We start from the raw sequence: 144,179 nt of genomic DNA on the forward strand, positions 1-144,179 counted from the left end.
TAGATGATGTATCTCACATTCAGGGCAGAATGGGAAGGAAATTAGACTGTCTTTCTTTGGAATTGGCAGAAATAAAACATCCTACCGATTTTCAGAACAGTAAGATGTGTTGGACAGCTTTGTAGGTGAGTTCCTTACTGCCACGTAAACTTTCTGATTTTCCTTTGTACTTTTCTGGAACTCAAGGGGAAACCACGTGCGAACAAATAATTATTTTTTTCAGGTAACAAAGGACAGAAATTTCCCATTTTGAGACTAAGTGTGGTGTGGGTGGCTCCAGTGACACCTGTGCTGCTGACCAGAATAGCAGCACCTGTGCCAGATTCTGTGCTTAGAACTTAATTAATTATGCAGAAACATGCCCCCCCACCCCACTTTCCTGGTTGGCCGGCAGCTGATCCATCCGCCTGCACTCAGTTGAGGGGTTCAAAGGTCCCGCCGCCATTTCTAAACACACTGTGTCCAGCACACTCTTATCACTCTCTGCAGCCAACCCACCTTCACCAGACTGTGCAGGATGTCAGCAAACCCAGAGGGAAAAGATTTGTAGCCTCAAGAAGAAATCTGTTCCTTGATTCAACCACCCTCCCACCGAGCCCATCATCTGTGAGGTGTCCATGCCCCCACTAGACCTTTACCCACTGCGTCTGGAGTCCTCACTGTGGTGACCCACTGTGACTACATGTGTATACCTGGACACACCCACGCTGCACCTGGCCCGAGACTCCTCCCTTTCCACCTGAGACTCCTCCCTTTCCACCAGAGCGAGGTATAAAGGTGATGGTTCCTCCTCCTCGCCTCAGTCTTGGCCAGGTCAGCTACAAGGGTGTGCTCCTGTTCTTTGCGAATAAAAGCCTGTTAATTCACTCACTCACTGGAGTCCTCGTATCGTGATTGATAGTGCATCAATTTTATTCGCAAAGAGAAAAAAAATACAGAATGGAGGAACTTGATACTTTAAACCTGGATCCGCAAGCTGTGGGAGCCGCCAACAGCTTTAATCACTGGCTGAAGTGCTTCGAAGCCTTCCTCAGAGCCTCCACTGCCGTCCGGTCCGATGCAGACAAGCTGCACGTGCTCCACGCCCGGGTAAGCGACGCAGTTTATGCCACCATCTGTGACGCAGAGACATACGTGGACGCGCTAGCGCTCCTAAAGAGCCACTACAGCCAACAGACAAACAAAGTCTACGCCAGGCACCTTCTGGCTACCCGAAAACAGCGGCCGGGAGAATCAAACGCAGTTTCTCCGCGAATTACGTGCGCTCGGCAGGGCCTGTAACTGCAAGGCTGTATCCGCTGCGCAGTATACGGAGGACTTAATCCGCGATGCCTACGTTACGGGCATCACACCCAACTATATTTGGCAGCGCCTGCTAGAGCAAGGTGGGCTAGACCTACCAAAAACTGTGACACTCGCTGAATCCCTAGAAGTGGCATCCCGTAACCTCGAGACGTACGCACCCGATCACGCGACATCGTGGGCCTCACGGCCATTACCACCCCAGTACCTAGGAGGGCCACAGCCTTGCGCCACACAGCGCCCCACCAACAACTCGACTGCTGCGGCTGTGGCAGGCCCAAAGTGCTATTTTTGCGGTCTAGGGAAGCACCCCCGACAACGCTGTCCGGCAAGGGAGGTGTTCTGCTCTGGGTGCGGAAAGAAAGGCCACTACGCGAAAGTCTGCAGGGCAAAGTCGGCCTCGAAACCAAACAGCGCAGCGTGCGACCCGAGGGAACCGAAAATCCGAACACCATCAGCCGCGAGTGAGTCAAGGGAGCCGCCATTTTGGACGCCATCGGCCGCGTGGGAGTCAAAGGAGCCGCCATCCTGGACGCCGGTCGATGATTCTCCGGGATCCACGGTGGCAGCGGTCCAGCGAGACCAGTCTCATCCGCATCAACTCGCCAGGTCCATGATGGACATCCAGGTAAACGGCCACGTGGGAAATAGTTTGTTTGACTGCGGGAGTACGGAGAGCTTCATCCACCCCGATACTGTGCGCCGCTACGCCCTTTCGGTGCGGCCAGTCAAGCAAACCATTTCCTTGGCCTCAAAGTCCCGCTCGGTGAATGTCCTCGGGTATTGTCTGGTGACCCTTACGGTTCGGGGGACCGAGTACGCAAATTTTAAGCTCCTGGTGCTGCCACACCTCTGCGCTCCCGTACTCCTAGGGCTCGATTTCATGACCCATCTTAGGAGTGTCACATTGCAGTACAACGGGCCTCTTCCCCCGATCTCCATCTGCAACCCACAGTTCCTAGACTACCCACCGCGCACCACTTGCAGCCTTTCAACCCTCAAAGTCACCCCTCCACCGCTATTCGAACACCTCACCCCCCGAGTGTAAGCCCATTGCCACTAAGAGCAGACGGTACAGTGCGGGGGACAGGACTTTCATTAGGTCCAAGGTCCAGCGGCTCCTGAAGGAAGGAATCATTGAGGCTAGCACCAGCCCCTGGAGAGCACAGGTGGTAGTGGTCAAAACTGGGGAGAAACACCAGATGGTCATCGATTACAGTCAGACCATCAACCAGTACACGCAGCTGGATGTGTATCCCCTTCTGCGCATATCCGACATGGTCAATCGGATTGCGCAATACTGGGTGTTCTCCACGATTGACCTCAAATCGGCCTACCACCAGCTCCCCATCCGCCCAGAGGACCGCAAATATACGGCTTTCGAGGCGGATGGCCGCCTCTACCACTTTCTTAGGGTTCCCTTCGGAGTCACCAATGGGGTCTCGGTCTTCCAGCGTGAAATGGACCGAATGGTGGACCAGAACGGGCTGCGGGCCACCTTCCCGTACCTGGATAACGTCACCATCTGCGGCCATGATCAGCAGGACCACGACGCCAACCTTAATAAATTCCTTCGTACGGCCGCTCTCCTAAATCTGACCTACAATAAGGAGAAGTGTGTCTTCCGCACTCACCGCCTCGCCATCCTGGGGTATGTAGTGGAGAACGGGGTCATTGGTCCTGATCCTGACCGTATGCGCCCCCTCGTGGAACTTCCCCTTCCCACCACTCTTCAAGCACTGAGGAGATGCCTGGGCTTCTTCTCATACTACGCCCAGTGGGTCCCTAATTACACGGATAAGGCCCGTCCGCTTATCAAATCCACCCTTTTTCCCTTGTCGGGAGAGGCCCGCTCGGCCTTCGACCGCATCAAAGCGGACATCGCGAAGGCCACGATGCACGCTGTGGATGAGTCAATCCCCTTCCAGGTGGAGAGTGATGCATCTGACTTCGCCCTGGCCGCCATCCTCAACCAAGCAGGCAGACCTGTAGCCTTCTTCTCACGAACCCTTCAAGGCTCGGAAATTTGACACTCCTCTGTCGAGAAGGAGGCTCAGGCCATCGTCGAAGCAGTGCGACACTGGCGCCACTACCTAGCTGGCCGACGGTTCACCTTGCTCACGGACCAATGTTCAGTGGCTTTCATGTTCAACAACGCGCAGAGGGGCAAGATTAAGAAAGATAAGATACTGAGGTGGAGGATTGAGCTCTCCACCTACAATTATGATATCTCATATTGGCCCGGGAAGCTCAATGAGCCTCCGGACGCTCTGTCTCGCGGAACATGTGCCAGCGCACAAGTGAACCAACTACAGACTCTCCACAATGACCTCTGTCACCCGGGGGTCACCAGGCTCTACCACTTTATTAAGGCCCGTAACCTGCTCTATTCTGTTGAGGACGTCCGGTCTATAACCAGACACTGCCCAGTCTGCGCAGAGTGTAAACCGCACTTCTATCGGCCGGACAGGGCACACCTCATAAAAGCCACCCGCCCCTTTGAACGCCTCAGCGTCGATTTCAAAGGGCCCCTTCCTTCTTCTGACTGCAACATCTATTTCCTCAACGTTATAGATGAGTACTCCTGATTCCCTTTTGCCATTCCCTGCTCGGATATGACTTCAGCCACGGTCGTCAAGGCCCTGCATGGCCTCTTCACTCTGTTCGGTTACCCTAACTACATCCACAGCGACCGGGGATCCTCATTCATGAGTGATGAGCTGCGTCAGTACCTGCTCTCTAAGGGCATAGCCTCGAGTAGGACTACCAGCTATAACCCCAGGGGTAACGGGCAGGTAGAGAGGGAGAACGCGACAGTCTGGAAGGCCGTTTTACTAGCGCTATGGTCTAAAGGCCTTCCAGTCTCCCGCTGGCAAGAAGTCTTCCCCGATGCACTGCATTCAATTAGGTCCCTCCTGTGTACGGCCACCAATGCCACCCCCCAAGAGCGGATGTTTGCTTTCCCTAGGAAGTCCTCTTCGGGAATTGCACTACCGTCATGGCTGGCGTACCCAGGCCCCGTTCTGCTCCGGAGGCATGTACGACCCCATAAGTCGGACCCCCTGGTCAAAAAGGTCCAGCTCCTCCACGCCAACCCCCAATATGCCTATGTGGCGTACCCCGATGGGCGGGAGGACACGGTCTCTATCCGGGACCTGGCGCCTGCGGGTGCCCCGGAGCCCACTATGACCCTTCACCCCTCATCCCTAGACCCCTCTGTTCAGGTAGCACCAGGTCCGCTTACATCTTTGCCTCTTGTATACAGCTTGCCTGAGCCGCCGGAGTCACCACGCAGGACCCGACCAGAAGAGACGACGGCGGACTCGAGCGGTTCCACCCTGCCATCGGAAGCAACACCTCAACCGGTACTGCGGCGGTCACAACGACTGATCAAGCCGCCCGACAGGCTGAACCTGTGAAGGGACGATGCCTTACCTCAGTTTCGTGACTCTTGTGTATATATATATCTTCATACCTCTGTACGTATTGTTCCACCCACCCCCGCCGGACTCTTTTTTAAAGAGGGGGTGAATGTGGTGACCCACTGTAATTACATGTGTATGCCTGGACACACCCATGCTGCACCTGGCCCGAGACTCCTCCCTTTCCACCAGAGCGAGGTATAAAGGTGATGGTTCCTCCTCCTCGCCTCAGTCTGGGCCAGGTCAGCTACAAGGGTGTGCTCCTGTTCTTTGCGAATAAAAGCCTGTTAATTCACTCACTCACTGGAGTCCTCGTATCGTGAGTGATAGTGCATCACTCACCCATTCGCTTCCACTAAATAGTGTGGTATCCCTTCACTCCACTTGTTTGTGAGCTTTTCATGCAGATATGTTGAGGTACAGCTTCCCTCCCCTCGATCTACCATTGTTCCTCATCCTCCTCCTTGTCCCTCTGCCTGCCTTCGTGAGTCCTCACCCTACATCCCCCTTTACACAGCCCCGCATTCCACATTGAACCCCCTGTCTTCATCTGGCCACATCCACCGCCCCAAATGAGCACTCCACCCCTGATCAAACTTCGGACATTTGATGTGATGGCTGCATGAGTCCGACAGCACAGTGCTGTCCAGATAGACACTGGTGTGTAGCACCAGGGGGAAGGAGACCCCGCACTCCCCAGCCCCAAGCCAGAGTGCTGAACCAACTGGGTGACAGAGGAGGGTCCATGAAGACTGGCTCAGCACGGAGATGAAAGACAGGAACCAGTCTGCCCCAGTTGAGTGGCGCACAATACATCAGGAGCAGTGCAGTACTTGTTGTTGTACTCACCACGAAGTCTCTGCTGAACTAAGGATTGTATTGTGCACACCACTCTTTAGCAATCAGGTTTGACGCTGACATGATTTCCCACCGGCGTGAGGCAAGATTGGAAAGCCTAATCGCTCACCGACGGGCCGCTGTTTTAATGAGCATTCATGAGATGCAAATGATGCTCAGGCCACCAGCCAGCAGGAAGACTGACCCACCATTAACCCTCCGTTGGCAGAATTACAACGTGATTTTACATTGGTGGGTTTCCAACTTTTTTGGCTCCTGCCTTATCCTCTGTGCTTGTCCACCACCAAACCTGCCGTAGGTGGGATGGAAGATTTCTGTCCAAAATAATTGTCCTCAGAACATTTTAAAGCTTAGTTAGACACGGAACTTGGCAAGGAACAAACTTAATTGCTTAAGCCAATAACCACAATTCACTTCACTAAGCACTGCTCAAACAAGATGGTATATCATTAATTGCATTCTAACCCACGGAACATCAATCTACCAAACATAAATTGTACAGGCAATTAACTGGGCACTGCAGATGAATTCTGTGCATCAGAGAGAAATGAAATGCTGTGTGTGCTAAAGAAGAATATGATTGCATGGTACAGCAGATTTGCACTTTGCTCACATTTATAGAACTTAACCCTCATTTAGACACACATCTTTCACAGTTAATTACCAGATGGAAAACTAAAAATCAGAATCATAGAAACCCTACAGTGCAGAAAGAGGCCATTAGGCCCATCGAGTCTGCACCGACCACAATCCCACCCAGGCCCTACCCTCATATCCACCCACTAATCCCTCTAACCTACGCATCTCAGGACACTAAGGGGCAATTTTAGCACGGCCAATCAACCTAACCCGCACATCTTTGGACTGTGGGAGGAAACCGGAGCACCCAGAGGAAACCCACGCAGACACGAGGAGAATGTTCAAACTCCACACAGACAGTGACCCAAACCGGGAATCGAACCCAGGTCCCTAGAGCTGTGAAGCAGCAGTGCTAACAATTGTGCTACCGTGCCGCCTTATTGCTTGCCAGCCTGCAATATTTTCAAAGCTCAACTTGGTGACACTGCAACTGCTGATCTTGTACGTGTAGTTACAACACCAGCATCAAAAATGGAGCAGGTCTAACAGGGTCAGAAGGAGGGAAGGAGCAGTTCGGTCACATTCGGGAGAGCGGTGTGCTGACTGCTGGTGATGGGAGGGGGTGAGTTTGGGGGCAGGGGGCATGGAGTGAAGGCAGTGACTGCATTCATCTCTTATTTAAGCAGAAACATTGATTATAGTAATCTTTGTACTGAATGGTTCATTTTGCAATGTGGTGACTTATCACAGGAGGGAAATAAAAACATTAAATTGGAAACTGCAAACAATGCTGCATCAGTTTTCAGTGTCTGCAGCTTAACTTCACCAAACTAGATAGTGCAGCTCCACAATAATATCTTTGTGTCCCAACTGCTGACTATAGTATTCTCAGGCCAGCTGCATGAAATGGGATTTTCAGTTCAAAGCCGGTTGTTAATCCCGAGAGGGCTGAAGTGTTAGAGAATGATGTATGGACTCCTAGGCCGAGTGAGACGGAGTCTGAGGGCGGAATTCTCTCATCTGGGACTAAGTCCCACGGTGGGGATGGGAACACGCAGTGCTTCCCACTGCAGGGGCCAGCAGGAATTCACACCATGGCCACCATGTTACCGTCCCGCCCGCCACAGGAATCAGAGCGAGCAAAGGGCGGCCCGTGGAAATCGTCAGTTGACCGCGGGAGGGATCTTATGGTTTCGGGACGAGCGAGGCCGTAAATTCACGCCCACATATCTTCCGGCCTCAGCTTCATTAATTATGCAACAATGTGTATTCCATGGAGGGGTAGGCCTGATGGTGTGTAGTCTGCTGTCGTATCCGAGTGCCATATTGGAAAGATTCCTAACATCACGGACCCTCTGTTGAAGAAAGAAGGTTCACTTCCTCAGAATGAAGATAGATCTCCGGGTGCACTCAGACTGGAAGATGGACTCCCTGAAAAAGATGATGGATCTTCAGAAACATTCTGAGGATGGAAGATGGACCTCCTCCGGAATACTGAATCTAGAAGATCCACCTGTAGAGGCTCCCTCCACCCACTGGTGTAGTGTTCCCAGCACCAGTATTGCTGCTAACCTTCATCCTGAATTCCAGAGGCAACCCCAGACATTGTTCAGGTGAGTCCCGACATTTGCACGCCATGTTATTCCAGACATGTTTCATAACAGCATGTTTTTCCACTGGTGTTGTGGAGAATCAGACATGGGATGAAGATTCCAGTCAGGCATCCATTAAAAGGATGCAAATCAGTTTCACACTGGCTCCCAGCGAGTTTCCAGATTTGCCATCGCGGGCACCAGCAGAAGATCCCCTGGGAAATTCACGCCTGCATAAAATTGATTTTTGGGTCTCCTGCCAACCCCTGCCTGCCATTGAACCCACCAGCGGGGGAGAGAATGGGAGAATTCCTGCCCCGATGCACAGCGGCTGGTAATGGTTGGAGATTGGAGCACCACGCAGCACAGAGTGCAGAAGAGGAGGGATGAGAGGTGGTAGAGGGAGATGGCCAGCGATGGACAGTGCTGTTCCTCGAGTTGCAGGTTGCGAGAGGCAGAGGCGGGAGTAACTGGCACAGCAGAGACTTCAGCTGAAGAGGAACATCACTTCTGACCTCAGCCAGCACTGGCTGATCAGATACACACCAATGACACCGGTGGCAGTAGAATCTTCACATGCCAGTGGATACAGTGTAAGTGCACGCGTCCAACTGTGAATGGTACCTGATGTCAAGAGTTAACGTCAAGTGTTCCATTAAACCGAGCTATCTAATCATTTCACGTTGTTCACAGTCTCAGCTTAATACTGAAACAAGACATGAATTGAACCTTTAACCACTGTAAATAATCCAGTTGTACATTTGCAGCTGCAATAGGCATTCACTGCTATCAAAAAGCTGGAAGAACTTTCAGGTATTTGAAGAATTCTTATTACTAGTCTGATTGCCAGAATTTTTCTTTCATCTCATTATTGACTCTTGCTTTACCATCTACTTCTTTGTTTTCCACTGTGGGACTCCCATTTTGCCCATTTGTCACAGGATCACTCGACGGGTTTCACATTAGAAATACCCTTGTCTTTTTGTCTTTAAGAGGTAGGTTAAGAATAACAAGAGAAACCAGGCTGAACAGGCACCTCAGTAGGTTTTAGCACACATCTGGCAATAACTCCTACTCCACTGTATTAAGTCTGTAACATTACTACCTCCCACTGAACAAGGAACCTTATTTGTGGATGATATGTTTCATAAGAAAGGCTATCAATAAGTTATACCATAGGCTGCAATACAAATGACTGTATATCTCCATAGTTAGGATAGCATTGTTAGTGGCTGTGAGATTATGTGCTGTAGCCGCCTTGCAGGCTGCCAGTGGAGAGATGAGTCGGTCTAAGCCAATCAATGGTGCAGAAATGCATAAAGCAAGTCCCTGATGCAATATTTCCCAGAGTCAGCCGATTTATTAGAATTCCCATGGCAACAGCATGCTCTGATGTCTTAGGAGTCGCAGATTTCACCATATTCCTCTTTCTGCTGAATTAGCTGTTCATTGAAGTCGTCCCCTCTACACAGGGGAGACCAAACACAGATTAGGTGATTGTTTTGTGTAGCAACACTGTTCAATCCACAAATATTGAATCCCATTCTGACCTTTCTGTCCTCAGCCTCTTAAAATATTTCAATAAACAGCAATATAAACCTGAGGAACAGTTCCTCAAATTCCGATTCGGCACATTGCAGCTTCCTGGACTCAACGTTGAGTTCAACAATTTCACACATAATCCATTTTCTGTTACTTTTGGGTTGTAACTATTGGGTAATGATTCTGCTTTCCAATTTATACCTCCTCTCGACCCTTATAAAAGCAAATGCTGGAATTTGAAACCAAAAGAGCAAATGCTGGAAAATCTCAGCAGATCTGGCAACATCTGGAGAGAAAAGAGCTGATGTTTCGAGTCCAGATGACCCCTTGTCAAAGCTAAAGGGCACAGAAAGTGGGAGATATTTATACTGTAGGGTGAGGGAATAAAAGATGAGTCATAGTCCAAAAACAAGGGGAAAGGCTAAGAGGTACTAATGGCAGTCCATAGAGAGAATAGAAGGTGTGAATGGTCAAACGGCAAAGAAGCTGAAATCAGAGGCTAAGCTGTGACAGATGAAGATGTGGGGGGAGAGAGGAAATGGGTGGGAGAGAGGTAAAATTGAGAAAAAGGGGGAAAAGGGAAGCAAAGGGGGAGAAAAGGTAAGAAAGGGGGAAAGAATAGGGGGAAAGAGTGGGAGGGAATGAAAAATAAAGATAATAAAATAAAAGGTAGAGAACAGTTAAAAATTAAGTAAAATGACCTTTGTGCCTGCATTTCTTCATGATATCCAGATGAAGACTCTTCCAGATGTGCATTGTATGGAACATCACGATAGTACGATTGTTTGCAAAACTAAGGTATCAGCCAATAACTCCTGATAGCACATCATGCAATCAAAGTCCACATGAGATCTTTATTGTGGTGATTGCATGTAAGGTTATGAGTGAAGGGACACTTTGAAAAGAAGGCTGAGTGTCTAAAGGGAACGCCATGCTACCTCCAAGACATTGATGACAGATAACTCACTCAACTTAACATAGAATGAGGAGTGGACAAGTTGCTGACATTAAGTTGCTTAGTAAAATATGTTCTTGGAGAGTATGGCTGGTTCCTTTTATCCCATCTATTCTGTTAAGGCCATTAAACATCTTGCAGCGCTGACCTAACACACATGGCATCCTTGAGGAGGAACATTAGTCCATAGCGTTATCTTCTTCAACGGGATGCCTCAAAATGTTGAGGGCTATATCTTTTCTCGCACATTTCTCAGGTTTTCAACCCTGTTTAGCAAAACAAAATGGTGATTGCCTACTTCCTTAAGCTAACATACGCATTTAAATCATGCATTATTATACCATTTATTTTGCTTCAGTTCTGATCTCCCCATCAGAAACAAGAATACTGCACGGATCCCATCTGCGATACTTAAATGAAATTGAATCTGGAAGAACTGCTGGGGTCAGTTCTAGGACAGGTGGGCAGCAATCCTTCCCCACTACACAAAAATAATCCCACCGGAAAGGATAATCTTGCCTGTGATGTGCTAATATTCTCTATTTATCACAGAAAGCCTGCATTCCTCCATGATATCCAGATGAAGACTCCTCCAGATGTGCATCATACAGAAAACCACAGCAGATTTATCACAGTTCACTTACTTGCCTCACATTGGAAAGTCTGCTGTCCTCCAACTCAGACCAGTCTTATTTAAGTAAAAACTAATTGTACAACATGACAATGTTTCTGATCCTCCCAAATACCAGCTCTGCAGCTAAATAACCTGCTCAAAGAACTTCCACACAAACAACCTTTTGAAGATGACCATTTATTGACATCAGGAATTTGTCATTCATTCAGGTAAGGAGCATTACATATTACCTGTACACAGGATAGAAACTCTTAGATTTGATGAATACCATTGGACTGATCATCTGTATCTCCGTGTACATACAATAACCCACACCAAGACCACTGGGGAGTCAGCAAAGCACAAAGCTTTTGTTGCTTGGCCAATTATCATTCAGAAATTCCTAGAAAAGCTACATAGCTTCCACAGCCTTCCAGAACAGTGTCCCCTCCTGAATAAACAATTTCATAACAAGGAAATGCAATAGTGGTTGTCACCTTCCATTCTCACCGAAAGAAGCTGGAGGTAATTACTGAAGGTTCCATAAAAGCAGGTGTTGTAAATGGCATGCATCGATAATTAAACCCCTACTGAGCCTGAACTTTTAAAATCTGTCATTCTCTGATAATTGATGCAATGTCTCAGTGTGAGATTGACTTCGCAGTTCTGCCCAAGACATCTCCATTTCAGAATGTGGAAACACTCTGACTTCTGAGTCAGAAGACGGTAACTTTAAGCCCTACCCCAGAGACTAGAGCACATTACTTAAACTGACAATTAACTGCAATACAGAGTGAGTGATAGAATGTTGGAAGTGCTGTCTCTCTGATGGGACATTAATCACAGGTCCCATTAGCCCTCTCAAATGGATGTAAAACCATGCCATTCCCTGTACAAACAGTAACTAATTACCCTCTGCATGTCTTAATGCCCATATTTTCTCTATTCATTCGTGGGACGTGGGCGTCGCTGGCTGGCCAGCATTTATTGCCCTTCCCTAGTTGCCCCTGTGTAAGGTGGCGGTGGGCTGCCTTCCTGGCACACTGTAGTTCATATATTGTGGGTTGACCCACAATGCCATTAGGGAGGGAATTCTAGGATTTTGACCCAGCGACTGTGAAGGAACAGCAAGATATTTTCAAGTCAGGATGATGAGTGGTTTGGAAGGGGACTTGCAGATGGTGGTGTTCCCATGTACCTGCTCGCCCGTGTCCTTCTAGGTGGAAGTGTTTATGGATTTGGAAGACAGAATTTCTGCAGCGTATCTTGTAGATAATACATTCTGCTGCTGCTGCGTGTTGGTGGTGGAGGGAGTGAATGTTTGTACATGTGATGTCAATCAAGCAGGCGGCTTTGTCCTGGCTGGTGTCAAGCTTCTTGAGTGTTGTTGGAGCTGCACCCATCCAGGCAGTGGGGAGTATTCCATCACACTCCTGACTTCAGGGCGGCACAGTGGTTAGCACTGCTGCCTCACAGCACCAGAGACCTGGGTTTGATTCTCGGTTTGGGTCACCGTCTGTGTGGAGTTTGCACGTTCTCCCCGTGTCTGTGTGGGTTTCCTCCGGGTTCTCCAGTTTCCTCCCACAGTCCAAAGATGTGCAGGTTAGATGCATTGGTTATGCTAAATTTTCCCTCTGTGTACCCGAACAGGCACCAGAGTGTGGCGACTAGGGGATTTTCACAGTAACTTCATTGTAAGTCTACTTGTGACTAATAAATAAACTTTAACTTGTACCTTGTAGGTGGTGGACAGGCTTTGGGGAGTCAGGAGGTGAGTTACTCGCCACAGCATTCCTAGCCTCTGACTTGCTCTTGCGAGTCCAGTTGGGGGGATTCAGTGATGGTAACACAATTGGATGTCAAGGGGCAGTGGTTAGGTTGTCTCTTATTAGTGATGGTCATTGCCTGGCATTTGTATGGCACAAGTATTACTTGCCACTTGTCAGCCCAAGCCTGGATATTGTCCAGATCTTGTTCCATTTAAACATGGATTGCTTCAGTATCTGAGGAGTCGTGAATAGTGCTGAGCATTGGTGAACATCCCCACTTCTGACCTGATGATGGAGGGAAGGTCATTGATGAAGCAGCTAAAGATGGTCGGGCCTAGGACACTATCAGAGGGGCTCCTGCAGAGATGTCCTGGAGCTGAGATGATGACACAACCATCTTCCTATGTGCCAGGTATGACTCCAACTAGCTGAGAATTTGCCCCCTGATACCCATTGATTCCAGTTTTGCTAGGGCTCCTTGATGCCACACTTAGTTGAATGTGGCTTTGATATCAAGGGCAGTCATTCTCATCTCACCTCTGGAATTCAGCTCTTTTGTCCATGTTTGAACCAAGGCCATAATGAGCTGAGTGACCCTGGCAAAACTCAAACTGGGCGTCACTGAGCAGGTGCTGCTTGATAGCACTGTGCTTGATCCCTTCCATCACTTTACTGATGATCAAGAGCAGACTAATTGGGCGGTAATTGGCTGGATTGGAGATGTGCTGCTTTTTGTGTACAGGACATACCTGGGCAATTTTCCACATTGTTGGGTAGATGCCAATGTTGTAACTGTATTGGAAGAGCTTGACTAGGGGAGCGGCAAGTTCTGGAGCACAAGTCTTCAGTACTATTGCCGGAATGTTATCAGGGCCCATTGCCTTTGCAGTCTCTAGTGCCTCCAACCGTTTCTTGATATCACATGGAGTGAATCAAATTGGCTGGAGACTGGCATCTGTGATGCTGGGGGCCATTGGAGGAGGTCGAGATGGATCATCCATTCAGCCCTTCTGGCTGAAGACCACTGCGAATGTTTCAGCCTTATCTTTGGCACTGATGTGCTGGGCTCCTCCAATATTGAGGATGCGAATGTTTGGGAGCCTCCTCCTCCAGTGAGTTGTTTAATTGTCCACCACCATTCACTACTGGATATAGTAGGACTGCAGAGGTTGGATGCGATCTGTTGGTTGTGGGATTGCTTAGCTGTCTATCACTTGCTGTTTGTGCTGTTCGGTATGCAAGTAGTTCTGTTTGGTAGCAACACTAGGTTGACACTTCATTTGTAGGTATGCCTGGTGCTTCTGGCATGCCCTCCTGTACTCTCCATTGAACCAGGGGTTGATCTCCTGGCTTGATGGTAATGGTTGAGTGGGGGATATGCCAGGCTATGAGGTGGAAGATTGTGTTGGAGTACAGTTTGATCCGAAGGCCAACCCACTAATTTTTGGGAGTTAAGATCGAGCCCTTTCTCCTTGGTCTGCAAAATGACAGAAATAATTAGAACTGAAGCTCTAATGCCTCCAAAGTGGCATGCATTAATGATAGAGTTTTAGTATAAACTTCCTTAAAAAGTTACAAACTTAAAAAAGCTTTTCAGAAAGTTCAGACTCACTTTATTGTACAAATAAAATCACATACATACAATTAGAGGGGAATACATTTGTCATTAAGCATTTCAATTAAGGGAAATGTGCCTTTTCTATTTATTGGTTTCTAGATCTATGGAATACATACAGTATAGTAATGACATGAAGGCACATTATTCCCATTTGTTGCCTTTAATGCAATAGTAAAAGCAAATAGTGTGGTGTCAAATCACATGTATTCATTAGCTGCAGAACCATTTAATGACGGAGCAAATTGAATTGACTTTTTCCTCATAATATCCACAAATATACATTGATCATTTAAAACTACAGCCTCAAAATGTCCATGTTGTATTTTTTTAAACACGCAGTTTTATAGGCGGTGAATTATTTTAGGGTCTATTAAAATGAAACGATGTACAAAACTGGAGCACTACCAAATGCAAAAAGAAACCGGCAGTAATTAAAGGCATTTGTTTGGCAGATTTGACAAAGTCTTTTATCAGCGGGAAGCAATGTATGAAACAAAATGGAGTTTTGTCCAGACTATGCATTGTTGCCGCCACAACAAAACGAAACAGAGGTAGAAATCTTTGCGGAGGGGTCCTTGCAAAACATGGTGGTGGACAGGGATTCCAGTGATTAAAATGCACCTGTCAGGAAAAAGGTATTTGTTTGGGGGTTGAGGGCTGGTGCAAAACTTGGCATGAGAGTCAGGAGATTACTCCTCCTTGAACCCAGCAGGACAATGGGCAGAGTTCGAACACTGGATAGCAAGAGGCCGCTACAACGGATCCAATGGAATGATCCCTAGAAGTTGAGCAGTTGGGAGGAGGTACGAGAGGTCAGTGGGGGTGGGAGTGGAGGAAAGGAGTCCATAGCCCGAGAGGCCTAACCTTTCCTTGTAGAAAAATCCTGCTGGCTTCCACCGAGCGTCTTCTCAGCTGCTTAGACCAAAAGGTTTTAAGATCAGGAACCCCAAATATCAACAGCAGGATTGGTATGGATAAGTTCCATGATCCATTCTTACTTCCCATCCCCTCAAATCAGTTCTCCTTTAAGCCTTGGTGCTGCCAATGCATTTTCATGCATTGAGCTGCAGAACAATTTCAGGACAGCATCATGTAGAACTCAATATTCAAGACTTAAAACTAAAATAAGAGCTGCCAATTGTACCATCAGTGGAAGCTAATCAAAGACTACTTCACCCCATCTAAATGATTATTATACACTGTAACCTCTCCCATCCAGAAATCTATTGTTTGGCAACAAAAATTGTCCAGAAATCTTTTGAGCAGAATTACATGTTCCCTCGATGCCATCAGGATCATTATAATAGAGCACTTTAGGAGTGGAAACATGGAAGATACAATATTTGGATAGATAAAACAATTTTTATTACTGCTTTATAATGTTTGTTTAGTGTTTGAGGTGAATATTGATAGCTATGGGGTTTCCAGTTCACACACTTGTGATTAGGTGTTCAAACACCATTCTATAATCCGGAACTATTCCAAAATCCAGAAATGACTTGGTCCCAAGTTTTCTGGATTGGAGAGGTTGCAGTGCACTTAACATAAAAAGCATTTGTATTCTTAAGAGTGGGAGCACAATGAAGATGAGCTAAGAATAATTTGATTTTGTTCGTGGAATGTTTGATTAGAAATGAACAAAACTTCCTCTACTATTAGCTGCCATTTTTAATCATTTTATGAGGTGAGTTTTTCAATGCTTTTTATCCATTTTCCCATGTACCTTCCTCTCCAGAAACAGCAATTGGTGTTTTATAGAGTTCACCAACCCACCCCCAGCCGTGTAGTACCTTTCCTGACTGCCATTGTTCACACGAGTCTTCAGTGATTTTTCACAGACTATTTGACCATTAGAAGTGTCATAGCCAGGTCTTTCCTTGTGTCTTGCATCCGTATGTGTTTTCAGGCGAAGGCAGAACAATTTGGAAAGGGAACAGTTTGAGCTATGCCCTCAGCAGCCCGGGGACATTGCTATCAGTAGAAATCAATTAAACCCACACAGAATGGAGCTGTTAGGGACATTTCTGGGTATGGTGCCCCATTCGACAAAAGCACAAATTTAAGAATTTCAAATCACTTCACAGGAAAACCACAACGGTCACAAATTCCATGCACTGACTCCCATCTGCTCTCCTATCAAGTGAACTCAAAGTCAGGAAAGGCGCTCTCTGAACTGGAAATGATCATTTTCAATTTACGGTAAAGCATATTAACTTAAACTACAGGAGCAAGAAATCAGCAGCTCTTACATTAATGTAGTTTAGTCTAATATCTTTTAAAAAGGAAATAAGTATTACAGTTTATGGACCACAACTTTTGCACTTTAAAGCTACAATATTTAACTTTTAATAAACAAAAGACTCTAAATCCTTTTATCGTTTTTCCTACTTAAAAGTATTTACAATGTATTGTAGCAGTTCAATGAGTAAGGATCTCTTCAGTCGCAGGCACTGGCTCACTGGTGCAGGGACTCGGAATGGGGGGGGGGGGGGGTGGAAAAGACAGACCAAAAAAATCTACATCAAACAGAACAATACGATTCTCTGGACAAGGAAACAGTGCAAAACACACATTAGCTGCTCATTACTAAAAGTGCTTCGATAAAGGGAGGAAAGGAGAAAGTGCTCAAAATCTGTAATAAATAGCCAGATACAAAAGCAAAATTTCAGACAGGAGGTAAAATAAAAATGTAAATCTGTCATCCAGGGAATCTCATTAAACAACATATCTAAATATTCGGCAGGATGTGCTAAGAAATCAACTCCATATCATAGCGTCATGAATTCAAACAGTAATATATATATATATATAAACGCGTGACAAGCCCAGCAACCATGTAGAATACAAACCAGACTGAGCCTATTGCACACATTTTTCAGATTATGCTTTGTTTCCCCCACATGTCTACATGCAAATAGATGTAATTGTTGCATTCTAAGCAAAATACATATGTTTGATTAAATAGAGATGATTTGTACATTTTAATTTATTTTCAGTCCCTAAGCTTTCTCCTTATCAGACGCTGCTCCTCGTCCAATGGGTCAGACAGAAGGCAGCCAGCTCCCAGACTATTAAAATGATGCCAGATGTTGCATGACAGGGTTCAAGGGTTCACGGGTAAATTGGATCTGATTTCCTCCCTCCCCTGCAAGGGGAACCACCTGACCTCATCCCACAGTGTCTTCGCGTTGTTGCAGCCCAGATTGTAAGCTTACCAATTTTGTGGGAACACGGGGCAGGATTTCCCACCCCCATTCGCGTCGGACAGGTTCGGAAACAGGAGCCAAAAAATATCACGAGAAGTAAAGCGTCTCGTTTTACGTCAGTGTAAACAGGTCACACGATTGTCCCCCTGCCCCAATCAGTGATGGGGCGTGTGATGGCTGAACGGTGTGAATCATGATGGGTCTCTGAAGGTGTGCAACTGGCTGAGAAGAGTGCAGATCTGGGGAGCGAGGGTGGTGGAGGAGGAGTACTGCCAGGCACCCCTAGCACTGCCCAGGAATGCCGGAGTGGTGTCCAGACAGTGCTGGGAGTGTGCCCGAGGGGCTTCCAGGGTTAACTGGTCTGGTTGCTGTGCACTGGGGCAGACTTAAAAATGGCACCCAGGATCCTCAAGTTTCTAGGTGGCTGATGGGGGTTGGAGAATCAGAGGCTGTCCCGCCAGCGATACGTCATGGAACCCAATCCTTGAAGGTTTTTGTTCCCCCCTAAATTGCTGCACCATATGGCAGAGAAAGCCGCCAATCTTGTAGGAGGCTTCAACACTGCTTTTCCCGCCCACCCACCATCGGCTTTTGCCAATTTGTGGGAAAATTTTGCCCTTAAAGTGGAAACTCATGTCCAATTAATTCATGCTTGGTGCACTGAAATATCAATGTACTTACATTGTTACCAAGAGTCTATTGTTACCAAGAGTCTACCAAGCCTGTGTCCTCAGCATACTCTATGTTTCTACACCTCCGAAGTGGTGAGACTGCACAACATGCATTAGGCAGGAGAAGAGGCTGTATAGTTTCCATATTGACTGTCTCAGACACATCCTCGGCATCTTTTGGCAGGACAAGATCTCCAACTCAGAGGTTCTTGAGCATTCCAATTCCTTCAGCATTTACTCATTGCTAAGCTAACGACACATGTGCTGACTCAATCATGTTCATCAACTGGATGACAGTCAGATGGCCAAAAACATTTTGTGAAATGAACTGGGTTATGACCTCTAGGGTGTCCACACGCTGCTACCAGGACACCCGAAAGTGAGATATGACATTGACACTGACAACTGGGAGACAGTCATGGAGGGCCACGAGTTCTGGAGGCTGACTGTTTGGAAGCACATAGGAAGAGGTGAGCAGAAAAAAAAAACCTCAGCTGGCCGAGAGGAAGACCGAGAGAAAACAGACGGCAGCAAATCCTTACCTTCTCAGCCCACTCTCTCCTCTGTAACAAATGCAGAGGCTGCCATAACAGTGTGTGATTCCTGAGCCACACCAGGCAATGCTTAACACAGCATTGACCAACACATCAAGACGGAAGACTGCCACGGAACATACCTCTCCATTTATTCGGTTCTTTGTAACTAATGCGATGGATGCTTTTTTACTGGGTGTGGGTCTGGGAGCCAATGTTGATAAGCCATATGTAACCAGTCCAAATGTAATCATACAATTTTAGGGTAGGGCAGATGTGCCAGAACAGGTATTTGCATTTCCCCGCTTAGCAGCCATTACTTTTAGGATATAATAGACCTTTTTGAAACATATATACATTTTTGTTTTGCAGACGACAAGATTACTTCATACAAGAGCGGTAAATATCATAAAACATACATGTAAAAAGTCAAATTTGACACTGTCCAAAAAAAATGTACTTACAGCTATTTAGACCACAAGTTAAGAGCTATGTTGTAATAATGTCACAAGGCAGCTTGAATTGAACTAGAGTTAACATTTTCAATACGTTTTTAAAGAAATAATATATATTTCCAACAAATCTTTTACACATAAGACTCCTCGGAGAAAAACACTTGTTCAAAGTCTTCAAATTTTGGATCACTGCAGCACTTCTTTTGCCATTCATCCTTGCTCTGGAGCATGGCGTCAGTCACTTCCTGTGTTTTTATCAAACAGTTCTCAGCATCGATCTGAAAAAAATAATCTTTAACCGCTTTAGCTGCACGATGGGACAGAGCAATGGAGCACCTACTATGAAACTCCTGCTTAGTTGTGTGATCTCCACTTGTCGACGCGAGTGGTTTCTTCTCCTGAAGCATCTCGCCCCTTTTTTGAGATGGGCCTGCATGAGGCACACTCTCACAGATCTCCCCAGGGCTCCGAGTGTCTGTGAGAGCAGGAATGACTAATTCAGACGCATGTGGATTAGCTTCTTGTTGAGCAAACGTTTCTCCCAGCGGGAACGAGCGCGACTGTTGGTGTGGCACCGACTGAAGAGACAACTCCGAATTCTGCCCATAAAAGACAGTCCGAGGAATTTGATCAATTCCGCTCTGCCCTGAAGGAGTCCGATTAGCTGTACTCAACGGAAGAGATCCGCAAGCAATGGAGCCCTCCAGGAGTTCCTGGGAATCAGAATATCCCTGTTGGTGCAAAAGCTTCGAAGATTGGACCGTCAATCCTTTTCCTTTCCCAACTGTATTTTGCAGTGGTGACCTGATTGCTTCCTGATAGGAAAGTGGTTTAACTGCCTGGCTTCTGTTTGCATGTTGAGCCATACCTTCTGCAGTCACTGGGGAAACATTTAATTTGCCACAGGTCAGTTCTTTATCTACTAAGAGTGGATCGCACTTGCCTTTAAATTTGTGTCCTTTCTCCTTTCTTTTAAGTGTCCAACTTCCATTTTTCTTCAGCCAGCTATTGGGGTGCAGTGTGACTGAACCCTTCTCACTGAAGCATTTCAAACCCTCCCCCGTCACGCTAATAGTTCTCTTGTGTCTTTCTAGCGTCGTGGAGGAGGAAGTCAAAACTGTGCCCGGACCCTGAACAGGAGACAGGAGGCCAGAAAAGTATTTGAAGATACCGGGGTTAGCTAGAGGAGCTGTTTGGCCCTTCCGATCCTGCATGGCAGAGCAAGAAGGTGAGAAGGTTTCAGCTGGGGTGAACACATAGTATTCTGCGTTGTGTGTGAACACACCATCAAGTGAACTCATTGAGGAGCCGGAGGGTGAAGTTCCAGGTGAAGATAAACTGGAGTTGCTAGTCTTTGAGGAGATATTAAGTTTGAGGGGCAGAGGTGGCTGAAGTCGGCTACTGCTGTGTGCCCCCTTCTGTGCAACTTTCTGACTGCCATTGCTGGACTTGTCCAGGTCAAAGCCCTTGTTTATCTGTTTCTGACCCTCAATCTGCAACCTTTGCAACTGAACAAGGTAGTTCCCATCCGACTGCGTCATGACAGCATCACAACTCGTTTTACGGATCACAGTCTCGTGATTCTGGTCAAGTTGAGAAAACTGTGAAGCGGGAGGCAAGATATTGGGCTCTGAACACCGTCTGTGTCTTCTGGGGCCTGTGGGCCTCTTGCAGGTGGAGTAACCGTAAAAGATGGAGCCCGGGGGATCATTTTTAGAAAATGGAGAGCTCACACTTGCATTCTGGGAGGCTGGAACCCTCACACCACTCCCTCCATCCTCTGTTTGATCAAGATCACAGTCACTCCAGGTCAGAACTGAGTCCCGGCTTCGATTGTCTTCATTTCTCTTTGCCATTAGGTTAGTTGATGGAGAATCAGTGTCATCGTTGAGCTCATTTTCCAGACTATCATAGGAGGAGTCATGCAATTGAAATGAAGAGAGATCTGCATAAGGAAGTAGAAAACAGACTTTGACTGAAGAAATATAGAGAACAGAAGATGATAATTTGTCCCTAAAAGGCCAGCCTTTTTTAACAGATCAGCCCCACTATTCCATTCTCTCATTTCTCATTCTTCCTCACTTGAGAGATGCACTTAATTCCTTCCTGAAATAAGTTATTAAATCCATTCAATGACCATTCCTGTTCCTTTATAAGGCAAGCCATTGCCCTTTGGGGAACATATTCCTCCCAGTGCATCTTCCTAATTCTGGTTTTCAGGTCAGGCCCTTAGTATTTGAATCCTCCACTATAGTAAACATGCTGCAGTATTCTTCACAATCTCAAAACTCTCCGATAACATTGATTGTTTTTCCTGGCAAATAAAAGACCTGCATTCCATAAAACTTCTCACATCCTCAGATATCCTAAAATACTTGGGGGGGGCCAAAGAAGTGTTTTTTGAAATGCAGTTGCTATTGTGATGTGGGGAAACATAGAGGCCAGTATGCACACAACACGTTTCCACAAATGGAAGTGAAGTAAGTGACCAGATAATCTGTTTTGGTGATCTTGGCTGAGGATTCGCACAAGAGTCAGATAAAGCCATGAGATCTTTTACAGCAACCTGAGAGGACTGTTTGAATCTCTCCTTTAACATCTCCTTTGATATCTCTGACAGTGAAGAACCCATTTAATACTGCACTGCGAGTGCCAGTCTAGATTATGGGGTGGAGGTTAAACCCATGCCCTTCAGACTCGAGGAGCAAGAGTGTTATCAACAACCAAGATTGATACTGTAATATAAACATATCGTTAAGAATTCAAATATTTCCTGCACTATTCAGCACAAGTTTGTGCATATCATCGATATCTATAAATAGGTTTACCCACAGCTAACTCATAACACTACTTCATGGAACATAATCTTCACTGCATATACAAAAGGCTTTCACTAAATTTTTGCTTTAGTTGTCGCTCTCTAGGCTAATAAGATGCAGACAGCAGGAGCGCAGCTATAGAATCGGCAGTCAAATCGTGCCAGCTTCCTCCTCCCCAGGATTAAAGTTCTGCTTTAGTTATCAACAGCCAAATGCTTTCGGAGCTGCTCCGAAACCCGTTGGCTTTTGCTACCAAATAAACCTGTTGGACTTTAACCTGGTGTTGTGAGACCTCTTACTGTGTTTACCTCAGTCCAACGCCGGCATCTCCACATCATTAGCTATCAACACCATTTCAAAAGAAAACTGCAAAAGGGGAACTTTCAATCTGTATATAATTACATTTCTACATAACGTTGTAATAAGTCTTAATACAGTGCTTGGGGCCTTTGCATTTGGTACAATAATGATCCACTGTGTTGGATACATCAGACCACTATGCTCCCCTACCCCCCTCCCCAGCACTCTTCTGCCTCCGCTACACCAATATAATGAAAGGAATGAACATTCCTCTCATTTGAGTAATTTTTACTTCTTGTTTTAAATGTTATTTTTCAGCTGGATGTCTCGTTAATTTTGCATCAGTTACCAACTTTGGGGCAGTGGAATTGTTGCAGACACGCTCCTAGAAACGCCATTAAAGCAATCAAATTCAGATATGCAGCAAATCCACGATCTCTGGTAAATAAACTAAAAACTTTGTGATCACTTGTAACTTTGTGCCATAAGGTAGTTCAGGAAAAATGTATGCTTCCACATTGTATAGGTTCTTGCCAGAGGGTACAAGTCGGTAGGCGGTTTGCAACCCTTGGTCTTAACATAAATTAATTTAATTTATTATTTTAGATATTGTTGACAGGATAACAGCTTCATTACCTGACCCATCATCTCTACTTTCGCATCTCCTCGCGGATAATGCTTCAAAAAGGGAAGTGAAGACATCTCCAAAGATCCTGCAGCAGTTTTCAATTAGAAACTGCACAAACAAGGCAACCTGCAGAAGGAGAAAGGCCAGAAGTGTGAGTTCATTGTTGTAAATTTCTGTTCCAAGAACTCATGCTGGCACCACATGCTTCGCATTGTCAGCAGTCAGATGACAGCGGGACACGGAGCATTTACAGAGTCAAATGTGCAATTGTTCTGCCTTTTCCAAAAGTAGGAAGGTAGTGCAGATGTGGCAAGGAAAGGCCAAGTGCCGTTAACCCACACATTCCCCATTAGCAAAGCTGTACAAAAACAAGTCGAGAATTCTTGGAAAAAATATTTTAGTTGGCTTACTTCAAAAATATAGATACTTGAAATCCCAAAGCAATTTAGGGGCTAACCATACAAACATTAAACTTGCTTCTCACAGTTTTGAGTCTTCAGAATGTGTGAAAGGCTGAAATTGTGAATTTGGGTGTTGTTTAACCATGTCCTACAATCAAATTATTTTCTTTAAATTCAGTTAAGGAGAAATGTATCGGGAGTAAAGTTCATCTTTGGCAGGGGCACAGGATGGGGACTAGCGGATCGGCTGGCCGTACAGCTGTCAGACTACTCCAATAGTGCAGAGACGCTCCAGGAATGTAGCTCCACTCGGAGTGTAGGAACACAGTCCAATAGTGTAGGATGGCTCAGAGCCATTCCAATGCATAATAGGGCATTGAGTGCATTGAACAGGAAAATTGGGTCGTCTGTGTAATAAATCAGTGGTGATTGACCCCCTTTATCTTGCCATACTTATTATTTCTTTCCAAATATATTTTTAAATTAAAATACTTGATCTCTTGGTAGCGAGGTAATCAGATGACTTTCCATCACTTTTCTCCTGCCGATGCTGACCTCTATTAGTTTACAATTGTAGAATTGGAATGCATTGTGTTTGCCCCTATGGATTAAAGAATCACGAGGTAGGCTTGGTAACTTGAACACTGTCAGCTCTTTATTTAAAGGTGGGCACTGTTCCACAGTTGGATCTCATACTACCCAACTGGGACTCACACTGGGTGGAGCTAATGGCCCAAGGGTCACCTGACCCACGATCTTAAATGGGCAGTACTCACCCCAAACCCTAACATATTCTATATACGTAAAGCACAGAGTGCTGCTAATATCTGAATCACAAATAGGACAGGCACATACAATTGGAATGGTCCTACATTATAGGAGTAGATCCACACTTTGAAGGGACACTACTATATTGGAGCTGTCTAGAATTATGGAGGCAGGAAACTGGGCCCACCCAGCTTGGGCAGTGGAGTAACATTTTATTAAGGTTGCAGGTTAGACCATTTCGCCCACATAACATTTTCTGTTTTTCCAAAGAGTTCACTGAGGAGAGAAATAAACTAACTTGTTTCAACATTTCGAGCCTTGATTTACTCTTTCATTAAGTTCATGGAATAATAGTGGTTGCAAGGGACAGGCATCCAAAATGGCTGCTGTTGCAGTTCAAGAAAGGAGGGGAAATAGAACTTTGACCAATCCCTCACTTATCACATAGATACAATGGCCGAAACTTATCACCTGGGGGGTGGGTGGCGAGGTTCCCGGAACGGAAATCTCCATTGGCCTCGGGTGGGACTTTATGATCTTGTCCGATTGAGGCCGTAAAATCCCACCCAATGTTTCCCCTGCAACAAGGATAAATAGATATTTTGTTTAAGATGGAGATAAGGAGTTTTTTTTTTCTCTGAGGGTGGCGAGTCTCTGGAATACTCTTCCTCCAAAGCCAGTGGAAACAAATCTTTGAATAGTTTTAAGGTGGAGCTAGATAGATTCTTAATTAACAAGGGGGTGAAAGGTTAATCAGTGGTAGGCAAGAATGTGGAGTTGAAGTTACAATCAGATCAGCCATGATCTTATTGAATGGTGAGCAGGCTGGAGTGGTCTACACCTACTCCTAATTGTATGTTTGTATGTGTGTAAGCAGCAGGCAATAATAATCTCAGACATTTTAGTGAAGCTATAAAGCCTATCCCCTCTAATGTTGCCCTTCCTGCTTCTGAAACAGTTAATATCTTAAGTTTACATATTAAGGAAAGCAAATCAGAGATAAAACTAAGTGTACTTTTCTTATTCAATAGCACAAGTGAAGCTGATTTATTTTCAATGGCTGTATTCCCTGATGTAAATCAGGTTTTCCTTTCTCCTACGTTCTTAACAGTAACATTGACTCAACCTTTTATAACCAAAGTGACTCAAATTACATACAGAAAATCTCTGCTGGCCTCAGTGTTAAATTAAACACGGGCTCCACTGTATAGGTGATAAAAGAACAACTTAAACACATAGATGTTGGGAATTTGGTAAGATTGTTTTTTTTAAAAATCGTGTACATTCAAAGCACAGCTTGACCTGGATCACTTTTATACAATATTTTCACTGTGGGCTGTGCGGGGCACACCGCCTTGTGATCACCTGACCAGTAGCGGTAACAACCTCTCACCTTTTTTGTCGACTCGCTCGCTATCTCAGGACTGCAGGGAGTGGGAGGCCACAAGATGCTGGGCGCTATGCAGACTGCCAAGTTAAAGGCGTTCATCTGGTTTTCGTCAGCTTGCCGCTCAATGTTGTGAAGCACCCCGAACACTTGATGGAGGAGGAGGTTATTGAGTTTTGGGAGTTGCTCCAGTAATCTGGAAAAATTGAGAAGTTAAATCAGAATATTGAAAGATTCGGGACGACAATGTCACTTTAGGGGAAGGTTAATCTTCTTTATTGATCCGTGATTTCCTTCCCTTTCCAGCAGGGGCAGCAAGAATTCTTACACCATCAGAATTAATACTTCTCAAAATTTCTTTTCATGGAATCCTACAGTGCAGAAGGAAGTCATTCAGCCCATCGAGTCTGTGCCAACCACAATCCCACCCAGGCCTTATCCCCATAGCCCCATGCATTTACCCTAGCTAATCCCCTTGACCTCTTTCAAAGCCCGATGGGAAGTGATCAGTTGTTCTGGGAATGAACACAACATTCCCTGACCAGGAAACGAACCCTGGCCGTGGCGGTGAGAGCGCCGAATCCTAACCACTAGACCACCAGGTAGCACCTAAGGGGCAATTTAGCATGGCCAATCCACCTAACCCGCACATCTTTGGACTGTTGCACTTGATGGTTTTGTAATTTAATAAGTCTGAGATATTACTTTTACTTTGCTTCTGAACAGTGATTTTCAATCCTAATTCTGCAATCTAATGCTCAAAGTGGGGACTGACACTCCAAACATATACAGACCCACAACCCTTTCCTCAGACATGCCAAGGGTGAGCGCAGCTTCCCAGTGCGAAGCATGGAATCACAAAAATGTCCCCTTACAGTTGCAGTCAGCGTTATACAATTAAATCTTCTTATTGCAAACATTTGTCAATTTGCCAAGATATAGATACAAGAACCTCTGCTCTGAATGCTTCTGGAGGTTACTGTTGTTGGATTAATATTTTTACACCATTGTGGTACAACTGCAATGTTTAAAAGTTAGAAACAACCCGACATATTGCAATTCCTGAGAGAATCTTCTCAAAACACATTCCCCTGACATAAGCGTTTCAATCAGTGGAAAATTCCATTGAGTGTCAATATTTAGTTGCAGTACCTGTTACACCTCTAGGTGGCAATGTCATAAAGTTTTTTTTAATGTTAAACCTCATCTAACTTTTAACGCCAAAACAGCTGCAATATGGTATATTGAGAATTAATGCCAGAAACTAGTTAAACATGCTTTCAGTGTCGAGTTTCTGTTGCAGTAACCTGCAGCCCTGTTGGTGTTGACAAGTGTATCGGAGATCTCTACACCCTGCCAATGTAGGCCTTCTGCTCATCACCAACTTCTACCACTGACGACCATGCCTTTCAGTTCTAGAATTCTCTTCATAGAAACCCTACAGTGCAGAAGAAGGCCATTCAGCCCATCAAGCCTGCACTGACAACAATCCCATACCAATGTCCTATCCCTGTAACCCCACTTATTTACCCTGCTAATCCCCCTGGCACTAAGGGGCAATTTAGCATAGCCAAAACACCTAACCTTTGGACTTTGGGAGGAAACCGGAGGACAAGGAAAGACACACAAGGATGGAATTGAACCCTCTCCCTTCCTCTCTCGCGCAAAGGTGTTCCTTTGTAGTTTCCAATCCTAATATCTGGCTCAGTGACAAAGTACTCTGGAAAGTTTTACCAGGCAAAGTTGTTGTTATAAAAGAGGGGAAGTAATTACTAAATGTTCTGGACTTCCATTTTAAGCCATTGGGTATTCCCTCTTTGCATTTCTCATCTCCAATTCCTTTCCTGTCATTCTTCAAATTTAGCAGCTGATGACTCAATCACTTGATCCAATTGTCTCTTAAAGCTCCTCTCCTGCCTGTCCACCTAAACAACCAGCTTTTCTCCCATTGGAACACACTGTCCAGTTGGGAGCCCAGTTTAAAATCAGCAGCTTGTGGTTAGCTTTCCCAGAGCTTCATCGTTGACCAATATCGAAGCAGTGCATGTCCAGATGCAGCCAAACGTGGATGATATTCAGTTACTGGGCTGACAAGTGTCAAATACCATTCAGGCCAGGCAATGGCCACCTTCAACAACAAAGAATCTAATCACCTGGCGTTGATATTCAATGGCATTTGAGTTCCCAACAAGATCAGGTCAGAGGTTGAGCATTCCATGGTGAGTAACTCACCTCTTGACTCCACAAAATGTTTGTCCACCATTTATAGAGCACAAACCAAGAATGAGATGGAATATTCTCCTTTGCCTGGATAAGAGCAGCTCCAACAATATTGAGGAAGTCAAAAGTATCAAGGGCAAAGCAGTCCATTTGAGTGGCATCCCATCCACAGCCACCAGCACATCATGGCTATCTACGAGAGTTACTGCAGCATCTTCCAAACCTGCTATCTTTATCACGTCGATACAAAATACAAATTAATACTTTGATCTCCAAATGTCTCTCACCCTTCCTGAGAAATATTTTGCTGTTCCTTCATCACCATTGCTGGGTCAAAATTTGGAACACCCTTCCTAAAGGCACCATGGGAGGACCTTCGCCACAAGGACTGTGGCAATTTAAGAAGGTGATTCACCATCACATTTTAAAGGGCAGTTAGGAATGGGAAATACATGCCAGTGACACTAACATGCCCTGAATTGGCTGTTTCTCTGTGTTATGGTTGGAAGAAGAGAGAGGAGCGTATTTTTATTGCAATACAGCTTTTGTCTGTGGCTCCCTCAGCTTCCAGTATCCTGCAGCCCTCTGCCCCCATTGTGTCCACTTGATTGGTTTTACTGCCTTGCCATGCAACCGTACATCACCGAGATGACATTCCCATTAAATAGTTTGACCAACCTTTGGATTCCCTTTATCTTCTCCTCATGACCTTTCTTTTCTCTTGCTGCCATCCAATCATCATAGAGGTCTGAAGAAAAGATGCTTCCAGGAATATTCCGAAGAAAGTCCTGAATTTGCAATAAATAAAAATATATTCAAAAGTAATCGAAAGTTAAACATTACAGCCTTTAAAGTTTCCTATTTGGAACATTTCAAACCATCTTTTAAGCACACAACAGGTTTCCTCCCCACCAAACCAGGCAGCCATGTACTTGAAGCTCATACTGCCAGACTCACTGCCCTGTTCAATACAAGGCGCGGACTCTCCCTGATACTCTCAGCCCTGTCCTCGTACCCTGGGTTGATTCAGCCAAGCTGTTCAGTGATGTCTGAAGCAGCTCATTCCTTCCTGGGCAATGGACAAATAGACAGAGATGGATTTCTTGATCTCTCTCAATAGGTTTTGTCCGATAAATCCGAATACATTTTATTCTTTATCATATAGACTTGGTCATGCAGCCCAAGGCCCTCCCAAAATGGAAATGGTTATGCACATTGTACACACAGAGTACCTGCCAAAGGTGCTGCATCTGGCTCAGTACTCCTGGTCCAAAGAAGGAGAAAGAAAATCAGGCATGACACCTGCTCTTCACCAGTGCAAAGAGAATCTTACTGGAGAACATGCACGTGTGAACAGGAGGTGAAGATAGGCACACACATGCAGACTCAGGGTTGTAGGTTCAAGTCCAGCAAGATGTTCAAATGTGTAACTTTGGCTGGCACTTGAGTAAGGAACGTTGCCCATTTCGATAGATGTAAAAATCCCATGGCACCATTCAACAAACAAAAAATTAAAAAAATGCCCTGGCTAACATTTAGCCCTCAAAAACAAAAATTATCTGGACATTTGCTTCATTGTTGTTTATGGGATCTTGCTGTGCTCTCATTAGCTGCTGCATTTGCCAATAAAACAATAGTGAGTGTGCTTCACAAGTAATTAATCGGCTGAGACTATGTTTTGGGAAGATATGAAATTCCTGCTAGAATAAAACGGCCTTTCCCTCTTCATAAAAATGGTCAAGTTTGTTTTTTAAAAAAAAATAATCAAACCTTTTCCATTTCAAGATCTGAGTCACAGTTTGCAGTTATACATGTTGCAGACTTAAGGAAGCCATTTGGAAGAAAAACTAAAATTATTTTCTGAATCATGTGCAAAACGAACTTTGCCAAATTTTCTTTTTGCGTTCCATTGAAATTTTCCACAGCTAATGATTATAATCTACATGAAAATGGGAAATCAGAAAATTATATTTACGTTTTTAAAATTCTTGATACATTTAAAATGATTTTACCCCTGCAAAATGAATCACACTGCGATTATTCATTTTATGCCAGACATTAATTTAAACGCAGTCTGCACTGGTGGAAGGTGCTTATAATGGTCCTCTGCCAAGAAATGCAAACTACCTTTAATGACCACTATTCCCAAACTGAAATATCTTTCTTGACATCTATACTGTAAATGTAGGATTAGAGTTTAATTCTCTTTTCACTGAATTAATTGAACAGTTTGATGCATGTTCTTCATTTAGTGAATAGAATGGAAATTCTAAAAGTTATTCATATTTATCTATTTTTTTAAGTTGTTAGTTTTTATCCACTCACTCATTTACTTTCCTGTCCTGAAGGAGAGTCACCTTCATAGATTCATAGAATCCTACAGTGCGGAGGAGGCCATTCGGCCCATTGAGTCTGCACTGACCACAATCCCACCCAGGCCATATCCCCATAACCCCATGCATTTACCCTAGCTAGTCCCCCTGACACTCGGGGGCAATTTAATGTGGTCAATCAACCTAACCCGCACACCTTTGGACTGTGGGTGGAAACTGGAACATCTGGAACAAACCCACAGGGACGCAGGGAGAATAGCCAGTCACCCGAGGCCGGAATTGAACCCAGGTCCCTGGCGCTGAGGGGCAGCAGGGCTAACCACTGTGCCATCCTTTTTAGTAGGAGAGCAACAATCAGCTTCAGCAACTTGGGTCGTTGATATTCTATTCTTCCTAGTGAGGAATCACTTGGCCTTAGCTTTCTGACTTCCATTGAAAGATCATGGAGTTAATCCTTAGTATAACCCTGATGCCCTACCACGGCACTTGTGTATTAACCCACCAGGTCATCTTATTTAATGCTATTTGTGGAAAAACTGCATGATGAAATTTTCAGCATGGAAATAAAATGTAATTTGGATTCTGATTTGATGCTCTTAACATACTTTGAACACAGCAGCCGTCACAAACACAGATTCACTTGCTAAGTGAACTTCTGCTCCAGAATCCAGCTTCTCTTTCAGCTCTTTGCAGGCTTTAGCATTCGCAGAGCGTCTGAAAATGCCTCTGGTGAATGGACCTTCATGAAACAGAAAGGAAAGCATGTCCTAAAATATAGGAAAAAAAATGGAGAAGCCACGATAAGTGCGTTATGAAACCCATTTAACTACAGGTTATATCCCTGCCTTCTGCTCAAACCCTCTAGTTAACCCAGCTAACAACTACTGTCTCCAAAAGGCCACCTCTCTTTGGCATGAGGCTGCTAGCCCTCCAATCTCCAGCTTCCTCCATTCTGCAAGGCAGTGGCAGGCCCCGTCATGACTGTCATTTGCCTTCGAGGATTAGACTCAGCAGTTAGTTCCCACCTCCCATACTCATTGGGCCCCAAGCTCAGAGTCCACAATGCAGAAGGCCGCCATTTGGTCCATCGAATCTGCACCGACCACAATCCCACCCAGACCCTATTCCCATAACCCCACATATTTCCCCTGCTAATCGTCTGACACTAAGAGTCAATTTAACATGGCCAATCCACCTAACCCGCACATCTGTGGAGTGTGGAAGGAAACCACGCAGACACAGGGAGAACGTGCAAACTCCACACAAACAGTGACCCGAGGCCGGAATTGAACCTGGGTCCCTGGCGCTGAGAGGCAGCAGCGCTAACCACTGTGCCACCCAGCTGAATGCCAGCCCAGTTAGGACACCTGCATTTGAAGACAGCATCACATGAGCAATGCAGACACAATGTGGGGTTGGGACGCAGAAACAACCTGGGTGTCAGGTTCCCAACTATGGATGCCCATACAGCCTTGGGGGTATTCTTAAAATGTAAGTTCTTGTTGTTATTAGCTTGTGGGGTTTCAACCCTTGGTGTCTTCCATCCTGCTGTCTAAAGTAAATAATAATTCAGTTAGACACATCTCAGTCACTTTACCCGCCAAATATTTGCATTTGTTTGTGGATAGGATGCTCTCTAAATGTTTCACTTCACCATGGTTCATCAAACAAACTCACCAAGTTGAGGACTATGACAGGTTGATGAACACTGGTTCACTTTCCTGACTATTGTGCAGAAGGAGTGAGGGCACTAAAAGGATTTTTTTTCTTGTCTAATTGAAGCATTCAGGATTTAATGATTTTATTGTGTACAAATGTAAGAATGGTATTGAGAATCTTGTTTAAAACTACAAAGGATCTCTAATGGTAATCTATTTATTTTGAATAAAATACTGCTGGTGTTTATCCTTATCTAAGAGTGCATGGTGCTGCTAACAGCATTGGAGCAGCTAACACAACATAGTCTGCCCATCTCATTCAGTATCTGAGCCAAACTTTATCCCTCAACCAACACCTAAAATCAGATTATCTCATCATTATTTTATTGCTATGTGTGGAATCCTGCTGTGTGCAACTTGGCTGCCATCGTTTCCTATGTTACAACGGTGACTACATGTTAAGGTGAAATCTTGAGCCCGTATTCGCTGTCTGCGAGGTTGCCGATGGGGGCTCAAGTTCTCACCGGCGAGAATGTGAATTTGGATTTTCCCCACCCCTTGCCATCAACATCAGGTTCATGCCCATAATGGACATGAACCTGGTTTACATGCATTTAATATAATTAAACACCCCCCGCCATATCTTCAAACCGTGCCGACGTGACCTCACATCGGTGCAGTTAACAATAGGTTCACACAGATGTGAACTTGTCATGGGGATCTCCCTGGGGGCGCAGAATAAGTATAACCCCCGGGGATGAGGACCATGGCCAGGCAGTGTTCTGGCAATGCCCCCTGGCACAGCCAAGTTGGCATCTTGATAACCTGGCAGTGCCAGCCTGTGCCAAGGGGCAAGCTCCATGGGAGCCTCATGAGGGGAGGGGTTAATGCAACTGTGGTTACGAGCTGGAAGCAGTCTGATGAGCAGGGGATGTCAGATGTTGGCAATGGCCATTGCCACAAAGAGGTGGGGAAGGGGAGGACCAAGGTTCACAGGGGGTGGGGAGAAGAGGCTGATGATCAGGGGTGGGGGGATTGGGGGGGGCTTGCTGGCGAAGGGAATGCTCGCTCTGATTGGGAACGGAGGGGAATACCTGAGGCCTCAGTGATGAGGTGGGGGGAGATTTCTTGAAGTTCTGATTGGGCACCCTTTAAAGATGGCAGCCCGATCTCAGAGCAGCCGGGGTTTAACCCCCACCTCTCTCTATGACGATATGAATCATGCCCCCTTGATTTCTTTTGGCAGAGTGGGGTAGAATCTGAAGAGAAAACTGACTGGTTTACTGGAGAGGAAGATGCTGGTTTTCTCACCGGAAACAACACACAGCCATTTTTTGATAAGATTTTGCCCCGAAAGTACATAATTGGCTGCAAAGTACTTGTGAGAGCTTAAGGTTGAGAAAAGCGCTATATAAATGCAAATTCTTTTTTCCTGTCCTCCTTCTTGGGTCTCCGTTCCACACTAAATATTTTGTGTTAACAATTGGAGAGGCATCATGGAAACGTAGGATCTCTCTGCTTGCCTGAGAAAACTTTCTAAAGTGGCCTGCCATTACTTCCCAGCCAAGGAGCGTGGATAAAATGATGTCACTGAAGACCATTTCCAAGTCAGCCCCTATCTCCCTCCCAGCAAATCTCTTATCCAAGAAAAGAAAGAAAATGTGCATTCCAGCTACATATATGATAGAATTTCTTTTCACGCATTAAGAAGAATGAGATTCCACCCAATGGAAATGTTGTTTGACTACCATCACATTGCTGCTACATTATGTGTCTTTCTCTTGTTCATCTCTGCAGACAAATGATCTCACTCCCAGCTGCCTTGACGTATTTTGATACTTAATGATTATTGATGAGGTCCTCTTTCGTCCCTCTTTTCTAGCCATTTTGTCACTTACCATGATTGGCTTTGGGAAATTGTCATCCTCACAAATGGCTGGCAGGGGAAGGCCAAAAAGTCTGCCCGGTGTTGTGGAAGTCGGGGACAGAGGCAAGCTGGTTAACTGAGGGCTGGATCCACGCCAAAAGGCCCAGTTCACAATTGACTTTTTCCTTTTGTATTGCTTTGGATTTGGATCTACAAAAGAGAGAAGAAAAACAGCAGGAGGTAAGAGGGCCTTCTCGCAAACCATTTTCCAGCATATGCTTTTCAAATTTGCTATGGTTATATAAAAATCGCATGCACATTAACATCTTAATGACAAACGGTTATGATTTGGTAGATTTGCTGTAAAGAACATTTTTGTTTGCATTTACGATTCAAGGAATTAAACGATCAATACTACAAATAGCAAACACACTTATTCAGTGTTTTGGCTGCCTTAGTACTATGAACTCATTATTTTTGAACAAGCTGTTGGATAATAGGGTTTAATGAAGTAGCACATTTAATTTATAACATCGTCATTTTTTATCTAGAATCATGATCTTCTAAAGGTATATTTTGTGTACATGTGAATACCACAAATCAAACATAAAAGCTTATATTATATCCATCTACAAACAATGACTTTGCGCTTTTCTTTGTCAGTGTGTCTCTTTGATTGTGTTGCCACTAATTATTCACAAAAGATTTTTTTAAAAACATGCTCACTAACAGGCCGATTAGACTATACACTTTGTTTTAATGTTAAGGAGTTCTCCATTGAAAATTGTGCGTTGTAACTACAACAGCGTCATATTTATACTGTGCCTTCAACATATTAAAATATCTCAAAGAGCTTCGCAGGAGCATTATAAAACTATCAGTCACATTGACCAGATGAGCAAAAACTTGGCCAAAGAGGTAGGTTGTAAGTAGCGCCCTAAAAAGAGGAAAATGAGTTAGAGAGGTGGCGAGGTATAGGGAGGGTACCCCAGAATTAATGTCTTAGGTAACTGAAGGCATGACCACCAATTGTGGGGTGAAAAATAAATATCGAGGATGCTTAAGAGTAACTCACACTTCAACGAGTGAAAGGGATCAGTATCTCAACTATTTACAATCTATATTCATAACTTGGATGAAGGGATCGAATGTATTCAAGCCAAATTTGCTGACAGTACAAAGATAGGCAGGAAAGCAAGCTGTGAAGAGGACATAAAGGGTGGTATTTTCTGCTCTCCCCCACACCCCAGCAGTGAGTTTGCGGTGGCAGAGATAGCCCACTGATGGTGGGATCTTCCAGTCCCGTTGCTGCCAATGAGTTTTCCCGTTGTTCACACCCTCCGCCTCAGGGGACCCCATGGTAGAGGGTCACCATTGGAAGGAATGGTTGGAAAATTCCAGCCAAAATGTGCAGAAAAAGTGTAGATAGGTCAATAAGTGGGCTAAAATTTGGCAGATGCAGCATAATGTGGGAAAATATAAGACAAGCAGAATGCATTATTTAAATGGACGAAGATTCAGAATTCTGCAATGCAGAGGAATCTGGGTATCCTTGTACATGAAACACAAAAAGATAGCGTGCAGTAACAGCAAGTAGTGCCATGAGGAAGATAAATGAAACATTAGCCTTAATTGCAAGGGGAATGGAGTATAAAGTAGGGAAGTCTTGCTACAACTGTACATGGAATTAGCAAGATCATACCGAGAGTGCAGTGTACAGTTTTGGTCTCCTTATTTATGGAGGGATATAGTTGCATTGGAGGCAGTTCAGAGAAGGTTTACTAGGTTGATCCAGAGATGAAGGGATTGTCGTATGAGACAAGGTTAAGCAGGTTGATTCTATACTTGTTGGAATTTAGAAGATTGAGAGGTGATCTTACTGAACATATAGATGTGCATTTTATAAACTCCATCAGCATATTTGAAGGGGGTGCGTGTAAAATAAAGCAGTTGGACAGCCCACTGTCTTCCTGCCACATATTACAGGGGATGGATAAGGCCAACCCACCTGCCCTTAGACCTACTGAGGCCCTTAAGAGAACAATTTATGACCACTTAAAAGGGCCTCATTCCACCCCTACTGAAATGTTTCAGCCAATGGGGGTTGGCAAAAGCAAGGTAGCCATGAGCTGCTGTCAGGATACCTCCTTTGGTGGGGTCCACTGTGCCCATCTGGAGCATCACCTCCCCCTCCAAAAAGATTGTATCCCCCACTTTGTGCCTAACTCATAGAATCATAGAAACCCTACAGTACAGAAAGAGGCCATTCGGCCCATCGAGTCTGCACCGACCACAATCCCACCCAGACCCTACCCCCATATCCCTACACATTTTACCCACTAATCCCTCTAATCTACACATCCCAGGACACTAAGGGCAATTTTAGCATGGCCAATCAACCTAACACGCACATCTTTGGACCGTGGGAGGAAACCAGAGCACCCGGAGGAAACCCACGCAGACACGAGGAGAATGTGCAAACTCCACACAGACAGTGACCCAAGCCGGGAATCGAACCCAGGTCCCTGGAGCTGTGAAGCAGCAGTGCTAACCACTGTGCTACCGTGCCGCCCAACTCTGGTCTCTAAAAACTCAACCCCCGTCCCCCCATTTGCTGGGGCCTCCAATCCCTGCTCACCCAAAATGCCTGGACTGATCTTCAAGTCTGGGAGATGTCATTATCCTTCTCCGGCAGGGGACTCTGTTTTCAGGTGCTGCTGGGAGGACAGAACTGCCAATCAATCAGATTGGCTGGCAGAGGTCGAGAGCGGGATTCCCATCCAAGTGACAGAATTCCCACTCAAGACATTTAAGCCACCCCCAGCACAGTATCTCTGTAGAGCAAAGCATTTAAAGTCAGCGAGGTGCCAACCTCAGGCGAGTCTGGTGATCCATTCCCCTGTAAAATCCAACCTATAGGATTCTGGGCTCAACAGGGTAGATGTTGGGAGGATGTTTCCTCTTGTGGGAAAATTGAAAATTAGTGCATACTTAAGACAGAGATGAGGGGGATTTTTGTTCCCATCAGAGGATCATTAGACTTTGGAATTCTCTACCCCAGTGAAAGCTGGATCACTGAATAAATTCAAGGCAGAGTTAGATTTTTGAACTACAAGGCAGGCGACTGCTATGTGGGGCAGACAGGAAAGTGAGAGTCGAGACCATGATTGAATCAGCCATGATCTTATTGAATGGTGGAGCAGGATCGATGGGCTGAATGGCCTACTCCTGCTCCTATTTCCTATGCTCTTATGCAAGAGACCAGAAATAGGTGAGCCCAGATATTTCTGAGGTGTTTTGGGGCTGGAGGAGATTACAAAGATAGGGAAGAGGAACATAGAACATAGAACACAGAACAGTACAGAACAGGCCCTTCGGCCCACGATGTTGTGCCGAGCTTTATCTGAAACCAAGATCAAGCTATCCCACTCCCTATCATCCTGGTGTGCTCCATGTGCCTATCCAATAACCGCTTAAATGTTCCTAAAGTGTCTGACTCCACTATCACTGCAGGCAGTCCATTCCACACCCCAACCACTCTCTGCGAAAAGAACCTACCTCTGATATCCTTCCTATATCTCCCACCATGAACCCTATAGCTATGCCCCCTTGTAATAGCTCCATCCACCCGAGGAAATAGTCTTTGAACGTTCACTCTATCTATCCCCTTCATCATTTTATAAACCTCTATTAAGTCTCCCCTCAGCCTCCTCCGCTCCAGAGAGAACAGCCCTAGCTCACTCAACCTTTCCTCATAAGACCTACCCTCCAAACCAGGCAGCATCCTGGTAAATCTCCTCTGCACTCTTTCCAGTGCTTCCACATCCCTTCTTATAGTGAGGTGACCAGAACTGCACACAATATTCCAAATGTGGTCTCACCAAGGTCCTGTACAGTTGCAGCATAACCCCACGGCTCTTAAACTCCAACCCCCTGTTAATAGGAAGGCCAGGATGGGATTGGAAAAACAAGGACCAGAAATTGAAAATAGAGACATTGCTTTCCCTGGAGCCAGTGTAGGTCAGTGAGCACAGGGGTGGTGAATGGGACTTGTCACGAGATAAGACAGAGAGGGTGACAAAGGGTCATGTTTGGGAACCCTCCGGGTATGCATTAAAATAGTCAAGTCTAGAGGTAACAAAGGTAATACAAGGAAATGAATCTGTACAGAAACATCAAGAGCTGAATTTAAACAAATCTAGATTGACAGCCAAGGCAAAGTCCCATAAAGAGCATCGAGATAAACAATCAGATATCCGGAGCCGGCTCGGTTTTGGCTCTGATTCTAGGTCAGGAGCTCTCCTGCAGTGGGAAACTAATGAAGTTCAGATTTTCACATGGGTGAGCCCATGATATGGAGATGAGGTTTCTGCCCAATTAGAGCCAATGGGGGCTGGAATGAAGGTGGGTCAACTGTAAGACTCACTTAGACACCATGGCAACCATCACTAAAGGCGCTGAGTGTCGTAAGGGAGTGATTTGTGCTATGTGTCAAAACCTTCCACAGCACTAGAGGGAAGTGAGAGGTCACAGTGGAGCTGGAGGCTTAGCAGAAAGGAAGTGGGATGATGCCTGGAGAAAAAGGAGCCATTAAGGTCAGCTAGGATGCGACTAGGAAAGGGTCTTGAGTACTCAGGAGACAAGTGGGTAGGGATTTGAAGGAACATGAGGTGGGTTTCATGGATTAAATGACTGAGAAAATTTGAGGGGAAAATGGGTGAAAAACTGCTAAAGGACGCAGACCCTGGGGGAGAGGAGCTTGGCATGGGGCAAGTCCGTACTTCATCGATGTCTACCTGGAGGCCATTAGGATGGAGGAGAAAGGTCCCTCTTCCTGTATGTTGGCAGGTTGATGCCACCGAATAGTGCAGCAGGGATTTTCCCCTATTGAGCACCATCTCTCTTCATCTACATCGGTGTAACCGATGATGCTCTGGGGGAATAAAGTGATGGAGGCAAAACCCAATGCTTTTTGTCTCTGTGAGGCCATGTCTGTCATTTAATGTCCAGCTCTGCCAAAGAAAGCATCAGTGACCAGCAAGATGCAGTGGTGTGCAGTCATTTTGGAGATGCCACCAAGTCTGGCAATTAATCCTTACTAAGGATTGCTGTGAGGTGCAAGGTCTTCAGCACTGAGAGCACAGATGTCTCTGACCATCTGCCGGAGAGTTGGCAGCCATTTGTTGAACTGGACAATGGCATACAGTCAGTAATATAAAATGCTATGGGAGGATGGAGGAGAATGAAGGCTAATAGTGTACCATGGACTTTGCCAAAATTATGAATGGCTTCTCTCTGTTGAACAAGGAGCTTTGGGAAAGGTGGACAAATAATTGGGAAGCGATAATACATTCAACTACCTTGCAGAGGAAAGGGACTTAGGAGATAGATGAATAAAGAGGGGGGAGTTTTTGAAATGGGAGGAAGATAGCAGAAAGGAAGTGGGATGATGCCTGGAGAAAAAGGAGCCATTAATAATGTCAGCTAGGGTGGGACTAGGAAAGGGTCTTGAGTACTCAGGAGACAAGTGGGTAGGGATTTGAAGGAACAAGAGGTGGGTTTCATGGATTAAATGACTGAGAAAATTTGAGGGAAAAATAGGTGAAAAACTGCTAAAGGACGCAGACCCTGGGCTACAAAGGGGGGTAGATGCATAGAGCTGGTGGGCAGGTAGACATGGCAGAGGCAGGAGAATGGATGAATTTGGTGTAGAGAAATGGGAGAGAGGAGCTTTGAAGCGGTTAATGGGGAGAAAAGAAACCTGGAATGTCATTGTATCTTAGGAAGTATCCAGAAGTAATAAATGGGTTTGGGGAAGAAAGTTCATTTTCACTTGTCAGTATCAAAGAAAGAAAGATCCCTTCCAAATACAGTCAATCCATGGCCACATTTCTCACTGAATCAACATATATAAAAATGATATGGCGGAGCAAGTAAAAGCATTTTCTATTATGCTAACTTGATTGAAGTAAACAATTTAATAAAAAGGACTTAATAACTGGTTATTTTCACCACCCATTTACAGACATCCTTAATATTGATTTGAGCAGATATCTCAAGTATATGGCATAGTTAACAACAAATAGGTCTTAACTCTGGGCAGACGGTGTCACAGTGATGGTGACGTGCTCTGAGCATTCACTTAGCTTCAAAATGTGATTGCAGAAGTGTAGTTAATTGGCTCATTAAATTCAAGTGCCGACTTCTCATGCCCGCCACCCCCACCTTCTCCTGTGCCTTAGGACTGTTTCTGGTCTCCGGACATAGTGTGGTTGACACCACAGTACCACAGTGTCTGCCTTTCACGAGTAAACATTTTTTAAAAAATGCTGGAGAAGTGAACTGAGACACCGGGCTCGCCACACATTTTAATAGTCACAAAAGGGAAGATATGGCCATACTGAAACAGATCCTCTTTTCTCTTATTTATCATGAGTTGCTGCTATGGCTTAGAAAACTAAGGGAATTTCAGAAGGTATCATTTTATTTTTTTGGATGCTTAAAACTGACTCTCTGTGAAGGTCATTTCCTGTTTGGCAGAAAGCTACAAGCTTTTCAGCTGAATTTTCCACAAACCCAAAATTGGCAGGAATTTACAAGGAAAGTTCTTACTTTCACAGTTTCAGGACTATAAATATTTTCCTGTAATCCCAGGGTGAAAAATTCCAATAGTTTTTCCCCTCGTCTTAAGAGAAGAAGAAAATTCTCTGAGTATTTTCTCTATTTTCTGTTTAAAATAAACACAATTGGTCTGGATACAATCGACACGTTCCCCTTTAAACACCCACCTCATCTGCCTGGAATTTGAAACTCAGGTCTTACGAACCAATGTAAATAACAAATAACTGAGCATTTATTTACACCATCTCGGAGAAATACTCACCAGCCATCTGCTGGCATGATGCCAGGCGACTTGGCTTCAGGATGAACTGACACTGCATCTCCACAGGCAACTGCTCTATGATGAAGGGCCCCTGGAAATCCAAAGGGTGGATGGAGTCTTTGGATCCTTGTGTCTGTGCAGCTGCGTTTTGAATGTGACTCATTTTAATGCTGAAAGGATATTCATGCCCTGTTGAGAAAAATCAAAAGCAACTTTCAATGTTTAATTTCGTGCCACATTAAATTAATTCACCCGATGTCATCCCGTTAATGCTTTTGATGACAGACTCCAGTGATGTCTTTGACGAATGTCAGTCTGTGAAATTGTTTGATGTGTCTACGCTGCGTGTTGTGTAATTCATAAAACTGCAATTATTTTCCCCCTGCACGGGGATTTGTCTTTCCATAGTGAGGTGACTTTAAATAGTTAAGATAGGATCAAGAGTGCAGCCCTTCAATAAAACAACATGTTAATAGAAAATAGTTCTCAAGAGTCTGAAGGAGACCAAACCAGGGGCCACAAGTTAATTAGTACCACTGCTAGTTATTCAGGTTCTTAATACTCTGTAAAATAAATCGGATAGGAGTATCAAAGCTTTTCAACGTCTGTACAAAAACACATTGATTTTGTTTCAAGACAGTTATCACTGACACATTTGATATCAAGGTCTTTTCCTTTGGATTTATTAGATCACTAGATATTTCTTCACTCAATATAGCATTGCACCGACCATCTGCTTATCAGCAGCATCAGGTGTGATCTCATAGGGAAGCCAGACTGATGAAGAACCAAGTCTATAGAGAGCTTGGCATGAGAAATGTGATCAATCTTGAACTGAACAGTCTCCAAAAATAGTTTTAATACTTTCCATGCCCAAGTATTATCATAGAATCCCTATAGTGTAGGAGGCCATTCAGCCCATCAGGTCCACACCAACTATCTGACAGAGTACCTTACCTAGGCCCTATCCTCGTAACTGCACACATTTACCCTGCTAATCCATCTAACCTACACATCTTGGGGCACGAAGGGGCAATTTTGTTTACCATGGCCAATCCATCTAATCTGCACATCTTTAGACTATGGGAGAAAACCAGAACACCTGGAAGAAACCCACGCAGACAGGGGGAGAACACAGGCAGTCAAGGCTGGAATTGAACACGGGTCCCAGGCGCTGTGAGGCAGCCGTGCTAATCACTGTTCCGCCCCATTATGTAATTGCATGCTGCCTATTTGAGTATAATGCTTAATACTTAAAATGACCTCATGATCAATTGCTAATACTATTACCAAGCTGCACTAATGGAATATACCCCGTATCCAATGGCTTTAAAGTTTTACAAAATCCTGTCCTGAGAATCATGTTTCATTAAAATACCTCAATTGTTAATTAAAAGGTATAGCTGGAGGGAATTGTAGATTAGAAGGACCCCTGTAATAAGAATTTTATACCTCCGTGGGTTTTTGCCAGAAATCAAAGGGTTATCCTTGGAGTAGCCTTGGCCAACTCATCCATGTCCACTCTTTGATTTTAGTTTAATCTTTTTCTTGCAAGCAAAACGTTGCTGGCTGTTTCTATACCTGGCGCCGCTTCCGCAGAACACAGTTACCCTTCAGCTGAGCCTTGCTCTCCTTCCTCATTGGAAACAGCCCCTTTGTCAATGTCGCTCGTCAAAAAGTTGCAGAGATTTTCCTTTTGCATTTTCCAACATCCAGCCTTTGCTGCTGGCATCGGCAAAACATCCAGCAGATGCCTTTTATTTCAGCAAATGACACCAGGATTGAAATGCATCCAAATGCATTAAACAGACAACAAAAAGTCAAATGCCTTTTCGACAGTCAATTTGACGCAACAATCTGTTCTGTATTACATTTTTTTAAATCTAGATTTTCAGCAAATTACTGTTCTTTCAGGAGGTTCAGATTCTTTTAAAAAATCTCCCATTACCTTGCTGGTTGACTAACTACAATGGATGGGGCAACAGTTGTCACATTTACACTGATCACCTTCTTAAACTATATCATCATCATTCATTTGATCCAAAAAGCAAGAAGCTTTACAAACAGACATGCACGCCCTAAACATTTCAGCCCCAGCTGGCTATATTGAATAAACTCTTTATTTAACTAGTAGACTTCCAAAGTTTCTATTGCAGATCTCACCTCATCCAGGTTATTGATGTTTCTTAGGCAGCTCAAGCTCTAAGCAACTTGACTGATATCCAGCTTATACTTGTACAGCTTGATACAATACTCTTTTCTATCATTCAAGGACATCAGATCCAACTGTGAGGAGTTTTCCTTCTCTGTGTTTTATTAGGCTTCACTACACTGTACAAAACCCTTCCCTTCTTATCCGTTTGATCTTCCAGAGTATGAATGTTGTCTTATTGCCTTTCAGTTTTGGCACTGATTATTAAGTTAACCTTTCCAACATTCAATCATTTCCTCCTGTATCTTGCATATCATCTCGTTATGATTTAACTTCAGTTTTGGATGGCAATTTTTTTTCTGTTTCTCTTTGAGATGTAATTTTTCATTAAGATCCAAAACCCTCTCCAAGATTCATGGATCATTTTTAAAAAAAATCCTCGTAAATACAACAGCTACTTCAGCAAAATTCTTCAGGAATTGTTAACAGCTACAACCTTGCCACATGCTAACTTCAGAAAATCAAGTTCCAATTGCAAGTTTGTATTCTTCCTATATTGTTGAGATTTAGAACTTGGGTATAGTCACATCATTTTGCCCAACTTTACGAGTTAAAAATAAATGAAAGTAGTAATAAAAGTTTATGGTCAGAATCATTGTATTATCCAATACAGATCCCTATGGTATTTTTAATCTTGGTCATAAAATGATAAATCTTTGTGCTGAAGGAGTTAACCGCAAATATTTAGCCAATTTTTATACTGCTGTCATTCATAGTGCTATGGCAAGTGCTCCCAAAGTCAGGCTTCCAAACTATTTTATTGTTTTGTCCAAATATCCAGTTCTCATTCCAAAAGATTTCAAGTTGACCCAATTGCAATTTTCAGATTTTGAAGGAGATGGACCAAGTTAATCCAGAAAAAGTACTCACACTAATAAAAGGCTCAGAAAAAAAACTAGAGAACGTTACTTCAAATATCAAAAAACTAGCAGCAATAGAGAATGTAGACGCAATCTGCATGTTCACATGAAGGGTTCAACTTTAGCTTGGATCTCCGATGTTAACAAAGCAAATCTGGCCTCAAAATATGGTTGCTAACCTTGCCGACGCCAATAATATGGCCTGTGCAATTTTAAAATTAAATTTTAAAGCTACTGGATATCAGAAGTGCCTGTCTCCCTCAGGTGACATGTCTATTTCAGCATACTAATTCTAGTCATAAAGCCACAAATGCCACTTTGGGTTGGAAATGTTCAGAGAGTTTGGTGTCCTGACTCTGATCATTTCCACATGCAAGGGCAGGGAAGAGGCTCCACCAGGGTTAGCTCACAATCACCTCAGCACTCACATTCCCTGGCCAGATAAACTCAAATATGGTTTTGGCCTCAATCTGGCGTATTGCATTTGGAAACCTGTTTGGCATCCAGCAGCTCACTGATATGATGTTAATGAGGCAGCAGCTCAAAAACCACTGCGCTGTTTCCACTTCAAGTGCAGATAATGGCCAGCTGGTTGTCTAAAACTCAAAATCTTGCACAATGGTATTAGCTATAGAAAGACCCTTAGCTAAATAGTATAAATGAGCCAAGAGACAACTACCTATGTTTTTCAAGTAGTAATAGTTATGCTGAGAAAGTGGGTTTGAGATTACCAAAGTAATCTAAAGTAAAGTATATTTATTAGTCACAAGTAGGCTTACATTAATACTGCAATGAAGTTACTGTGAAAATCCCCTAGTTGCCACACTCCGGCGCCTGTTTGGATATACTGCGGGAGAATTTAACATGACCAGTGTACCGAACCAGCACATCTTTTGGACTGCACCCGGAGGAAACCTACGCAAACATGGGGGGAACGTGCAGACTCCACACTGACAGTGGCCCAAGTAGGAATCGAACCCGGGTCCCTGGCGCTATGAGGCAGCAGTGCTAACCACTGTGCTGCCCATAATCTTGTCTTGCTCCTAAAATTAAATGCTGTAAATGTGTAAAAATGTGGAGCTGTGTAGATAACATGCACTTTAATATTTATCAGGAGAACATTTAGACTATCTGGTATTTACAAAGGCAGCGAAAATCAAGTTAACGGTATCTTTCACAGAGGAAGTCATGGTCTGTTTGATCACATTTTGTCAGACAGCGTAGCTTTCATTGTAGCCATGCGTGTACGGGTTGCACACCAGTGGCATCATCATTCTAATCAGCAGATAGCTCGGCACCCTTTAGATGTGGCTCAAATGCAGCAAGTGCAATGGACTGCTGCAGACTGCTGCCAAGATACTGGACATTGACCTGTTTATGATCACACACCAGCTGGATGTTGAAAGTGGAATTCCTTTCAGTTCCAGTGGCATGCAGCACCCGCAAAGCAATTTATCTGTGGCACCCTGAACCATTGCAAAGCCCGAGATCCTCACAAAACCACATCCTCACTCCATCTGCTTCTTTCAATCACAAGGCAATGAAATGTAGGCAGTTCTCAATGAATTGAGGGGTTCTATGACCTCCCTTATGTAACAGTGGATGGAAAATTTCAAGACATTGCTAATATCTTGAGCACCAACCTGGAAGGATCAGAAGCATCAAAGCTCCTGGTGCACCTATGTTTGGCAGCAACTGGTTTGTGCAGAAGTCTGAAGTCAGTGGAAGAGTTCTTTAGCACTTACACATCACTCCCTGTAGACTTTAGCAAATTGAATCAACTAGAGTGCATGAGGGCATACAGATTCATCACAACAATGACAACTAATCTACAATGAGCTGATAAAAGCAAATTACTGCGGATGCTGGAATCTGAAACAAAAACAGAAAATGCTGGGGAATCTCAGCAGATCTGACAGAATCTGTGGAGAAAGAAAAGAGTTAACATTTCAAGTCTATTTTCTCTCTCCATAGAGGTTGTCAGACCTGCTGAGATTTTCCAGCATTTTCTGTTTTCGTACAAGTTGATGATGCTTTTAAATTGCACTGGTGGGTTTATTCCTGCCGGCGAATATGTATTCTGCGATGCATGATTAAGAGAGGGATTGTTGAGATTGAAAATGCCAACAATGGCATCAAATCAGCATTACACAATGACTGATATGATGATCTGTAGATTCTGCATACTTCCGATAGGGGTGTTCACTGCAGGCAAGTGAATACCCGAACCAAAATGACGTCCAGGCCACAGAAGTGCACACATGCACCTTGAATGCCATTTTCAACATTAAATGGATCCTATATTAAATGTAGGGCCTAATCAATAAACATTATCAATTAGAATTTCACGGCATATATTTGTTACTAATTTGAACAGAAGCGAATTAATAAAGATTCTCAATATGCTCGTTAACCAATTGATAATGCAATGCTTTCTGAGAAACATACTTCCTTAAATGAAAATCATTCCAGTGTCCCCAGGCCAATTTATTTTTCACATTTCTTTATTTTTATTACTTCACTATAATATTCTTGTGCCACGAGTTTGAAATTCTGTTTACTTTAAAACAAATATCTGTGGACTGCATGAAATCACATAACAGGCATTATATTTCTAAATACACAAATACATTTATGTATGCCTGTAAAAAGACATGTTGGTGATATCAAGTGAATATTATTAGTAGTATAGAGATAAACAAAATGTCACTCATGCCCTCAATACAAGAGAATTTACCTGATATCCAGTTCCTAAGAGCTGTTAAGAAATACAAGACCAGTATCCAACGGACAAAGTGGCAATTTTTCCAGGTTATGTCCCATCAAAAAAAGTCAAATCCAATCTGGACAATTACCACAATCATCAGCAAAGTAGGGTTGTCAAGAATTGCTCACTGATCCTGGGCCCTGACAAAGGATCATCCAGACTCGAAACGTTGGCTCTGTTCTCTCTCCACAGAGGCTGTCAGACCTGCTGAGATTTTTCAGCATTTTCTGTTTTTGCCATCGATACTACGTTTAGGTTCTACCAGGACCATTCAGCTCCAGACATCATTACAGCCTTGACCCAAACCTAGACAAAAGAGCAGAAATCCCAGAACTGAGGTGGGAGCAACTGCTCTTGATGTCAAGGTACCATTTGACCAAGTGCGGCACCAAGGAGCTGACCCTAGCAAAATCAAAAATCAATGTGAATGAGGGAAAACTTTCCACTGGCTGGAGTCATACATAGCACAAAATAAGGTGGTTTTAGATGTTGCAGACCAGTCATCTCAGCCCAACCATCTTTAGTTACTTCATCAATGACCTTTCATCCATCATAGTGCCAAAAGTGGGAATGTTCGCTAATGATTTCACATGACTCCACAGATACTGAAGCAGCCCATATCCACATTCAACAAGACCTAGGCAACATTCAGGCTTGGACTGATAAGTGGCAAGTAGCATTTGCAACAGACACAATGGCCATCACCAACAAAAGAAAGTCTAGCCATCTCCCTTGACATTCAATAATGTTGGCATTATCAAATGCTCAACCTTCCACATTCTTGGGGCCACCAAAATTGACCAGAAAATATACTGGAGTAGTCATATTTCCAGAAGGCATTTGATAAATGTGCTACATCAAAGGTTATTGTGGAAAATAAAAGTTCATGGTGTAGGGGGTAACATATTAGCATGGCTGGCTATGAGGAAACAGGGAGTTGGCATGAATGGATCTTTTCTGGTCAGCAAGATGTGACAAGTGATGTACCACAGGAAGCCTTGACTGGTAATTTATACAAATGACTTGGATGAATGGACCAAAGGTATATTCACTAAATTTGCTGACAACACATAGGTCAGAAAGTAAATTGTGAAGGGGACAAAAGGAGGCAACAAGGAGCCATGGGCAGGTTACCCAAGTGGGCAAAAATCTGTCAAATGGAGTATAATGTGGGCAAATGAAAAATACTCCATTTTGGAATAAAAAAAGATTATGGCAAGAGATTGCAGAGCTCGGAGATTCAAAGGGATTTGTGTGTCTGAGTGCATGAATCACAAAAGGCTTGTTTGCAGGTAAAGCAAGTGATTTTGAAAGCTAATAAAATGTTACCTTTGCGAAGGGTATTGAATATAAAAGTAGGGAGGTTATGCTTCAGTTGTACAGGGCATTGGTGAGATTACATCTGGAGTACTGTGTACAGTGTTGGACTCCTTATTTAAGATGTATATGCATGAAAAACAGTTCAGAGAAGGTTTGTTAGACTAATCCCAGGAATGGGCGGGTTGTCTTTTGAGGAAAGATTGCACAGGTTAGGCTTGTATTCAGTGGAGATCAGAAGAGTAAAAAATGACTTGATTGAAACCTTTAAGATCCTGAAGGGCCTTGACGACAGGGTGGATACGGAAAGGATGTTTCCTCTTGAGAGGATCTAGAACTAGGGGTCACTCACTTAAGATAGAGAGTAGGAGAATTTCTTTCTCTCCAAGGTTCATGAGTCTCTGGCACTCTCTTCCTCAAAAGATAGTGGAAGCAGAGTCTTTGAATATTTTTAAGGCAGAACTGGATAGATTCTTGATTAACAAGGGGGCGAAAGGTTATTGGGAGTAAGCAGGAATGTGGGATTGAGGTGACTATCAAATCAGACATGATATTGTTGAATGGCAGTGGAGCAGGTTCAAGGGTCCGAGTGGCCTACTCCTGTTCCTAATTCGTACATTTGTATACAAATACAGTTACTACAACAGCAGGTGACAGGCTGGGTATTCTGCAATGAGTAACTCACCTTCTCACTCCTCAACTTGCCCAGAAGAAAGCACAAGTCAGGAATGCGATAGAATACTCTCCACTTGTCAGATAAGGACAGCAAGAACAGTCAAGATGCTCAAACACAATCCAGGTCAAAGCAGCCTACCCTATTGGCACCCATCCATCTTTTACTCCCTCTACCACAGGGGAACCATGTCTGTACCATTTAACAACAAGACCCAGACAACATTCAGGCTTGGACTGATATGTGGCAAGTAGCTTTTGCACTGCAGCAACTCACCAAGACTTTTTTGACTTCCCCACCCAAACCTGCAGATTCTCTCACCTAGACTGACAAGTACAGCAAACACACTGGAACACCACCACCTTGCATATTTCCAATCAAGCCACACTGCATCCGGACTTGGAACTATTTAAAGTTTATTTATTAGCCACATTAAGGCTTACATTAACACTGCAATGAAGTTACTGTGAAATTCCCCTAGTCGTCACATTCTGGTGCCTGTTCAGGTCAGTGCACCTAACCAGCACATCTTTCAGAATGTGGCAGGAAAACGGGGCACCCGGAGGAAACCCACGCAGACACGGGGAGAACGTGCAAACTCCACACAGACAGAGACCCAAGCCGGGAATCGAACCCAGGTCCCTGGCGCTGTGAAGCAGCAGTTCTAACCACTGTGCTACTGTGCCGCTAGTCATCATTCCTTTACTGTCGCTGGGTCAAAATTCTGAAACTCCCTGCTTAATAGCACTTGGACTGTCACACTTCAAGAAGGCAGCTCACCACCACCTTCTCAAGGACAATTAGGGATGGGCAATAAATGCTGGCATAACCAATGGGTACTGTGAATAAAAAAAATGACTAAAACAATGCATTAAGTGTTCAGTTGTGCTAAAGATCAAGAATAAATTACAATCACTTAAATATTCTAAAGCTTACCAATAAGTGGATAGGGGGCATCTTCCTTACCAGAGATGACCCAAAGTTGATAATCTTTCGGATTACCCTATAAAACACAAAGTAAAAGACATCATGTGATTACTCTGGGAAAGGTTTTGATGAGGAGGGTCAGTAGAAGATGAAACAAATGGAATATTAATATTTCCACCCATCACCAGGAGTTTACAACAACATTTTCTAAAAACAGCAATTGATTGGAACAAGTTGACAGAGCATTTTGGGGTAATTTCGACTTTGGGCAATTCTATTGGATCCATCACCCGAGAAGCATCTCTCCTGATTTTTATTTCCATTGAAGTCAATGGGAATGAAAATAGTGGGAGATATTTAAAGGAAACATCCAATGTTGTCTGCTTTACACTATTGTCCCAAATTAAAATTAGGCCCCTGTCCTGTATTAGCGAAGTTTCAGAACTCAGTGGAAGCATGGACACTCGTTCCAGTAGTTCTGTAATAGTTAGTTAATTGGGTTGTCAAGTTGAAAAATATTTAATTTAGTAAACCTAGTCTAAACATGGATACGAGTTATACCATGGAGTCTCTGAGGTGGTGTTATTCCATTTGGAGTAATAGGTAATCATTGTGCCTTTATCAAGTTAAAATGAACAGTTGACGAAAAGTATAACAAGTGTGGGTAATTTTTAAAAAATTCATTTATGGGATGTGGGCATCACTGACTAGGGCAGTATTTATTGCCCACTCCTAATTGCCCTCGAGAAGGTGATGGTGAGCTGACTTCTTGAACCACTGCAATCCGAGGTGCAAGTACACCCATAGTGCTGTTAGTGAGAGAATTCCAGAATTTGACCCAGCAACAGTGAAGGAATGATGATATATTTCCAAGTCAGGATGGTGCGTGACTTGGAGGGAAACTTGTAGGTGGTGGCATTCCTATGTATCTGCTGCCCTTGTCATTTTAGGTGGTGGAGGTTGCAGGTTTGGAACATACTGTCAAAGGAATCTTGCTGAGTTGCAGTAGTGCATCTTGTAGATGATCCACACTACTGCCACTGTGCACCAGTAGTGGAGGAAATTAATGTTGAAGATGGTAGATGGGGTGTCAATCAAGAGGGCCACTTTGTCTTGGATGGTGTCAAGCTTCTTGAGTGTTGTTGCAGCTGCATTCATCCAGGCAAATGGAAAGTATTCCAGCACACTTCTGATTTGAGTCTTGCGTACAGACTTTGGGGAGTCAGGAGGTGAGTTACTCTCCATTGTATCCCCAGCCTCTGACCTGCTCTTGTAACCACAGTATTTAAATGGCTGATTCAGCTCCAGTTTGGGTCAATGGTAGCCCCTCGCTAGGGTATTGATGGTGGATGATTCAGTGATGGTAATGACATTGAATGTCAAGGGAAGATGATTAGGTTCTCTTTTATTGGAGATGGTCATTGCCTGGCACTTGTGTGGCGTGAATGTTTAAGATGATACCCTGTGTTTAAAAGCTTTAATAAAGGGGATTTTCATGGTAACTTCATTGCAATGTTAATGTAAGCCTACTTGTGACGCTAATAAATAAACTTTAAAACTTTAATACTATATCCAGCTCCGGGTCTAGGATAACATTTCTCTATAAATTTATAACACAAGAAATGTTTATTTGTGTAAAACTATTTGACCATCTGAAGTCCCATAAAATAAAATTAGGATATATTTTGATTTACTATTCTTGGTTAATGAAGGTTTTGAAATTTAGGGACATCAGTTATATAATGGTCATATTTAGTCATGTGATTAATCTAAAATAATTGAATCCTGATGTGGTTTTGGAGAACTAACAGATTTGAAAGGTTCCAAAGGGCAAGGTAACTATAAATAGCTTGAGGAATTAATTAGACTATAAAGTTAAAAAAATATTAAATTTAGCAAAAGTAATCTAAAAATAGATGCAACTAGTTATTGACTTACTGTGATGCCAAACTGCTGAAGTGTCATGGCAACAACATCATTCGCTGTGTCTGTGTTGTTCACGGTCAAAACCTTTGACTGAAAGAAATAGGTGAAGAGAACTTATTAAAAATGCAATTTAAATCTATATTGAGGCCTCCATAAAAGGGCAGTGAACACTTTCCTCTCACCAAGCTATTTTTGTACATATCCCAGATTGTGTTTTATGTCCCCAGTCAGACTAACGAGGGCATTTGGTTCTGAAAATGAACTTGGCAAAGCTCTGACAGAATGGCCTCTGTGACTTTGCCGTTATAGTCTGTGTCTCACATCAGAAATATTTTTTTACTGACTTGTCTTTTTTTTGTGTGAGGGGATGAATTTTACTCCTCAAGTAGATTCGGCCAACAGAATGCACCAGCCAGTGGTCCTGATGTGTGGCGGGGTCTATGTTGAGGACACATCAGTCCACAAGCAGACCAGTGACCAGAGAGGGAACGCTCTAGACCAAGTCAACCAAAGGCAGGGTGGGAGCAGGGAAAGAAAAAGGGAGAGGAGCTCTGATCTCTGGAAGTGGGAGCAACCGGAGCAGCAGCAACCCAGGCCAATTCTGCACCTCCACAAAGAGAGAAAGGATATCATCTTAGGAGACATTCTTAGGCTGGGCTGGGTCGAAACGACACAATCTCAACACGACCCCCGATAAAAATGGGCATATTTATAGTTTTCAATTATTAAATAAGCCTATACCTGGCAGGCAGATATTTTACATGATGTGTAGATCTGTATTTTAAGCCATGCACACAGTGCCCTGGAGAGCGGCTCAGACAGTAAGATTAATTATTCCCTGGAATAGTTAAAATTCTGATTCTGTGAACTCCCTATCGAGATTACTGCAGGCTCTGAACTGGTAGATGAGACTCCAGTTCTAACTGGTGGGCTTTGATCTCTTTTGTGGCAACCTTCAAGCAACATCTGTGATGCTCAAGTACATATGAAAGTAATGGCCTTCTTTTATTCTTCATTTGTTACATTGTGTAAATGGATGCTGTTGAAAATTAAGTAAGCAGGACAGAGAAACATCACATTCAAACTAGACTTTCTTTGCTTCCCTATGAAGCACATCTCCAGTTCCATGGGCTGCAAGTAAAAAGCTTACCAAAAATTTAAAAAATCATCAAAGTCCAGTAAATCTCATGATTTTTCCCTTGGGATTGATTTTTCCTCATCTTCCCAAACCAGTGCATGCTTTAAAAATATTAGCTAGCATTGAAACATTTGCCAAAATACATCAAAGAATATTTCACTAATATGATGCACTTATATGGAAGCTTGAGGTTTAACAGGATAGCGCACATTGCACAAATCAGTCAGGCTCACTCAGTATCCATAATTATCAAAATAAAGGACAATAATTTGACAATATGATATTTTCCTCTGTATATCTTAAAGCCGTAGCGCACTTTGGGGGGGAAGTTTCCCATTCTGTCCACCATGGGAATCGTAGCGGGTAGGGGGCGGACCATAGAATGGTCCATTGACCTTGGGTGGCATTTTCCAGTTTTGGGGCAAGCAAGGCTGGAAAATCCCACCCTTTAACTCTCGGACGTTACACTGATTTTGACATCATTTCAATTCATTTGACAAGATCAAAACGGAGATATTAATTTAAAAATACCATTTAAATCAGTTGCTCCCATCTCGTTCCTCTTTAAAACAACCAATTTTGCTTACATACGATTCTAAAATAAATTGGTCAATTGTGAAATGCTGGATGCCAGTTCAGGTCTTGGTTCACATCAGTTGGTCCCAAAAGCTGATAGATGCAGAGCAGTTCATTTTGCTTTTGGCAAGCACAACTCTTCACAAACCCTCTCCTCAGTTAAAGTGACATTTTTAAAAAGGATGACATGCAAGATATTAACTTCAGAAGTTAAATCAGAGGACAGACTGGCAAACTCATTAGTTAACAAATGAACTGCAAAATTTTCATCTGGTGTATCTGGGCAAGGTTGTCAGGACTTAGTGCTCAAGTGAGAATCTGTCACTTTGGGGGTAATTTTGATCCCCGACTCTCAGTCTGCAGGAATGGCGGCACATACTCAAAATCCAGAGAGCGCGAATCATGCCAGCCAGTTTCTGAGTTCCGATCTTACCGGCCCCTCACCGGTGGAGTGGTGAGAAACATGCTGTGGGACCACATAAGCTCATTTTAATACATTAGCATGTCATTGGCTAGATGTAAATCTGTCGTGGGGGTCTCTCCGGGGAGAGGGACGTGGCCAGACAGTGGCCACCCTGCATTTGGTTGATGTGATTAGGCTGAACAGGCTGCAGGCAATGCCTGCAACAAATCGAATAGTAGACTTTTCAACAATTGAGAAACGAGTCAAAAAGAGATGCTTCTTCTGCTTTCTTTGATTTTAAACAGTTTGTCTAATTGTTTTGTCAATAACTCGAGCCTTCAAACCCATTAGTTTATGTTTGAAAAGAGTTTGAGTGAAGTTAAGGGGATCAAATGGTGCAATGGGGCAATTTTGAGACTGTTATCTGTCAGCATGCGCCCAAAATCTCATCAGAGTCAAGGTTCCCCAATACCTGTGTTTGGCAGGAGGGTCGTCCCGGTACTTAGTTGGGGAGGGAGGTGTCATCTCTCCAATGCCCCTGTTGTGGGGGTGGGGGGAGTTGACCCTGAAGCTTGTTGGCAGGAGTGTGGCGGGTGTTTATTCTTATCGCAAATTAGAACACCCTTTAAAGATGCCAGCTCTATCAGGCCCCGCCCTGCCAGAGTATTGGCGAAAACTACGCCCCCAAATTTTTTTTAAAACACCAAAATTTGGAAAGAGAACTCAGCTGGGCAGCTAGAAAGCTGCACGCCAGTTTTCTTACAACATCACAGCTTGGTATGGCTCCTGCTCTGACCAAGACTTCAAGAAACTAGGAAGGGTTGTGAACGTAGCCCAGTCCATCACACAAACCAACTTCCCCATCCACTGACTCTGTCTACACTTCTCACCGCTTTGGAAAAGCAGCCAGCATAATCAAGGACCCCATGCACCCCGGCACATTCTCTTCCACCCTTTTCCGTAAGGTGCAGAAATCTGCAAACATGTGCCAAACAACTCAAGAACAGCTTCTTCCCTGCTGCCACCAGACTTTCGAATGGTCCTGCCACTTATTAAGCTGATCTTTCTCGTCACCCTATCGGTAACTGCAACATTATAATCTGCACCCTCTCCTTTCCTTCTGCCCTGCGTACTCTATGAATGGTATATTTTGTCTCGCAAGAAACAATACTTTTCACTGTGTACCAATACATGTGATAATAATAAATCAATTCAATTATCTCAGCCAGTGCTCTGTGCACCAAGGGGAAAATTTCACCCAATGAGTGAAAGAATGAGAATTCTGAGCTGCACGGAGCTTAATTAGGTTTATTTCACCAACTCAAGATTAAATAACTTGTTTGATTCAGGAGGCATGGACAATATCTTGAAAAACTGGTGAAGCCAAGCACGTTAGACTGCAGATGGATTCTCTTGTTCTGTTACTCTACTTACATGTACACAGCTTCCAACATTTCTAGTAATGATCTTCAAAGGAATACTTTTAGGATTCTCTTTTTCTTTCTCTTCTTTAATACAGCTAAATGGGGGGAGGGAGAAACACAGGTAATGTTTCAGAATCCGACATGGAGATAATGCAGCAATCAGATTTACCATTCGAATGGTTTTGTACAGGTAATGGAGTTAAAACAGCAGCAATTATAAATAATTAAAGCTGATTTGAAAGTGAAGGAGTTTGTAATTGTGAGGCATTGAAGCAGTAGAACCCCATGATGTCGTTTTATTGTAGGAAGGTTTATTAAAACAATGAATTAAAAAATTCACCAAAATTATCTTAGAATATAAATTGCTCAACTTCTCCTTAGCTCCCATATCCAATTTCCTCTGCATGGGTCCAATATTCTCATGATAATTCAGCCTCCATAATGTTTCATTATTTTTAAAGTTTAAGTTTATTTATTAGTGTTACAAGTAGGCTTACGTTGACACTGCAATGATGTTACTGTGAAAATCCCCTAGTTGCTACACTTTGGCGCCTGTTCGGGTACACTGAGGGGCAATTTAGCATGGCCAATGCACCTAACCAATACATCCTTTGGACTGTGGGAGGAAACTGGAGCATCCGAAAGAAGCCCACGCAGACACGGGGAGAACGTGCAGACCTCACACAGACAGTAACTCAAGCAGGGATCGAACCCAGGTCTCTGGCGCTGTGAGGCAGCAGTATTAACCACTGTGCCACCATTTTCAAAGTGACAGGTCAGATTTTAATTGCCCCTACCTGATGGAAGCTGGACACTTATGGGGGTGGGGTCAGGGGCAATGGCTGAAATAACAGGAGTCACTTACTCTGACTGACCCTGCTTCCTTTCCTGCAATGTTCCACATTAATCTGGACACCTTCAGGAATTAAGTGGGATCTTGTTTTATAATTGCAGATCAAGCAATTGGATGATTGGTGCACCGTAGAGGTAGCCAATTACTGGATTGCCCCAAAAAGCCCTCGGATTCACTAATGTCCTTTAGGGAAAGAAATCTGCCATCCTTACCCAATCTGGCCTATGTGACTCTAGACCCCAGCAATATGATTGTTCTTAACTGTCCTCCAAACTGTACACCTGCAGGAAGTGCACCTAATTCCAGCTCCTTGAAGACCGTGTTAGGGATCTGGAGCTGGAACTGGATGAACTCAGGATCATTCAGGAGGCAGAGACAGTTATAGATAAAAGCTACAGGGAGGTAGTTACTCCTAGAAATGAAGATACTTGGGTGACTGTTAGAGGGGGTAAGAAGCAGTCAGTGCAGTGATCCCCTGTGGTCGTTCCTCTGTATAACAAGTATACCGTTTTGGATACTGTTGTGTGTGTGTGTGTGTGGGGAAGGAGAGACTTACCAGGGGTACGCCATGGGGTACAGGTCTCTGGCAGAGTCTGCCCCTGTTGCTCAGAAGGGAAGGGGGGAGAGGAGTAGAACATTAGTCATTGGGGACTCCATAGTTAGGTGGACAGATAGGAGATTCTGTGGGAACGGGAGACTCGCGGTTGGTGTGTTGCCTCCCAGGTGCCGTGATGTCTCGGATCGTGTTTTCGGGATCCTTAAGGGGGAGGGGGACCAGCCCCAAGTCGTGGTTCACATAGGCACCCAAGACATAGGGGGAAAAGGGATGGGGATGCAAGGCAGAAATTCAGGGAGTTAGGGTGGAAGCTTAGAGCTAGAACAAACAGAATTGTCATCTCTGGTTTGTTACCCGTGCCATGTGCTAGCAAGGAGAGGAATAGGGAGAGAGAGCAGTTGAACACGAGGCTTCAGGGATGGTGCAGGAGGGAGGGATTCAGATACCTGGATAATTGGGGGTCATTCTGGGGTAGGTGGGACCTCTACAAACGGGATGGTCTACACCTGAATCAGAGGGGTACCAATATCCTGGGAGGAGGGGGGGGGGGGGATTTGCTAATGCTCTTCGGGAGGGTTTAAACTAATTCAGCAGGGGGATGGGAACCCGAATTGTAGCCCCAGTGTACAGGAGGTAGAGAGCAGTGAGGTCATGAATAAGGTTTCAAGGTCGCAGGAGTGTACCAGCAGGCAGGAAGGCGGTTTGAAGTGTGTCTACTTCAATGCCAGGAGCATCCGGAATAAGGTGGGTGAACTTGCAGCATGGGTTGGTACTTGGGACTTCGATGTTGTGGCCATTTCGGAGACATGGATAGAGCAGGGACAGGAACGGTTGTTGCAGGTTCCGGAGTTTAGATGTTTCAGTAAGATCAGGGAAGGTGGTAAAAGAGGGGGAGGTGTGGCATTGTTAGTCAAGGACAGTATTACGGTGGCAGAAAGGACGTTTGATGAGGACTCATCTACTGAGGTAGTTTGGGCTGAGGTTAGAAACAGGAAAGGAGAGGTCACCCTGTTGGGAGTTTTCTATAGGCCTCCGAAAAGTTCCAGAGATGTAGAGGAAAGGATTGCAAAGATGATTCTGGATAGGAGCGAAAGTAACAGGGTTGTTATGGAGGACTTTAACTTTACAAATATTGACTGGAAAAGCTATAGTTCGAGTACTTTAGATGGGTCGGTTTTTGTCCAATGTGTGCAGGAGGGTTTCCTGACACAGTATGTAGATAGGCCAACAAGAACCGAGGCCACATTGGATTTGGTACTGGGTAATGAACCAGGCCAGGTGTTAGATTTGGAGCTAGGTGAACACTTTGGTGATAGTGACCACAATTCGGTTAAGTTTACTTTAGCAATGGAAAGGTATATACCGCAGGGCAAGAGTTATAGCTGGGGGAAAGGAAGTTATGATGCGATTAGGCGTGATTGAGGATGCATATGATGTGGAAGGAAACTGCAGGGGATGGGCACAATTGAAATGTAGAGCTTGTTCAAGGAACAGCTATTGCGTGTCCTTGATAAGTATGTACCTGTCAGACGGAGGAAGTGGTCGAGTGAGGTTTACTAAAGAAGTTGAATCTCTTGTGAAGAGGAAGAAGGAGACTTATGTAAAGATGAGACGTGAAGGCTCAGTTAGGGCGCTTGAGAGTTACAAGTTAGCCAGGAAGGACCTAAAGAGAGAGCTAAGAAGAGCCAGGAGAGGACATGAGAAGTCTTTGGCAGGTAGGATCAAGGAAAACCCTAAAGCTTTCTATAGGTACATCAGGAATAGAAGAATGACTAGGGTAAGATTAGGGCCAGTCAAGGACAGTAGTGGAAAGTTGTGCGTGGAGTCCGAAGAGATAGGAGAGGCGCTAAATGAATATTTTCGTTGGTATTCACTCAGGAAAAAGACAATGTTGTCGAGGAAAATACTGAGATACAGGCTATTAGACTAGACGGGATTGAGGTTCATAAGGAGGAGGTGTTAGCAATTCTGGAAAGTGTGAAAATAGATAAGTCCCCTGGGCCGGATGGGATTTATCCCAGGATTCTCTGGGAGGCTAGGGAGGAGATTGCAGAGCTTTTGGCTTTGATCTTTATGTCGTCATTGTCTACAGGAATAGTGCCAGAAGACTGGAGGATAGCAAATGTTGTCCCCTTGTTCAAGAAGGGGAGTAGAGACAACCCTGGTAATTATAGACCAGTGAGCCTTACTTCTGTTGTGGGCAAAGTTTTGGAAAGGATTATAAGAGATAGGATTTATAATCATCTGGAAAGGAATAATTTGATTAGGGATAGTCAGCACAGTTTTGTGAAGGGTAGGTCGTGCCTCACAAACCTTATTGAGTTCTTTGAGAAGGTGACCAAAGAGGTGGATAAGGGTTGATGTGGTGTATGTGGATTTCAATAAAGCATTTGATAAGGTTCCCCACAGTAAACTATTGCAGAAGATACGGAGGCATGGGATTGAGGGTGATTTAGCGGTTTGGATTGGAAATTGGCTAGCTGTAAGAAGGCAGAGGGTGGTGGTTGATGGGAAATGTTCATCCTGGAGTTCAGTTACTAGTGGTGTACCGCAAGGATCTGTTTTGGGGCCACTGCTGTTTGTCATTTTTATAAATGACCTGGATGAGGGCGTAGAAGGATGGGTTAGTAAATTTGCGGATGACATTAAAGTCAGTGGAGTTGTGGACAGTGCGGAAGGATGTTGCAGGTTACAGAGGGACATAGATAAGCTGCAAATGGAGTTTAATGCAGAAAAGTGAGAGGTGATTCACTTTGGAAGGAGTAACAGGGATACAGAGTACTGGGCTAATGGTAAGATACTTGGTAGTGTGGATGAGCAGAGAGATCTCGGTGTCCATGTGCATAGATTCCTGAACGTTGGCACCCAGGTTGATAGGGTTGTTAAGGCAGCGTATGGTGTGTTAGCTTTTATTGATAGAGGGATTGAGTTTCGGAGCCATGAAGTCATGTTGCAGCTGTACAAAACTCTGGTGCGGCCGCACTTGGAGTATTGCATACAGTTCTGGTCGCCACATTATAGGAAGGATGTGGAAGCATTGGAAAGGGTGCAGAAGAGATTTACCAGGATGTTGCCTGGTATGGTGGGAAGGTCTTATGAGGAAAAGCTGAGGGACTTGAGGCTGTTTTCGTTAGAGAGAAGAAGGTTAAAGGAGGTGACTTAATAGAGGCATATATGATGATCAGAGAATTAGATAGGGTGGACAGTGAGAGCCTTTTTCCTCGGATGGTGTTGGCTAGCACGAGGGGACATAGCTTTAAATTGAGGGGTGATAGGTATAGGACAGATGTCAGAGGTAGTTTCTTTACTCAGAGAGTAGTAAGGGCGTGGAATGCCCTGCCTGCAACAGTAGTGGACTTGCCAACATTAAGGGCATTTAAATGGTCATTGGATAAACATATGGATGATATTGGAATAGTGTAGGTTAGATGGGTTTTAGATCGGTTTCACAGGTCGGCGCAACATCGAGGGCCGAAGGGCCTGTACTGCGCTGTAATGTTCTATGAAATGATGTAACAAGTCATTTAGTAAAGATTCAGCATGACTTTCCCAAGGACAAATTAGGGACATTGATATATTCAAGGCTGAATTAGACGGACTATTGATCAACAAGGTGGCCAGAGCGTCAAGTGTTATGGGGGCAGACAGGAAAGTTATGATTTTATTAAATAGTGGAGCTGGCTCAAGGGGCCGAATGGCGTACTCCTAATTCACATGTTTGCTTGTATGTACATGTGCGTTGGCTCCCATGGCAACTCCTCGGTTGACCACAATCATACAGAGGGTAGATCCCAGGAGAAGCAGCTTGAAATGAATTCACTAGCTTTGCGGTAAACAGCTTGATCGAAAACCATTGTTTTTTGCAGTTTTATCTTTTTCGCTTTAAAGCCTTACAATAATGTCAGATTACTGAAATCACATAACATGTTTTGTACCTGTGGAGACAAGACAGCCATTTCTCTTTTTGTTCTGGTGAGCTGCAGCAAAGAAAAAAATCCATTACATTTCAAAAACAACACTGAACCTTGTTAGTGGAGAAAATGATCCACAAAGAACGAACACTGCTCATCTCAATGCCACATTAGTGTCTAAAAGACAGGATAATACTCTTGGAATACGATTTAGTTGAATTAAATATAGACTGAAAAGGGTTTTTATATATTTTTGCCTCCTTTAGAACTTGCATCAATTATTGGCAATTCTACAATCAGCTAAACACTTACAGCAGCATGATATAGAGCAATCTTTCAGGGATTTGTCTACATTGGTGCCTTCGTTCTGTCCAATGTGAGTAAACATGGCATAAATTTCAAGTTCTGCCTCATGTCATTGAGCAAATACAGGCCCTGGTTTCCTTTCCTTCTTTAAAATATGGCATCCTTAACTGACCTTTATTTGACCCCTTCAAAACCTGCTTAGCTTTCCATGTCTGATTATTAATTTGAAACTCATTGATTGATATGTTCATTAATTCCATACTTAGATTATACCAACAGTAGCTTTAATTAAAATACGATCTGGAGATGGCCTAGTTTGCATCGCACGTTCAGCACGATCACGAGTACGAAAGACTAGTTCTTGGTATCTTGGTACCTGTGGAACTATGACCCTAATAAATTTGAAGTTAAGCCAACCAAAGAATACCCATTGAGCCAATTGGCGTTTTTCTGATCCAATCAGCCTGGATCCTAAAGCTATTCCCTACCTGAAAGTAGCCACACAGTTAGTCGTGGGCCAACCCATCACAAAGGAAAGTTCTGGACTCGTGCTCCCTTCACACACTTCCTCCATGCAGGTCGCCATCCACACCTCGCAGAGTCTGACACGTTTTTTCAGCTTGAAATGCGACGCAGATCTGCAAAATGTAAGTAGTATGTGGCAGGAGTCATTTTAAAATCGCCCTATCCACCATTCATCCTTATAACATCCTTTGCTATGTGCGGCAGGCTATCAGCAATCTTTCTGCCATTTGCTGAGCACACTGGCTAATCGAGTTTTCTCAGCGTCACACTCAGTTTTGCTTCTCACTGAATTAAAATGGAAGTTTCTGGTGAGTGTGTGTCTGGATTTTGTCACGCCGCTGACAAGTCCTAATCATAATATTCTTTGTTTCAATAGCATATCTGAATTAAAGGTGGCTCTATTTTCCTTCGTATTTTATGTTGACCTTTCCTTGCAGATCAATGTTTAGAATTCCATGCCGGCTTAATGTTATTTTTTGTGGATTGAGTTTGACTGGGATAATAGACCTCCGGGGCCTGAGAGTGGGAGATGAGGAAGTGATTCCTGTTTGGCCAGCACTGGAACCAAGGGAGGCATGTTCTCATGGGAGGCCAATTCAGTGGCCGTTGCCAGTGCTGCCATTCCTTTTAAGGACAGTAGCCCAATCTCATGGTCGGCAGCTCAATAGTACCCTTGAAATGAGAGACAAGTGTGATCGGGGAATACCAGGGCCAGGCAGACAGGCCATGATAATTGGCCATGGGTGGAGGGGGGGGGGGGGGGGGGGGGGGGGGTTACTAGTGATGCTTTTGCTGCAGGGCAGCCATTGCCACCCTGCCACCTCCCCTCAGGGCATGGAATGCCCAAAGAGGGCCCATCCTAGAGCCCACTAGGTTTCACTATGTGGTTTCCCCACACCACAGTTGGCCCGATAATGTGGGCATCGTGCCCACAGAGGCAGGAAGTGCTCTCTAATTGGCCACTTGTGTGGCTCCATTGGCTGGCAATCGGCCAGCTTTCCCACATCTGACAAAATGGCACGGCGTCACAAAAATGTTGGGCACCCACTCCAGCCCCACAAGACAGACACACGCACATATGTATGAAGAAAACACAACTTTTGATGCTGTGAAACAGATATTTTCTAAATGTAAAAGTTAACAAAATTTCCTTATCAAAATGAAGCCAAGTATCATAAGCAGAACAACTTTTAAATGGTAAATGAAGAATTTAATCTGCTTTCAGGAGTTTAATAATGAGCACACAAGAAACGTTGCGATTTTCTTCCCCTCACAGTTAAAGTCATCGCGATTTACAGCATTGAAATAGGGCCTTCGGCCCAATGTGGCCATACCTCCTTTTTTTTTTAAAACCACTAAGCCAATCCCAATTGCCCTCGTTTGGCCCATATTCCTCTATACCCATGTAACTATCTAAATGCTTTTTAAAGACAAAATTGTACCTGCCTCTACTACTACATTCGGCAGTTCATTCCAGACACTCACCACCCTGTGTGTGAAAAAAATTATCCTCTGGATCCTTTTGTATCTCCGCCATCTCACCTTAAACCTATGCCCTCTAGTTTTAGACTCCCCTACCTTTGGGTTACATGGATATGTTCTATTCCAGGTCCATGTCAGGTTCCTGGTACCTGTATTGTCTATGCTTTTTCCATAGAAGCTTCTTTTTATCCTCTGTTACTTTGTGAAATCTCTAAAAAAAAATTGCAACTGAATTCTATGAAAGTTCATAGTTCACTCTGATTCCAAACTTGATCCTTATTTTGTGCTAAGCTAGCCGATTTTTGCAAGGACCATGTTGGAGTCAATGCCAGAGGAATCCAGATTCCCACGTCAGATCGGGATTCAATGACCCTGCTGAAAAGTAAAAGTCAATGTCAGGTGAGGATGGGACCAGTTCCCATGCTCCTGTGGTTGCAAGGCATGCTGGCACTGAGTGTTTGGCCACATGCAGAGAATGACCACTCAAGTAGAGCGCCAAAGAGTTGGTGGCACACATACGATAGTAGCCCAGCAAGGTTAACTAGCCAATAGCAACACTTCTAGCTCTCTGATGAAAGATCATTGGCCCGAAAATGTTAATCTTGTTTCTCTCTCTCTCCACAGATGCTAATATTTCCAGCATTTTTTCTGTTTATTTCAGATTTCCAGCAACCACAGTATTTTGCTTTCGTTTTATGGCTAATCAGCTTAGGAAAGGGATTGGGAAGTGGGGAAGAAAACAACACCATTGTGAGTGTGCACTTTATTTGGTCAGTTTACATTAGCAATTCATTTTCCTTTTATATTTCACAAGGAAGAATCAGTTGAATGAATCATTGCAACTTTGAAATATCAATAAGTTACTAATTGAACCTTGAAAACATTTTCCCATCAGCAAAGCTTCTAGTTGGTAGACTGTCTGGCATGATTTGCTGCAACATCGTCTCGATGTGTATGTAGGAGGTGCTGACACATAAGTCAATGGAACTGTTATGACAGCCACAAAGGACATAGGGGATTGCTGATAGATCTCCCCATGGGCTTCACGGAGTACACACTCCCTTGTTGAGCAAATGGAGGCCCGCCCAGTGGAAAGTGAGGAGCAGGAGATTATGAACCGGTTGCTTCAACCCAGACAGTTGTTGTAGGTCCTGGGATGCAGACATGCTGTGTGCACGCTTTTCCTTCTGGATTACAATAAATGGTTTCTGGTGACGCAAAACTGGCTTCAGCTGAATTACTACAGGAACATTTTGTGCACAGGCTGCAGTAACACGCATCCGAGGTTCAGTTTATTATTGGAGATTGAAACAAGAGGGGGTAGATTAATCCGAACGAGTCTTACTTTCAATCTCATTTGAAATGTTACATCCAATTTTATTGTGGTGTCAGTGTCAATCCCCCAGTTGGTTTATCTAGACTGACTATTGATTTTCCCAGTGTGAGAGATTCACAGAACATGGCCGGGAGACAGGATTATTCTCTGAAACCGTGAGGAGGAAGCAGTTTCAGAGTACAGGGAGTACTGGAAAACTGCTACTGCAGCAATTCCTGGTAATCAGTCTGGAAGCAACATAGCAGATATGAGAGCTGATTGACTCAAATCAGAAGGCCAGAAAGAGACTAAATGGCTCAATTTACATCCAGGAGGTCAAAATATCAGGAGACCAGAACAAGAGACTTGGAGAAAAATCAAGCTAAATTAAAAAGGTGCACTGTGTAAATCACAGGGAGAAGAGGGACAAAAGTCATTGAGGAGAAACATTAGAGGCCTGAAGTACAAAGATAAATCATGGCGAGCTTTAAAAAGGTATGAATAACTCACACTAAATCAGTTCAGAGGCTGGAGTCATTCAGGGTGGGAAATTATTTTTCCCGATGAGTTGAAGAGGAGGATCCTTACAAATATTATTTCAATGTTTGCTTTGTGACGAAAAGTGAGAATTTCTCGGGTTTAAATTACAAGAGCTTGATGCTTAAAACTTCACTCCTACCAAGATTTGGAGTTAAGCTTTACCACTCATTTCATGCAGGATATTGGCAATGGTGGAGGACAAAGATTTCTATCAGTTTTGAACCCAGACCACAAGAGCTGGAAAAGCAACATTCCAACTCAAGTGTTCCATCCAATCCAATGACCTCCAGATAATACCAAAACAAATCTCAAAACTACTCACCATTCAGCACATGTTTGCCTTGTATTAGCTAGTGCTGGGAAAGCACGTCATGGTGAACACAGTTCCATGAGGAGCAGCCCCCTGGTACATCACCCAAGTTTTTACTTTAAGTGCACAAACCCAGATGATGAGACTATTCATCCATCATCACAGACTTGCGCTCACCCAAAGTGAACACATTTGCATTTTCCAGTAGGGTTCAAACGAGAGCAATCCGGAGCAGTGTGGGAGAAGAGAACTAAGCTCAGCAAGGGGTCGGCCAGGGGGCCAGGAAAATCAGCACATCAGCAACAGCACCCTCACTCTGCATATACGTGAAATAGACAGTGCAGACAAAAGGTGGATGTTTTACTATAACAGGACACAATTGAATGTCCTTGCTAACACCAATGAAACTGTAATTAAGACATGATTGAGTGACCATTATTTGAACAGACATTTCATCCGTCTACCACTAAAGATTATGACAATACCGATGGGACACGATTAAACAGCTATTGACTCAGGCCAACCTCTTTGTATCATATGTAAATAATTTACCAGTGTGTGTGACTAGAAACAATTATCTTTACTAAAAGTTGTAAGAAATGCCCTATAAAAAAGGCTGACTGCACACAATTGAGCAGAGCAGACTGAAGAAGCCTTAGGAATTCTTCAGTTCTCTCCTTTTCAATAAGAAAGCAATAAAGGATTCATCACTCATGAATGCCGTGTCTGAATATCTTTTTAGCTCCGACAGCAGGAACCTTGGTTTATTGTTCTTCTCCTTAGTCTAAAGGTCAATTGTGATCTCCCCAACATAGAACATAGAAACCCTACAGTGCAGAAGGAGGCCATTCGACCCATCAAGTCTGCCCCGACCACAATCCCACCCAGGCCCTACCCCCACATATTTACCCGCTAATCCCTCTAACTACACATCTCAGGGACAATTTTTAACCTGGCCAATCAACCTAACCCGCACATCTTTGGACTGTGGGAGGAAACCGGAGCACCCGGAGGAAACCAACACAGACACAAGGAGAATGTGCAAACTCCACACAGACAGTGACCCAACTGTTGGCCCAGTTGAGATCAGTTACTTTGAAGCTGGTATGTTCCTCATTTGAATGGTTTCGTGTTATAAGAACTATTTTTCCTTTAGGAATTAGAAACCACTAGTACTTTATAAACCTCCTCTGCTCTCAGTCTTTGCAAGATGGTGCATAGACTCACGGTCTCACTAAAACCAAGTTCAAAAGAACTGTTGAAGTGGAGATCCACTCTTGTTCTGAAAAGAAAATCAAAATACTGCAGATGATGGAAATCCGAAATAAAAAATGCTGGAAAGCTCAGCAGGTTTGGCAACATCTGTTGAACAAGAAATAGAGTTAACATTTAACATCTGTATGACATTCTCCTGCTCTTTTCTTACTTGGATTTTGCAATGACTAAAACGTCATTGAACAGGAAGAGATGTCGGTCTTGGGTTTGGAGACCGGTCTTGAGCTGGGTGTGTCCTTCCATAAGAAATGTCCTGTACGGTGCGATCATTGACTGAACAAGAGGACAGAGCTCTGGACTGACAGGAGACAGGCAGGTTTCTCTGCAAAACAGAGCAAAATGAATATAAACTGATGGTCAAATCATTTCAATCAACTGAACCCATTTGTCACCTCATCAATTGATTAATTCTAAGCATAAGTGTTAAAATAACATTAAAATGTTGCTCAATTTAAGCACAGCAACAACATCAAGAGATTTAAGAGTAGCTGGTTTCTGTTTCTCCAGGTATAAAACTCGTCCAACTGCTTCTCATTTCAGTGACACCTCACCTTTAAGCAGCAGAACCATTGCAGCTTATACCCAGTTATACTGCAAGCCTTACTCAGTCCAGAGTAGATAGTGTGCAGTGTTCTGCTGCAAAACTGCAATCAGAGAGTGAACCTGGGAAACCACTTGAGACACAACCTCATAACAGGCTTCATATCTAACCTTTCATCACTGGCACACTGATTCCTTATGCACCAGCCACTGGATGTACTGTACTGACCCTTAGACCTCTCTCAACCACATTTCACTTCACACTGACCTCTACTGCCAAGAAGAACATAAGCATCAATGTTATGGGAACACAGTCATCCACAAGTTCCTTTCTAGCTCAAGAACCACCTTAATTAAAGATGTAGACAACCTTTCCTTCATCATTGTTGGATTATCATGGAATTTCATAGCTAACACCATTGTGGGATCCCCAGTCCAATAATTTCAGCATTACAAGAAATCATAGAATCCCAGCAGTGGAAAAGAGACCATTCAGCCCATAGAGTCCATACCGACTCTCTGACCCAGTAATTTTTACCCAGTCCCTCTTCTCTGCCCTATTCATGTAGCCCCACACATTTATCATGGCTAAAGCATCTAATAGCATTCAGCAGCACTACCATTTAGAAGGACAAGAGCAGCAGATTCCTGGGAACATCATCCCGTGGAGGTTCCCTTCCAAGTCACTCACCACCCAGACTTGGAAATGTATCACTGTTCCTTCACTGTCACTCGGTCAAAAGCCTGGAACTTCCTCCCTAAAAGCACTGTGGGTGTACCTACACCTCAGGGACTGCAGTGGTTCAAGATGACAGTTCACACCACCGCTCAAGGACAACTAGAGCAATAAATGCTGACTTAGCCAGCAACTCCCACATCCCGTAAATGAATTTAAACAAACATGATCCATGGGACTGGAGTTACATTTTAGCCAGAATAGGCAAGAACATTTGTGAACCAGATAGGTGAAAATGGGCATTTAAGAACACAACTGTCCCTTTAACTGACAATTTTTAAATTAAGGATTTTTAAAAAATCTCCAACTGCCAAGATGGACTTTGTATTTGAATGCATCCTGTCCATTCAGGATCACAAGTCTAGTAACACAACCATTTACGTCACCATAGCATATTTGGAAAATAAAAGAGAAGTGTGGCAACAAAATAGTCACCAACGATCGCACAATCCAATTGGAGGGAAGCCCGAAATGGCTTCCTTTCCACCTCTCACTCAATCACTTTTATTCCCTCCCACTTAATCGCTCATTGCATCCGCTATCCCATTACATCCCCTTTTTGCCATCCCATCATTACATACATTTCTTCCATATTGAACTCGCCATTCAAACACTATCTTCACCTTCAATATTATGCAACTCATCCTTACCTCCCCTCAATAGGTCAAAGACCTCCCTTTTACCCTAAAAACTTATTCCCTTTTACAATACACTTGTTTCATTCACAAAAATAACTTAAATTGGAATGAGGAAAGAATCTGTCAGGTAGCCTATCTGGTTTACTGTCTCAGGTTTAAGAGATTGTCAATTACTTTTCAAATTGTCAACAAAACAAAAGTAGAGATTTAATAAGCTCCAAAATTCAACTGGTGTTCTATTTTGGAAACTACTTTAACATGAATGTGCAGTGTAGCTTATTTCACTCTCTGAAGATGATGGAACAAAAGGGTACAAGAGTTGTTAATTTTATCTCAACGTACACAACCTCCTTATGAAGTTTGTTATTTCACTATTCAAAACCATTTAGGAAAACTCTAAGAGAAATGCTAACAGCAAAATGAAAATGTTTCCATTAGTATCGCTGACGGAGAGGTACCAATTCCGCCTGCAAGGGAGTAAACGATTGTGCATGCTCAGACTAATTAACACAAATACACTTGGCAGAATCACAGCTCAAAGCAAAACTATCAAATCAAGAAGCAGGTTTTTGGAACAGGCAAAGACCTTCTAGTAAAAACTTTAACGAAGGCATCAGAAAACTCAAGAAGCAATTCAGTGACGTCTTTAATCAGCTTATTTTGAAATATGTATTTTTAAAAAAATATTTAAATGTTTGTATCAAATGTTAAAATTGCAGTTACTGAAAAAAATATGGCGGCTGAAATAAAATTCAGTGAATGTCTTGAACAATGTGTGTGAATTTGGTTACTAAAATGTTTGATTTCAGTATAATTTACAGTCAGTATAAAGCAGCAGTTGGTGTGTGCTACACAACACATTAACTTCAACATTGAAAAGCCCTATCGTGGCAGTCACAAATATTTGTAACCAGTTTACAATGTGTGCACCAAGAATTGATTTTTATATACATGGGGCAGGTTTTAACCGAACCCACCTAATTTTGCCCCCCGTCAAAGAAAGTAAAAAAATTGAGCAAGGTGCAAAACAGGCAGCTGATCTGAACCCATTAGCGTGTTTAATGAAGGTTTCCTCCAGAAATGGCCGAGCAGTTTGAGAGAGTAGTTTGCAAAGCTCTTGAGATCTTGGGCTTCATAAATTAGATAGCATCTTCCAAATACATGACCACTACCATCTAGAAGGACAAGTGGAGCAGATGTGTGGGAACACCCATCACCAACAACTTACACCACATGGACTGCAACGGTTCAAGAAGGCAACTCACCGCCACCTTCTCAAGGGCAATTAGGGATGGGTAATAAACATTGGCCTAGCCAGTGAAACCCACACCCTTTTATATAGAGGGATTAAATACAAAAGCTCTGATTGGCCACAACTAGAGCATTGCAGGCAGTTCTGGTCATCACACTTTAAGGAGGAAGTGATAACTCTTCAAGAGATGAACCAGAATGATTCCAGAAGCGGAGGAATTTAGATACAAGATTAAGTTGGAGAAGCTGGGATTGTTCTCAGTGGATCAAGGGAGATTGAAAGGTGATCTGCTGGAGGTGAACCAGGTTATGTCAGTTCAAATAAGGTAAGAAAACAAAGTGGTTCCCATTAGCTAATGGAGCAGCAGGCCCCCGGCCCAAGCAGCAGGCACAGATTTGAAGGTTTTGGGTAGGAGATACAAAGGGGCTGTAAAGAACAACTTTTTTTTTTTAACCCAGTGAGTGGTAATAACCAGGAACACACTGTCTACAAGGACAGTGGAAGTGACAAAGATTTCAAAAGGAACATTGCATGGGCATTTGGGAGTAAATAAACTTGCAGGCTACAGGGATAGAACAGGGGAATGGTACAGACTGAATTGCTCCATAGAGAACCGGCTGAGTTCAATAAGTCAAATGTCTTCCCTCTGCCTCTCAATGGCTCTGGATATAAAAATATCATTTGCTAATGTATGCTCCACTCTTCGCAAGGTTTCCAATTAGTTGAACAGCTGACATTAAAGGAATCAAGTGTCTGTGGACGTTTTCGGCTGTCTGCTGATGCATTCTCATTTCTAAAGATAATTTCTTCAGCCCCTGTGGGTTTGAGAGCATCAGTAGCTGATGGATTTGCCAGATCCAGTGTTTAAAAATAATCACTCCTTTAAATAACCTTATGCAACAAGTCCAATATTGATGGTCTTCATCCAGCCAGGAGATTCTTCTTACTTGATGATTCCATTTTATCTGAGGACAGCCAACAATAACCAGAGTCGCTGGCAAGGGTTTTCACTTGCACAGAAATCAAAACAGTAAAATGGGGGAATGGGATTCCTGACAACCAAGTGGGAGATCAGCTGGCCATGCAGAATTATCTGGGGTTAGGCTAATTTTAATATTGCAGACAAACTCTTGGTGCAGCACTGACTCCACGTGGGAGTTGCCAGGACTTAAAGGGGCCACAGCAACAAAAATTGTATTGACAGAGCAACTTCCAATTATTTATCTCAGGAATATCTTGGGGTCTATGGATGGCTGACCGACTCCTGGTTCAGTGAGGAGGAATAGTCAGGGTTTTCCACAAAGTGAGGCAGCAGAAGACTACACTGGTTTGGTCATTGTTACGATCCCAGCTGACGTTACTACAAGAAAAACCTGATCCCACATTGGAACCCGGCTTGATAGGTCCTGACTTCAATATGCAGGATAGCTACCAAACAGGAATCAGAAATTGCTGATGAACTTTTAGCAACATTTATAAAATGAGAAAAGATGAACTATAATCCCCAACTCCTTCACTCAATCTTACAGTTTTGTAAGGACAACTCAAATTACAAAATCTATCTTCACAGTCCATGTAAAATCAATAGGTGAACTGTGGTCAGACACACCACACTCTGAAACCAAGTGGCAGATGCAACCCAATACAACTTCTACAGATTTCTCATCAACTGCCCCCAGACACTTGTCACATTGGGAGCCAACCGGTCTCACTTGACCTTTTGCACGAGGGTTTCCAAACTCTGCTCTCAAGAACACACCTTGGAATCTTCTCTCATGACACTTTCTCTTGGATGTATTCACTAAGAATCCACCTCCAGGGTTTTAACCTCTCCTTCTAATGTTCCTCTTCCATGAAGTGGCACATGCATTCAAACTTCGCCTTCCACACAATCTCTCAGATACTTACCCTGCCAATAGAATGCCACTGCTTCACAGGTTGGTAGTAAAGAGTCACCAACCTTTAGGTCTCCTTGGATCTCTGGCTTCTCACAAACCCATATTGTTTTACATCTACTTCCTGCAGCTTTGTATTTTTGGAGTCTTCCTCTGCTCCTCACTTAACTTCATTGAACAGGATCTGTTCCAAATTCCTGTTCTTATTCCAGACTAGAAGGTTTTCTTGGAACTTCCTTCTGTCTTCTCTGGTGTTGGTGGGACCCTTCTGTTCTTTAGTTTGGGACGTGCTCTCTGGAGTGAGTATCTCTTCATGTCCCATTGGAGAGAGACTTATGTGCCCTTCACTGAACCTCAAACTTATTTTTATACCATGTTTGCTTTAGAGTCATAAAACCTCATTAAAATGTAGGCATTTTAAAAAGTAAAACTAAAACAGCAGTTTCCTTAACACGCAACTGCAGAAATATCAATCAAGTTTAAACTTAAAGCTACGCCTTATTCCTAACACCAGCAAATACAAATAATTCTAAAATCACATCTATTTATCATAAAGATAGACACTGAAGCAGGTGCAGGAGATGGGCACAAGTGGCACCTTTGTGCCACAAAATGTTGAATGACCATACCAGGAAAGGCTAGGTAAGAGGAGGCAGGAGTGACTTCCAGCAGTGTGCTATACCAAGCATATCAGCTACTTAGAATGACCTTCCCTAACCCAGTTATAAATGGAGTCATCCACGTGGGAGACATGACCTGCACATTGAAGCTGAATTTTCTGAAAACATGCTTTCCATATTGTTGAGTCCCGGATGACAACAGAACTATAACAGAAAATGCTGGAGAAACTCAGCAGGTCTGACAGCATCTGTGGAGAGAGAATAGAGCCAACATGGAGTCTGGATGACTCGGGGTCATCCCAACTCAAAACATTGGCTCTTTTCTGTTTTTGTTTCAGATTCCAGCAGCAGCAGTATCTTGCCTTCATCTTTACGATAACCGAACTCATTGTTTGTGATTTTGTCTTGTTATCAAATTCGCATGATAGACCTCAACTAAAGTTTGGTGGAAGCATTAAGTGTTCTAGAGCTTTGATGTGGCATCTATGGTAAATCCAGGATTCTGTGCCATTCAGCAGGGTGGTAAGGATGGTAACTGGTGGAGTTTGGATTTAATCTTCAGCTTAACGTAATACTGCTTCCAAACATGAACATGGGAGTTGGCCTTGGGCAGAACTTGCTTTCTGGATGCATGCACGGTTATCTTCATTAATTGTGGCATTCTTAGAGAGCACAATTGCAAAGATATGAAAATTTTTCTACAGCCTTCAGCCTAATGCTATCACTGGACATGTCTGGTTCTTCATAGCACGTGGCTGGAGAATAAAGATCTCCAATTACTGCCTGTGACTTTGGTAGTGGCACACAGCAAATAAAGAGCTTCCCTGAATAGAACCTAATGTTGACGGCAGCAGACATATCTCTGGGGGCTTCCTGAAGCATTGCAGCAAGAAAGAAAAACAAAAGAGTTTAGCGAGCCATGATGCATTCTTACATTACGCTGCTATTTACTGCAAAGGCTTCAGACACCTCTACACATCCAAGCATGCCATCTTGCAGTAGGTGCAAGATCTTTACAAACTTGCTCCCCAAGCTAGGATATCTGAACAAGTATCACAGACTAGGTGGACTTTCATTGTCCAAGACTTTAATTAGGTCAATAAACAGCATATATAGATCTTAATGTTGCTCTCTGCACTTTTCTTGTAGTAAACGTCATATCTGCTATCCCGAGTTAACCCTAAAGCAGCACTATGATTCCAGGAGCATAGCTTCTATGAGGCTGTCTAGTTTAATAGGCTTCTTGTAAAGATATTACTTGTATGCAAGTAATTGCCATATACATTTTTGGGTTCTTTCTGCTTCCCAGATGTGGACCTGGTTGGCAAATTGAGGTGCTGTAGAATTTTTTCCTGATCCCAAGTACTCGAAGATGACCAGGTTGAACAGGTTCTGCACCATCAAAAATCTCTGCTGGAATGTATTCTGGGGACAGCGATTTTGCCTTGTTTGATCGATTCGATTGCCCTTACCGCCTCTTTCAACATCAACATTTCATCTTGTAGTATAAATCTTGCCCGATTTTCTTTGTCTTCAGCTCTGACAAACGGTCATCCAGGCTTGAAGTGTTAGCTTTATTCTCTCTCCTCAGATGCTATCTGACCTGGTGAGGTTTTCCAGCATTTTCTGTTGTTTCAGATCCCAGCATCTGCAGTATTCTGCCTTGATCAACATTTCTAACTTTGACAAGTAGAAAATTCCCCTCAAAAAGTCTTTATTTTAACCCTTAGGAGGCGAGTCCTTTACCATATAATTCCTGGAAATATACTGTTGTCTATGTATTATACAGGATAGATTATTATACACTGGTGGTGATATAATGAAAATCTTATTAAAAAACGTAACAATATCTATGCCTGTTGAAATAGTCCAAGCAGGGCTGTTTATGGGATCCGTTTTTCTTTTCCAATGAAGGAAGCTTATGAGAAGTGCAACCTTCTATTGTTTACTTATATCAAGATAATATTTGTGACTGAATACATATTTAGAGCTGGAATAATTACGAGTCAAACAGGACAAATACTCTGGGCAGGGAAGCAGGATTTTAAATTTATCTGTCGGCAGGAGGTAGATTTGTTTTACGTACAATAGGTCAACTCAAGAATTCATACTCAAAGCAGCCAAGTGAAACTAAACTGAAGTTATATAAATGAAAATGAGCATTCTGCAAAACCTCTTGAACCTCTTGACCCTGAACAGTTATTAACTTGATTAACAAGGGAACTTCAAAGATCCTAAACATTGCATATTGGACAAAATGCAAGTGTATTAGTCAATATGATTGCAAATTGAAGCAGTAATTATTTAATATGAATGATTAAGATGAATTATCTTATATTTCCAAAGTGGTTAAAGCGTCAAACATTACAAAGCCCTTCTTTAAAAGTAGGTAGAAGCTAATGGAATTTAGCTGTCAGTGTATGAGAAATATTTCACCAGTAAGGTAAACATTCAGGTTCCTACTGGACAAGAACCAGCAACCCTCTTCATTCTCACCGAATCCCACTGCTAAACACTGCACTGAGTTATCGGCACTTAATGTTGATTCCTGTTAATTAAACTCGCATGTTTATAAAATTCAAGAATTATCTTTATAGACTGTCTATTAATCCAGGTTTTAACTGAGTTAATTGTTATTTATCTGATCAAATTGTAAATGCAAGCAATTTGGAAAGGAATATGTTGTTACTGTTTTGCAGTGAGGTAATTCATTTTATTGCACTAGATACCAAAAGGCTAAGGGATAAAGTGTTTTTTCTATTCCATTGCTAATAAATAGGACTATTGCCAATCTGTGTGGATCACTTGACAGAGTTGATTACAGATGGCCACAGAAATGTATTTTTATCTAGTGGTTTACAGTGATAGGGAGTCTTTGCACTGCTATGGCAGTTGGGAGTAAGAGCTTCAAGGGAGGAAAACCGTCTTTATTATATTGTAGCACATTTTTTGGTGTTTCTATTTTCAAGTGCATGATTAAAGAAGTTTCTTGGTTCTTCCCCACAGCACATAACGCCAATTTTTAAATACAACTATTTTCCAATATCTTGTGGAAATATGTTCCAAAAGAAATCGCAAAATGTGACAAGAGCATTTGGGAAATTTCCACTATGGAAATGCGTCATGCAATGGCCCCCGGCATTACTGTGCTGCATTGTCACGGAGCAGAATTCTATGGGTCTCCACCGACAGCTTTGCAGGTGAAGGGGCCATAAATATCACTGGGTGGCCTTCCTGCCATCCTCTTGGCTACCCCCAACCTGGCTGTGATTTTACATGGAGCGGGCAAAGCCCACAGCACTTAACAAAAGGTGGAAATTGCTAGAAGTGTCCGACAGCATCTGTGGAAAGAGGGGCAGAATTTTGTTTCAGGTTTGTGGAGATCATAGAATCCCTACAGTGCAGAAAGAGGCCATTCAGCCCATCAAGCCTGCACCAACCACAATCCCACCCAGGCCCTATCTCCATGACCCCATGTATTTACCCTCCTAATCCCCCTGACACTAAGGGTCAATTTAGCATGGCTAATCCACCAAACTAGTACGTCTTTGCAGCATGGGAGGCAACCCACGCAGACGCATGGAGAATGTGCAAACTCCACACAGACAGACACCCAAGGACAAAATCGAACCTGGATCCCTTGTGCTGTGAGGCAGCAGTGCTAATGACTTAAAAGCTGCTTTCTCCCCCTGCAACCGCAATTTTGAGGCTGACTAGAGGAGTTTAGGGGAAGCTCAGCAGGTCACCCTGTTCAGAAGTAAAGAGGGTGCATCTCCCTCGTGGGCCCTCTTTTCCTCATTGGGCATCATTCCTTGGCCTGCCCCCATGGGTGGTCCCTTCCCCCACCCCCGGCCACTCCATCAAGACCCCCGATCCATGCTCCCTACCCGCATAGGCCTCACTTCCCCTCTCCATTGGGAGATTCTCCATCCCACCCCCAATCACACTTACCTGGTCCCAGATTGTACTTGGAAACTGGAGATTTCTTGTACTTCCAATCCTGGCCACCGCTGCCCCTGGCGCTGCTGGGACTACAGAGCTGGCCAATCTAGTTGGCCAGTAGCCCTCAGAGGTGGAGCTTCCATCTGAGTGAGAGACGTGGAAAACGTGTCTCCAACCAAATTAACGGGTTGCCCACCCCTCCATCTGTTAAATCATGCCCAGAGTGATTGAAGAAAAAAAGGATGACGGGAATAACTCCTCAGGGACCGGTGTATCTTCACCAGATTTCCTTTATTTACAAACTCTATCCCACCCCAAGAGTGCTTCAGGTACACAGTCAGAAACCAGAGTGCTAGTGGACCCGACCTCCCATATTTATATGCAGATGAGGCTCCCTGGTTGGGCAGGCAATTTTGACCTCAATCAGGGAGCTCATACTCCAAGAGGCCAACCTCATGTCTCATTGAACTCATTACAAAGAAGTTCTTTAGAACTTCACACTTCATTGCTGAAAGTTGAGAAATGCAAAGCAAGAGCAACATCTGTGTCTTGTTGACAGTTAGAAATGCTCAATGTTAATTATTTGCCCCAAGAGACATTTAACACCTACAAGACAGAAAGGGAAACAACACAAGTAAGAACAAGGTAGACAACTTCTGTTTATTCTAATTTGACTTCCTAAAAAGCACAAGTTGAATTTAAGAAAACAAATAAAGCCACTGAGGGAATTAAGTAGGAAATGAGAGAGGCAGGGGAGAGCCAGACAGCATGAAGGTAGGAGGTCTCTGATCATCCACTCAGGGAGGAGAGTGTATGAGAGCTTTTTTTGGGTGGGGGGGGGGGGGGGGGGTGTGCGGGGGGGGGGGGGGGGGGGGGAGGGGGGAGGATTGGAAGGGACACATTGGCTTAATTTTTACTGCCCACCCCCTTGTAGAATTGGGGAACCAATAAAACATTAGTGACTGGCAGGAGGCAGGCTTGACTGCAAATGGACTGCTCATTTCACAAAGGCATAAGGAAGGCCCTATTCCATGGGGCCACCGGCATTTTGCTAGTGGCACGTCAGTGTCCCCATTACATGAGGAGGCCACCAGCCTCATGGAGGCAGCCTGCCTGAAGGCCGGTAGGACCTCACAAAGCTGGTAGGAAGGCATCCCCCCGCAACCCCAATAATTCCACTGGAGGGTTTTACTTGTCCAATCCCCCTGCATGCTGAGGTGCCTTCTCAAACCCACTCTGCCTGGTGGGGTTGCCAAGGCTTCAAAGTGGCTGGCTCGTCCACTATCCATAATTGGGCAGCAGGCCTAGAGGCAGCCAATTAGGAGGCCATCTCTGGGAAATTTGCCAAGCCAGTTCCTTTGCCAGCTAGTGTGGGCTCTGGACCTTCAAGTGGTCCCAAAGCCCACGTAAAATTCAGCCCATTTTCTCACTAACCCCTCCACCCCCACATAATGCAGTCTTCAGCCATTGCTGGCTTCTTTTTCCTGTCAGAATATACCATAGACCCAACACTTCCTTCCCAAAGGGAAGGGAAATAATACAGATAGAGGCAAAAGATGAGAGAGGGAAACAAAAAGATTTAAGAGAAGGGAAGGGAAGAGAGAAACAAAACAAAAAGAGACAGAGGCACCTGAAGCCAACAGAGCCAGATAAGAGTGTGAAATTGGTGCAATGGGCCACGAGAGGATTTAATTTGTTAAATATGCAAAACCCAACAACTACAGGATATCAATCTGGTGCTGGGTTGCAAGTCAGAGAGTGAACCCATTTTAGTTTTTACTTCCAGTGCTTTTCAAATTCAATTAAAGGGCGCACAAATGAAGGGGGCTTTGTGAAATCTAGAAATCGGAGATGGGGAGGGGCAGCAGGGGAGAGGGCTGGATTGAGACTGGGCATTCGAGGAGAATGGGTTTCCTCAGGTCCTACAGAATTGAATGTCAGGACCTGATTAATGATCTCCCTGCTGCAGAACCCCCCCCTCCCCCCCCCGATTGGGTTGCCAGTCAAGTAGGCCTTCAACACCAGGCCACAGCCAAAGAATGGGAGAGGAAGAAGTGAAGCAATCGGAGGCCATGGTGCGACTGGAGATGAGAGGATTAACATAGAAACATAGAAGATAGGAGCAGGAGGAGGCCATTCGGCCCTTCAAGCTTGCTACACCATTCATCACGATCATGGCTGATCATCCAATGCCATAGCCTAATCCTGCTTTCTTCCCATAACCTTTGATCCCACTCCCCCCAAGTGCTATATCTAGCTGCCTCTTGAATACATTCAATGTTTTGGCATCAACTACTTCCTGTGGTAATGAATTCCACAGCCTCACCACTCTTTGGTTGAAGAAATGTCTCCTCATCTCCATCCTAAATGGTCTACCCTGAATCCTCAGACTGTGACCCCTGGTTCCGGACACTCCCACTATTGGAAACATCCTTCCTGCATCTACCCTGCCTAGTCCTGAGAGAATTTTATAAGTCTCCATGAGATCCCCTCCTCATTCGTCTGAACTCCAGCAAAAACAATCCTAACCTAGTCAATCTCTCCCCATACACTAACCCTGCCATCCCAGGAATCAGCCTGGTAAACCTTCACTGCACTTCCTTGAGAGCAAGAACATCCTTCCTCAAAAAAAGGATGCCAAAACTGCACACAATATTCTAGAAGTGGCCTCACCAAGGTGAAGTCAGGGGGAAATCAGAGGCCAGCGTGTGGGAGGCTCAGGGGGAGAAAGAAAGGGTCAGCTTGGTGTCCAATCACGATGCTTGGTGAGGTGCTGAATCCAGTGGATGTGGAAAGCCACTTACCTCCTGGATTTAACAGTCCTTGCCTTCCTTTAGCTTCCAGGTTTCCTGAAGTCAGAAAATCCAGGCAGCCAAAGTTACATTTAAATTTGTGGATCATTAGGGATTGCTAGCCTCATTTCTAACCTGCCTCCTGTGAATGAGTTAGTCTGCCCCACCGGGTCCAGTCTCTATTTAAACTAGAAATGGGAGAATTGGGGATGATTGGGGTCAGATTTCAGATTGTTAGCATTAACCTGGCACGTGATCCAAATCCAACTTGTTTTTTCTTAAAAGACTTAGCTTCCCCCATTATATCATTACACGTTAAAAGCAAATATGACTGTCAACATTATTGTCCATTTGTATCCAAAATAAATATTATTTTCATCCAATTGCAATTATACTCTATGACTGGCTAATCAAAAAAGCTGAAAATATGTGGACAGTGAGTTCTGAAAGGAACACATTATTTTCCTACAAACATTACGCAACTGACCAGCATTCCACACAAATAAATATTTCTGGTCTTGCAGAGAGCAAAGAAACTGAAGTGACTTTTGATAAACTCAAACCATGGAGACCAGCTAATGCAGAAAACTATCCTGTTGTTTAAGGTTTTAAAAGCTGTGACAAGTTCAGCAACACCCACAATAGGAAGAATAAGATTCAAACAAAGCAGAAATCAACTTCAAAAAGAAACCAAATGCAGTAATTGTCTATGTTGAACAACATCTCATCATTGCCATCTTTCAAGATACTAGCGAGGGAAATGCAAGTCTGTATGACTTCATTTCCATTGCTTTTTTCAGCTGAAAAATTATTAGGTAGGTTATATTCATAAATCCATCCAGAGCACATTCTAAGTCATGGCATGTTTGTTTGCTTGGGTGATTTATGACTAATGTGCCCTCATTTAGCTCTTGTACCCATTTGTTTAAGTGCCTGGCTCCTTTAATTTTTTTTAATGCAGCCACACACAGTAACTTAAAGGGGCCAACTTGTGCAACAGCCTGTGTGGGTGGGATGGGGTGGGGGTAGGATCTTTCAGGTTGCTGGGCAGTCACACATCGATGAGTAAACATTCTTTATGGTCATTGTCATGCGCACGTTAACAGATAGTAGTTCCTGAAATTTAACATTTTTAAAAAAATCAAGTTGAAGAACCACAGTTCAAAGCACAGCGCACCATTGGACTTGTAAAGAGAGATGAGGCAAATCATTAGGTAGTGGTCATGTGATGGCAAGTTTGGACTATAAAAACCTGTGAATGGTAGAATGAGCCGCACTAAGATCTGTACGTGGGCAAGATCAAGTTGTTCATAAAATGGTCAAATGACTCGTTACATTCTAAAGTCCAGGCCAGGCGTTTTCAAAGTGGGGGTGTTGAAAATGGGTCGCTGGGTAAATTCTCACTGCCCTGCAAACGGATCCTGTTTAAAAAAAAACACAGGATGTTGTGGGATTCTGTTTTTAAAAAAAACACAGGATGTGAGATCCTGTTTTAAAGGAGAATGCAGGATTTTGCGTGACCCCGTTTTAAAAAAAACACGGTATATGTTCTGTTTATAGCGCACATTTTGTAGAAGGCTCTATGACAATGAGGGCCTCTCAGATGATGACATAGCCGGTATGAGGACATTTTAAAAGCAAATTACTGCGGATGCTGGAATCTGAAACCAAAAGAGAAAATGCTGGAAAATCTCAGCAGGTCTGGCAGTATCTGTAAGGAGAGAAAAGAGTTGACGTTTCGAGTCCAGCTTTGACAAAGGGTCAGCTGGACTCGAAATGCCAGCTCTTTTCTCTCCTTACAGGTGCTGCCAGACCTGCTGAGATTTTCCAGCATTTCCTCTTTTGGTTATGAGGACTTTTGATGTGGAGGAAAGCTCAGTGTTGCCTGATACATTTTCCTTTCATTAAGTGCACGTGATTTGAATTGTAAGAATTAGAAGAGAGGTGTATTTTTAAACTGTACAGTAAATCCTGTTTAGTTTGTCACTGCAGCAGCAGCACTGCAGCTTGCCTGATCAGTGCACTCTGCCAGAGTCTCAAATTTCCTGCCGTGAAGGCCGGCTATAACTTCAGAGTCTGACAAGTGTCAACTTATATCACAATCCAACTCTTACTTTCTCCGTGTGCATAAAAATATTTTGCTGTTGAATCAATTTCAAAGTGAATTGACGCCTGAAAAAAAAACAGGACAATCATCTAGACATTTTTTGTTTTAAATTACAACCCTACGAGAGAAAGGATAATCGACACATTAACCACAGACTTCATTGGATGCAGCAAAATGTTGTTACTGACGTGACAGATCCCACCTACCAGGGAGATTTATTGATGGGATGGCAACAGATAGAGATAAATGACAACTGCCCTAAAGTTTCCACTAAAAGCAGCACGTTGATCTGGTAAGCTCAGCATTCCAAAAGGTGCTTCTTAAATAACTGTAGGTGGCTGATGCACAGTAAATGAGTATGTTGTCTGATTTTGGACGTTTATTTTGACAATATATTGATGAGGAGTTTGCAAAATTCTCACACCAATTTCTTGTGTGTTGGAAAATGGCTCAAATAAATTGGAAAATGGATCTGAAAGGGACCTCGTGACGTTTAATATACTGTACAAATGTTAGGACAAAGTGGAAAGATCGTATTTCATTACACATGACGTGGATCGCGAGGGATGGCCATTTGGTAAAAGCAGATCGCCGGAAAAAAAGTTTGAAAAACGTCGGTCCAGATACAAGCGTGGGTGACTATCACATTTTGAGTTGATCTTTCAAAAGAGCAGGAAAGGGGAGAATGTAGAAGCAAGAAAATGAGGCAGAGCTTCCTTATGAACTAGACTTTCACACAATAAACATTCAACCTACTGGAGTTCCTTCTCACTATGAATGAAATGTTAGGAGTAATGCTTTAACTAAAAACAAAAACTTTCCCAATGTGTCTGTCCACAAGGACTTTCGCTTCAAATTCACTCCATATCAAAAAATCTGAGAATGCCCACAGTTCAAATATTCACCCAAATGTTAAAATCCTGGAAAACACTTGTATTGGTGTTTGCTATTATGGGATCTTTACACAGTAATCTTAGTTTTTAAATATTATTAACTGGTTATGCTGTCAGCTTTCCAATGACCCCCTCAGTTGACACTGAGCAATTGAAATAACAGTAAAGTAAAACATCTGTTCGAGTGTATGGATCCTTCTGCCAAACAAAGTCAAGAAGTTCCTCTGTGCAAAGGAAGTATTGAACAGTCAGACATCCCAAGGAACAGCAGTGGACAAACCCGGACAAAACACAAGACTAGTGACTTGGGGGTGGGAAGGAAAATTCCGAAGTGAAACTTGTAATTCAATCGCTGTCAAAACAGTTACAAAATGTGGTTTAGTGCCCATTGGAAATTACGGAGTTGCCAGAAAAGTGGGTGGGGAACTACTGATTCTGGAATTTAGGAGGGGGTGACATTTCTTGTTTGAATAACGTTAACAAAGACGGTCTGAATAAGGTTTGTTCCAAAAGTCTGTTTCACAAACCCACAGCTCAATTTTGAGTGATAATTTCTGAGTAAATCATCTCACACAAGGTAATGTTTTCTACCTGTTTGCTCGGGCAGAACCCTTGTCCACTCAATGTGATTCTTGGGAAATGAATCCTCCACAATCAATGGATAACCATGGCAGGTCCATGAATGGCTTTCTGAGAAGCACTCGGAGTGGAAATAGCTTTACGGTGGAAGTGAGAACAGGTGGAAAATCCATCCTCTAATTATATATTTGCGCACATCTTTACGATCTTTGCAAAGCTTTTAAATAGAAAGCCATCCTGACAGTGCACGCCTGATATTTCACTAAAATAATGGAGCTGTCAATGCAATCCCAGTACAACTGAGTTGTTGGCTCAGTGGTATTGTCAGTTATGAAAGCATGGTCAGTCTATTTAAATATTAATGCAGCATAAATCAATTATCAAGCCTCTATACTTGATAATTCCACGCCCACCCCCGACATAAATTATGGCTGTTCCCCCTTGGCAGAGCTCAGGTGAATGCATTGCTCAGGGGTGGGGGAGGTGAAGAAAGAGAGAGTCATGCCCGGGCAGTGCCCACAAGATTGTTGCTGGGGAAGGAGACAAGGGTGTTGTTCTGTTTTTACTTTTTTTTGTATCAGGATGGCCAAATGTCATTCCAATCTTTAAAAAACTCAATCAGAGCCTGCCCCTTGGATTCCACCCTCCCCACTCTGGGTGATATTGTGATATAGAAAGCCACCATTGGGGCTTATGGCTTCAACTCCATCCTTCCCACTCACTGCGCAACGCTGTGCATTAAAAACTGAAAATTCCACCCTTGATCTTTTTTGCACCCTCTCCAGTTTCTCTATAACCTTCATATAATATCGTGGCCACATTCTGATACTGCACTGCATTCTCACAGTTCTTTAGCCATGAAGCAGGTTAATGTAGTTGGGGAATGTTGTTGTATTCAGTTGTCCTGATGTAATATTGTAATCAATGGATGTGTTGCTTGATTTGACTACAGTCCTGCCAGCACATGCAGACGCTTGTTGTGCTTCTAGAATGTCATGTTCTTGGAAAGTATTTTCTCCTTAAGTATGAACAAAGAACAAAGAAAATTACAGCACAGGAACAGGTCCTTCGGCCCTACAAGCTGCACCAACCATGCTACCTGACCAAACTAAAACCCCCTACACTTCCAGGGACTATATCCCTCTATTCCCATCCTATTCATGTATTTGTCAAGACGCCCCTTAAAAGTCATTATCGTAATGTATGCTTTAGCATCCTTGTTAATTGCCCAGTTAAAGAAAGAAAGTTATTTATACAGTGTCTTCCGTGACTTTGGGATACTCCAGAATAGCTTATAGATAATGCAGCACTTGCTGGGCAAACAGGTTGTTTTTTGATTCTTTAAAGGAGCCAACATTTGTGACTGATTCATGCTGCCTACCTTCAATAGCCTGGTCCATGCTAACAACTACGCGAGGGTGAAGCTGTGCAATATGCAATAGCAGCTTTGGACAGGCTTGCGGCATTCTGCTTCATTGATCAAGGCGGTAGAAACTTTGTGGAAAAATGCCAAGCCAAACCTCAAACTCCACACATCTCACTGTGTTGTTCTACAAGTGCCGGCCTTGGGTTTCTCAGCGGGATCAATAGTCATGGCATCAGTGAATAGCCCTGGTCACTCAATAGTTATACATCCACATTTTGGTGTAAAATGAATTACATTTACCCCCTGGGCACTAATAAGCACAATTCTGTAGTCACTGGCTAACTGCACAAGCATGTTTACCTGTACTAAGGGTGAAGTGGATGGTGATAATCTATAAGATAGCCACGGGCTGTTTTAAATCCTTCTCAAGTTACTTTTTTGCTCCTTCTTCTGCATCTAAATTAACAATCAGCCTTTAGCCAGCAACATGAACAACATCTCCACCTTATCATGTACATGCCACAATGATATCATATCAAAGCACATTTCAGGCGCTGCAAGTGCTGCCTAATTGTCAAAGAAAGGCATGCCAAAAATCTGTTCTCAAACCAATTTCTTGGAAATGTAGGCACATCTGAGCCTGCCAACCATCATCACATTCATAGAATCGCACCCTGACGTTTAACTGTACACAGTTCAAGCATTTGTTTTACAACAAACTCCTATTTGAATCGAATTACTGAAAAGCATATGTTATCAAAAGCAACTAGATAAACGCCAGTTTTGCTCTCCAGAATTATGTCCAAATCACTGGCCATGGATTGGTGAATAATAAAAGCTTATGATGCAAAGCATCACTTCTTATTAAACGCGACAGCCATGGCTGGATCCAATTTTCTTCATAAATATATCTTGCCCTCTGACAACATGGTTTGTACCATGGAGTGGCCAACTGCATTAAGCTTTGCCGAGTGAGACTCAGGAGCCCCAACTCTGGCATGGCAGTTTTCGCCATGTTTATTGCAGAGGAAGACAGTGGGTTAAGGTATAGGATTCGCTGGCCCCTGGTATCCCTAGGGCCTCTTTTCGTTCAGAGCTTTTTGTTTCAGCCAGTCCCTTCCAAATAGTCTGCAACTGTCATGCAATTGTTTGTGTCAACGTCCCCCAACTTCATATATCGCTTGGTGTCCTTGTCATGGGAGGAATAGATACCCAGTGGCCAGTTCACCATACAGAAGGTACATGGCCATCAACTATCCAATCAACATGGTTGAGCCAACACAAAAGTCACTGGCTTGCCAATGAGAATGTGGTTGGAATTAGCATGCTGCAGCACGAGTTGGTGACCTTCCTGCCACAAGATGCTGAGGATACATCTGAGACCGCGAAGGAGGCAACTATTCAATCTTTTCTCCTGCTTAAGAATATGTTATCCAGGTCTCCCTCACTGTCAAGTGTGCTGAGGATGCAGGCTTGGTAGACTCACAGTTTGGTGTTCTCTAGTCAGGTTCCACACTCTATTTTCAACTGGAACTTAACAGCTCAATGCCCAGTGTTGATTGCAGCATCAAGTGTGATTGCTGGTGAATGTGATATGTGAAGCTATCAACAATGTCCAGTATCACATTGTCAGTGTTGATTGATGGCAGTATGCATTTGGTTTCCTGATGCTGATGGTCAAACCAAACTCTTTAAAAGGCACGAGAGAGAGTTTGTTCATTTGCCATTGAAGATATTCTTCAATATGGAATGCTAGAGCGGCATTGTCAGCACAGAGCAACTCTGATGACAATCTTATGCATCTTGGATCTCAAGCAAGCAAAGTTGAACAGCTTTCCATCAATTCTGGTGTGTAAATAGGCACTCTTTGATTCCATAAACAGGTCATCTACAGAGAAGACTATGCCACCAAGGGCTCCTCTATACAAGGCATTTGCTGATGGACCTGCTTCCTTTTTGATCCCTCACTACATTCCCCTAGCAATCCTTGGGCAAAGGATATCCTAGCAACATTATAACCAGTAGTCATTGGTTAGCAGCCTGTTGGACTTTTACCGGCTTTTAGTACGTACATTCAGAGCTTTTTCACTAGGATCCATCTTTAGTTGATGACAATGGACTACTTGGCTTCAATGACAGGTTCCATCATAACGATGAAGCCTTGAGCCAGTCAACATGGGAAGCAAGTGCAGAAAACTGGGGATTGTAGATGGCATCTTCCCAATCATCAGGTGTGGGGAATACTGGACAATCGAGTCAAGGAACTATCTAGGTAGGCAGTGTGGTTGACATTTCTGCTTTGAAAGTTGCATCCCAACTCTGGTTCACACCAGGGAGTGACCTATATTACAGTAAGCACAGCGATAGATGTGTGTGTGTGGACAATGCTATCCAGAGAGTTGTGTCAGGTGATGATCAGATCCAGTTGGTGTCAATGCCCTGATCTTGGATTTCTCCAGGACACCTTCCGGCATGGTTTGTTCTGAAAAGCGTTAGCAACACAAAGCTTGTGGTAACAGCAAAACTCAAGTCGTCTCTGTTCTTTTTTCTTTCCCAGTTCATGATGTCCATGACAGTAGGACTGTGCGTCATGGTTCAGGCCCAGTCTGAGTCGAAACCCCCCAGCAGGTAAAGGTGTTCTGACTTAGGGATTCTGCTAATAGCTGTGTCATGCTCCTGATGGACTTTTGCCTCTGAAGTGGAGGACAGCGTTGGATCAGATACATGAGGTTAACCATTCCATGTCTGGGAGTTAAGCTCCTGAAGCTTTAGCCTGAGACCACGAGGGACCCAGTTTCCATGAGCCACCATAACGAGGCACAGCTAAGGACTTGCCGATGGAGGCACTATGCTCTGGCAAGGGAAGGCTGACACCTTTGGCTCTCTTTTTCACATTGCTGCCAGCCAGCAATGTGGGCTGAAAATTAAAAGCAAACTGGCAGACAAAAACAGAAAGCATGCCAATTCTCCACTCTCACACACGGCACATATCACACCAACCTATTGGACACACAGGTTTTGAAAAATGAAAGTCAGTTTTAATCTTTATAACATAAGATTGCTGAACTGAAAGACAATACCGTAGATTAAACAGGCTGCAAGTTTTCGGTCTATGAGGAAAGTCACATGCCCAAATCTAATCATATTATTCATCAGTAACTCTCACCAACTTTTACAGATGCACCATAGGAAGCATTCTTTCTGGTTTTATCACAGCTTGGTATGGCTCCTGCTCTGTCCAAGACCGCAAGAAACTACAAAAGGTCGTGAATGAAGCCCAGTCCATCATGCAAACCAGCCTCCCATCCATTGACTCTGTCTACACTTCCCGCTGCCTCGGAAAAGCAGCCAGCATAATTAAGGACCCCACGCAACCCTGGACATTCTCTCTTCCACCTTCTTCCATCAGGAAAAAGATACAAAAGTCTGAGGTCGCGTACCAACCGACTCAAGAACAGCTTCTTCCCTGCTGTCATCAGACTTTTAAATGGACCTATCTCGCACTAAGTTGATATTTCTCTACACTATGACTGTAACACTACATTCTGCACACTCTTCTTTCTTTCTCTATGAACAGTGTGCTTTGTCTGTATAGCACGCAAGAAACAATACTTTTCACTGTATACCAAGACATGTGACAAAAATAAATCAAATCAAATCAGTAATAACCACCTCACCCTTTTAAAATATCACTGTCATTTCCAAAGGTACGTCTGTTTCCCATACAATTACACACAGTTATGTTAGTCTCTATTAGTTTCATTCAAAATGTACCCTCTCGGTGCATTCTCCTGCAGCAATAAGCTGCTCTTTCAAGGAAACATTGAATGAGTTATTACAATTTTCATACTGTATTTTTGGTACTAGATTATGAAAATGGATGGTGCTCACTAACATGTTATTCCCAAACAGATTTTAAATGCAAAGACCATTAAACCTGTAAGAAACTTGTAGTGGGCTGCAATTCTTTTCCATTGAAGAGCTCAACACAGCATTAAGAAGGGTGACTCTACAGGGAGGACATAACCGCAAAATACTTTGTTGCTTCACATGTTCTGGAAATGACAACTTTATAAACTCCCATGTTTGCTTGTCAAAATATGTAGTATTTTTCATGTCTAACAGGAGACTCCTGTGCTACCCATGATCCTTACTAAGTTTAATTTCAGTTTGTATGTGTGCTTGTGGCTTTACCATGGGCTGCACCTCCATGCCAGAACACATCATATCTTGAGATGAAGATATATACATTTTCATATTGCCTGTCATTTTAATGCAGGCCTATGCGAGCAGTCCAGTAGCTAAATGTTTTGTTATATTGATGCAGTGTAAGTTCTGTCATGAGATTTTCCATGTGGAAAACTCCCCTCTTCCCCAAAAAGGAAAGAAAATGCAGCTATATAAAACCTTGGTCAGGCCACATTTGGAGTATTGCATGCAGTTCTGGTCGCCACACTACCAGACAGACATGGAAGCTTTGGAGAGAGTGCAAAGAAGGTTCACCAGGATGTTGCTTGGTTTTGAGGTGTTGGCTACGAGGAGAGGTTTAATAAACTAGGATTGTTTCCACTGGAAAGATGGAAGCTGAGGGGAGACCTGATAGAGGTCTACAAAATTACGAGAGGCATAGACAGGGTGGATAGTCAGAGGCTTTTTCCCAGGATGGAAGTGTCAATTACAAGGGGGCACAGGCTCAAGGTGAGAGGGGGAAAGTTTAAGGGAGATGTGCAGGGGTTGTTTTTCCATGCAGAGAGTGGTGGGTGCCTGGATCGCGCTGCCAAAGGATGTGGTGGAAGAAGGCACATTAGCAACATTTAAGAGGCATCTGGATGGGTACATGAATAGGGAGTGAATAGAGGGATACGGACTGAGTAAGGGCAGAAGGTTTTTTTTAGTTTAGTTAGGGTATCAAGATTGGTACAGGCTTGAAGGGCCAAAGGGCACGGTAGCACAGTGGTTAGCACTGCTGCTTCACAGCTCCAGGGACCTGGGTTCGAATCCCGGCTCGGGTCGCTGTCTGTGTGGAGTTTGCACATTCTCCCTGTGTCTGCGTGGGTTTCCTCCGGGTGCTCCGGTTTCCTCCCACAGTCCAAAAATGTGCGGGCTAGGTTGATTGGCCATTCTAAATTGCCCCTTAGTGTCCCGGGATGCATAGGTTAGAGGGGTTAATGGGTAATATGTCGGGATATGTGGATAGGGCCTGGGTGGGATTGTGGTTGGTGCAGACTCGATGGGCCGAATGGCCTCTTTCTGCACTGTAGGATTCTATGATCTCTAAGGGCCTGTTCCTGTACTGCACTTTTCTTTGTTCTTTTAAAAACGGAATAATCATAAAATCGAACAATACAGAAGGAGGCCATTCTGCCCATTGGATCTGTACAAGCTCTTTCAAACAATAATCCAATTAATCCCCAATTCCCTGCAACATTTTTCAGTTATTTATCCAGTTCCCTTTTGGAAACTTGAATTGAATAATGCAATGTGTCTCCTCATTTCCTAACAGCCCATTATGGATTTATTAATCTGTTTGGGAGCAACAGTTGAACTCCTCTCTTCAATCAAGGAATGAAGTGTAACAATAAGGAAGTGAATAAGAAATGATGAAATAGTGGATGTGGAAAAGGATTTGATTTACCTGGATAGTGTTCTGGACTTAAGTGCTTTGCTTATCACCAAAGAGGGTGCCGACTGTCGTCTCTGGGCCAGACTCTTCATTATCTGCAGGTAAAAGTGAAAAGATAACAATGATTCATGCAGGTGAACTGTATCCATTTGTCCTCAACATGGGGAGAAAGTAATAATGTTTGATTATCCTATAGCAAGCTTCTGTCAATTAATTATGGCATGCTAAGAGTTCTGAGGAAGGAGACTGCTACATGAAGCATCTGCTAGTTAAAGCTGGCGCACGGTAATCTGTCAGATTTCTGACTAAAAGCTGCATATGATAGATTGTCTGTTCCTCTAGTTCAACCACATTTCCATCTAAACAACCCCAGAACATGAATCACCTTCTCTGAAAGGTAAACTACCCCATGGCTAAGATCATCTGAAAGACAATACACATCTTTTTAGCCTGTCTTGATGCTCTCTCCACTCCCATTGTTTTGTTTCTTAAAGACTGGATTAGTTGTAAGTATTCGCATTCCAACCATTATTCATGTAAATTGAGTCTGTGTCTTATAAGTTCTGTTTGTGAACAGAATTCCCACTCACCTGAAGAAGGGGCTCAGAGCCTCGAAAGCTTGTGTGGCTTTTGCTACCAAATAAACCTGTTGGACTTTAACCTGGTGTTGTTAAACTTCTTACTGTGTTTACCCCAGTCCAACGCCGGCATCTCCACATTAAGATCATCTGACTCAGAACTGTGACAGTCGCAGAGGGAAATAATGACAGGGCACCTTACTTGTGTGACACATTAATGGAGCAATCTTTTATACCACAGAGTGGTAGCTTATGAATAAACACACCTCACAACTACTTGCACATTGGATTCCCATTCTTAAAAAGGGTCATCAGGGAATTGCCTACAGTGGAGAATAGAAAGTTAGAGGTGCAGTTACGCTCAGCTTATCTGGCATGCATCTACCAGCTGACTATTGATCGGCATTGGCAAAGCTCTGGCCAGAGGTTACTTGCCACCCTTTCAGATTAGAAGGTTGAACAGTTCAGAGAGGACCAATGAAAGAGGAAAAATAGCTTTAGGATGAAGAAATCTGCAGAATGTACGATCACCCCCTGCATAAATGCTTCAAGAGAGAGGTAGGAGATGTGAAATAGAAAAACCCTTGAAAGAAATGTAATAACTATGTGTCCATTAATATGGTAGCTGATTCTAGCTAGGTTTCTATCATATCGCTGCTATCACTTGATTTAGTTGCAATATTAGATTGAATCTTATTATGAGGCTGCTTACTAAAGGGGATTGTGGAGCTTTTTACAAGTAATTTAAACAGATTATGTTGACAGATGGTAGGGATATTCCCTGCCTAAGCTTAGAGAGACTAAGTAACAGCATTTCACACTCCAGTTTCACGAGGAAGGATTCTTAATTAATTTAATCAAAGACTTTTTAAACATGACGAATTCTACAAAGTTCGATTTACTAATGATTGTACATCTATTCTCTCTCCAAATAGTTAAAAAAGAAACTAACAGACCTAATGGATTTTCCAGTCTTTTAAAAGCATAATTTCACACTATTTAACATTTAGAAATATTGGAATTAAAAGAAATAATTATCTAGTCAGTCGATTATTAGACAAATATCAAGCAACAATGTTCATCTATAATTAAAGCACCTTCTTAACAATGAAAATTACCAATGTGATACTGCACCTTATGGGGCCACGGCGAATCAGAGAACAACAGGCATTGCTGAATTCTGTTAGTTACTGCTTTACATCCATTTTTAGGAGAACCCACATCGAGATTTTTATTTAACAACAACATTAAACAAAATATTTTATCCAAACATGTTGATGTTCTCACCAGATTTGCTGATTTAGTTCAACATTTAAGAGTCAGCACCATCACAACAGAAGAAGAATCTTCTTCTATAGGGTGGCACAGTGGTTAGCACTGCTGCCTCACAGCGCCAGGGACCCGAGTTCAATTCCAGCCTCGGGTGACTGTCTGTGTGGAGTTTGTACATTCTCCCTGTACCTGCATGGGCTTCCTCCGGGTGCTCTGGTTTCCTCCCACACTCCAAAGATGTGCAGGTTAGGCTGATTCGTCCCCTAGTGTCCCAAGATATGTAGGCTTTAGGGGATTAGTGGAGTAAATACATGGGGTTACGAGGATAGGGCCTGGGTAAGATGCTCTGTCGGAGAGTCAGTGCAGACCCAATGGGCCGAATGGCCTCCTTCTGCACTGTAGGGATTCTATGATACTGTAAACACCTAATCATTTATACCAACGAAGTAGCTGCTACTTACACAGTAAGGCACATCCTTGATTGTCACTACATCAGTGTGTTCAAATCACCACACTCAGTCAGTGTACATATAGGACCCTCACCATATTTTAAAATCAGATATTTTTCTGTTATGCTTGATTTTTTTGATGCAAGTTGCTTTCATACATACACGAGCTGGCAATAGTTACAATTGCCAGTTAAGGTATGGGAGTTTCTTAAAGTTAAAGTTTATTTATTAGTCACAAGTAAGGCTTACATTAACACTGCAATTAGGTTACTGTGAAATTCCGAGTCGTCACTCTCTGGCGATTGTTTGGGTCAATTCACCTAACCAGCACGTTTTTTAGACTGTGGGAGGAAACCAGAGCACCCGGAGTGAACCCACGCAGACATGGGGAGAATGTGCAAACTCCACACAGACAGTGACCCAAGCCGGGAATTGAACCCAGGTCCCTGGCGCTGTAAGGCAGCAGTGCTAACCGCTGTGCCCCCAACTTCTTCTTGACTGGACAGATCTCAGGTTTGATCCCTGATCTATACTGACTTAATTCGTTTCTGCCGGTGTCATTTTCAAAAGAGAAAAGAATTGGAATTCTTTCACATCATTCACAACCTCAGAGCCACGTCAATTAATTATTCCTAAAGTGTTAACAACATTGTGTAGTTAGGAGTGCTCCAGTTGTCCTCACTGCTTTTGAATTAGGTGAGGAAAATCTGGGAGTTCTTACTGATGATAGCAATTCAATTACTTCAGTCGGAAGTATCCATATGTAGATGTCAAATGAGGGAAAGATTGGATTTGGCTGCAATGCCCATGCAGTTGAATAGTCCATTGACTCAAATGTTGATGTTCAATTGGGTGAAGCAAATGTCAACTGAGCTGCTATAGAACCATGCCCTAACAGGGAATTATTAGCAACAGCTATGTGTATTTAGTTTGTAAGCATACGGCTTCTGCTCCTTGCAGCCAGTTCCTGCCAGTCGTTGAGCATGTTATGGATGAGGAACAGAGATGAATGTCACCCATACAGATTAGCGTATTGGCAACAGGGTTTTCAACAAATTGAATTTTATATAGAGTGAGCGATGGGAGATCAGTCAGAGGAGAATTGGAATAATCAAGTCACAAGTCCCACTCATCTACCACTGCAGTCATTGTGGGTTTACATCAGGAGTAGGTCTCCCAATGTTTCCAATTTAAAATTCTCAATCTTGCATGGGCATTCCTTAATGGCTTTGCCCTTCCCAGTCTGTGCAACCTCTTCCAGTTCAATGCCCCCAGTACTCCGGGTTCCACCAACTCTGGTTCCTTGTGCCCTCTTTTCCCTTAGTATTGGCAGCTGCATTTCCATAGCATGTTTCTCAATATAGATTCCTACTTTAAAAAAAAGACAAGTGGATGTTTTTGACAGGACAATTACACTTACACTTCTACAGTAAAAACAGAGAACATAGTTTACAGCCTTGTATAAAATACCATACAATATGAATATCATACTATGCATGCATACTTTATTAGATTTTTAAAGTTAAAAGCCCGTTTTTAACACTTCTACTGCTTCACAAGGGTAATAAGCTCTTCTTTCTCAGTGTGATTGAGGTTGTCAGAATGAACTAATCCCATCAGCTGGAAGGTCAAACTCAGCTGTTAGAGAAAAAGCACCAGGAAAACTAATGGGACTAAAGGTTGACAAGTCCCATGGACCAGATGTTCTGCATCCTAAGATCTCAAATGGCTGCAGAAACTATGTTCCCTTCCAAAATTCCCAACATTCTGGAAGGATCCTAGAGGATTGAAAAAACTGCAAATGCACCACCACTGGGAGAGACAAGGAAGCAGAAGCTATAGGCCAGTTAGCCTAACATCTGCCATTGGGAAAATGCTGGAATCCATTATTTAGGAGCAAGACATTTAGAAAATCTTAATACAATAGTGTTAACATTATTTTGTGAAAGGGAAAATCACGTTTGATAAATTAGAATTCTTTGAGAATGTAACAAGCAGGGTGGATAAAGAGGAACCATTAATATATTTGGATTTTCAAAAGTCATTCAGTAAGGTGTCACATAAAAGGTTACTATGCAAGAGCTCATGGTACAGGGATAACATATATATATATATATATAGATTGAGGATTGGTTAACTAAAAGAAAGGGAATAGACTTAAGTGGGTCATTTTCAGGTTTGTAAATTGTGTGCCACAGTGATCAGTGCTGGAGCCTTAGCTATTTACAATCTACATCAATGACTTGGGTGAAGAGACTGAGCATATTGTAGCCAAATGTGCTGACATTGCCCTGAAAGGTGGGGGAGAAGGGGAAAGAAGGAGAGCTGGAATAGAGAAGTGGAAAAATGGAAGTGAGAGAGAAGGATGATAAAATGGATAATGAGATAATGAGATAGTGGCATGCCTTATGAGGATAGGCTGAGGGAGTTCGGTCTTTTCTCCTTGGAGAGACGTAGGATGAGAGGAGACCTAATAGAGGTGTATAAGATGTTGCGAGGCATAGATCGGGTGGACTCTGAGGCTTTTTCCCCAGTGTGGAAATGGCTGCTACGAGAGGACACAGGTTTAAGGTGCTGGGGGGTAGGTACAGGGGAAATGTTAGGGGGAAGTTTTTCACACAGAGGGTGGTGGGCGAGTGGAATCGGCTGCCGTCAGTGGTGGTGGAGGCAAACTCAATAGGGTCTTTTAAGAGACTCCTGGATGAGTACATGGAGCTTAATAGGATGGAGGGTTATAGGTAGGCCTAAAAGGTAGGGATATGTTCGGCACAACTTGTGGGGCCGAAGGGCCTGTTTTGTGCTGTAGTTTTCTATGTTTCTATAAAACAAAATAAATGGAAATGGAGTGAAGGTGGAAGGGAGAGTTCATGCTCTGATGTTGTTGAACTCAACGTTCAGTCCAGAAGGGTGTGAAGTGCCCAACTGGAAGAGGAGCACTTTAACAGCTTCCTCTTCTCCTCCCCCACCCCCCCACCCACCCCCCCCCAAAACCCCCCTTTCAAGGCAACTGCTACATTCCTCATTTACACTCCTTTTGTCCCATTCCACCAACACACCCCCACCCTCATAGTATAAATCTCTGCTGATTCTCTTGGCTCTCAGCTCTGACAAAGGGTCATCTAGACTCGGAACGTTGGCTCTATTCTCTCCCCATAGATACTGTCAGACCTGCTGAGATTTTCCAGCATTTCCTGTTTTTGTTTCATAAAGCTACAACTCTACATGTCCATAGAAGTACAAATTGCAATCTGTGCCAGAGAGACATGAAAGAGAACAGCAAAGACATCATACAAGTTGGACGTCTTTCACCAGCACTGCCTATGAATATCCTGGACTTCACAAGAAGAGACAGCATCACCAATGAAGAAGAGCAAAGAGCCAACTAAGACTGGCAGGATATGGATGAATGTCCCACAAGAACGACAGTGAAATAATCATCAAATCGAAAAAGGAACCAGCCAATGAAGATCTGGTGAAGTGCATTTAAGGAGAACCTTTAAGAGCAGGACACCACCTGGACTGGAGCAAAAGAAATTTCAATAGACTGAAGCCAATGGTGGAGTCTTTCTGCACATCAGTTTAAGTAAGACAGTCAAGGGTTATGTGGGGGACAGGCAGGAAAGTGGAGTTGAGGACACAGTCATATTCTTCGAGAATTGCAGAACAGGCTTTAGGGGCTCAAAGGCCTATGGCTGCTCCTATTTGTGTTCTGAACATTTTTCTCCTATAGTTGATTGCACACAAACACAGCAGGAAAACCGAAACAGGGAAAATTTAAGTTGATTTGGCAATACAAGTCTCAGTTATCAATGATTTTGTTTTAGTGTCCCTCTCTGGACAAGTTGTATATCACAAATAGACTTATAAATGAAAATGCTAAAGCTTTGAATTATACTCAAATAAAAATTTCAGAAGCTGTTAACTGATTGAAATTGAATTTTTGTGAGGTAATGATGGATATTTCCTCCTTGTGACTGTGTTATAAACATTGTCACGACATTGGTGGAATTGCCACTATTTGGAAATGGTAATTATTTTTTAATAATGCACTGAGATTCTTACTTTTAGGGTTTTGTGATACTGTGCTACTACAATCTATCCCGTCAAGTCCCCCTAATCTCCAATGAATACAGGCTCAACCTTTTCTTGTGGTGTGGATCACTGACTGTGCGCGAGTGTCAATCAGGTTCAAAACATAATCAAAAAGGACTCATGGATTGACGGCCTTTTATCTGAAAGGAGTTGGAATTCAAAAAGTGAAGAAGTGATGCTTCAGTTGCACAGAGCCTTGGTCAAACCACATCTGGAGTTCTACATTCAGTTTTGGATACAGAACCTCAGGGGAAAAAAATGCATCAGCCTTAGGAGTACAGTGTAGATTCACCAGAATGATATCAGGGTTTAAAAGGTTTCAATTATGAGACGCAGTGACATAAACTTCATTTCAGAACATTGAGAACTACAATTTTGAGGTAGTGCTGCACTGTTAGAGATGTTGTCTTTCAAATGAAAAGTTAAACCAAGGTCCCATCTGCCTTCTCTGGTGAACGTAAAAGATCACATGATGTTACTTCATAGCAGAGCAGGCGAGTTATTCTTGATGCCCTGGCCAATATTTACATAAGAACACAAGAAATAGGGTCAAAAGCAAGCTATATGATGCCTCAAACCTGCTTCACTATGCAATAAGATCATGGGTGAGTCAACTGTGGCCTCAATTCCACTTTCCTGCCTGCCCCACATAACCCTCATCTTCCTTGCTGATCAAAAATCTTTTTAACTCAGCCTTGAATATATTCAATGATCCAGTGCTCTCTGTGATAAGGACCCTTTGCATCTTAAAATGGGAGATCCTTTATTTTTAAAGCTGTGCCCCCCTAGTTCTTGATTCCCCCAACAAGAGAAACATCCTCTCAGCATCTCCTGCACCAAATCCCTTCAGAACTCTAAAATGTTTCAATAAGATCACCTCTCATTCTTTTAAACTCCAATGGTTATCAGCCCGAACTGCTAAAACTTTACTCAGAAGACAACCCCTTCGCCCCAAGAATCAGCCGAGTGAACCTTTTCCAATACTTTTCCTTAAACCAGATTTGTGTTGGGTCCCCTATTATTTGTCATTTATATAAATGACATATATGGGGGGCAGGATTAATAAGTTTGTGGAAAACACAAATATTGGCTGGCTGGTTAACAATGAAGTTGAGTGTCTTGGGCTACAGGAAGATGTAGAGAGGGTGATCAAATGGGCAGATGAAGTTCAACTCTGAAAAAAGTGCGAGGTGATACAATTTGGAAGGAGTAATTTGACAAGAAAGTATTCAATGAACAAAAGTTCTGAGGAACAAAGCAACCCTGGCATGTTTGTCCATAGATCTCTGAAGGCAGAAGGGCATGTTAGTGGAATGGTGAAAAGGGTATATGGGACACTTGCCTTTATCAATCAAGGAATTAGAATGCTCCGCAATCATAAAAGGTGCTAAGAAAATGCAAGACTTTCCTTTCTTTTGATCTAACTGAACCATTGAAAATGATCAAGGGTTTTGAGAGAATACAGAGAAACAAATTCCTCTAGTGGGGGAACCTAGAAAAGAGGACATTATCTGAAAATTAGAGACAAGCCATTTAGGAGTGAAATCAGGAAGCACTTTTTCATACAAGGTGGAAATCCAGAATCTGTTTACCCAAAAGGCGATGGATATTGGGTCAACTGAAATTTTCAGGACAAAGGTGGATGGAGTTTTGCTGGGTAAGGGTTTCACAGGAAGTGAAGCAAAGGTGGATAAATGAAGTTGAGATACATGATCTAATTAAAGTGTTGGAACAGGCTCCAGGGGCTGAATGACCTATGTGAATTACAGTGCCAAGTTATATTCTGTAATTTAATTATTTTCCATTTAGTTATGCACACCTAGTAGAGATCTTTTTTAGCATTGTGTAGTAATCAAGGAAAGAATCCATACCATCTACATCGAAACTAATCATAATTTGTAGATGGATATGAAAAATTGAATTAGTAAACAATAAGATTCCTTCCTCTATGTTCTTGGAAACCATAGTCCCAAAGTTCCTAGCTTGGAGAGAATGTTAAGCCTCATCTCGATTAGGGAGGGTCTGGAATTTAGAGTGAACACCAGTGATATACTGGGATCCTTCTTCATTTGTTTTAACCTTTCAAAATCCATTTAGGGTGCCACCGGCAGATCTTCATGGCCTAAACAAGCCTGTTGGGGATAGTTCACTCACTACCTCAGGCACCTTTGCCTTTGAAAGATCTTGGTGGAACGCACACCAGGCCATTTACCTCCGCAAAATTTTATGGAGATGTTTAATCACCTTTTTTGGGGGCAAATGGCTCCTTTTTGGAGCTGAAGACTGAAAAATATGAATTACTTATTTGGGGCTAGACAGGCCCTCAGGCAGGACATTGTGGGCTACTGCATCTTAGCAGGTGCTGTTCATTTGCCCTTGCAGATGTTAGTAGCCCATGCCACTTATACAAATGATTTCATCCTTGGGATTTGGGGAGATTTATTTGCCATGGAACTAGGAGTCTACCCTATCATAAGTCATACGAGTGACCAAATTAGTGAATAGCAATTAAAAGCTTATGTTTTTGAGCATTTTAATGTGTTTTATTTTCCAGGTGAGGTGCAGAAATTAATGTTGGGAATAGTAATGGGTAGTGATGCCAAATTTTAATGGTAAAAGCATTTTATTATTTTAACTTTAGCCCATATGATATTTAAGCCTATAGACCTAGTTTTATAATTAAAGCATATTTAAGTGGCAGTTACTTGGGATATCGTAAGAATGACCGATTTCTTCTTACTGATCCAGAGTTTACATTCCTAAACTGCTGAAGAGAAACTCCAGACTCTAAGCATCTCTACACAGAATGCTCCTACACTAATTACTTCCCAAATCTATCGTACCTTTCACACAGTAAAAAAGAAATTTGAAAATAATGTACTTTTAAATGTGATGGTTACAGCCATTAGTTGTAATGTAGATTTTTGGCAGCTTTCCTTCACCTGGTCCTGATCTCACATTGCTGCTTACTGATTGGTGGCACAGTGATTAGCACTGCTGCCTCACAGCACTGGGGACCCAGGTTCAATTCCGGCCTCAGGTCACTGTCAGTGTGCACATTCTCCCTGTGCCTGCGTGGGTTTCCTCCAGGTGCTCTGGTTTCCTCCCACAGTCCAAAGATGTGCAGGTTAGGTTGATTGGCCATGCTAAATTGACCCTTGTGTCAGGGGATTAGCAGGGCAAATATATGGAGTTATGGGAATAGGGCTTGGGTGGGATTGTGATCGGTGTAGACTCGATGGGCTGAATAGCCTCCTTCTGCACTCTCGGGAGTCTATGGATTCTATCATAGAAAATCTCAGTCTTGAAAGTATTGTACCTTTTGAGGCAATTCTTTTCAGCTTTTCTTGATGTGCTGAATCACAGAGGAACGTACTCCGTTTTCTATTTTTTTAAAATCTGAAACAAACCCCTAATCATAAAGTACTCCATTTTTGCTGTTTCCATCTATATTACGATCAACTATACAAAACAGATTCTTAACTAATGCAAAACATTTTCTTTCAAACTTGGTTTCCCCATGCTCTAATAGAACATAGAACAGTACAGTACAGTACAGGCCCTTCAGCCCTCAATGTTGTGCCGAGCTTTGTCCGAAACCAAGATCAAGCTAGCCAATCCCCATCATTCATGGTGTGCTCCATGTGCCTATCCAATAACCGCCTGAAAGTTCCTAAAGTGTCCGACTCCACTATCACAGCAGGCCGACCATTCCACACCCCAACCACTCTCTGTGTAAAGAACCTATCTCGGACATCCCTCCTATATCTCCCACCATGAACCTTATAGTTATGCCCCCCAGTAACAGCGACATTCACCCGAGGAAATAGTCTCTGAACGTCCACTCTATCTTTCCCCCTTATCATCTTATAAACCTCTATCAAGTCCCCTCTCATCCTCCTCCGCTCTAAAGAGAAAAGCCCTAGCTCCCTCAACCTTTCCTCATAAGATCCACCCTCCAAACCAGGCAGCATCCTGGTAAATCTTCTCTGCACTCTCTCCAATGCTTCCACATCCTTCTTATAGTGAGGTGACCAGAACTGCACACAATATTCCAAATGTGGTCTCACCAAGGTCCTGTACAGTTGCAGCATAACCGCATGACTCTTAAACCCCCTGTTAATAAACACTATAGGCCTTCTTCACGGCTCTATCCACTTGAGTGGCAACCAAATGAAATAAGAAAAATCTAATTACTACAAAGCAACTCCTGGAAGAGTCTCCCCAATAAATACAAGTTACTTGGAGCCTGGAACTTTAGTTTAGTTGTAATGCTTTGACACAAGGTCCTAATTATTGTGCAATCCTGCCTTCACATGGATACAGCTCGTTTCCCATTTTAAGAGCCAAAGGAAAAGGAGTAAGTCTCCTCCCCCAAAGCCTGCTCATCAATTCAATTAGATCAAAACGGTCCATAGCATATCCCTATTTACATCCCACCTTCTTAATGCCTTATCCCTTGATACTTTAACCTACACATAAAAATCATGATCTTTCACTTTACTGAGATGCTGATCTCTCAACTGCTATTACGTACACTGAATACTGTTGAGCAGAGTTCAAAACAAAGTTAACGGGAACATTGCCCCAGAGTCATCCAATGATGAGAACAATTTTGGTGCATTTAGTCACTTGTCTATTGTAAAATACATTGTGTATGTGTGTGTGTGGTCCTAGCAGCAATGGGCATGGGGAGGGATAGATCAATAACATTAAAGTTGCAGCAATTTTTATTGAAAATTTAGCAGAAAGTGTTCCAGTAAGCAAAGAATATTCAATCACCACCCAGCCAGCAGGTCATTTCAGTCATCTCCCAGGAGAATTTGTTCTCTGATTCATGGTATCACACAGGGGACTGCGGGTGAAGATTAAGGGATATAAAATTAATGGGAGGGTAACAAATTGGATTAAAGACTGGTTTGAAGGGTGGAAGCAGACAGTAGGATTAAGGCACTTTTCTCAATGAATGGCAGAGGGTAACGGTGTCCCACAGAGTTTTTTTTAAGACCGCTTCTGTTCACAGTATACATCAATGATTTGGAATCCAAGTTTGATTTTCAGATGAGATTCTAGTACAGGCACAAATAATTCTAAGATTCAAAGTAAACTTCAAGGAGTTATTGATAAGATGGTGAAATGAGCAAAGGTGGAATTTGATGCCAGTGTGAAAGGCTGAATTTTTGTTTTTAAAAAAGTATAATAATTATACTTTGAATGGGAAAAGCAGAGTGAAGTGGAAGGACAGAGGGATTTAAAGTTCAGGTTCACAAGACAATAAAAGCAGCCCCTCAAGTGAATAATGCCATAAAGTAATTTACCATAAACCCTTTACTGGGTTTATGGTAAACCATACACAGTGGTTAGCACCGCTGCCTCACAGGGACCCGGGTTCAATTCCACTCTCAGGTCACTGTCTGTGTGGAGTTTGCACATTCTCCCCCCTGTCTGCATGGGTGTCCTCCGGGTGCTCTGGTTTCCTCACACAGTCCAAAGATGTGCAGGTCAGGTTGATTGCTATGCTAAATTGACCCAGAGATATTAGCAGGATAAATACGTGGGGTTACGGGAATAGGGCCTGGGTGGTATTGTGGTTGGTTCAGACTCGATGGGCCAAATGGCCTCCTTCTGCACTGTAGGGATTCTATGTCCATACAGAATTATAAAAGGCAAGATATATTGATGAATCATTAAGAAACCTTAGTAATACTACAACTGAGGGTAGAGTGTGTAGTTTTGAGCTCCACAATTTTGACATGTCAAAATTATAATAACAGTGCAGCACAATTTCACTGGCATGGTGTCTGCAGTGAGGAAACACAAATATGAAGACAGACTTGTAAAATAGTACAGAGGAAATTAAAAGGGGATCTGAAAGAGGTGTTTCAAATTATAAATGGATGGGGCACAGGAGATAGAAATGGAATCATTCCAGTCATTGCATATCTTTGTCTTTTGATTCTAAGTTAAGAATAGATTCAGGACAGATATTAGAAGAAACCTTTAATAAGGATTAAGTCATGGAATGCATAACCAGGGTTAGTGATTGAAGGAGACAACATGCCAACATTTAAGAACAGGTTAGATAGGGGACAGAGTCCAGACCGGAGATGAGGACCATTCTTCATATTGCGGAAACACAACAAATCGAAAGGTTGGGCCGAACGCTGGTTGTCATTTTATAGTAACTTCAGCTGTGTCGATGTGAAGAATGTAAATGCCATTCTTATGTTTAAAACAATATTACTTTTTCCAATATAATTTTAGAAACAGTTTATGGAGCAAATATTGACAAACTAGTCCAAAGGGAGGTTAAGCAATGCTAAACATTCCAGCAATGCATTGCTCACACTCTTCAGTCTCCGCCAAACTTGCGTTTACAATCAAGTTCCTATGAGAAAGTTTACACTGAGCCATGACCAGTCTGTCAGTCAGTTAGGTAGGTGCTCATCCTAATGGCTGCTCACGTGACTGCCTGCTTTACTAGATCAAGTATTAAAAATGCGAAATATAGAATAAAACCGTACATTTACTGCACGATTAGCCCCTCTCCAGTAGGCACACAACCCTTTCTCGAAAATATTAACTGACCGCGACATATTTGGGTCTTCAGCATCACAGGATCAATTCCGTGTACAACTTGGTGTTCCGAATTTGACTTGCTCGCTATCTAGGTAAATGTACTGAATTCAGGAGTCAAACAGGACCTCAATCGCTGTAGTTCGGCCGGATGTATTGTTCAGGTACTGCTACTCAGCCAAAGGGGGAGTTGTTGTAATTATATAAACAATCTCCATGGGAGCTACAAAATTATTCCCCCCTGCCTCAGCACCCAATGTAGAACCGAACCTCAAAACACTGCAGTTAACACGGAGTCTCTGACTTACCCTCTGTTTGGCAGTCTCAGATCTATCATTCAAAATCCTCTCGACCATGAACTCGGACAAACGTTCTTTTTTTTTTATATAAGTTCATCTCTCAGGACTAATTTAGGTGACCAGCTTTCCAATAATTTGCCAAAAAAAAGTGTTCTTGTTTGCCCCACACAATTACAGCTGACAATCAAACAAATGCTTCAAACAGATCCACGGGCTACTGCTCTTTGAAATGAGCGCCCACCCTACCTGAGGCCAAATGACCCACTTGCGCTCGATTAGTGCCGGGACAATCCAATTATCAGCTGTTTGCAAAAGCATTTTTGGCTCAGAACGGTCCCGGGCCACACATTGCTCCGTTATCAGTGATCTGCCCAAGTGCTGGCCTGTCTCTCCCCCCTAATTCAAGGGGGTGGACTGTTTTCTATATGAACTGGAGTCAGAAATGTTACTTTTTGCTCACAAGCATTTAAATTGTGTGTCTTACCAGCTGTCAGTGTTGATACACACATTTGTGTTGACAGCCCTCATAAGACAGACCAGAGAAGTTTACAATTCGAAGTATTTGCTTTCATATCAGAATTTTAGCTGGCGTTTGTCGAATTGCTGTTTGCACTAAGGACGAGTGAAACATTTTATGATCAGAGGAGTGAAATCCCCAATTCGCTGTGACCTTTATCTAAAGGCTCAATCAGCTGAGGCGAACATATTTATTTCGTCAACGCATGAGAAAACTGGAAACAATTCCCTTTGTTTTGGACAACATTTGAATAAATAAAACTACAGCAAAACAATTACACGCGAATAACAATTGCCCAGAACAACACGCGAGTACTTGTCTGCAAAGAAAACGCTGAGGGGGTGCCTCCTATCCTGTGGACAACGGGGGTTCCAGAAAGCAGCCCGGTCCATATTTTGTACAGAGCATTGTTAAAATTCGCGGCTACCTTCTTGTTTTCTGTCCTGCCCGCTATTCGAGATTCCCCCGTCAGGGAAGAAGAGCGGCTCTGACCGATGTTGTCTTGTTGAGGCGACATAGTTTGAAGATGTGTAATTCCTTAATCGCCCTCTGAATTCATTACAGGGACAAGGCAGATATTCACCGAGCGAAGATTCTTGGTGCTGTAGCTAACGGTAAGCTTCATCCGGAAAAGACCGAGTCCCTCACACGCGAAGCAAGCTAATAGTCTCTGCAGAAGTTCTGAATTGCCTGGCTATCTGACGATCTTGTTATTAAATAAGCTTTGTTAAAGCCAGCGTCACTGCTTTACCATGGATACTACTACTCTCGTCTCCAAGTATCCGGGTTCTGGGTCTTAAAGCCCCACGGGTTACCTACACTGCTGCGCGCAGATATCAGATGGAAATCTCTGCCTCTTGTACATATGGACAGGCGCTCTCCAGAGATCCTGTCAATCACTACTCATTCCTCAGCAACCCGCCTCACACATGCTCTGATTACAGAACTAAAGCTACCGTAGCACCAAATACACGATTCCTCTTTATTTTTGCACTATATCTTATTGACCGACAGAATCAATTCCTGTTGGATTAAATACTGCACGTAGTATTACACAGGTTACTGCATGTTCTCTCTGGATTCCTATGTTGAGAATTGAAGTCGCTGATAGATAGGGGTTAAAATAACGTTCTGGGAAGTAAATCATTGCAGAAATTGGAAAAGAGGGTTCATAAATGTTATCATGTGTCCTGTCTCAGACGGGAAATAATCTGATTAGGTTTCTCTCACACTCACCACCCCACACTCTTCAGAATTGTTGCCATGTTAACTTCTCCTCAAAAAGGTCCATCCTCACCATGTACAGCTCAGTCTCCAAGTTTAAAGTTTATTTATTATTGTCACAAGTAGACTTACATTAACACTGCAATGAAGTTACTATGAAAATCCCCTAGTTGCCACACTCCGGCGCCTGTTCGGGTACACTAAGGGAGAATTTAGCTCAGCCAATGCACCTAACCAGCACGTCTTTCGGACTGTGGGAGGAAACCGGAGCACCCGGAGGAAACCCACGCAGACATAAGAAATAGGAGCAGGAGTAGGCCATCTAGCCCCTCAAGCCTGCTCCGCCATTCAATAAGATCATGGCTGATCTGATAGTGGGTTCAGTTCCACTTACCCGCCCGCTCCCCATAACCCTTAATTCCCTTAATGGTTAAAAATCTATCTATCTGTGACTTAAACACATTTAAAGAGGTAGCCTCTACTGCTTCATTGGGCAGAGAATTCCAGAGATTCACTACCGTCTGGGAGAAGAAGTTCCTCCTCAACTCTGTTCTAAATTGACTCCCCTGTATTTTGAGGCTATGCCCCCTCGTTCTTGTTTCCATTGTAAGTGGAAATAACCTCGCTGCTTCTACCCTGTCTAGCCCCTTCATTATCTTATATGTCTCTATAAGATCTCCCCTCAACCTTCTAAACTCCAATGAGTACAGGCCCAGTCTACTCAATCTCTCCTCATAAGCTAACCCCCTCATCTCCGGAATCAACCTGGTGAACCTTCTCTGTACGCCCTCCAAAACAAATATATCCTTTCTTAAATAAGGGGACCAAAATTGTACACAGTACTCTAGGTGCGGCCTCACCAGTACCCTGTACAGTTGCAGCATGACCTCCCTGCTTTTATACTCCATCCCTCTCGCAATAAAGGCCAACATTCCATTTGCAAATGGGGAGAACACGCAGACTCCGCACAGACAGTGACCCAAGACAGGAATTGAACCCAGGTCCTTGGCATTGTGAGGTAGCAGTGCTAACCATTGTGCAACCATGCTGCCCTACTTCATAGGATTAGGAGCAGGGCATTCAGCCCTTCGAGCCTGTTCCACTATTCATCTAGCATGGCAGTTCTGATATCTATTTTCCTGCACTGTCTCCATATCCCTCCATATCTTTAATATCTAGAAATTGATTGATCTCTACCTTGAATATTCCCAGTCACTGAGTCTCGACAGCCCTCTGGGATAAATAACTCCAAAGATTCACCAGCCCATTTGCTTCCTCTCTTAGTATTAAAATGTTTGGGTGCCACCCAGTTTCACCTATCCATTACTACCTCTTCAAAGCCATTCAAACCTTTTCCCACCTTGTCCCTGCCCAAATATATCCTTTCTGACTGGGACAAAGCATTTACTTAATCCCTACTCTTGTTTTTAATAGTATTCAATACTTTGTCTTTATGTACTGTCTCTCCTCTGTGGGTTACTTCTATGGCACCGCACTAACCTGGTTCCACACCTAATCGCCTCAATGGAGTCAGCACATCTGTTGCAACACCTTCTGCTCTCTCCCTTCACGGCCAGCTCAGTTGTATTCCCAGTTTTCATTCTTGCCCTCATTATCCTCATCTACATGCTGCCCCTTGCTAACATCATTCACAGACACGGGACATTTCATTTTCTCAAGTACCGAGGCAGTGACACCCAGATCTCTCTCCCTCTCTGCCCTATCCTTAACACCTACACGCGAAAGATGTGCGGGTTAGGTTGATTGGCCAAGCTAAATTTCCCCTTAGTGTCCCGGGATGCGTAGATTAGAGGGATTAGTGGGTAAATATGAGGGTTAGAGGGAATGGCAGGTAAATATGTAGGGATATGGGGATAGGGCCTGGGTGGGATTGTTGTCGGTGCAGACTTGATGGGCCGAATGGCCTCTTTCTGCACTGTAGTGTTTCTATACCGTTCTATGCCTTGCCCCTGGATAAAGCATGAGCCATTAACTAAAGGTCAGCAAGTTTTGCCAGAACCAGGGTCTTACACTCAATCTCCATCCCTCTCCCCGGCAACCACTCACACTGAACCCAGTTGTGCGCAATTTCAATGTTCTATTTTAACCCTGAGATGAGTTTCAAATCTAATTTTTCAGCCACCAACGAAGACCACCTATTTCCACCTCCACAATATCACCGTCCTACAACCTGATTTCCTCATCATTGCTGCTGCAATTTCACCACCTCTGAACTTAACATCTAATAATGTTGCCCCCAATCTGCTGAGTACCACCTCTCGCCATGTTTCCAACATTGAATCTGTCCCCTGCATCCAATCCCCGTTAAATTCCATTCTCCAATCATACCTGTCCCTTCAATGTTTCCTCACACTCCCGCCATTCTCATCACTTCACTCCTCCTTTCTTAACTCTTAACCTTCCTTAGCCCTCAACAGCTACCCCAACATTGACCTGTTCGCACCCTCCCTTTTTCCGCTCCACCCTCCATACAGTGAAATGTTCTCCCTAAAACTCTCTGCCTTCAAAATCTTTTTCAGAACTGATTTTGCTTTGTACCTCCTCCCTAACTCCTCTTGCACCGTCTGCTGCATGTCCACGTATTTTTTACCTTCACGGGATGCTTTCCTTCGCAATGTTTTATGACAAAGTTTAAAAGTTTGAGTTGTCACAAAATATCTTGCATTTTACCGTTTACTAACTCACTGTAATGGCTCTTGACTTAATGTATTTTTCAGGAAAACTCTATTTACTTTTATTCATACATAAACCACGGTGGATATCATTATTATTCATTAAAAAAAAACTTCAGTATTTGAGTTAGGCTTCCGTTCACGGAGGGCGTTAGGACCCAGTCAGAGGCAGATTACAAATAGTGGATTAGAAATAGATACTCTTATTGTGCAGTATGTCAGCGCAAAACTAATCGGGTTTCTGCTGTGAGAAAGAGTGCCTAACCCTTTGCGAAGTGTCAGTATAACTGTATATTCTGGTTTAGACAATTTTATGTTTGTATCATAGTGTTGACCTCTTCCTTGAGTAGACTGCAGCTTATTGATTGAGGTGGTGTGGGAGAAGACTGCGCCTCATACCGACGGTAACCTGTTAAAACAGGAAAGGCCATAGGCCATAGTAATTAACACGATGCAACGACCATTCTACAAAGCATTTTACATTTTATAGTAGCACCTCATCTGTCCTTTTTACAGGCTAGGGTGATTTGATAGGAAGCCCTCTTTTGAAATTGTATTTATTTAAGCATTCGCTCATTTTCACCAGACCCTTAATCGGGTGTTGGCATCGTTTTGTACTTTTTCTCTGGTTTTCTTCAAGCCTCCCTCAATGTTATCTACCCATCCAACTTTTCTTCTTCCTCTTCTGTTTTTACCCTCAGTTTCTCCTTCAGTTGTTTCCAGGACAAGGCTATAGGGTCTTTGCTTTCCATTTCTGTACTTTATCTTTCTCTGACTGTACTTAGCAACCCTATGATCAAGGCAAAATACTGCGGGTTCTGGAATCTGAAACAAAAACAGAAAATGCTGGAAAATCTCAGCAGGTCTGACAGCTTCTGTGGAGAGAGAATAGGGCCAACGTTTCAAGTCAGGATGACCCTTCCTTAACTTCCTTAACAAGTCAGGATGACCCTTCCTTAACTTAACTCTTTCCCTGGACTTCTCGGTCTAACTCATTTATCTGACTTTCTGGCCACCCAGCAGATTCTGTGCAACATCTGCTGTACTCACAATTCAGAAACTTCTATCCTCTCATCCTCTTTCTTCAGAGTCCAACTTTCACATCCATAGAGTGCAACACTCTACATTCATAGCTGGTCTAGATGTTTTCACAACTTCATGCTGATACTTTTGGATTTCCAGGCACTGCTGGTCATATTGCTCAATGGAAGACACTTACAGACTTTGTTGTACCCAAACATCTTATGTGGTTGATACAAGAACTATACAGACATCCTTCAGGAGTTGTCAGAGTTGGTGTTGGGCATATAAACCAATTTCAGTTTGAGAAGGGAGTCAGGCAGGGGCGAGTTCTGTCATCTATGCTGTTTAATGCTATGAGAAAGAAGATAATGAGGATGATGGAGACAGGGTTACCAGAAAGATGTGGCTGCATCATAGGAGGTCATGGCATATGGAATCTCAGGTATGCGGATGACACCACACGCTCAGGAATATCTAAGAGCCTATGACAGGCCTGGTCAAATGACACAGTGGCTGGAATTTTACCACCCTGCCCGCCACGGAATCGGAGCAGGTGAGGGGCGGCCAATGGAAGTGTCCGTTGATCTCGGGTCGGATTTTACAGTTTTGAAATGAGCGAGGCCGTAAACTCCGGCCCAGTGAGTCTATTGGACTGAACATAAATGAGGCAAAGCATGAGATTTCAGAGCACAAACATAGCATCAATTGTATCCTTTCCAGCAATGAAGACAAAAAACTCCTCTCCGCTTCACACCAGGGGTGAGTCTCTGTCTGATGACATCAAGTAGTACTTTAGTAGTAATAGTAAAAGACTGATGAGACTTAGCATACAATGTTTTGAACAGTCTCCACTCACAAGGCCATTCACATTTTGTCCATATCTCCAGATCTCATCAATATTCACTTTCATTGCATCTCCTATTGTTTCCCCTCCACTTTTAGTGCTTCCACTGGTATCTGATCTTGTCTTTCTGCCTTTACACTCTTGATGATCTTTATAGCTTTTCTTATTTCATGTTTCAGTACCACAGGTTCCAGTTCTTCTTCATTTAACTCCCAATCTTCATCGTTTATCTTTTCTGGTTCTTCTCCTAATAGTAATTTCCCCATCTCAACCTGTTCTTGTACATATAATAAGTTTCTATTTTCATCCTTGATACCTATCCCTGGATTTCTATATTTCTTTCTGGCTATGACCTTGAATAGTGAATATGCCTTCTTTGAATTACCATTCTTGAAAGCTCCTTCTGCTTCTTCAGCTCTTTCACTCATCCAGATGTTTGTAGCCTTTAAACAGGCTTTCTTCACATCAGCACACAATTTGAGATGCTCTCTGCTTTTTACCTCACTGACCTTTACATCACACCTTCTCTCTCTAAGGTCGGAACATTTAACTGTCATCCATTTCTGTTTTGCATTTTATTATTTTGAGTTTTGTTCATTTAATGCAGCCAACAGTGCTGCTGATAACATTGACCATCTCTTTTCTTTGTCCCACATCAAATCTTTTATTTTTCTTTCATGATGGGGTTCTCATGATGAATTCTAATTTTCTCTTAGGTCTTTTTCTTGTCTTTAGTTTCTGACACTAACATTTTCCTTTGATCTTTGTCCAAACCAGTCATTGGTGTTCCTCCCCCCCCCCCCCCCCCCCCCCCGGTAATTACCAGACACTCTCTCTTTTGGAAATGCCATCTTTCTTTTTCTGCACATTCGTTTATATCCCTATAGCTACAGACACTCACAAATTCTGTACAATATTTTAAAACAATGTTTTTGTTTAAAACTGTATTCATTATGATAACTTGTGACTGATGACTGCTTCACTTTATCAGACCCATAAATATCAAAGTCATCATCTAATATCAAATTGATATGAAATTGTTACTATCAGGCAAGCAGTACTACAGATCACCACTTCTGACCTGGCCCTTACATTACACTCAATAGAATCTGACATGGTATTTTTGGGAGCAGTGAGTTAGATTCCCTGTCTAGTTTTGCCATTTAGAAAGCATTTCGGATGCAACAAAATTGTATTCACACAAATGAAAACAGAAAATCTCCAAATAAGTTTAAGTATTATTGCCACAAGTAGGCTTTCATTAACACTGCGGTGAAATTACTGTGAAAATCCCCAAGTCACCAACCTCCGGCACTTGTTTGGGTACACTGAGGAAGAATTTAGCATGGCCAATGCATCTAACCAGCACGCCTTTCGCACTGTGGGAGGAAACCGGAGCACCCAGAGGAAACCCATGCAGACACGGGGAGAACATACAAACTCTGCACAGACAGTGACCCAAGCCGGGAATCGAACCCAGGTCCCTATGAGGCAGTAGTGCTAACCACTGTGCCACTGTGCCACCCTTACACTCAATAGAATCTGATGTGATATTTTTGGTAGCAGGGAGTTAGATTCCCTGTCTAGTTTTGCCATTTAGAAAGCATTTCTAGACAGTAAGTCAAGCACTGAGGTACAGGGAATAGATGAATTTTAATAGTTTTTGTGAGGACTCTGCAGCAAACACACCTGAATCCTCTACCCGTCCTTTTGTCTTGATTTTACCTAACTGAATTAAGCACGTGGGGTTGGGAACAGCACTGATCAAGGATTGATTTTACAATTCTACAGACGAGCCATATACTAGAGGATTCAAACTTATCTGGTTACAGTAGCATCAGAACAGCATCAAAGCTGTTATGTTAATCACTGTTTACTATAGGCCCTCAAATAATGAGAAGAAAGTAGATAAGCAAATCTGCAGACAAAACACAGAGAGGAACAATATAATAGAGCAGTATTAGTCAATTACCTAATATAGGCTGGGGGAAAGAGAACAAAAGGGCTAGAGGGAATGAAAAATTCCCAAAATGTATTCAGGAGAACTTACTTAATATGTTTCTAGTCCAAAGAGGAAGGAAGCACTGCTGAATCTAGTTCTGGTAAGGAAGTAGGGCAAGTGGTGTATGTTGCAGTGGGAAAATGGGTAATAGCCTTTATAATATAATTAGATATGGAATGAGTCAAAGAAAAATTAAAGGCAAAAATATCCCACTGGAAGAGAGACAATTTCGTTGATTTGAGAAGGGATTTAGCTCAGATGGATTGTAAACTAAAATTGGCCAAGAAACCAATAAATTAGCGATGGCATGTCTTCAAAATGGGGGATTGTTATGAAAACCCATCTGATTCACCAATGCCCTTCAGGGGAAGAAATCTGTCCTGCTTCCTGGGAAAGGTAAAGTCGCCATAGTCCAGATGACCATAGACTGCTTTCCCTTTTGAAGGGGGAAGCTGACTGGTGGTAAATTAACCTGAGAATCGCCACATCTCAGGCGAGGGGCAAGGTTGAGAAGGCAGGCCTTCATGAATAACCTGGTTAAGCCTACATGTGACTCCAGGCCCACAGTAATATAGTTGTTTCTTAACTAATCCCTCATTGTTGACAGAGTTGAAGGCCTTTGCAAGATCGAAGAAGGCTATGTGCAGGGATTGATGCTGCTCCCTGCAGTTTTCCTGGATTTGTCATGCGCTGAAGATCATGTCCATTGTGCCTCTTGATGAGCGGAAGCTGCACTGAGACTCTGGGAGGAGCTCTTCAGCCACTGGGAGGAGGGGGTTAAGGAGGATTCTCATGATGACCTTTCCCGGGGTGGAGAGTAGGGAAATTCCTCTGTAATTTCCACAATCAGACCTGTCTCCTTTCTTGAAGATGGTCACAAGGTCACAATTAAGGTGTCTCTGAGATCTTCCGGCATGATTTCCTTCCAGCCAAGCATGATAAGTTTGTAGATTCTTGTCAAGAGTGCCTCTTCTCTACAATTTAATACTTGTGGGGATCCCATCTGCATCGGAGACCTTGTTGCTTTTCAGCTGTTGGATGGCCTTTCCGACCTCACAGCGAGCTGGGGTTGCACTGAGATGGTGGCGTGTAACATGTTGTGGGCTGGTGTCGAGGGCACTTGCATCGAAGGCTGCGTCTTGGTTGGGAAGTCCTCAAAGTGTTCTCTCCAGCGGCCGTTGACTGCCTCTCTGACTTTGATGAGCGCTTCTCTGTTTGTGACTCTGTGGGGCGGGTCCCTGGGTATTCAGACCATTGATGGTTTTAATTGCATGAAGAAGCCACTCACATCATGGTTGTTGGCAAGTTGCTGAGTCTCCTGTGCTCTTCCCTCCCACCATCTATTCTTTAGGCTGTGGGTTCTTTGTTGCATCTCGGTCTCCAGTTATCTGTAGGCTTGTTTCTCTCACTTTTGGGGCAGGGTGAGCCATAGGGTCATGAAGCATTCACTCACACCGCAGGGGAGTTTGTTCAGATGTACGGCCAATTTGTTTTTATACGGCAAAGCCAACCCCATAGAGGTGGAATTCTTCTTCTGGTTTTACCTTTCCAGCAGTCATATAAATATTGTGGGCTGCAACAGCAGTCAGAGGCTGAGTTTTATGCAATGGGTAACTCACCTCCTGACTCCCCAAAGCCTGTCTACCATCTACAGAGTACAAGTCAGGAACGTGATGGATTGCTCTCCACATATGTGGATGAATGCAACTCCAACAGCACTCAAGGAACTCACCATAATCCAGGACTAAGCAGCCTGCTTGATTTGCACTCCATCCATCACCTTAAGTATTCACTCCGCCATGGCCTCTGCACAGTGGCAACAGTGTGCATCATCTACAAGGCTCCTTCAACAGCAGCTTCCAAACTCATGACCTCTACCACCCAGAAGAATAAGGGTAGCAAAAACCTGGGAACACCACTATAGCTTCCCCTCCAAGTCACTCATCATCCTGACTTGGAACTATAATGCCATTCTTTCACTGTGACAGGATTAAGTCTGGAACTCTTTCCCTAACAGTGCTCTGGGTGTATCTACACCACATGGATGGCAGTGGCTCAAGAAAACAGTTCACCACCTCCTTCCCAAGGACAAATAGGGATGGGAAATAAATGGTGGCCTAGCCAATGATGTTTACATCCTATGCTGCTCACACCCTATGAACGAATAAAAGAAATTGGAAAAGGATACAAGACAGCAGTGATTGATTATGTGAGAAGATTAGTAGGTAACATAAAATAGAACCCCAAAATCTTTTCAAAATATAGAAAGTAAAAATACAGTCAAAGGGATGGTGAGACTCATTAGAACCATAGAATCCCAAAGATGTGCATGTTATGTTGACTGGCCATGCTAAATAGTGTCGGGGGATCAGCAGGGTAAATGTGTGGGGTTACGGGAATAGGGCCTGGGTGGGATTGTGGTTGGTGCAGACTCGATGGGCCAATGGCCTCCTTCTGTACTGTAGGGATTCTATGATCACCAACCCTCGGAAAGAGAATCCCACCCAGGCTCTCCCTAGGCGGGTAACTATAGGCCGGTTAGCTTAACTTCTGTAGTAGGGAAAATACTTGAATCTATCATCAAGGAAGAAATAACGAGACATCTGGATATAAATTGTCCCATTGGTAAGACGTATAGGTTCATGAAGGGAAGGTCGTGTTTGACTAATTTGGTGGAATGTTTTGAGAACATTACATGTGCAGTGGACAATGGGGAACCTGTGGATGTGGTGTATTTGGATTTCCAGAAGGCATTTGGCAAGGTGCCGCACCAAAGACTGCTGCATAAGATAAAGGTGCACGGTGTTACAGGTAATGTATTAGCATGGATAGAGGATTGGTTAACTAACAGAAAGCAAAGTGTGGGGGTAAATGGGTGTTTTTCTGGTTGGCGATCAGTGACTAGTGGTGTGCCTCAGGGATCAGTGTTGGGACTGCAATTGTTTACCATTTACATAGATGATTTGGAGTTGGGGACCAAGTGTGGTGTGTCAAAATTCGCAGATGACACTAAGATGTGTGGCAGAGCAAAGCATGCAGAGGACGCTGAAAGTCTGCAAAGGGATATAGATAGTCTAAGTGAATGGGCGAGGGTCTGGCAGATGGAGTACAATGTTGGTAAATGTGAGGTAATCCATTTTGGTAGGAATAACAGCAAAATGGACTATTATTTAAATGGTAAAAAATTGCAGCATGCTGCTGTGCAGAGGGACCTGGGTGTCCTTGTGCAGGAATCTCACGGAGTTTGGTTTGCGGGTGCAGCAGGTAATTAAGAAGGCAAATGGAATTTTGTCTTTCATTGCTAAAGGGATGGAGTTTAAAAACAGCGAGGTTATGTTGCAACTGTGTAAGGTGCTGGTGAGGCCACACCTGGAGTACTGTGTACAGTTTTGGTCTCCTTACTTGAGAAAGGATATACTTGCACTGGAGGGGATGCAGAGGAGATTCACTAGGTTGATTCCGGAGTTGAGAGGGTTGGCTTATGAGAAGAGGCTGAGTAGATTGGGGCTATACTCATTGGAATTCAGAAGAATGAGGGGGGGATCTTATAGAAACATATAAGGTTATGAAGAGAATAGAGAAGATAGAAGCAGGGAAGTTGTTTCCACTGGTGGGTGAAACTAGAACTAGGGGGCATAGCCTCAAAATAAGGGGAAGCAGATTTAGGACTGAGTTGAGGAGGAACATCTTCATGTAAAGGGTTGTGAATCTGTGGAATTCCCTGCCCAGTGAAGCAGTTGAGGCTACCTCATTGAATGTTTTTAAGGCAAGGATAGATAAATTTTTGAACAGTAAAGGAATTAAGGGTTATGATGAGTGGGCAGGTAAGTGGAGCCAAGTCCACGAAAAGATCAGCCATGACCTTATTGAATGGCGGAGCAGACTCGAGGGGCCAGATGGCCCATTCCTGCTCTTAGTTCTTATGTTCTCCCCTCTGCCTTATCTCCATAACCCCACCCACTTACTATGGGTAGTCCACCTAACCTACACATCTTTCGACACTAAGGGGAAATTTATCATGATGAATCCACCTAATCTGCACATCTTTGGACTGTGGGAGGAAACCGAGCACCCAGAGGAAACCCACGCAGACACAGGGAGAATGTACAAACTCCACTCAGACAGTGACCCGAGGCCGGAATCGAACCTGAATCCCTGGCGCTGTGAGGCAGCAGTGCTAACCGCTGTGCCACCATGCTGATAGGGACAAAGAAATAAATCTTCTTGCGGTGGCAGAAGCCATGACTGAAGTAGTGAATGATTGGTTTGCATCTGGCTTGACATAAGAAGGAGATGAAGTTCATGTGGTAGTAGAGGAGAAAGGTGGTAGAGATATTGGATAAGATAAAAATAGATAGAAAGGAGTTGCTAAGTAGGTCGGCATCGCTGAAAGTTAACAAACTACCTGACCCAGATCGAATGCATCCCAGATTGCTGAGGTAAGCTGGGTAGGACAATCAGAATCTCTGACCGCAATCTGTCAATTTGATCTCTTTTGCTTGAAAGAGCTGAATGGCCCCATTCTGTGCTGCAAAATGTTATGATGACATACGGACCGTCCAACTGGCAGACAGAGATTAATAGGCACTCATCCTTCCAAAAATGTATTTGTCCTTTCCAATAAATGTAATTGTTAAATAAAAATGAACAATTCTGCATCCAGCATTAAACATATCGTGAGACCCAAGAGCATTATTACACTGAGAAACGCAGTGAACTGAAATGTAAATGCAAATGCAGGAACTCGCAGCAAGTGGAGCAGATTTTACCACAATGCATTTCGCATATTTGCCGGAGCTAAGCAGCAAAATTAAAACTGAAAACCAGAAATCGCCAAATTACAGATGTTGTTGCAGATGTCGATTTTACGGGTACAGTATTCCTAAATCAATTGAGAGCACATGATCACATCAGTTCTCTAACAACTGGGTACACATCTGGCATTTGTGTTATTAATAGTCATTTATTCTGCTAAATGCATTACATATATGTAATAAGGCATTTTGGTGAGTTCACACAAACTGAAGTCTGAGATTCCAGTAGTGATGACCATAGGAGTGGGTAATGTGAACTCCAGAGATCAAAGATTACTTCATAAATTCAAGTTCCAAATCATATTTCTGGGTCTTCAAGTTGGGGTACTGATACTCTCATGGCAGCAGTGATAGCTTCAGGGTGCATAGCCACAAAAAAATATTGGTAACCACAGTGTCGGCATGTTTATGGTAATCATGGTCAAAAGGGTTCCTCTGAACTGGATTACAACATGCATGTAACAGTGCATGTTGCCACACCGATGCTGACTCCTTGGGGGCTGTTGGCCAATGTGGATCAGGATGGTGTCAACAGCATGGGGTTTCATTCCCATCTCAGTTGGGATGGATTCAGGAGCTGCCTTCTTACCCGATCCATGGTGGAGATCATATCATGGAACGGACCTGCCTTCAGGCAGAGAACTGAAGAAGAGTATTCTTCAACAAACAATGATGGAAAATTTAGTATTTGGTGAGCATATTAAGCTGAGAGTATTAGACTGACTTCGCATCAATTCCAACAGGCCATAATAAGTGTTCTCCTGTGCTAAAATCAGAAAGGAAAAACAGTGCAGCGTGCAGTACAACAAAAACTTGCAATTATGTAGCACTTATAACAGAGAAATACATCCCAAAGCACTCCGAGCAAGCCTTAGTGAATTAATTCAACAGAGGATAGTCTATCTGTTGCCTATACCATAGGGAGACTATATCCAAGCTGAATTAAAATCTCCAGGTCAAAGGAAGGAAGAAAGCAATGATATAGAAAATATATTTTATTTACATAGCTCCTTCCATGACCTCAGAATGGTTAAAAGCACTTTTCAGACAATAAAGTACATTTGAAGTGTAATCATTGTTGTCATGTCGGAAATGTGGCGGCCAGTATGACACAGTGAACTCCCACAAACAGCAAGGTGATAATGACCAGTTAATCCTTTTTTTTATGATGCTGACTGAGGGATAAGTACTGACCAGGACACCTGGCATAATTCTACAGCTTTCTTTTAAAATAGTACCATAGGAACATTTACATCCACTCGAGAAGGCAGGTGGGGTCTCAGTTTAACATCTACATCTGACAATGCAAGCCATCCCAAAGTACTCCACTGAAGTCTTAGCCTTAAATATTGTGCTCAAAGTCCTGAAATGGGATTTGTACCCAGAATACTTTGACTCAAAGGTGAGTGTGAAACCAACTGAGCCATGGTGGACATCATACAGGTCAGCGCAAAAGCATAAAAATATCCATTAATCATCCTTTCCAGGCTAGAAGATAGGATTTTGTCTGCAGTGTTCATACCTTCTGTATTCCAGCATGAAATTGTGAATTTTGACCATAAGGAGAGGAATTTTAGTAAAACCGCAAACTGCCAAGAATTCTTACTGACTTTTCAATCGCTACAACCCACATACTGGATGCATTGAAGGCCCATAACATAATCTAAATTTACTGATTTTGTTCACACATTGCAATGGTTCGAGACTTACACAAGAGTCAGGAGAAATCTACTTCCATTGCATTTACTGACTTCTTTAGAATTTCCACGTGGCTCTGGTGGAGAAGTTGCAAGTTATGCAGCTGAATCCCTGAATTTATTCAGGACATGCACTCCAAAGGAGGTCTTGTGGTGCGATGGGTAATCTTCTTGCCTCTGAGCCAGAAACTCTAGGTTCAAGTCCCACTGCAGAGCCAAGGAAGATGCACTGATAATGAGCCAAACAGGTTAAATGTCGATCGGCAGTGTCTTCCAACACATACCAATGGTAGGAGTGAAAGTGGAAGAGATTCCTGCTCAGCCATGCGATGGAAAGCAAATCAGAGCCACTACTGTTCTTTACGCAAAATCACAGGAAAGGAAGTCAAAGAGGAAGTAAATCGTAAATTGTTTGAGAGTAATGAATTAGAATTAAGTTCTAGGGCCCAACAAGATACCTCTTGGCTAGGATCCATCACTATTCACAGCCCTGGATTACAACATGCATGTAACAGTGCATGTTGCTACACCGATGCGGACTCCTTGGGGGCTGTTGGCCAATGTGGATCAGGATGCTGTCAACAGCACGGGATTTCATTCCCATTTCAGCTCAGATGGATTCCGGACCTGCCTCCTTACCCGACCTATGGTGGAGATCACATCATGGGACAGACCTGCTTTCAGGCAGAGAACTGAAGAAGTGTACGCCAAGTTCAAAATCATAAAAGAGTGGATGGGAGATTTACTAAACCCATTGCTCTTAACAAGGATGAGGCAAGGAGTCCGTTGAATCCATGTTGTCTAATGTCCTTCTCAATGAGGGGGAGGTGATTGCCTCGTGGTATTATTGCCTAGTGGTGATATTGCTAGCCTATTAATCATTGTCAATTGTCAGAAAAACGCACCTGGTTCACTAAAGCCCTTTAGGCAATGAAATCTACAGTCTTTACCAGGTCTACATGTAATTCCAGAGCCATAGCAATGTGGTTAACTCTCAACTGCCCTCCAAGGGCAACTAGGGATGGGCAATAAATGCTGGCCAGCCAGGAATGTCCATGTCATTCGATTTGATTTATCATTGTCACATGTATTGGGATATAGTGAAAGGTATTGTTTATTGCGCGCTATGCAGACAAACGTAGAGTGCATAGGGGAGAAGGTGCAGAATATAGTCATAGCTAGGGTGTAGAGAAAGATTGGCTTAATATATGGCAGAGAGTGAATTTAAAAAATGGAAACAGGTTAAGAGTTGTAAAACAGCAGAGGGACTTGGGATCATTGTTTTCTGGGATGCTAAGGCTGTATAAAAGAAACTAATAAAATTCAGTGGGTGGAATTTTCCAGAAGATCCTGTCAGTAGGAACAATCAGAAAATTTCAGCCTGTATTTTGTAACAATAATTTTGGAATATAAAAGCCAAGGTGCAATGAAGAGCCTGTTTTGATAAGATCTCAGTTAGACCACTGTGTTAAGTATGGGCCCCAGACTATGGCAACAATATTATTGCCATAAAGTGGGTACGACACAGATCCATTAGTGTACTGCCCAGTATGAAGAAATAAAAATACAAAGTATAACTTGTGTGTAACTTGTGCGTTAGAATAATACAAATTATGGAGCTAAAAAATAGAACTGTTTCAAATTCTGATAGTTGGGTCAAAATCTTGGAACAGCAGTGTGAGTGTGTCTACACTATATGGGTCACAGCAGTTCAATAAAATGGCTCATTACCACCTTCTCAATGGAAGTTAGGGATGGTTTTGCCAGTGACACTCATTTCCAGCAGTTGAGCAGTCTCAAAGGAGGGACATAAATACAAAATTTAAAAAAGTAAAGAACTTCAACTTGTAGTCTTTCACGATCTCTTTAAGTTCACGATCTCTAAAACCCCGGTGCCACCAAAACTGAAATTGTCACATCTCTGCCAAAGTATTTGAAAGATCTGTACATACCACCTCCATTTAATTGCAGAGACAGTGAAGCATAAATTCAACAACAATGTGATATGCAACTCAGCTGGGCAGAAGCCTGCATCCAATGTGAATTTGGCTTCCTCTTTAATTGGCTGAGGTCTTTTATCAGGCAGCCCTGTTGGCATGGATCACATAGAAAAGTTTCAACATTGAAATGAGGCTCCTGCATCCATTTCCAAACTGGACTCATAAATTCAAGCTCCAACTATTATTTCTTGGGTCTTGTGTGGCCTGATGTGATGGCCTGAGAGAGACCTGGTGGAGGCTGCTTAAATAGGAAGGTCTGAAGACGTTTGAAAAGTATCATTTCTTTGTGGATGTGATAACCCTCACGAGGTCCATGGGGAATGATTGATTGATTTCCCTGTGGGGTTCATTGAGTATGGGTTCCCCTGGTAACAGGCAGCGGTCTGCCCAGCTGGAATTCATTACCTGAGCCCTTTATACAGCAGGCTCAGGACTGGCCTGCTGAACTGTAGTCCCAGTCAGGAGTCTAACAACACCAGTTTAAAGTCCAACAGGTTTATTTGGTAGCAAACGCCACTAGCTTTCAGAGCGCTGCTCCTTCGTCAGATGGAGTGGAAATCTGATTTCCGAAAGCTAGTGGCATTTGCTACCAAATAAACCTGTTGGACTTTAACCTGGTGTTGTTAGACTCCTTACTGTGTTTACCCCAGTCCAACACCGGCATTTCCACATCATAACTGTAGTCCCGACAGGGACTAATATGTGTACATCATGGTAGTGGTTTTATTTTGCATTCTATAATAAACTTTGTTCCTTTCCAATCAGGCTTCCTGAGTCATTACATTGGCGACGAGGAACAAGAAAAGTTTCGGACAGCCTTACCTTTCAAGAAACCTGGTAAGAAAGTAACAGGGAGATATTGAAAATGCCTCTGTTTGGGAAACTGGAAACTTATGATGTGGTGTGGAGGATTGGCCCAAATACACTGAAAGAATGAGATATTTCTTCCGGACAGACGGGATAGAAGGGGAGGACCGGCATAAAGTCATCCTCCTGACTGCTTTTGAGGCCCCGACTTTCAGCATCGTAAAAGGTTTAACCTGCCCAGCAGCCCCGGATTCAAAATCTTTTGACGAATTTGGTAGCTATGGTATTGGACCACTACAACCCTAAACTGTCTGTTATATTGCAATGCTGCAGGTTTAACACGGCAACTAGACTCCCTGCGGAACCAGTCACTAAATTCTGGACAAGACTGTGGAAATTGGTGGAACACTGAGTACAGGTCAGCACTTCGCAAATGTTAAGTGATCATTTAGTATGTGAAATTAATAATATTGTGACCTAAAGGAAGCTATTGACTGCACCAACTCTGGATATCAAGAAAGACATAGAATTGGCCTTTTCCCACGAAAATGCAGGGAAAGGGGTTCAGGCACCTCAGGGGTCCATAGACCGTACCATCCACAGCCCTGGGTGACCCCCATACTGTAGAACCAAGTCCCTAGCTATAGCGCTCGCACCTCCCATTTACTGCCAAGTAAGGGCGATTGGAGTCAAAGGCCATGAGGTTCCAGAACGAGATGGAAAGTTTCTCCACGATACAGTGAGGCACGAGCACTTCTGTGCTGCATTTGTAGTCATAGTGTCTGCCCCAGACAACGCTCCTGAAACAGGCAAAACACAAACCGCCCAGGCCGAAGGGCGAAGTCACTTCAGGACAGGACTTTACAAATAAACCAGCCCAAAAATGAGGAATTGATGCAGCTAAATTGCATCATTGCACCCAAAGTGACTCCAATCAAGATTAAGCTCCAGTTAAATGGCCACCCTCCTGGACATGGAGATAGACACAGGCGCCGCTGTATCTATTATTGGGGAGCAAACCTTTAGACAACTCAGTTTGGGCATCTTGCCTTTAAAGCCTGTGGGACACCAAGGCTACATTGTCCACATACACTGGGGAGCCCTTATGCATTGTTGGGACCATTGTAACCCCAGTTACCTACGGGCAACAGACAGTCCGACTCCCCCTAATAGTAGTGCAACGACCAGGGTCCAGCCTTTTGGGAAGGGACTGGCTACAGAAAATCCACCTTGATTAGCAACAGATCTTTAAAATGGGTACTGGCAATTTATACAAAGTCATTGGGAAGTGTCCTAAAGTGTTCCAAGAAGACCTCAAGAGGACTAGAGTTGCTAGGGCCAAGATTTATATGGACCCAGAGGCCCGACCTAAATACTTCAAGTCCCCTGTCCTACAAGCCAAAATAGAGGCCAATGTCTAGAGGAACTTGGCATTATACGCCCAGTACAATTCGCTGAATTGGCTGCGCCAGTAGTCCCAGTTTTAAAACCTAACAATTCGATCCGTCTCTGTGGGAATTATAAGAGCCTCCCATTTAGTCAGATACACTATGCCACGCATTGAAGACTTGTATGTGAAGCCGGCTGGGGGGTCACATATTTTTCAAATTAGACATGAGCCACACACTAAGATAAAGACAAAAATGTGGAGCATTCTCAGTTCCAGGCCTACTCCGGCCCCCTCCCACAACTTCTTCATCAGTACATCGACGACTATTTCGGTGCCGCTTCATGCTCTCGTCTGGACCTGGAAAAATTGATCAATTTTGCTTCCACCCTTCTATAATCTTCGCATGCTTCATCTCTGACACTTCCCTTCCTTGACCTCTTTGTTTCCATTTCTGTGATAAACTGTCCACTAATATCCATTACAAGCCCACCGACTCCCACAACTACCTTGATTACAGCTCTTCACACCCCACATCCTGTAAGGACTCCATCCCATTCTCTCAGTTCCTTTGCCTCCGTCCAATCTGTTCTGATGGTGCCACTTTCCAAAATAGCCCTGCCGATATGTCTTCCTTCTCCCTTAATCTTGGTTTTTTTACCCACTGTGGTTGACAGGACTCTCAACTGCGTCCAACCCATCACCCAGACCACTACTCTCACCCCCTCCGCTCCCTCCCAGAACTAGGATAGGGTCCCCTTGTCCTCACTTTTCACCCCACCAGCCTCCATATTCAAAGGATCATCCTCCAACCATTTCCGCCAACTCCAGCATGATGCCACCACTCAACACGTCTTCCCCTCACTGTCAGCATTCTGCAGGGACCGTTCTCTCTGAGACACCCTGCTCCACTCCTCCATCAAACCCAACACCTCACTGCCTGCCCACGGCACCTCCCCATGCAATCGCAGAAGCTGCAACACCTGCGCCATTACCTCCTCCCTGCTCACCATCCCAGGTCCTAAACACTCTTTTCAGGTGAAGCAATGGTTCACATGCACCTCCTTCAATCTGATCTATTGCATTCGCTCTGATGCATTCTACAGCAGAGAGACCATACAAAGACTGGGTGATCGCTTTGCTGAAAGCCTTCGGTCTGTCTGCAAGCAGGACCCAGACCTTCCTGTCGCTTGTCACTTCAACACCACCACCCAGTTTTCCTGTCCACATGTTCGTCCTTGACCTTTTGCAATGTCTCCAATGCAAACTGGAGGAACATCACCTCATCTTCCGACTGGGCACTTTACCTCTTTCCAGACTGAACATTGAGTTCAACAACTTCAGAGCATGAACTCTCCCCTCCACCTCCACCCCATTTCCATTTATTTTATTTCATTTCTTCTTTTCATCTCATTCATCCATTTTTATTGCCTTTCATTCTTCCATTTTTCCACTTCTCAAATCTCATTCACCCTCTTGTCTCCAAATGCGCCCCCCCCCCCCCCTCCTTAACAATCTGTACCTCTGTTCTGCCATTCACACATTTTGTTCACTTAATGGGCACTTTTAATACTTTTCTCAGCCTTTATTACCACCATATACATTTCCTTTGTCCTATTACATTCCCCCAGCCTCACGTATAAACCTCGTCTGCTTTTCCTTTCTTTCAGCCCTGATGAATGGTCATCCAGACTCAAAACGTTGGCTCCATTCTCTCTCCACAGATACTGTCAGACCTGTTGAGTTTCTCCAGCATTTTCTGCTTTCGTTGTGGACATGAGCCACGCCTACCTCCAACCGGAGCTTGAGGCGTGATCCAGGAAGAATGTCACCATAGATACTCACAAAGGACTGTATGAGTTTGCCCTTTGGGGTGTCTTCGGTTTGCGCCATTTTTCAAAGCGTGATGGACAACATCCTTCAAGTGGTGCCCAGAGTGGCAGTCTATCTGGATGCTGTCTTGATCTCAGGAGCTACTGCAGGGGAACGTTTGGAGAGTTTGTTCCAGGTTGATGAGTTAACGTACTTCAGGTAGAGTTGACAGGGATGGATTGCACTCTGTCGAGGAGAAGGTGAAGGCAATAAAAGGGGCACTCTCTCCGGGGTTGAAATCTTTCCTAGGTCTCAAAAATTACCACCTGATCCCTATCAACTAATTAATTTTAGTCTCCGGGTCTAAATTCTCTACCCACCCACACACTCCCTAAGTCTCTGGGTATAAACCCATCCCCCCATCGCTCACGCCAGTCTTCACATTCTCCCCTGTTTCCTCCAGCTCCATGCACAGCCCTTTGCGGGGGTTCCCCTTATGTGTGGTGGACAGAGGACCAATGCCTGTGAGGGGGGAGGGGGGGCAATGGCGATGCATAAGAAGGGGGGGGGGGCGATGCCTGTGATATGGGGGCAATGCCTGTAAAGGAGAGGTAATGCCTGTAAAGGGGGGACAATGCCTGTGAAGTGGGGGGGGGGACGATGCCTGTGAAAGGGGGGGGGGGGAAATGGCAGGAAGGGGAGAGTACCTGTGGTACTGCCAGTGCGGTGGGGGGAGGGGGGGGAAGATTGTCACCCCCATATTTGTGTGGTTTGGGGGGGTGAGGAAAACCCCCAGTACTTGTGTGGTTGTGGTGGTGGGGGGGGGGGGGGGGGGGGGGGGGAGAAGAGCCCCTGATACTTCCAATGTGGGGGTATTTGCCCCAATGCTCGTGGGGGTGGGGGGCAGTCCTCTGTGTCCACGGGAAGGTTGGGGGAAGTTTAATTCCAGCGCTGATTGGTGTGCCTTTTAAAGATGGTGGCCCAATCTCTGTGGAGCCAGCTCTATCAGACCCTGTCCAGCCAGAGTGACAGTGTGAACCACACCCCCAGATTTCTGTGCGTTAAGCACCAGAAAGTCTAGTCTGAAAACTCGGCAGTGTGTCTGGACAGATACACAGCAGTTTTCAGGCAGAACCTGACACTCTGACAAATTTTGGTAAAATTCTGCCCTGTATATACAAATGGCAGAGACTTAGGAAAATTTTGGCTGTTTATATAGTCACATTTTGTTCTGACCACTGCAGGACAACAATTGATGGCAATGATAACCATCATTTGACAGCACAAGTGTGGTTCTGGGTGAAAAAGATAACTTAATGGTCAGTTCTGAGCGAAAATGAAATTGAATGATAGCCAGATGATTGTTTATGAGTACAACTGGTATCAAATGATGACAAAATTTAGCATTTGAGAAAATTTGGTGCAGATGACAGCTGTTGAAAGCAAGAGATGTCCAATGATATGAAAAATTTCAGATAGGGTTGGGCCAATAAGTAGTAAGACACATTTGCACCACACAAGTGCCAGACAATAACTAACTTCAACAAGAAAGAATCTAATCATTGTCCTATGACATTGCCATTATTGAATCCCCTGCCATCAACATCCTAGGGTCTTACCATTTAGGAGAAATGGAACAGGACCAGCCATTTAAATACTGAGGCTAAAAGTGCAGGTCAGAGGCCAGGAATTTGATGGTAAATAACTCACCTCCTGACTCCCCAAAGCCTGTCCACAATCTACAAGGCTCAAATCAGGAATGTGATGAAATGCTCTCCACTTGTCTGCATGAGCACAGCTGCAATAAGCTCAACACCATCCAGGACAAAGCAGCTCACTTGATGGGCACACAAAGGCAGCAGTGTGTATCACATAGAAACTCCACTGCAATAACATACCAAGCCTTCTTCAACAGCACTATCCAAACACACAACCTCTGCCACCGAAGGACAAGGACACCAGGCACACAGGAACATTACCAACTGTAAGTTCTCCTCCAAGCCACACACTATTCTGAGTTGAAACTATGTCCATGCTTCTTCAATATTGCTGGATCAATATTCCAGGTTGAAACTTTTGTTGGATCTAAAATGGAGTGTAAAATATGAAATTTCCCTATTTAATAAATACACTGTATACTGATGTGATGGGGTATCTAGGTAAATCCCCTTTGTGTGCTTAGCACCTCCACTCTACCAATGGGCCAATGGAAGAAACAAAGAAATGGGATTGGCAATATAGGCAGACGCTGTGGGGCTGCAGCCTCAGGGGAATTGGTTTCAATGTCTCTTGACAGAAATAAACAGATGGATTGAGGCCAGATCAGGCAGTGATCCTCAGTAATCTGTTATCAAACATTTCCATTTACCACAGTAATTCAGTGAAACAGTAAATGCCACAGTAAAGAGGTTAAGCTAATTGACTACAGACAGAATCTGTTCTGATGGATTTCAAATGACTGAGGAATCAAGCTTTCTCTTTAGTACTCATTGAGCACTTTATATGAATCATGATACTGGATAAATTCCCCATTCTACTGGCTGCCAGTACTTGCAGAATGCCAAGTCTTTTGAACTAAGCAGTAGAAATGGGTCACTTCTGGGACAGTTCACTGAGTTGCAGAACTTTAAAACATTGCATTTCAAGGCAGTATTTAAACGATACAACACAATTACATCAAAACCTTATGCATGCCCAGCATCTGAGTGTGAGGTGTGGGATTTAAAGCTAGTACAAATAAATTAGAAATACCTACTACAACTACATTTCCTGATGTCAACCCCGCTCCCAAGGAAATCCACTGCCCAAGCAGAGGTGCAATCATAGTATGAGGAAGCTGACCACCCTGAAACTTGCGCCAGTACAAGACAAACATCATGAAATTTACCAAAATGTTTTATAATGTCAACATGATACCACATCCATAACACGCATGATATTGATAGTTTATATGGGCAGGTTTGAATAATTCCATACTTGAGCTTGACACCACCAAACAAAAGCATTACATTCCACTGTATTATTACTCTCATTATGAAGAAGACCCGATTCCTGACCCAAGTAGACATCGCCTGCTTGGTATTGTTTCATTTATCAGGTGGAGCGTTGCCAGCAATTGGAAAATTAGTATATGTTTATGTTTGCCTAAAGTGGATGTACATTACCTCATGATTATTCAAAAGTGAGTTTTCTTTATTTTATGAGTGGATTATCAGACCTGCCTGGAACCTACATACTGACATCAATATAATTTTTATGTATTCAAATATTTGCAGATTCATACGAGAAGTGCTAGATTCTGACTATAAAATACTGCCCTTGAGAGATTTCAGGCCGGAAAGTGCAGAGGGCACTTATGTGTGGCAATCAATGTAATTTTGATCTTTTCCCCTTCGCTTCTGCTCAGGATCAACTTGTGAGTGAAATTCTTTCATTTCTGACCACTTTTGGTATAAAAGTGTGAGAGAAGAATACAGTTCAGCGTGGCCCTGATTCCAAGCAGGAGATGTTATGAGACAATTTTGAAATCCTAATATTTCCTTTGCACCGACCTTTGACACAAATTTGCTCTGCCAAGACCTGTTTGCACAAGTCAACATAGCTAATATCTTACTGCTAATGCTATCTGTAACGTGGATTTATGTTCCATTTGTCCTTTAACAAAGTGCAATGTTTTAGACCCAATAAGGGAAACTACAGTGTGGGATGCAGCCAATCTTTTTGGTACATCACCATAGTTTCCAATCTCCTTTAATTCACCGAGTACATTTTTGTTCCTTATTGTAGGACATCAATGCTGAGGTTGAAATTTTGTTTCTCAATAATTTTTGTCGTGAAGGATCAGCTTAAAGTTAAACACTCCGACAGCCAACAATACAATAAGACTGTAATTCAATAATGCTTTACTCCCAGAATATGGGCCTATTGAGGCCAGCATAATTTATTTTTACTTCCCACATGTGTCAGCTACTCCGAAGGTACTCTTGCTTTCTAGTTGTGGTTTACAGAGGGCGAAATGTCAGTTTCTTAGCATTATCCTTCTCCCTGATTCATCAGAGTACCATTCTCCATCAGACACCAATCAGATATGGAGCTGGTGAATCTAGAGCTAGTTCACAAGAATCCCACTGCTTTTCAACTCATTCTGACCCTTGGAACTTTGGAAATGTTTATGTTTGAACAGATTTTAATTTTAATGCTATGTTCTTGAATCTGACACAGAATGTTATTCCAGCCATGTTATTTCTTTCAAGCAAATGGGCTGATTAAATGCATAAGGTGGCACAGTGGTTAGCATTGCTGCCTCACAGCACCAAGGACCCAGGTTCCCAGCACCAAGGACTCAAATTCCCAGCTTGGGTCACTGTCTGCGGAGCCTGCACGTTCACCCCGTGTCTGTGTGGGTTTCCTCCGGGTGCTCCAGTTTTTTCCCACAGTCTGAAAGACGTGCTGGTTAGGTGCATTGGCCATGCTAAATTCTCACTCAGTGTACCCGAACAGGCGCCAGAGTGCGGCAACTAGGGAATTTTCACAGCAACTTCATTGCAATGTTAATGTAAGCCTACTTGTGACACTAATAAATAAATTTTAACTTTAAATAGAAAATGCTTCAATTTTTCTGTTGTTAGGACTTGATTTGGTCCTCAATTGGATTGTCAGTCTGCACACTCAGTTGCCTTATCTCAGCTGAAGAGAGGATTGCTAAAATTGTGCCTGGGCTGTAAGAGGTTAAGAATCAGACCATGTCTGATCAATGACTGATGCTAAAAATCCAAGTTTGTGGAAGTTGGATGAAGACACAATTGGGCTCAGTGCTGACATATCAAATTGTCTGATGGTCCAGGCACATGCGGACTTGCATTGTCTGCGGAACTATATCCCAGCATAAGTCAGTGCCTTCAATAAAGGAGGAACAAATTGGAAAAATGGGACAAATAGAGTATTGACTTGTACAGATAGATTTTGCTCAAGTATTCATTACCTAATCTTATTCAGTTAAGGAAACGCAAACAATGTAGGATCAGGTTGAATATCCCAGCCTGAATTATTGCTGCAGCTTTCTTTCTGCATGCACTTCAAGTAAGCTTGGTAACTGAATGGAATGTGCTATTATCAGAGAAAACAGAACACAATGGCACTGACTATCGAGAACAGAAAGGAAAACAGAACAGTATCAATAAATCTCAGCTGTGTTCTTCTTGAAATTCAATATTGTGATGTTTTATTATCCAAAGGGCAAGGAACTCAAATGGTTTCAATGTCGACAGAGTGTTAATATATCAAGGTACTAAACACTTGTGGCTAATTCATGGATCATTAACCCTTTTATGCATAGATGGGTGAGGGGATTTTAAAGATAATTTGGGTGACTTACAGAAGTGCACCCCCTCGCTTAACTTCAGCTTAATTCTGCTATCCACATCCTATTCTGCATCAGGACATCTCACCCATCACCTTCCTATTGTCTTGGCTCCCAGTCATCATTTACCTCCAGTTTCAAATGGCCACATTTGAGCTTAATTCTTTCCGTGGTCTTGCTCTTCTCTCTCATTTCCTCTAATACTACAACACGACCTCTAACCTCTCTGGTTGGCAAGAAATGCCACAGGGATCAGTGCTGGAACCTCAACCTTTTTAGAATTTATATAAATGACTTGGATGAGGGATTGAAGGCACAATTGCTGAATTTGCTGATGATGCAAAGACAAGGTCAGAACATAAGCTGTGAAGAGGACATAAGGAGGCTACAAAGGAATATAGATAGATTAAGTGAGTGGGCAAAGATTTGGTAAATGGAATTTAATGTGGGAAAATGTGAAATTGTCCATTTTGTCAGGAAAAAGAAAAAGAAGCATATCATCTAAATAGTGAGAGATTGTAGAGGTCCGAGATGCAGAGGGATCTGGGATCCTAGTGCATAGAATCATAGAATCCATACAGTGCAGAAGGAAGTCATTCAGCCCATCGAGCCTGTACCAACAACAATCCCACTCAGCCATATCCCTGTATTTACCCTGCTAATCCGCCTGACACTAAGGGGCAATTTAGCATGACCAATCAACTTAATGGCATGGTATCCCTGATCCAAATCACCTATTTTCTATCAGCACTGTGAGTCCGCAGTGCCATCCCCACAAGAAAATTGGAGAATTGTGGCTACATTGATTCCCATACTATCATTGTTTTTTTAAAGTATTAAAATAAAGCCTTCACGTGCTTTTAAAGATCAGGATGTCTTGAGACCCAGCTGAAGTACCTGTGATCATTGTATTTTGCTGCAGTGCTGTAACTTTCTCATGCAAAGACTCCTAACAGTGGAACAGATAGAGGAAGAGACTACCTATAGCAAAGCAAAGCACCGACAAATGCTTAAATTGGAAAATTGTGCAACCCATTACATGAACAGAGATCCAATGAGAGCAACCTCTACCTGACTTCACAGCCCCCAATTACCCATTGCAATCCAGAGCCACCATCCATGGTGACCGAAAAGGCAAACCTCATGACTCTTTAAGAATGGCTAGTACCATTTATTAAATTAGAACCCATAGTAATCTAGCACAATTCCTGTTCTCTATTCAAACTTTTTCCAAAGCTAATGTAAGAATAAAACATAAATGTTTCACTATTTGTGAAGGAGTGGTTATGTAAGAACGTGATGACGTGGCTACAAAAGAGGTCATGTGGTGGGAATGCAGGAGTTATCCTCGAGAGTGCGGGCAGAGCAAAAGTATTGTATGTAGCTGCTCAGTTCAGGAATAAACTTCCTTTGTTGAAAATCCTTGATGTCGGTGATTTAAGGAACACACAACATTCTACAATTTGTATCTATGAATTAGCAAATGCAATTAATACTTAACTGTCTATGATACTTAAAAAGCCCGGTTGCCTAGTAATCAAGTAAATGTATGATTGATAGTGAATTCCTCTGCAGATAATGGCCCTGAACCCCTGTGATGTTGTTGATGACTTTATCTTTCCACATAACTAATCACATTTGTTTTTATTTTAATTACCTTGTTGTAACCACTCAGATGCTGTGACAATCATTAAACAGTCAGGGAACTAAATGGAGTCCAGACAGGTACACACACAGACAACAAAATTAAATAAAAGATAAAGGGAACAATTATAATAACAGATGCAAGCAAATGATCCAACCAGATTACATTCCATTTTTGTCAAGATATAGCTCAGTTGTTAAAATCAGCCAATGGAAAGCACAACTGCTTTTGGCACATCTCTCACATTCAGAATTAAATCCTGCTCGAGGGAATAAGTTGAGTTTGGTTAAGGATCACAAGAGACCTGAGACACATGAACCAAAGTCCACAATACAGAATTGCTTGGAATTCCTAACACAAACCAACAGATTGTTATTTTGGGTTGCCCAATGGTTGGAAAGACAACAGGAGTTTCGTTTTTATATGCCTGATTATAAGTACTGATAAAACAATGCAAGATGCCAGTTTTGCTTAAATCCAAGTTGTATCTAGCCCAAAATAATCCAACATTTAAGCACAGAACATGGATGGATATTTTACTTTGATTTCATTTGAATCATTTTAAACTCCTCTCAAATTTTAAATAGTTTGGTATAAAATCCAGTTAACAAGAGGTACTTTGACACGCAGTAACTAAAGAGCTCTTTAGTTCAAGTGCCTAATCAAAATATTTTGAGTTTGAGACCGAAGGCTGTCTATCACTTCAATTCACAATGTGAAATACAAGTCTTCCTCAACTGGGTCACTGAATACAGGGCTACACATTAACAAGGCATTAGCTTTTGCTGCTAATCTGTGTCTCCTACTGGCCTATCCCAGAATAACAACAGTACTGCAATGGAGAGATCTGCAGGCTGTTTTGTGGACATTCATGCGAAAAGTGATGAAAGAGGGAGAAGACATAGACGGAACCAGTGTTTATGAAGGTTTATCATAACTTCCTAATCAAGCAGAGCCAGTATGGTTTCATGAAAGGGAAATCATGTCTGACTAATTTATATGTGTTTTTGAGGAATTCTCAACCGGAGTGGATAGAAGGGAACCAGTAGACATGTTGTATTTGGACTTCCTGAAGGCGTTCAATAAGGTACCTCATAAAAGGTTAAGTCATAAGGTAAGAGCCCATGGTGTTGGAGGCAGTATATTGGCATGGATAGAGAATTGGATTTTGGGCAGGAAACAGCAAGTGGGGATAAGGGGTTCTTTTTCAGGATGGCGACCTGTAACCAGTGGGGTTCCACAGGGATCAATGCTGGGACCGCAACAGTTTATAATATATATTAATGAGGAAGGAGGTGAGTGAACTGTAGCCAAATTTTCAGTCAACGCAAAAATAGGTGGAAAGGCAAGTTGCGAGAGGGATACAAACAGTTTACAAAGAGTTATTGCGAAGTTAAGTAAGTGGGCAAGAAGTTGGCAAGTAGAGTATAATGTAGGAAAATGTGAAGTTGTTCGCTTTGGAAGGGAGAACAAAAGCACAGAGTGTTATTTAAATAGAGAAAAACTTCAACACAAAGGGACTTGGAGGCACTTGTGAATGAAACACAGAAGGCTAGCACCCAGTGCAGCAGTTAATCAGGAAGGCTAATGGAATGTTGACCCTTATTTCAAGAGGGTTGGAGTATAAGAGTAGGGGAGTCCTGCTCCAACTGCACAAGAGACTGGTGAGACCACATCTGGAGTATTGTGAGCAGTTTTGGTCCCTTTATTTAAGGAAAGATATTATTTCAGTAGAAGCAATTCAGAGAAGGTTCACCAGGATGATCCCTGGTGTGGAAGGATTGTCTTTTGAGGGAAGGTTAAACAGGTTGGGTCTCTACTTATTGGAATTTAGAAGAATGAGAGGTGATCTCATTGAAACATATAGGATTCTTAAGGGGCTTGACAGGGTAAATGCTGAGAGGATGTTTCTCCTCATGAGAGAGTCTAGGACTAGAAGGCATAGTTTCAGAATAAAGGGGTGCCAATTTAAGATTGAGATGAGAAGAAATTTCTTCTCTCAGAGGGGTGTGATTCTTTGGAACTCCTTGCCATGGAGAGCTATGGGGGCAAAGTCATAGAACATAGAACATTACAGCGCAGTACAGGCCCTTCGGCCCTCAATGTTGCGCTGACCAGCGAAACCAATCTAAAGCCCTACACTATTCCAATATCATCCATATGTTTATCCAATGACCATTTAAATTCCCTTAATGTTGGCAAGTCCACTACTGCTGCAGGCAGGGCATTCCACGCCCTCACTACTCTCTGAGTGAAGAACCTACCTTTGACATCTGTCCTATATCTATCACCCCTCAATTTAAAGCTATGTCCCCTCGTGCTAGCTATCACCATCCGAGGAAAAAGGCTCTCACTATCCACCCTGTCTAATCCTCTGATCATCTTGTATGCCTCTATTAAGTCACCTCTTAACCTTCTTCTCTCTAACAAAAACAACCTCAAGTCCTCAGCCTTTCCTCATAAGACCTTCCCACCATACCAGGCAACATCCTGGTAAATCTCCTCTGCACTCTTTCCAATACTTCCACATCCTTCCTATAATGCGGCGACCAGAACTATACGCAATACTCCAAGTGCGGCCGCACCAGAGTTTTGTACAGCTGCAACATGACATCCTGGCTCCGAAACTCAATCCCTCTACCAATAAAAGCTAACGCTCCGTACGCCTTCTTAACAACCCTATCAACCTGGGTGCCAACTTTCAGGGATCTATGCACATGCACACTGGGATCTCTCTGTTCATCCACACTACCAAGTATCTTACCATTAGCCCAGTACTCTGTAATCCTGTTACTCCTTCCAAAGTGAATCACCTCATACTTTTCCGCATTGAACTCCATTTGCCACCTCTCAGCCCAGCTCTGCAGCTTATCTATGTCCCTCTGTAACCTGAAACAACCTTCCGCACTGTCCACAACTCCACCGAATTTAGTGTCATCCGCAAATTTACTAACCCATCCTTCTACGCCCTCATCCAGGTCATTTATAAAAATGACAAACAGCAGGGGCCCCAAAACAGATCCTTGCGGTACACCACTAGTAAGTGAACTCAGGATGAACATTTCCCATCAACCACCACCCTCTGTCTTCTTACAGCTAGCCAATTCCTGATCCAAACCGCTAAATCACCCTCAATCCCATGCCTCCGTATCTTCTGAAATAGCTTACCGTGGGGAACCTTATCAAACGCTTTACTGAAATCCATATACACCACATCAACTGCTTTACCCTCATCCACCTCTTTGGTCGCCTTCTCAAAGAACTCAATAAGGTTTGTGAGGCATGACCTACCCTTCACAAAACCGTGTTGACTATCCCTAATCAAATTATTCCTTTCTAGATGATTATAAATCCTATCTCTTATAATCCTTTCCAAAACTTTGCCCACAACAGAAGTAAGGCTCACTGGCCTATAATTACCAGGGTTGTCTCTACTCCCCTTCTTGAACAAGGGGACAACATTTGCTATCCTCCAGTCTTCTGGCAATAGAAGGAATAGAAGGAATAGACTAGAAGTGGTCTTCCACAAGTAGTGTAATTCAGAACCATAGGAGGGTGCCATGGAGGTAATTAGTACAATTGGCGGAATTTTCCCATCTTGCTTGCCATGGGAATTGTAGCGGGCAGGACATGGACCCTGCAAAGGTCCATTGACCTCGGGCGGGATTTTCCGGCTTTTGGGCGAGTGCGGCCGGAAAATCGCACATCTTATCTTTACTTAAGGCAAAGACAGATAGTTGTTTGATCAGTAAGGGAACAAAGGGAAAGAGCAGGAAAGTGGATGTGAGGATTGTTGGATCAGCCCCAATCCTATTGAATGGTGGAGCAGGCTCACGAGGCCTTATGGTCTTTTATAGTTATGCTTTTGTGCTCCATTCCTCAAATTATAAAGCCTGGGATCCTGTTTGCTCTGTTTACTTACCATTTTTCAATCTACCTTCAATAATTTGCATTTTTCCCAAGTCCCTTTGTTCCTGATTTGTACATTTTAACTTAAATTGCGTTGCTTCATTCTTCCTACCAAAATGTGTCAATATACCCCTTGAAAATGTCCTCTTGAAGTCTATCGCTATCCTCCTCGTAGTTCACAGCCAAGTTTTGTGTCATCCACAAATTTTGAAATTGTGCCCTGGACATCCAACTCTAAGTCATTAATATTTATCAAGGAAAACAGTGGTCCTAATATTGACCCTGACAATCCCCACGAGATACCTTCCTTCAGTCCAAGAAACAACCGTTCACCATTTGTCTCAGTCTCCTATCACTTAACCAACTTCAAATCCATGCTGCCATTTTCCCTTCTATTTCATGAGCTTTAACTTTGTAAACAAGTCCGTTATGTGGCACTTCATCAAATGCCTTGTGGAAGTCCATGTACACTACATCAAATGCATTATCCTCATCAATGTTCTCTGTTATCTCATCAAGAAAATCAATCAACTTAGCCAAACACAATTTGCCTTTAACAAATTCATGCTGAATTTTCTTAGTTAATCCACATTTGTCCAAGTGACTGTTCATTTTGTTCCGGATTATCATTTTTAAAAACATTCCCACCACCACTGTTAAATTGATTGCCCTGTAGTTGCTGGGGTTTTCCTTATCCCCGTGGCAACATTTGCAATTCTCCAATTCTCCCTATAAGGAGGATATGGCCAGTGCCTCCGCTATTTCCATCCTTTTTATCTCAGTATCCTCAGATTCATCTGATCCGATCCGAGTGATTTATCAAATTTTATCTACAGCTAGCTCTTCTAATACTTTTTCTTTTTAGCCCAATTTAGCTCAAAGTTTAGTCCATTCAGTGTCTTAACTGCCTCATATTTCACTTTGACTTTGACAAAATCTTCTTCCTTGATAAGGACAGATGCAAAGTATTAGTTTAGTACCTTAGCCATGCCCTCTACGTCCATGCATATATCTCCTTTTGGTTCCAAATCGGCTCTATTACTCCTTTGCGACTCCTTTACTACTTATATGCCAAAAAAAAGACTTCCGATTCCCTTTAATGTTCGCTGCCAGCCTCTTCTCATGTTCCCTTTACTATTCTTATTTCTTTTCATACTTTCCATCTGAGCTTTATGTATTCAGCCTGGTCCTCACATGCATTATCAACCTGACATCTGCCATACACTTTATGCCTGCTTCACCTTACTCCCTGTCTCTCTCATCATCCAAGGAGCTCTGTCTTTGTTTGTCCCATCTTTAACCCTTGGTTGTATGAATTACCTCCTCTTTAAAGACAACCCATTTCTCCAATTGCCTGCCAATTTTGGGCCAAATTCATTCTCACCTTTGAAATTGATCATCCTTCAGTTAATAAGTTTTAGTCTGGGTTGTTCCATATCCTTTCCTAAACCATATGATACTACGATCAATCTCTCTTAAATGTTCCCCTGCTGACACTTGATCCACTTGACCCACAGGCGGTACGGTGGTTAGCACTGCTGCCTCACAGCTCCAGGGACCCGGGTTCAATTCCGGCCTTTGTGACTGCCTGTGCGGAGTTTGTACTTTCTCCTTGTGTCTGTGTGGGTTTCCTCTGGGTGCTCTGGCTTCCTCCCATACTCCAAAGAGTGTAGGTCAGGTAGATTGGCCATGCTAAATTGCCCCTTAGTATCCCGAGATGTGTAGGTTAGATAGATTAGCCAAAGTAAATGTGTGCTGTTACGGCAGGGGAGAGAGCCTGTGTAAGATACTCAGTGCAGACTCGATGGGCTGAATGGTCTCTTCTGCATTATAGGGATTCTATGATCACATTCCCTAGAGCCCAATGCAACAATGCCAGAAACACGCTGATGTAGAAAATTCTCCTGAACACACTTCACAAACTCTTCCCTATCTTTACTTGGGATCTGCCAGCCCTGCCCATGGTGGGTTGGATATCTGCAGATATCCACTCCATCTGATGAAGGAGCAGGGCTCCGAAAGCTAATGGCATTTGCTACCAAATAAACCTGTTGGACTTTAACCTGGTGTTGTTAAAACTCTAATGTGTTTACCCCAGTCCAACGCCGGCATCTCCACATGGTGGGTTTCCCCATGGTGGATGCGACGGGCCACTCAAATCCATATTGGCTTCGGCAGGACCGGAAGATCTTGCAGGTGGGAGGGGCTGGAAAATCTCACTCTTTGCCTTTTACAAATATTATACCTTGGTCTACGTAAGGATAATTAAACTTCTACACTTTGCCTACATTTTAAATGCAATTCATTGGTGCCTTGCAATGCCCTGACAATGTGAGAATTATTGTGCAAATACTATACAAAGTTACTACACCAGATTTTTTTTAAAAATCATCAACACTGTCTGTATTAAGACGCTGAATTCAAGTTCCCAGAATACTTGACAGATACAAAGAGGAAAGACATCACCTTCTCCACAAGTGCCATGTTTCTTTTTTTTTAATGGCAGTAAGTATTTAATATCTACACTTTTCCTCTTTGATGTTTGTTTTCTACTGCTACCCCTCCATTCCATCTGTTTTAGCTTTGCATTGATAATATTGTAATAAGAAACACAATGACTGTGCCTTACAAAGGTCTGCGGTCATGTACCAACTGACTCAAGAACAGCTTCTTCCCTGCTGCCACCAGACTTTTGAATGGACCTACCCTGTGATGCGCGATTGATCCACACGGGAGACAAGGTCGTACCCGGGAATAAAGGCTTTTATTCACAAGAATAGAGCACACTGCTTAACAATACTATCCCAGACTAAGGGCTACTAGGAAGTAGCAGTGACCTTTATACCCCTGTAAGAAGGCGGGGCCAAACGGAGTGTACCACAGAACAATGCTAACAGGTAGAACACCCCAACCCTAACCCCAACAGCAACAAGAATAACATATGTACAAGTACCCATAGTGGTAACCATCTATGGTTCACCACATTCACCCCTCCTTTGAAAACAAAGGCCGGCGGGGTAAGGAGACAATACGAACTGTCCATATGTTCACAAGTTCAGCCATATCGGAGGTCCGCACCGTCTCTGCGACCTCCGCAGTACTGGCTCCGGTGTCGGTTCTGGTGACCGTGGTGACGACCCTCTCTCCGAGGTGGTGTCCAGTGACTTCTCCAGTTCCTCACACACCTGTGGACCTCGAGGTGGCGACAATCTCCTGGACTCAGGCAAGCTGTACACGGGAGTAAGAGGATTAAGTTGAGGTCCCGATGCTGGCCGCGCCGAGTCAGGAGGGGAGAGAATGGGCAAAGGAATCCTAACCAGGGGTGCAGGAGTGATGGGAATGTCCAGGTCCCCTGCAGGCGCCAGATCTCTGATAGAGACCGTGTCCTCTCGCCCATCAGGATATGCCACATAGGCATATTGAGGGTTGGCGTGGAGGAGGTGGACCTGTTCAACCAAAGGGTCGGACTTGTGGGCCCTAACATGCCGCCGCAGGAGGACAGGTCCTGAGTACGTCAACCAAGACGGCAGTGAGGTCCCAGAGGAAGACTTCCTAGGGAAGGTAAACATCCGCTCATGTGGGGTAGCATTGGTTGCCGTACACAGGAGGGATCGGATTGAATGGAGCGCATCAGAAAGTACCTCTTGCCAACGGGAGACTGGAAGACCCTTAGACCTCAACGCCAGTAAAACAGCCTTCCAGACTGTAGCGTTTTCTCTCTCGACCTGTCCGTTACCCCTGGGGTTGTAACTCGTAGTCCTACTCGAGGCAATTCCCTTAGAGAGCAGGTATTGCCTCAAGTCGCCGCTCATAAACGACGAACCCCTATCACTGTGGATATAACTGGGGTAACCGAACAGGGTAAAGAGACCCCGCAGGGCTTTGATGACCGTGGCAGACGACATATCAGAACAGGGGATGGCAAAAGGGAATCGGGAGTACTCATCAACCACGTTGAGGAAATACACGTTCCGATCTGTAGAAGGAAGGGGCCCCTTGAAGTCGACACTCAGTCGTTCAAACGGGCGAGTGGCCTTAATGAGGTGTGCCCTGTCAGGCCGGTAGAAGTGCGGCTTGCATTCTGCACAAACCTGGCAACTTCGAGTTATCGACCTGACATCCTCGATGGAGTAGGGCAGATTCCGAGCCTTTACAAAATGGAAAAACCGAGTGATCCCCGGATGGCAGAGATCATTGTGGAGGGCCAGTAACCGGTCCTCCTGCACACTGGCACATGTTCCACGCGACAGGGCATCTGAGGGCTCATTGAGCTTCCCCAGACGGTACATGATATCATAGTTGTAGGTGGAGAGTTCGATTCTCCACCTCAAGATTTTATCATTCTTGATTTTCCCTTTTAACGTGTTGTTGAACTTAAAGGCCACGGACCTCTGGTCCGTGAGCAGGGTAAACCGTTTACCAGCCAAATAATGGCGCCAATGCCGTACGGCCTCCACAATGGCCTGAGCCTCTTTTTCCACAGAGGAGTGCCGAATTTCAGGGCCTTGGAGGGTGCGAGAGAAAAAGGCAACGGGCCTGCCCACCTGGTTAAGTGTGGCGGCCAGGGCGAAATCAGATGCATCACTCTCCACCTGAAAGGGGATGGACTCATCGACAGCGTGCATCGTGGCTTTCGCGATGTCGGCCTTCATCCTTTCAAAGGCTAGGCGAGCCTCTGTTATCAGGGGAAAAGAGGTAGATTGTATGAGCGGACGGGCTTTGTCCGCGTAATTGGGGACCCACTGTGCATAGTACGAGAAGAAGCCTAAGCATCTTCTCAGTGCTTTGATGCTAGTGGGTAGGGGAAGTTCAAGGAGGGGGCGCATACGGTCTGGATCGGGGCCGATGACCCCGTTTTCCACCACGTATCCGAGGATTGCTAGGCGGTGCTTGCTGAATACGCACTTCTCCTTGTTATAGGTCAGATTCAGGAGATTCGCAGTGCGTAGAAACTTCTGGAGGTTGGCGTCATGGTCCTGCTGGTCATGGCCGCAGATAGTGACGTCGTCCAGGTACGGGAAGATAGCCCATAGCCCATTTTGGTCCACCATTCGGTCCATCTCACGCTGGAAGACCGAGACCCCATTAGTGACGCCGAAAGGGACTCTCAAAAAGTGGTAGAGACGGCCATCCGCCTCAAAGGCCGTGTATTTGCGGTCCTCTGAGCGAATGGGGAGCTGGTGGTAGGCTGACTTCAAGTCGATGGTGGAGAACACCCGGTACTGCGCAATCTGGTTGACCATGTCAGATATGCGCAGGAGAGGGTACGCGTCCAGCTGCGTGTACCTAATAATGGTCTGACTATAGTCTATGACCATCCGGGGCTTGTCTCCAGTCTTGACCACCACGACTTGTGCTCTCCATGGGCTAGTGCTAGGTTGGATGACCCCTTCCCTGAGGAGCCGCTGAACCTCAGATCGAATAAAGATCCGATCCTCAGCGCTGTAACGCCTGCTCTTAGTCGTGATGGGCTTGCAGCCTGGCACGAGATTTTCAAATAGGGGAGGCGGGGTAATTTTGAGTGTCGAGAGACTGCAAGTGGAGCGCGCTGGACAATTTGGAGGCTGCTGTGCTCCCACTGAAAGAGGAGGGAGTGGCCCATCGTACTGCAGGGTCACACTCCTCAGGTGGACCATAAAGTCTAGCCCCAGGAGTACCGGAGCGCAAAGGTGCGGTAACACGAGGAGCCTGAAGTTCTCATAAACTGTGCCCTGCACCGTTAAGGTTACCACACAGCTCCCAAGAACGACTATAGATCGGGACCTCGACGCTATGGAGATTGTCTGCCTGACAGTTTGCACACGGAGAGCGCACCGTTTCACTGTATCCGGATGGATAAAGCTCTCCGTGCTCCCGCTGTCAAACAGGCAATGAGCCAGACGTCCATTTACCTCAATGTCCATCATGGACTTGTCGAGTCTGTAAGGCTTGGCCTGGTCCAGGATGATTGACGCCACTGTTGGATCCCAAGTGTAACTGCAGGCAGCTGAGATAGCCGACGACGAGGACCCCTGCTGGTCTTCTGCGGCCGGTGTCGACCAAAATGGCTGCGCCCACGAATTGCACGTGGTCGATGATGTCGAAAATGGCGGCACCCGCCGGTCGCACGTAGCTTGCGTCGTCGTCATAGGAAATGGCGGCGTCCGTGGCTCGCACGTGGCTGAAGACATCGATGAGGCCGGAGACGAGGAGATGGACCCTGGGGAGTCACACGCAGCACTGCTTGGCTTGGAAGGGGTCTTTGCTCGGCACACTTTTGCATAGTGCCCTTTCTTTCCACAGGCGGAGCAAAACACCGTCCTGGCCGGACATCTCTGACGAGGGTGCTTCGCCAATCCGTAGAAATAGCACCGTGGGCCTCCAGGAGCTGCCGCAGCCGTCAGGTCTGAAGATAAGAGCATGATCGCGCAGTTCCGAGGAGCCGTCGAGTACAGTTGAGGCGGTGGCTGTGCTTGCCACGCTGTTCCCACGTGGTCAGTGGGGTAGGTTTCGAGACTTCTGGAGGCCGTTTCCATTGCATCGGCCAATTCTACCGTCTTAGCCAGGTCCAAGTTACCCTGTTCGAGCAGCCGCAGGCGAATATAGGATGAGCCGATTCCTGCCACGAACGCGTCTCGGATAAGATTGTTGGTGTATTGAGTAGCCGACACCTCCTTGCAGTTGCAGGCTCTGGCTAGCTGTTGAAGTTCGCGTAGGTACTGTCCCATAGTTTCACCGGGCTGCCGCCGTCGAGTGGCTAAGCATGGTGATGAGCATGGATTTCGTTCGGCTGTTTATGGTACAGCTCCTTGAGTAATTCGATGGCCTCTTTGTAATTTTGGGAATCACGGATTGTTGCATACACAGTGTCGCTCACCCTGGCGTGGAGGACCCGCAATCTGTCGGCGTCGGACTGGACTGCTGTCGAGGCGTCAATGTAATCTTCAAAACACTTCAACCAATGGTCGAAAGTGTTCGACACTCCAGCTGCACGCGGATCTAAGGTTAGCCGATCGGGTTTCAGCATCAGCATTTTTCTTCGAACAAAATTTTCGATTTTATTGTTGTGAATAAAATTGATGCGCGATTGATCCACACGGGAGACAAGGTCGTACCCGGGAATAAAGGCTTTTATTCACAACAAGAATAGAGCACACTGCTTAACAATACTATTCCAGACTAAGGGCTAGCAGGAAGTAGCAGTGACCTTTATACCCCCGTAAGAAGGCGGGGCCAAACGGAGTGTACCACAGAACAATGCTAACAGGTGGAACACCCCAACCCTAACCCCAACAGCAACAAGAATAACATATGTACAAGTACCCATAGTGGTAACCATATATGGTTCACCACACCCTGCATTAAGTTGATCTTTCTCTACACCCTAACTATGACTGTAACACTACATTCTGCATTCTATCCTTTTCTTCTCAGTATGCTCTGTCTGTATAGCGTGCAAGAAACAATTCTTTTCACTGAATTCTAATACATATGACAATAATAAATCAAATCAAATCAAAATCTCTCATGTCAGTGTAAGGCACACACCAACACCCTGAACAATCATTTTGTAACAATTAAACCTCAATTATAAAAGCAGGAATAGAATAAGTGTTTTTAAATTTCATTCAACTACTCTGGATGTGTAGGCACAAGTACTGAGAGAGAATATTGGTTCACTGCCTGCCCACAACGCATAGATCATCAAATCATAGGCTGTAAGTGTATCATTTCCCTTTAAGCATGCACATGTACAGGTGGAAAACTTACCTGAATAATGTTTCAAAATGCTCCCCCATTTAGTGAGAAAGACAGATACCACAACACATCCTAATCCTAAATCAGTCACCAATATCCCAAGCTCATCTAGAAAATGATAGGTCTTCTTTCAACATACAGTATGATTGTACAGCATTCTGATGACATTTATTGTCAGTGGATAGTACTATAAAAGGGAACATCCAAGAATTTAAGATAAAGCCCTTTCGATAGGAGTACAGACTTACTGAAAGACTAGCTGACTGTTACTCTGCTTTATGAGCATTGTGAAGCTTAATTTTTGGAGATCTGCCAAACATGCATGAATATCAAAGGATTTCTATCCCCTCCATAGCAGCTTTACAGGTCAACAAAGAGCATTCTTTAGTCTGACTTTGTGGTTTGTGATAAATATTGTTGCTCTTCTCTGTGCAGCAAATGACACCAAATTCTTAAATAAGAGAAATCAGGATCAAAAGCTTTGGGTTGAGTTGTTTAAGACACAGTACCTGAAGCACTGAAGCTTATTTTGAATGTTACTGACTAGTTCAATGTATAATATGCTCTATTTAAATGCCCACGACAGAGTACTTACATTTCATAGAATCATAGAATCTTTACAGTGTGGTGAACCATAGTTGGTTACCACTATGAGTGCTGAGCCATGGATGGTCAGCACTATGGGGGTTTGTAAATATGTTACTGTAGTTACTGTTGGTGTTAAGGTTGGGCTGTTCTACCTGTTGATATTGTTCTGTGGTACACTCCAGTTGGCTCCGCCTACCAGGGGAAGTATAAAGGTCACTGCTCTGCCTGGAGACCCTTTAGTCTGGGATTGTATTGTATATAGTGTGCTCCATTCTTGTTAGTAATAAAAGCCTTTATTTCCCGGGTACAATCTAGCCTCCCGAGTGATTTAATCGCGCATCATACAGTGCAGAAGGAGGCCATTTGGCCCATCGAGTCTGCACCGACAAGCAATCCCCGTAACCCCACATACTTACCCCACTAATCCCTCTAACCTATGCATCCTGGGACATTAAGGGGCAATTTAGCATGGCCAATCAGCCTAACCCGCACATCTTTGGACTGTGGGAGGAAACCGGAGCACCCGAAGGAAAGCCATGCAAACATGGGGAGAATGTGCAGACTCCACACAGACAGTGACCCAAGCCAGGAATCAAACCCAGGTCCCTGGAGCTGTGAGGCAGCAGTGCTAACCACGGTGCCACCGTTCAGGTGATCACTTCAAATATCATCATTTGCAAAAGTGAATTAATTTTACCAAGAATTTACTGCAAAAATGTGCAGAGTGTTCTTGAAATTTGGAGCTTTCATGAAGCTTCAGTGCTTCAAGTACTTTGTCTTAAGCAACTCAACCCAAAGCTTTTTATCCTGAGAACTCTTATCTAAGAACTTTGTGTCATTTGATGCACAGAAGAAGAGCAGCAATATTTACCACAAACCACAAAGTCACAACAACAACAAAGCCAATCTATATATCTATAGCAGCTACAAATTCAATCAAAGGAAGCTTATTTTATTACACTTTTTTCTATTTGTCTTTCAGTGTCGAGTAGATGTTGGGTAGTGCATGAATTCTCACCACGTGCTGTGCTGACCAAAGATCAGTTTAATTTTAAAAGAATGAGTGAGCTAGTTCTCAGCATGGCTTTCATCTCTCAGCAGGTGGGCAGAAGATATGCTTGTTGGTGCAACATTTAAACTCCACATCGGGTGAAAAAACCATGTTAATGAAGGCAGCAAAGGCATAACTTTGTAAAAAATTCACTGACACAAAGTGGATGTTGTTGCAAAGGCCAACACTTATTGGCCATCCCTCCCTTGAGAAAGTGGTGGTGAGTTGTCTTCTTGAACCACTGCGATCGATGTGGTGTATTTACACCCAGAGTGCTGTTAGGAAGGGATTTCTAGAACATTGACCCAATAATGATGAAGGAATGGCGATTTAGTTCCAAGCAACAGTTTTAACAACACCAGGTTAAAGTCCAACAGGTTTATTTGGTAGCAAACACCATTAGCTTTCGGAGCGCTGCTCCTTCGTCAGATGGAGTGGAAATGGATTTAGTTCCAAGTCAGGATGGTATGTAACTTGGAGGGGAACTTGCAGGTGATGGGGTTACCATCTATCTATTTCCCTTGTCAATCTAGATGGTAAAGGTCGTGAGTTTGGAAGGTGCTGTTGAAGGAGCCTTGGTGAGTTGCTGCAGTGCATCTTGTAGGTAGGACCCACTGCTGCCACTGTGTGTTGGTGGTGGAGGGAATGAATGTTTGAGTGAAATAAATTAGCCATCCAACTTTATTTTCCTGTAAGGTTGGCTCCCATTTGATGGGACAGTGGATCTTAGGTCTTGATCCTGCCTTGCTGAAATCTGAAAGGTGCAGCTAACATGAAAATGGAGCTGGGTAACAATTAAGTACCTTTTTTTCCCAAGTACTGCCATCCCGTTATCGGAAGTTTATTAGAGTTAGTCTTATTTTTCCCGCTGGTAAGAAAGGAATGTTAACTAAAGATTGAATCATAGAGTCCCTATAGTGCAGAAGGAGGCCATTCAGCCCATCAAATCTGCACCGACTCTCTGATAGAGCATCTTGTCCAGGATCTATCTCTGTATACACGTTACCCCTTTAATCCCTCTAACCTATACCTCTTTGGACACGAAGGGACAATTTAGCATGGCCAATCCACGTAACCTGCACAGGTTTGGACTGTGGGGGGAAACTCAGAAATTTGTTTGTGATGATCTCCCAAATCTTTGTGTCT

The 144,179-nt window shown here is 43.5% G+C and overlaps 1 protein-coding gene across 1 annotated transcript; it reads right to left on the reverse strand.

The window, feature by feature from the left end:
* Nucleotides 1–14,232: 14,232 nt before the first annotated feature.
* LOC144499728 (rho GTPase-activating protein 20-like) lies at nt 14,233–103,258 on the reverse strand. The gene is made up of 15 exons (XM_078222074.1): nt 102,869–103,258; nt 88,671–88,753; nt 65,827–65,997; nt 60,717–60,866; nt 59,947–59,988; nt 54,613–54,697; nt 51,074–51,151; nt 49,145–49,211; nt 40,380–40,568; nt 33,528–33,706; nt 30,577–30,738; nt 28,317–28,426; nt 25,425–25,614; nt 22,871–22,988; nt 14,233–21,060 (listed from the first exon to the last, which is right to left on the reverse strand). Exons 1-15 carry the CDS (start codon nt 102,956–102,958, stop codon nt 19,247–19,249), a joined length of 3,528 nt encoding a protein of 1,175 aa, XP_078078200.1. The 5' UTR covers nt 102,959–103,258; the 3' UTR covers nt 14,233–19,246.
* Between the last annotated feature and the right edge of the window lie 40,921 nt (nt 103,259–144,179).

Source organism: Mustelus asterias, chromosome 10 (genome assembly GCF_964213995.1).
Source record: "Mustelus asterias chromosome 10, sMusAst1.hap1.1, whole genome shotgun sequence".
NCBI lineage: Eukaryota > Metazoa > Chordata > Chondrichthyes > Carcharhiniformes > Triakidae > Mustelus > Mustelus asterias.

What these genes read in the sequence shown, in the direction of transcription:
- LOC144499728 (XM_078222074.1), bottom strand. Translation starts at nt 102,958, where the DNA reads ATGTCGCCTCAACAAGACAACATCGGTCAGAGCCGCTCTTCTTCCCTG. An exon ending in TTCAGCAGTTTGGCATCACA is followed by an intron (nt 49,212 to 51,073) that starts GTAAGTCAATAA and finishes TGTGTTTTATAG; the next exon opens with GGTAATCCGAAAGATTATCA. An exon ending in ATTTCCCAAAGCCAATCATG is followed by an intron (nt 30,739 to 33,527) that starts GTAAGTGACAAA and finishes CCTATATTTTAG; the next exon opens with GACATGCTTTCCTTTCTGTT.